The 115,000-nt window shown below is 41.9% G+C and overlaps 4 protein-coding genes across 12 annotated transcripts; all 4 read left to right on the top strand.

Moving 5' to 3' along the window:
- Positions 1-25,303: 25,303 nt before the first annotated feature.
- Positions 25,304-32,558, top strand: LMO2 (LIM domain only 2). 2 transcript variants are annotated; one of them, XM_053980859.1, is made up of 4 exons: positions 25,304-25,389; positions 25,793-25,970; positions 28,585-28,800; positions 31,615-32,558. In XM_053980859.1, the coding sequence occupies exons 1-4, from the start codon at positions 25,353-25,355 to the stop codon at positions 31,832-31,834; spliced, it is 651 nt and encodes a 216-aa protein (XP_053836834.1). In that variant the 5' UTR covers positions 25,304-25,352; the 3' UTR covers positions 31,835-32,558. The 2 variants fall into 2 exon arrangements, with proteins under 2 accessions (XP_053836834.1, XP_053836835.1); XM_053980860.1 differs by lacking the exon at positions 25,304-25,389 and adding an exon at positions 25,673-25,694.
- A 7,896-nt stretch (positions 32,559-40,454) lies between these two features.
- On the top strand, positions 40,455-52,182 carry FBXO3 (F-box protein 3). Its single transcript, XM_053979760.1, has 11 exons — positions 40,455-40,669; positions 42,588-42,677; positions 43,124-43,287; positions 44,861-44,975; positions 46,568-46,772; positions 47,042-47,087; positions 48,128-48,212; positions 48,870-48,992; positions 49,389-49,504; positions 49,848-50,038; positions 51,112-52,182. Exons 1-10 carry the CDS (start codon positions 40,470-40,472, stop codon positions 50,033-50,035), a joined length of 1,332 nt encoding a protein of 443 aa, XP_053835735.1. The 5' UTR covers positions 40,455-40,469; the 3' UTR covers positions 50,036-50,038; positions 51,112-52,182.
- A 1,895-nt stretch (positions 52,183-54,077) lies between these two features.
- On the top strand, positions 54,078-61,444 carry CD59 (CD59 molecule (CD59 blood group)). Of its 3 annotated transcripts, none has more exons than XM_053979763.1 (4): positions 55,089-55,196; positions 57,431-57,503; positions 58,239-58,340; positions 59,805-61,444. In XM_053979763.1, exons 2-4 carry the CDS (start codon positions 57,440-57,442, stop codon positions 59,996-59,998), a joined length of 360 nt encoding a protein of 119 aa, XP_053835738.1. In that variant the 5' UTR covers positions 55,089-55,196; positions 57,431-57,439; the 3' UTR covers positions 59,999-61,444. The 3 variants fall into 3 exon arrangements, with proteins under 3 accessions (XP_053835737.1, XP_053835738.1, XP_053835736.1); XM_053979761.1 differs by lacking the exon at positions 55,089-55,196 and adding an exon at positions 55,543-55,678; XM_053979762.1 differs by lacking the exon at positions 59,805-61,444 and having other exon boundaries at positions 54,078-55,196; positions 58,202-58,325.
- A 4,127-nt stretch (positions 61,445-65,571) lies between these two features.
- LOC128808544 (golgin subfamily B member 1-like) lies at positions 65,572-99,763 on the top strand. 6 transcript variants are annotated; one of them, XM_053979748.1, is made up of 30 exons: positions 65,572-65,615; positions 68,037-68,094; positions 68,757-68,900; positions 69,606-69,752; positions 70,810-70,932; positions 71,515-71,682; positions 71,955-72,140; positions 72,430-72,552; positions 72,694-72,807; positions 72,921-73,242; positions 73,590-73,699; positions 74,054-74,171; positions 74,264-74,355; positions 74,828-74,978; positions 78,421-78,530; positions 79,275-79,398; positions 80,246-80,376; positions 81,209-81,256; positions 81,554-81,663; positions 81,928-82,096; positions 82,450-82,554; positions 82,811-93,613; positions 93,896-94,047; positions 94,127-94,286; positions 95,572-95,724; positions 96,242-96,409; positions 97,245-97,342; positions 97,701-97,835; positions 98,460-98,574; positions 99,062-99,763. In XM_053979748.1, exons 2-30 carry the CDS (start codon positions 68,050-68,052, stop codon positions 99,218-99,220), a joined length of 14,583 nt encoding a protein of 4,860 aa, XP_053835723.1. In that variant the 5' UTR covers positions 65,572-65,615; positions 68,037-68,049; the 3' UTR covers positions 99,221-99,763. The 6 variants fall into 6 exon arrangements, with proteins under 6 accessions (XP_053835723.1, XP_053835727.1, XP_053835724.1 ...); XM_053979749.1 differs by lacking the exon at positions 65,572-65,615 and having other exon boundaries at positions 67,969-68,094; positions 79,275-79,365; XM_053979751.1 differs by lacking the exon at positions 65,572-65,615 and having other exon boundaries at positions 67,969-68,094; positions 82,811-93,496.
- The last annotated feature ends 15,237 nt before the right edge of the window (positions 99,764-115,000 follow it).

Genomic DNA, 115,000 nt, shown 5'->3' with positions numbered 1-115,000 from the left:
AAGGATGAGTAAGCAGTGCCATTTTATTAACTCGGTGCTGATAAAATTTTTAATTATTTGTAAAATTCATCATCCTATGAAGAGTTTTGGCTAAAACTGGAGCAAGATGCTCAGAGAAGCTGTGGCTGCCCCATCCCTGGAAGTGTCCAAGGCCAGGCTGGACAGGGCTTGGAGGCTGGAACAGTGGGAGATGTCCCTGCCCAGGGCAGGAGGCTGGAACAAGATGTTCTTGAAGATCCCTTCAAGCCAAACCGTTCCGTAACCCTAAGATTACTACTGGGACCTCCACAGGGAATTAAAAAATCCGTGGAGCCCTTCAGTGCCGTGACTGCTGCACTTTGTCCTTCCTCTTTGGATTGCAGTTTCCAGAGGGCTTTGTACCCTTATAATCCGTGGAGTCAGGGTGAGAAGTGAACACAACAGTCATTCTTACAAGTAAAAAACCTCAAGATTTCTGCTGGAGTCCTGTTAATAATGATGTTGAGGAACCCAAAGCTAATTTTCCTTTGAGGAATTCTCACTCCTGCACTGCTCTCCTGTCTTTTCCCCACTAGAAGGCAGAAGCGAGGTTTCATGAGAACATTTACCAAAAAAATTAATTGTCCAGCAGGAAGTTTTACAGCAAACTGACTGCTGCTGGTTTTCTATGGTTTCATCACCTTCTCACTTCCCATTTTCCAGGGAGCCAGGGCCTCCCCAATCCCGACCTGACACCCGGGCTGTGTGCAGCACCCATGGTATCCATCAGTGGCTCTGTGGTGAGCTCTGCCTCCTCCAGCCTCACAGGGCACGCATGGAAGGATGTATTATCCTGCTGAAAATTCAGGGGGAATGTTAAAAGGAGGATTGTAATTAATTGAGTTGGAATTTGGCCAAGGCAGAGACTTTAATATGTCTTCTTCTCTGGCTCTTTTCTTTTTTATTTTTTTTTTCTGCAGGCACAGGAGTTGTATAACACCCTTGTCTATAGCTTTGACAAATTCCTGGCAGTCCTATTCCCGGCAGGAGGGTCCAGCCAAGGGGCTGGGGGATCCATTCAGCCCTGTGTGGGTGCAGGAATGTCTTTGCTGTTCCCTCACCCAGGTCCCTTAAAGATAAAATTGATGTGTACAGACTGTACTTAGTGAGAGCCTATAGAGTGTTAGTGCTCCCTTTCAGCACATTGATGCTTTCATGTTTTAAGCTCCTTGGCTAAGCAAATCTTTGTACTTCTTTCCTCCTTTTCCTTAGCAGCAATTAAACACCCCAGGCATATTTATACAAAAATCCCTGTTCTTCCCAAGGCAGAAACACTTTCTCTGTCTTCCTAACAGATTTTAAACCTCAAGATGACTGCAGCAATTTTGCCAGTTAGCAGAGAGAACCAACATTACCTCATTTCTCTGGCAATTCTGCAATGCCATTTGCATAATGTGAAGTTTAGATCTTCCACTGTCACATGCTCCCACTCATTTACCACCCTAATGTCCATTGGAAGTGCTCGATGGAAGAGCTAGAACATTCCTAGTTCTTTGTTTCATATCAGCCTTGGATTGAACCAGTTGCTTAATTTTTCCCAATTTCTGCAGCACTGCAGGAGTTCCCAACATTTGTCCTCCCAATGTGCTTGTCTGAATTGCTGTATCGTTTTTGCTGTGTTCTCTAATGACTCCCTCCAAATAAAATGCCTTTATAGCATCAAGGAAAATAACAAGCACTTTTAAACTCCATTCCTCCTTATTTTTTTCCTCCCCATAAACTGTAAAAATCTGCATATCTGATTGATGCAACTTCATCCTGATCTGAAGCCACGCTGCTTTTCTCTCACCACTCCCTCTAAAATTGGCTCTGATCTGCTGGCTACAATTTTTGCAGAGTTTTTTTTTCCCTCTGTACTGACAATAAACTTTCACCTCCATAATTATTTTGATCAGCAGAGTCACCTTTTGCTAGGATTGAGGTAAGGATTGCCTTCAGCCAGGCACCTGCGAGCCTCTCGCTCCCACAAGTGTTTGTAGTGGGGTTATTTTTGTACGTGTTCTGCAGCCTTTCTCATTTTTAACTGACTCACTGCTCTGGTGCCCCTCTGGTGATCCTGGCTAAATATGGGTTCAGCACTGCCTCACAATCTGATGAGTCTGTTCTTGCCAAGTGTTGTGGAGTCTTTCATACACAAAAATGTTCTGGGTCTGATCCTGCATGTTTAACATGCAGCCATGGAGTCACCGGATCGTGGAGTCACAGAAGGATTTGGGTTGGAAGGGACCTTAAAAATCTTCTTATTCCACCCCTGTCATGGACAGGGACAGGGGACCTCCCACTCTCCCAGGTTGCTCCAAGTCCCGTCCAGCCTGGCCTGGAACACTTCCAGGGATCCACAGCTTCTCTGGGTAACCTGTGCCAGGATCTCACCATCCTCATAGGGAAGAATTTCTGCCCAATACCCAGTCTAAACCCACCCATTGGCATTGTCAAATGCCTTATGTGGGAAAACAAACAAACAAACAAACAAACCACTACTTTTTAATTGATAGATATATTAGGTATTTTAAACCTGAATTTTAAAGTCCTTCTGTTTATTGTTCCTATAAGCAGGGTTGATGACAAAAGCAGATGCACTCCATTACTCCTGTGACAGCAAACCATGTGGCTTCTTTGTGTTCCAGCTACATTTTGGACTTTAATTAAATATAGCATCACATTCCTTGGCTTTTCTCTCCACTGTGTCCCTTCACATACTTCCATTTTTATTTTCCTCTTGTCTTCCTCCACCCACATTTTCCTTTCTAGAACTCCCCCTAATTTATTATATCCATGTGTGTGCCTTGGGGTGGGCTCTGAGCCCCTGCAGCTCCCACAGCGCTGAGGTGGATGTGATCAGCACTTGCTGAGCAAGGATTTGGGTTTCCCAGAGCTCAGAACATTTTGCACACTTCCCTTTTCTCCTGTCAGTGTGAAATATATGTGACACATAACGTGATGCGTGATAGGAGAGTGTACGAAAGAACAGAGATACCCTCAGAGGTGCCTTCAGGTTTTAAAGAAAAATAAGAAAAAGGAGCAGGAAATAAAATAAGCAGCGCTGAAAATTTTGTTTTTAGCTCTTTTCAGGGGCTATTTCTCGGTTGGTGCCGTTGCTATCGCTCTGCAGGGTGTTTTACACGCCCCCGTGAAGGGTGCCGGTGCCTCTGGGCGCGCCGATAAGCGCGGCCCAGGGGCGGTGGGCTCGCCCTGACCGCACCGCCTTTCCCCTTCCTCTGCTCGGGGGCCGGGCCACGAGGGACAGCCGTGCCCCATTATCATCGCCCTGCAGAGGGGCACCGGCAGCATCTTCGTCCCCTGCCTTTCCAGCCCGGCGTTAAGTGCCTTTATCAGCTCCCTCAGGGGCGCGGGGAGCGGCCGCCCGGGACGCGATTCTGCAGGGATGGCCTCAGCTGGGGCTGCTGGGTCTGGGCCAGCAGAATCGCTCATTTCTAGGGATTTCTGTCCTACATCTTCAGGAGACCGGGTTCCCTTCCAGCAGTTTCCTTCAGCAGTCAGGGGTGTGCCCGAAGTATCTTTTCATCCTCCCACCATCCCTCTTCAAAAGCTTTTCACCCTCTGAGGAAGGACCTCGAGGGAATACCATACACAGGGCTGATTTCCTCCCAGCTTTCCCCAGCTGGGATCCAGTGGGAGCGACAACCATCCATCCTCTGGGAGCTCCCGCCCCCCCAGGTACCCACAGCCTTCAGGGGGGCCAGTTTGGATGGCTGGTGGGCAAGCAGCCATCCCATCTTCTCAGTTACATGGCCCAGTCCCTCTGTGCTAATCCATATTTTACATTGCTTAAATATCCCACCATGGAAATTCTCTGAAATATCAGTTTTGAATACAGAAACTGATGTTCTGCTTATCGGTGTGCTGCTGTCCTGGAACCATTCAGGCACATAAACATCCAAGAGATTTTACACAGTCCTATGGAGTTCCACACAAATGTTTGCACATTTTTTTGGAGTTTTTTAGGACTAGGTTTTCGTCTGCAGAGGTTTTAGGCCAGCAGCTGTGTTTTTGTAGCATGGGTGGTATGATAAGTGGACACCTGAGAGCTGAAGCCTCTGCAGACTGCTGTGCTGGTATATGATAAAATCACGGATGATTATAGATGTATGAAGAAATTCAGGGAACAAGGGAGGAGTTGGATCATGGTCCAGGTGACAAATTTCACCCGAGTCCCTTCCCTGCTGTGTCACAGACCACAGGGAGGAGATCTGTTTTACTGGCTGCGTGTACACGTTATCAGCCTGCCTTGGAAAACCTTTTATTTTATTCTCAGTTTTATCTCCCAGTAATCTTTCAAGTATTTCTACAATTGAGCAGATGTTTAATACCCAGGGACAAGTCTAGAATTGAAGGAAAGATATTTTCCAAGTAATTTGGGGGAACCTGACAAGAATCCCTTAGTGCTGGCTGCTAACTGTGTTTTCTTCCTCTTTTGATAGATCTGGTTGTGTCAAGGAGAGTCTCCATGGACTTGGTCTAACAAAGGCATGATGGATCTGACCCTTTGTAATCTTTGCCAATAAAGCTGGAAAAATGTTTTTTTTTTTTTCCTCTGTTGCTATCCTGCCAAACATCATTTTGCTCCCAGGAAAGCCTGGCTTTGTATCCTGCTCAGTGCAATAGTCACCCACCTGGGCTTGTATCTTTTACCCAAGCATGCCAACTATTTTTCTCCCCTTTGTATTGCCAAGGTTTTTTTTTGATTTATTGTGCCTCAGCTCTTTCTGAGGTAACGTTATTATCTTGAAAGAAGATTTTCCTGATCAGTTGCCATAATAAACAAAGCAAATCTGCCTTGGGTGATTGCAGACATTAAGCACACTTGGATCCCTGTTGCTCAGGATTTATTATGGACCATAATGTATCTATGGGATGCATGCAGAGGAAATTCAGAGGGGAAAAAGGGCTCCTATCCCAATTAGGCTGGTGAAACTAAGTAGGGGAGAATGGTGAGAGATGCAGAAATAAGAATGTTATTTCTGATACTCCAATGAAGAAGGAGAATCTGAAACAAAGGCTCTCCCAAAATTTCACTGTTCACTTAAAATGTGCTTGCTGCTTGTTAGGAACAGCCTCCCTCCAGGCTTGCTGGCACTGCTGTTGTTAATTACTGACTCAGAAGCTGTGTGAAGGAGGTTGAGGATTTAGATTCTTTGGATAATATAGAAATTCAACCTAGAAATGAGGGATGTTCTGCACATGTTTATGGCTAATGGAGGCATAGACTGCTTTGGGTTGGAAGGGATCTTAAAGCTCATTCCATTCCCACCTCCTTCCATGGGCAGGGACATCTCCCACTATCCCAGGCTGCTCAAAGCCCTTTCCAACCTGGCCTTGGACACTTCCAGGGATGGGGCAGCCTCAGCTTCTCTGGGCAACCTGTGCCAGGGCCTCAGCACCTCACAGGGAACAATTCCTTCCTAACTTCTGACCAAAATCTCTCCCCTTTTGGTTTGATTTGTCTCTTATTTTTTATTTCCAGCAAGTGAGCCCAAAATGATTCAAGGATTTAAAATTAAGTCTTAGTGCAGTACAAAATATTATAATGTTTTTGCCTGGTTGAACTGCTCATTTTATAAAAAATATTTCCTATTTGATGTTCTTCCCACCAAATCATTCATTCCAGTGTCCTTTGTATCCCCCCTCAGCAGGGACCACAGTGTGATGGATGCTGTGCAAACCCAGGTCTGGGATGGATCCCACACAAACACTTCCCAAGGACAAGGCAGGCAGAAGGTGCTGGGAAGGAGGCAGCACCTTTAGACTGTGCAAGTGGAATCTTCCCAAGGCAATCTTCCCAAGAACAGCCTGGGAACCTCTGGCACAGCCAAGAGCTTAGCTGAGTCTCCTGAGTCCTTCAAAGACAATCTCTTCTCCCCAAATCAGTTTTATTTTCTAACAGAAAGCCAGTGGAAAGAACTCTTTGATTTCAGTGATTTAGGCAGAGTCCCAAATGCTCCCAAAAATCCATTGCTGCGTTCCCAAACCACCTTATCCAATGCAGAGGAGAATTTTAACCTCTGTTTCTGCTGAGTTCTGACTCAAAGTCAGGTAAAGGGTGGTGGCTTAGCAGGAGCTCTGGCCCCTCACTGGCAGTTCTATGAAAATGATTTATTTTTGTCACTTCTTGTGATTAGTCATGTCTCACATGGGGTATGTTGGTACCATCTCTCTCTCTCTTTTTGCTCTGCAGTTTGAATTCTGCATGGAGTGGGTTTCTTTTTTTTTTTTTTTGGTTCAGCACACATCTTGTATACAGAATACTTCAAGGAAAGTTTTTTTCTGACCAATCCTTGTGATAAGAAGACCCAGTGTTTAATCTGTATCATCCCCAATAACCAGAAACCAGTGGAGGCAGATGCTAAAAGTTTGTAGCCCCCATTTCCAAAAAGAGCAAAGAGCCACATTCTCTTCCTCTGCTCAATCCTTTTTCTGATCCTTGTGCATTTGCAAAGGCTTAGAAGAAAAGCATGTGGAAATGCCCATGCCGAGCCGGTTTGGTTATCAGCTAATTCATTCTCAGGAGTAAAGCCCACACTGGTGAAGTCATCCTGGGTAACTGGGCATCCTGAGTGATTCTTTTTTTGTCAAATCTCTTTCTGAGTGATATATTCAATTTTTTTTTTTTTTTTTTTGCGTTGTCAGAAAAAAAAAAAAAAGGCAGCTTTCAAGTTTCACTCAGTAGTTTTTTCACATGTCACTGGTGATTCCTTTTGAAAGAAATATTTGAAAATTCCCACATCCAAATTAACTCATGCAAGGATGCTTTTCATTCATGTTTTTCAGAGAGGGACTTTGAGCAAGGGTATGGAGTGATGGGAGAAGGGGGAATGGTTTTAAAATGAGAGAGGGTGAATTTAAATAGGATACTGGGAAGAAATTCTTTCCTGTGAGGGTGGGGAGGCCCTGGCACAGGTTGCCCAGAGAAGCTGTGGCTGCCCCATCCCTGGAAATGTCCAAGGCCAGGTTGGAAGGGGCTTGGAGCTGGTATAGTGGGAGGTGTCCCTGCCCTGGCAGGGGGTGATTTTTAAGGTCTCTTCCCAGCCGGACCCTTCTGGGATGCAGTGGAAGTTGGCCTCGAGGCCCCCTGCGCTTGGTGAGGGCAGAGCAGGTCACAGTGGCCTTCCTTTGTCACCATGAGCTGCTCTCCTGTCAAACCCAAGGAGAACAAAAGGGGCCATTTGTTGCCGAGCTGCTGCCCAGCTGTGGCTGTGTCTAATCAGAGTTAATTATGGCCCTGCAATGCTCCTGTCCCAGAGCTCCCAAGGAGCCACCGCTTCATTCCGGCGCCTCCACTGCCAATTTGGGAGCTGCCTATTATCAAGCACCAAAAGGTAGAGATTGCACAGGATCCCTGGCAAGCAGCACAAAGTATCCCAGCTTAATACTAAAGCAATGACTAATCAGGGCATCCCAGGAGGAAGCTTTGCAGTAGCTCTTGCAAGGGTAATGAGGACAATTTCCATAGCTGTGACACTTTCAGCCGAGCGAAATGCCACAAATCTTGTTTATTCTTATTTATTCTCTCCTGGAGCGGCAGGTAACACAGAGCCAAAAGAAAAGGACTTTTCCTGGGGGAGGGATTGCACCAAACGTTTTGCAGGATGAACAGTCAGGGTTGTTGTTTTATCATGGCAGCACTAATAGCTAAATTCTATTAATTGCTGAATGTTGTTTTGTTTGGCAAATACAGGAAGCAGTTTACATGGCTACGCAAGTGCTCTGGTTCCCAGTCCTTCTGAAATGGTATTATTGTAACGGGATAATACTGATTAAGGACAGTTCCCTGAGGAAGGAGGCCTTTTGATGACTGAGTCATTTCCTCTCCCTGCTCGACTCCAGGGCGATAGCACTTCTCTGCTACTGCACACACCCTTTGTAGCCAGGGACTTCACAGAGGAGGTCCAAAGCACAGTCTCAGCCTTAGGTGGAAATGCCTGAGGCCATGAGTCCTAAAGAAAGCACTGGAGCAGCAGAAATACATCAGCAGTCCAATCAGAAACTACTTTTTCTCCCCAGAATATTTCACTTGCCAGTTCCTTTTCAAAACCAGTGTTTTTGGCTCTGCTGGAATAGTCTGCCAACCCCTTAAAACTTTGATTTTTGTTCCCATAGAGGTTTGGCAAATTAATTTGCTAAAGCCAATTACACCTCTGCAAACCATGGCAGCGCAGCCTTCTCCTTTTGGACGTGGTCACCTGCCACCAGTGACCACCAGGCCAAGGCCACCAGGTCAATTAACACGGGTCAGAAATTCATTAACAGCAAAACTGTTCACTCCTAAACTACAGAAAATTCAGAGTAAGGGCCTAGAGGGAAACGATTCCATGTCCTCTCACAACTGATGGGCATCAACACTTCCCAACCACCCAAGCACCAGGGGATCTGATCCTAGTGGAACATGGTTGACAAGAACAGCCCTCAGCCTCTCCTTTCCCTTTGATTTTTGTCACGTATTGCCATGGGAGATGCTCAAATGAGCTCAAGTCTAACCACGGCTTAGCAAGAAAATGTTCCTGTTATCACTTCTGAGCTCAACCCGGGCCCTTCTCAACGTTTTCCCTTTTGAGGTACAGTAATTGCTCTCCGATTAGGCAGGAAACTGTACCAGGGTTATTGCTCTAAAGGAGCCAGTGTTATCAAAAAACAACACATCAGGGCCTGTCCTCACAGGAAGGGAATCATAAGTAATCAGCAGTGCTATAACGCAATTGGCTGCTGCTCCCTCCCCGCCGAGCCCAGAAAAAAAGCAGCGTAGGACATTTTTTTTTTGGTAGCCAAAGTGCTTTAAAAGAGCCCTGGTTCCTCTTTACCTCCCTGTTTGGCTTCTCCAAATGTTGCTGTGCTTCCTTAACAGGACATAAAAAGCGCTTGGTGTGTGCAAGGATGGGGCAGGGGGGCCTCCCTCCCAAAATTTGCAGACTGGTGCCATCCCTTCCCTGAGTGTCCCCCCAGTTTGGGAGCAATGCTAGTCAAGGGCGAAGAATTGCCCTAGAGAAGAAAAATGATGAAGATCCTTGGGTGATGCCCTTCCTGCTCTTTACTCCTGTTCAGGTTGCTTCCCTTGGAAAATAGGTGTTCCCCAACACTTGTGAATACCCACAGGGGCAGTGGTGGGTGTAATGGTTGTTCTCTTATACAACTACTCACCATAATGGCCTTCTAACCCTGTCCAAAGTGGCAAGGTGAATTAATTTCATTCATCAGGAGCTGCATCAATATCATTTCTTTGAGCAGGACCTCCATCCATCCATCCATGAACACATCCACAAGCACCCGTGCACAGTACTTACATCTGGGTCACAGAGCTCAGCGTGTGCTACAAAAGGCCACAGAAATATTGAATTTGGTAATAATACAGAATCCAACTGGAAGAGATGGCCAGGGAGCAAAGGGAAAGTAGGTCAGAAAAGAATTCCCATATTGCTGGACCACAGGTGAGAATTTCAGGGTCCCACCCTGGTCATCAGGTGGTCAGGGGACATGGTGGGGGGGGTGGTGAAGGAGAAGCTGTGAAATCTGTAAGAACAAATTCTCCTGGAGGAGCATTTTAACAGCTCTTCCTGCTAGGCTGAGTCTGCCCTCAGCACAGAGCTTCTGACAGTCCCTGGTGGATGAGGAAAGGAAGGAATAAAACAGAAAACAAAAAAATCTGTCAACAGACCGTTTTGGAATGTTTTAATATATTACTGTTTGGTGAGTTTAACCATGGGTAACAAAAAGGACAATACATGAACCTTGAGCTGTCAGACAAGAGGCTGGAAAATCAGTTGGTATCAGCAAGAAAGGTCCCAACGTTTTATGCTTATCATGTGTCCCCAGAAATAGAAATATTTGTCCTTTGGTCGCTGCTTTTCCTGTCTGTTTTTCCCCCTCTATTAAACATGGAAGTCCTTACTGCTTAATGGAGCCCCTGGATGAGTTGGAGTCTGGGCACACAGGGATGTGATCACATCCCCCCCACAACCTCACAACCTCCCTGGCAGGAGCCTGGGTTGCTCAGAACTCTCAGATAAAAGTCTGAAGAGCCCAAGTAAGTGCATCTGCTTTTCCAGGAGTCATGATTTCCCCATTTGGTCTGATCCAGGGGTCATGGTCCTTCAGACCTCAGCAGAGAGTTTTTACCTCAAGGGGTACTTTGAGTGCTGAGCTGCTTTTTACATCTCAGCTGCTCTCCCCAAAACGACTTTTGTCAGTTTGGTTGTTTGTTTTAGTGGTGATGTTTTTAAACTAAAGCCTGCGTGCCCAGAAGGCACATAAAATAAGAGGCTTTTAAAAGCCAGAGGATAAATAAAACACAACCTTGAATAAACAACAGGCTTTTGTCCTAATTTCCTCCCATTCCTTAATGGATGCTGATAAATTATCTGAATTTCTCAGTGTATTAATGTCACAATGACACCAAACCCACAACTTCACAATAGCAATGATTTGACCAAATCGTTGCCTTTGAGGCAAGCAATTGTTTCATTCTAAGTGGCTTGTAGGATATCATGGCCTTACCAGGCTGCTCCTTTCTCTACCCCATCACAGACGGTTTCAGTGAGAGGCATTTGTCAAAGAAAACCCACTCAGGGCTAATAGATTTCCTGGAAAAAAGTATCTTGTTTGATCAGGTAAGACAGGCACATCATGTTTTGTCACTCATTTAATGCTCAGCACTCTTACAAAGTGAAACTGTTAAATTTCACTGTTAATTTTTTTTTTTTTTTTTTTTTGCTGGTGTGCCTACAAAAGCACCACGAAGGCTCCAGCGGTGCCTGGTGTCCTCCACAGTGACTCTGGCCAGTGACTCTTGCCTTTGTTGTTTCTGCTCATGTGGTTAGTTCCTCCCCTCACCCAGGTTTGTGTATTTGTGGACTTTCCCCTGTGAGGGTGGTGAGGCACTGGCACAGGCTGCCCAGAGATGTGGTGGATGCCCCATTCCTGGGAACATTCAAGGCAAGGTTGGATGGGACTCTGAACAACCTGGTCTAGTTGAAGATGTCCCAGCTCATTGCAGGGGGGTGGACAAAATGAGCTTTGAGGTCCTTTCCAACCCAATCCATTCCAGGACTACGATCCATGACCTGTGTTTAAGCACAAGAAGTTCTGCACTATAAACAACACGGAGCCTTTTCATCCCTCCAGCCCAGTGGGGATCAGAGCCTGAGCCCAGGATTTGTGCTCCTAGCAGCTTCCATCCATGAGTCCACTCACAAAGTGCTCTCCATTTCGCACCAAGGGCAAGTCCAAACAGCCTGAACACCCACCCAGAGCTTTGTTTGGAGAACATTCCCAGGGCACGTCACGCCCAACCCATTTTTCCTTCTGCCAGTCTCGGAACAAAGCGGGCGACGCTCGGTAACATAAACACACACGCACCAAACACAGCCAGAAATAGGCAGCAAGCAAAAACAAAAGTCACAAGCAAAACAAATTTACAGAAAAACACAACTTTGGGCATGTCTAGACGCAGCACTAATTTAGTGAGTGTATGCACTTAATCTTTATTGTTTGGTGAGAGAGATTGTTCCTCCTCTGTATCAACCCATTCCCTTTTGCTTTTTATTTCAGGACATGTATAATTTTTACTGAAAGGGGGGGGAGTGTAATAATTTTCACAACCAGATTTAATTTTGCTTCAGAAGCAAGCAAAACATTAAAATGGGCCAATTCATAAAAACACACTAAAATATTTCACGTACTATGACCTCACCTCCAGGAATGAAGGCTGAGAATTCACATGGAAAGCACAATGATTTGTTACAAGGGGAGCAGATGGGCATCATCCTAAAGAGCAGGGATATTTGTCCATCCACTGTTTCTTTCCTAAAGGATTATTTTCTCATGCAGCAAGAAGAGAAGCCAGACCTTACATCATCAGAAGCAATCTCTGGGCATCCATGTGAGAATCAAGCAGGGCATGGATTCAAGTACTAAAAAGAAGAGTGGGGAGTTCTTAAACTCTGATTTTAGAGAGAAAAAGGGCTGAAAAAAGAGATTTTTAATTTATAATTAATAGGCATTCCAATCTCCAAGGCAAATTAAAGTTCTCCTATGCACAGGATTATCCCAAACCTAAAAGAAATGGAAGCTGAGCATTCCCCTTCCAGTCACTCTTTGATCCCTAAAAGCATCCTGGACATCACAACGTGCCCTCAGTCCATCCTTGGGAGCTGACAGCCTGGCACAGGAGCAGGGCTGGGAGCACCGGGCCTGGATCTGTTATGATGAATTCTCTGTTTTAATGATTTGGAGGAAAATATTGTTCGTGAGCTACATAAACAATTTTAATTGGCTCGGGTGCCCAAAATGTGCTTTTTTTGTTTGGCTGCCAAGGTTGCTTTCTCGCTTGCTAATTATGTTTCACTTTAGCTTTCAGCAAAAACAGGAAATAAAGCATCCATTACTCGAATGACAACTTTTCAACAAGCCAACATTTCAACATCCATTGTGTAATTTCCGACCCCGAGCCAGCTAGGAGCTAAGTGCCTTTAGAGCCTTATATCCCCTCTCACAAGGGCCTTTTGGGCCCCTCGTGCTCCTAAATAATGTTTGTGTGTCTGAAACAGGCCAAACACATTTGCTGCTGCTACCCACTGTCCAAAGAATTCCCTTTCCTATCACAAGATTTCAAGGATCCTGAAGAAGATCATCTTGTTTTCCAAGGCTGTGGAGCGATGGGAGAAGCGGGAATGGTTTAAAAATTAGAGAGGATGAGGAAGAAATTCCAGTGAGGATGGTGAGGCCCTGGCACAGGGTGCCCAGAGAAGCTGTGGTTTCCCCATCCTAGGAAGTGTTCAAGGCCAGGTTGGACAGGGCTTGGAGCAATCTGGGGTAGTAGAAGGTGTCCCATGGCAGGGAGGTTGGAATAAGATGGCCTTTAAGGTCATGGTCTTTAAGGTTCCTTCAAAGCTAAACCATTCTGTTATTCTGTGATTCCAGGTGTCAGGCCAAAGACTGCCCACATGTCTGGAAATCAAACTGCAGTGGTTTTAAGGAAAGATTAAATGATGGTTTCTCCTCCCTCGGGTGAACACATGGTGGTCCCAAGCCCCAGCACCGCAGAGGAGAGTTGGACTGATGAGTGTGTGTGTTTTCCTTTTACATTTGTGTTTCTTTAGTGCTGATATTGATTCTAGGCTCTGATTTGTCAGGGTTTTTTAACAAGTCTTGCGAGTTAGGCTTTTATTTCCCCTCCTGAGATGCCTTGTCTTTTGTGGTTTCAAAACACAACTTTCAAGAGCCTCCAGAATGGATGCTCTGAGCCATTTCCCAGCTCAGCTGTGGAGGAGAAGCTCTTCTTCCTCATGTTCAGCCAACTGAGCTGTTCTTGGCAAAACAAGCAATAGGTACCTACCACATGGTGGGGGTGAGTGAGGATGCCCTTTAAATTACCTATAAAACCCTTTGATTCAAACTGCTGATGTTGCCATAGGCAATTTGCTAAGCTTATTGATCATCTTCTGTTTAAATTAAAGTTTGATGTCCTGGAACAGGCTATTCAGCACCGAGAGCTAATGGAATGGGATGAGATACAGGGAACCAGAGAAATATGCACATGGGGGGAAATGGATTGTGGTCAAAAAGGAAAAAAAAAAAAAAGAGGGTTATATGCTGAATAAGTTCCATGGGTCAGTTAGCAATAAATATTGTGGTTGTAAAAGAGTCCAGTGTGGATGTTGGAGGTGGGGGTTTGTCTGTGTAATTAAAGGGAAACAGGCAGCTTGTTAGAAAACTAAAAAAATTCAGGGAAAGGAAGTGAAAAAATGAATATTATGATTTATTATAAATGTGTGCTTAGTGATATCTGCTGGAAATTCCAGCTGCCCCAAGTTTTTGGTAAGTTGGGCAAGATTTGAGCCAGTACAGGCAAGAGGTGATTGAGGTAAACATTGGCCAAGGAAGCTGGGAGAGGTTGTCCCTGGTACATGTGTGTCTGTCTCTCCACCTCTCAATCAATCATGCAATCACTCATACTCTCACAAAGTAAAGCTTTGGAATGAAGAAAAATCAGGCTTTCGTAAAGAATGCAAGATTCCCTGCTGGAGCCATACCCAGCAAGACTGCAGCTTTTTCTTCCCCCCCCCCCCCCCCACCATGAAAATCAAGGTTGATTTCCTGGTTTTAGATTAGTTTTCAAGCTTTTCATTACACACCACCACGTTTGTCCTAAAGTTAGTGGAACATGCACTTGCTGAAGGAATATCAAGATAAATTCCATGGCCAAGTTACCAGAGGAGTAACTGAGAGAACAACTAAACTTTTCCAGCTTTGGCACTAAACTTTGCCCACACAGACCTAGGAAGTAATTTCATAGCCCGCCAAACTTATTAAAGCTGAAATAGTATTGGTAAATAGTGATCCTGTCAGGTGTTCACCAGCAACTGAGCAATCTGGGCTATGGAAGGTGTCCCTGCCCACGACAGAGGGTTGGGCTGAGATGGACTTGAAGATCCTTTCCAACCCAAACCATTCCAGGATTCTATGAACATCTCGAGATCAGCTGACTGCTGCTGCTGATTTTGGTCAGACGTTCTCCTTTATCTCCAATATTGCTGTGAATCTGCAAGCCCATGAACCCTTTAAAAAGGAAAGGCTTGCAAGATACGAACTTATTCACGAGCCATCTAAGCATCCAGATTTTTGTTTCTGAGCCCACCCACTTGGCATCCACAGCTTCCCTGGGCAACCTGTGCCAGGGCCTCAGCACCCACTCAGGGAAGGATTTCTGCCCAGTATCCCACCTAACCCTGCCCTCTGTCAATGTGAAGCCATTCCCCCTTGTCCTGTCCCTCCAGGCCCTTGTCCAAAGTCCGGCTCTCCTGGAGCCCCTTTGGGCACTGGGAGGCTCTAGGGTGGTCCCAGAGCCTTCTCTTCTCCAGGCTGACCATGAAGCCTCCAGAGGTGCTGGGGGGACCGTGGTGGCCGGGAGGAGCTATCGCAGGAAGCCATCTGTGCACAGGCAGCCCTGCAGGAAACCCCACCAGCCCAGCACCCATCTTTTATTCTTATTTCCCTCCCTGACAGTTTTTCTCCTTGACGCTTTCCCCAAACGACACCGGGGAGGAAGTGAGTTGTCAACTGAGCACCATGGCTTGTTCCTAACCGTGGAATGCAAAGTGCTTTAGTTAAGAGCTGGCGTCTACTTATTAAGAGCTGGTGGCACTTATTTCCTGTAGGCATGGCTAACAGGAAATCTATTGGAAATAGAAATAGTTCGAAAGCTACAGTGAGTGCCTTTAGAATCATAAAAATCAAAGAATCAGCTAGGTTGGAAGAGACTTTTAGGATTATCAAGTCCAACCACCCAAGTTTTCCTGAGAAGGGTGATTTTTGTCTGGCTAGAAATAGTTTTGGTGACTTCACAAAAACACAGACAGCTGTGAAATGGGGGGCAAAAAAATCAATTACTGGACAAAGCCTGATAAAAACTTTCAACACATCAGAGAAAAGCAATAGTTCAGAACGCACCTGTAGGACCTTAGTGGACACTCCCCTCTTGAAGCAAAGCCATTCCCACCTTTCAAATTAAAGTTATGTCTTTTCCATGGATCTATAATGACTTAAATAGCCACAAATTCTACAAGAATGGTCTTTCATTCTAAAAGAGCCATAGGGTGATGGGAAGAAAATGTTGCTGAGATTGCAAACCATGCTATTGTACATATTGCCAGTGCAATATTAGGGCACCAATCCCACCTGGAAAATACTTTTCCTCTGCCCAGGCCACTGGTTATGCAATTATTTCATTTCCTATTATGTAAAACAAAAGCAATATCTTTAGAATATTCTCTGAACAATTGATAAAAATCTTCTTCGATTGAAACTGCAAATCTATAGAACAAATCTAAAATCTAAAAAAAACCCAAGCAAGGTTTATCAATTCAGTATAGAGAATGTTGTTCTAAGAGTCTGGTGATCCTACTTGTGATATCTTTAAAAAAAAAAAGATCATTATTCAGCCTTTCCCCAAACATAAGCTTAGAGTAAGCTTAAAGCCTGTCATTTCTGCCCTATCCTTCTGTGGGGAACACCACTAGATCTTGTTTCACCTGAGGAAGGCAGCAAGAAACTCCTCGAGAAGATGCTTGAGAATAGGCTGCTCAGGGCAGGGCTGGAGTTCCTGTCCCTGGAGGGATTTAAAAGCTGTGTTCATGTGGCACTTGGGGACACGGTTTAGTGGTGGCCTTGGCAGTGCTAGGAGAACAGTCTTAGTTTCAGCCTCAGTTTTCCAGCCTAAGTTATTCCAAGATCTAATCTGTGGCTGCACAGTCAGGATTTTGCTGGGGCAGTGCAACAGCACAGGCAAATATTCCCATTTAGGTGTGTCCTAAGTTTCCTACTCAGCAAGTAGTAAAGGAAATGGCAAATCAGAGCTTGGGAAGGCCAAGAAGACATCTCTGAGCCCGAAGGAGAAGTTCTCAAAGCAGAAATCCCTCCAGTCAACCGGGATGCTGGGGACTGTCCTGTCCTGCAGCAGCAGGAGAGGCAGAAATTGTGCAAGAAGCTCAATCGGCGCTGAAATGAGGAAGGAAATAATGTGTTAAATGATTTAATTCTCTGAGTTCACTTTGTTCCTTACAGATAGACCCAGAATTGGGGCTGATTACAGTGCCTTGTTTTGATTAACGGAGGGAGATCTGAGACTGAGACATTTCTATCAGTTTCAAAGAGTTCCCACATCATGTATTTCATTTTCACAGTGGGGTCAAGAATTCAAAGAACATTTATCTTTCATTCTTTATAGCTAAAAAATTATTTTTGACGATGCCAGTTTAATGCTAGTCAACTCCACTGACCTTATTATACTTCAGTGGAATTACTCCAGTTTTACACCAGTGGCAGTAGGTGGACTTTATCTGATGCTAAATGAATTTATGGGCTTTGAGTACTCTGTATATGCTTTTTCCACTTCTTGGGGAGTTTGATGGGATTTAAGGGTGATCAATAATTTTAGTTATGTTTCAGCTCCACATATTCCATCAGTCAGGTAATGCAGCCAGAATTTGGAAGTTAATGGGCCAAGTGCAGCCTCAGATGCAGCCTGGGATGCTGTTGAGGCCAGGTTCCCCACCAAACCATCACTCCTGCTGCCAGCACCTGACAAATCCGAGCTCCTCTGTGCTGCTGCAGGAGATTAAAGCAACATTTCTTTTGTACTACCCAGTAATCTTTATGTTGGGTGGTAAAGTTAATGTACGGGATTGTCACTCAACCCATTTCACACCAAAGAGCCCAGAGCAGCTCTGAGCCAGCAGTCTGGAGGTGAGAGCATCACCAACCCATTCCTCAGTCTCAGAGGATGTGTGGAGCCACTAAATGAATCATTAAAAAGAATTGAGAATTCCTGAACTGTTGTAACTACTGAGAACAACTCCACCCCCATGAGTCCCCAGCTCTCAGGAATGGCAACTCGCTCTCAGCTTGGTGGGGGAAATGGGTTTTAAACAACTCAGTTCTTTAGTGCATGTGTTCCTCTTCCCAGGGAAAGGAGACAGGCTTGCAGAGCCCATTAGCTGTTCCACATGCACATCCATTGGCAAGGGGAATTAGTTTCTGGCCAGCACACAGCCGCTGGGTAACACAAAGGACAGACTCCTTTAATCTTCAGCAGCAGCATAGCGGTGTCCAGGCTTGTCAGAAGCTGCAGGAGGAGTGATGGCCGTGCTGCTGACAGCCTTCTAATTGGGTAGTAGAAAGCAGCTCTAAAGGATGTGTTTGTGCCAACAAGTGTGGCTTGACATCAAGAGAGATCTGCCGAGGAGCAGAGGGGGGAGCGCGGCAGCGCTGGATGCGCTCCGAGCCCGGCAGGGCTGGGGTCTCACAGCCAGCAGAGCCGAGCTTGGCTGTGGTGCTGGAAAGCTCCAGCAGGGAACACATTGCTCGAGTGCAATCAGGAAAGGTTGGCCTGGCTGCTCTGCCAAAATGAGCTGTCTGTGTCTTTGAGCTCCAGAGAATCATGGAATGGTTTGGACTGGGAGGGCCATTAAAGACCATCTCGTTCACACCACAGAAGATGGGAAGTGTGAGAACCACAAGCACTGGAAACCATTTGCCCACCATGGGTTTGCCCACTGGTCCTGATTCTCTCACTCCATACCCCAGAGCTCCCAGTGCTGCCCGCTGCACTGCTGGGATCCAGCAGCCAGGACCTCCTGTGCCTGCCCCTGCTCCTCCAAATCCACTGCAAAGCAGCACCAGAGCTGACAGGAGCTGAAAAACACAGGCAGCTGTGTAACACTGCCTTCACTTAAATATTAATAGGGGATGCTGAATAATTCCACCTTTAGACGTCGCTGGAAGCCTGGCTGATAGGGAGTGTGTGATAGAAGCTGCTGCACCTACCTGTCACTGTGCTTAGGTGACTCTACAGCTCAGTCAAAGGGGAATTGAAACCACAAATTAATCTGAGAACACTCAGCCCCTGTGGTTTTGGAATTAAATGCCTGCTCTAAATATAAATAAAGGCTGATGGACTCGCTGTCTAAAATATCTGGGAGAGAGCTGTAGCACAGGCAGGGTGAGAGGCACCTGGCCTCAGGTGCAGGCTCTGGTTGGGACAGAAAATGCAGGGAAGAACGTCCAGGCTTCCCAAGGCTTTGTTGTTGTTTCTGATGATTTCTGGGTGGGGACATCAGTGAAAAGGTCCCCAAAGGGGCTTAGAAACCAGAAAGGAGAGCTCCAGAGAAGGCTGCACTCCAAAGTTGATATTTTTCTTCTTCTGGGCTTATCCCCACCTGAGAGTGGCCCAGTGTCACCTGGTCTGTACATGAGAGAAGAAAGCTCAGCAGTGGATGGGTGGTGGTGACCAGATGGTGTGGGACAGGACAGGATGCTCTGCCAGCAAACCACGCAGCATCCCAGCTCTCCTGCTTTGGCACTCCCCTGCCATCCCCACGTCCTGCCAGAGCAGGGACGCGGCACTGCTGGCAGCTGTGCAGGTGCTCCAGAGGTGACTGGAGCCAGGGGCCCGGGGCTCCTGAGGTGTCTGGTGCAGAGAGAAGAGGTGTGAGGATTTCACAGCAAGAAGACTTCACAGAGACTGCCTATTTAAAAAAATGTGTCAGGACTGATGAATACTCCAACAAACATGATTTTGATAGGGTCACTGTGAAAAGATGCAGTAACAGCATGGAGAGACCCCAGTTGTGCTGGAACCAATGCTCTTGTCTCCCTGAAATGACACTTCTCCACAGACTTGTGTGTGTGGGGAGGGAGCCAGACAACTCATACCCATGGCATCCAGAGGCAGCTAATAATTCCCTCAGTGGTGGAGTGCAGCATGTTCCACTAACATCTGCAGGAACTGGAAATGTACCCATCCAATTTTCTCCTCTCCCCCAGCCACAAAGGGAGACCACTCCAATTATTTTTCAGACAGAATTAAGGCTGATGTTTACCATTATCTCCCTGGTAACCCTCTCCTCATGACTACATTATGCAACATAATTGTAAAGCCATCTCAGCTCACTGGGGTTGTTATTAAATGTACTCTGCTGCCTTTTCTTTTTTTTTTTTTTTTTCCCCCAAGGTCAAGGTTAGTAATTAGGTGGCTAGTATGCTTGGGACAGAGCCTTGTTAGGTAGGAAAAAAATTAGCAGGAATTTAAAGGATGCATCAGGCATTCCCAAGTGATGAAATTTTGTCAGCAGAAGGTAGGCCAGTGAAGGAAGGGAATTAGGGGATGTGAAGTGGTCCAGCATACAGGTCTGTGGATGCAACTTGGGCAGATTTAGGGCGTGAGACATGTTGGATGAATTTCCACAGGGAATGCGGGAAAGTGAGTGCTGATATTGCAAGCTGAGGTGAGCGTGGCTCCTCTGCGCTGCAGCTTTAATTGGAGCTGCTGGAACAATAGTGAATTGAGCTGTTTGTTTTTCTTCTGGCTGGTTTTTCTCCAAAGGTCCACAGCGCTTGCACGTGAAGTGTCAGCACCTTATTGTGCACGGCAGGGGGGCTGGAACGAGATGGTCCTTTGAGGTCCCTTCCAAGCCAAACCACTCCATGATTCTATGATTCCACTGTCCCTAGCCCATGTATTCTTAGGGATTTGCTTTTGCAATGGGATGGGGCAGCCACTCAGCAGCTCTCGCTGTTTCCCTGGCCCATGTGAACTAGGCGACACCAGACTTCCTCATTAAATCCACCTCCCAATACATTTAATTAGGGAATGTTGCTTCATTGCATGTTCAACCCTAGAAGGAATTAAGAGCAGAAATAACAACGTTCCATGGGGGAACGAGAAGACAGATGAGTTCCTGGAATGATGTCAGATTTCCTGGCAATATTGCTGGTCAGTGCCAAGGTTATTGGATCTACCTGGTGGTAACATGAAGGAGTGTGTTGACTAGAGCCTCTAATCTGGAAAAATTACTTTAGTTGGGAAACAGCTTGGAAAGGAGCACAAGATGAAGACCTGCAAGTCTGCAAGTGTCTCTGCGCTCACAAATGCATAATTACATACATACTACATAGAAATGTGTAAAAAAACCCCAACCCCATAAATATATAAATATATATACATATCTGTGTCTGTATATATACACAGGAGAGCCTGAGCTACAGTATTTGGTTGTCTATGATTCCCTCTGAGTTTTCCCCTGAGGGAATTGCATTCCCAAGTCACCGTTTATTTTCTAAACTGGAAGTATTTGTGGATCTCTCCCTTGACATGAATGGGTTGGGATGAAATGTTTAATACTGAAGTCAAAATTCTCCCCAGTGCTCTACTGGGGTCATTCCCATGCATCAGCATAGGAGAGAGTATTTACCATGGAAAAAGAAGGAATTGCTTGAAAGGACTGTACTGTAGAGAGCAGTAGCCTTATGAAAACCATGACAGAGTAATTGGATCTGGCTTGCGTGCAAGGCAGCAAGAGAAATCAATAAAAGAAGAGGGAGGAAATGGGGAGGGGGACCTTTCACATTTTTGCAGTGAAATATCCCTTCATCTGACTGCCTGTAACTAACTTTTCATCATCCCTGATGTGATCTGTAGTTGAAGATTTCTCTGGGCTATAACCACAGTTGCTGGGCTGGGTGGTTTTATTTCTCTCCTCTTTGCTGCTTGTGGGAGAAAATAAGGCAAAGCAAAACAAAACTTTGTAACTGCCCAGACCTCTCTGTGAACCAGGATCCTTATCTAACGTCTGGACCCCACAGTCCCAGGGCAAACCTCACTCTAAGTGTGGTTTTTATTGTTCTGGTTTGTTTTCTTCCAGTTCAAAGGAAGGGTTGAGTCCCAAAAAGAGAAGTGTGTCCTTGGTCAGAAGTATGTAAGTTCTCTGAGTCACACTTCACCAAAAGCCTCCGAAGTACGTTCAAGTCAGTCATGTGGTCATCAGTGACCACTCCTTATCCTCTCTATCCACCTCTGTCCTTGGGGAGGTTAGAAAATGTGCTAGTTAGGAGAATGATGAGGAGGGTTTGATATGAAAAAAAAAAAAAAACCCAACAAAATCAAAATAGCACTTGTGGAGAGCACACAGACCAGAACAGAATTTACTGGCTGAAATCAAATTTCCAGGTTCATGAAAAGGGAATAAATACTCTTTTTTTTTTTTTTTTTTTTTTTTTTTTTGTCTTTGAATTATGTGGTCCTTGGCAGCAGCTGGTTTATACAGAATCATGGAATCACAGAATGGTTTGGCTTGGAAGGGACCTTAGAGATCCCCCAGTTCCAGCCTCCAAATTCCTCCTCAAATATTCTGTGTGCTTTAAGAGAGACCAAGTTTCTTCTTCTGTGGTGTCAAATTTGGGTTCAAAAAACCCAAACCAACCCAAAATTCCATTACTTCAGAGCCTCATCTCAGGGGCTGGCAGGTCAAGGCTTCAGTCCAGTGTGTGGTGGGAAAGAGGAGGATTCTTGCAAATAGGTGGATTGGAGTGAAGCAATGATTCTATCACCAAATGGTAGCTCAGCAGCAGAAGACAGCCCAAATTACAGAAGTCCTGATTCCTTTATGCCACCTTTTGTGTTAATTGTTCACCTTTAGTCACAGTCCTGATTTTTCCCTCCCACAGAAAGCATTAAGTAAAAATCTAGGCCACCGTCACCGAGATTTAATTCTTCCATCTATGCAGAGACTTCAATCTTCATAAACTGCATTTTTAGGCAACCAGCATTAGTGGCTATTGAGGGCAGCAAAGTTAATCTTACTGAACACAGACTTCTCTAAATGAGGGTGACCTGAAATAGCTCAATAGTATCCATAAGCTATAGGGGGGGATAAAGCTGGGATATATCAAAGGAATAAAGGTAGGAACAACCTGAGGTTGAGTGGTGATGATGATATTTTGGCCTTCCAAAACCAAGCTGAAAATACTCCCTGAGTGCAAGAGAGGATGTTTTTTTGGACACATTGAGCTATTCCTTTAGATTACACCACTCACAGAAATGATGCAGCTTTACATTAAATTCTTATTGAGAAAGATCCAGAAATGTACACCTGACTTATTTATGGCAAATGCTAAATGTAGTCTCTAACAGCAGATTTGACCCAATGCTCCAATAATTAGTCTATAGCGTGATCTTTATTAATAAAAGTTAATTGAAACCAAAACTCATCTCTCAGGATTTCCAGTCAATGAACACACATGCACACACAAAAAGGCACACTAAAGAGCACTGGAAAATACAGCTTCACAGAGAAAGAAACAATGGAAAGAAAAGCCCTCACTAAAAATAGTGCTGATCTTTTTGTGCCTGGGCAGGAAATGTCGGCACCACCAATTCCAGCGCTGAATAACGCTTTGTCTTTGGGAACGTTATTCAGCGGGAGGCAAAATTAAATCAACAGCCAATTCTGCTGAGGAAAGTAAACATTTGCAGATGGGAAAATTGAGGCAAAGTGGTATTAAGGGACTTGCTCAAGGTGAAGAAAAAGAAGTCCTTCTTGATTGCTGGTCGTCTGTTCTGATGGGACAGAAAGTCCTCAGCTGGAAAGGCCAAATGTCGCTGTCCAGAGCAAGAGTTTATTATATGTAAACCAAATAAATGAAAATGGAATTGTCCCAAAAAGGTGTATGGCTTTGTTCCTCAGAGGTATTTGAAGATGCAGTTCTTGGTCAGCATTCTGAGGGCCTTCTTGCTGAGCTTTTTGCTGCAAATCCAGCTTTTTTCCACTTTCCTTTGCTCACGACTTTGCCTGGAATCTCTCCTTCACAGGATCAAGAGAAAACAAAAAATAATCTCACAGTTTTAATTAAAATTACTTTAGATGAAGAGACAGATGGTACTTGCAGGCCCATGGAGTGATCCCAGCACTATCATGAGTTCTGTGCTTAAAGATCTGACTTCTTCTGGCAAAGTTTGTTCTTGATCTGACTGAAAAAGTGAAACACATACAAATTGTCCTCTTCAGCTTCAACATTGCACATTATTCCACTGTTTTTACACAGAAAAGCTTTTCTGCAGGTGAAGGGATGATCTGGCAATGCAGGGAATGTTCCTGGTCTGTTCATCAGTGCATGTGCTCAACTATGAATATGAGAAACATCTCATTATCTGCCAGACCTGAGGTGGTATAAGCAAAGCAAGGAATTGCAAAACCTTAAAAATTGTTTTTTCCCAATAATCGCTGGCCACTGTGTATTGTAAATTCTCATTTTGATGTTGTTTTTCTAAGGAATTAAGTAATTCCTTATGTGCCAATGTTGATGCTTTTGTCCCTCACCAAAACTTTTGAACTCTTTTAGATACACAAAGGCGCAGAGGTCTTAAATAAATTAATTTCCTGTGAATTTTGGGAAAATAAATAGAAGAGGGGCAGCAGGCCAGCATGTCTGCAGTGTGTGCACAACTTCTGAGATCAGAACATTTACTGACATTATGGAATCGCTCACATTATTCCATCAGGAGTTTATCAGAATATGAGTACCCCAATCATCAGGGAAATTTTGCCTTCTATATTTTAAGAGTTTATATTTTATTAAACCTTGAGACACTGGGGAAACCAAGCTCATAGAAATGTCTTGGGTTTTTTAAAACATGTTTGATGTCCTGCAAGTTTTTGAGTCACCTTTAATTAAATTTCTGATTCTTTTGTTAGCCTAGTGAAGTTCCTGGCAGATTTTTTTTTTTTCTCATGAAGTCTTGCAATAGTTTAGTTATTCAGTCTTCTGGCAAGATTTACATTTATTTTACTTTGCTGATTATGGGGTAAACACGTCAGAAATGAAATAGTCATCATATAATTCAGTCCTGTCTGCGAAAACCTAACAAAAGAGCCTTTTCCTTCAACAGAAATGAGAGTGACTGTCCTGTTGTAATAGCTTAAAATACATTGGAGATAATGTGTTTAAAGAATAAGAAAGATGTGTTCTAGTAAGCAGTGATAGCTCTAAAGTATTTCAAGAGCTTGGTTCAAAGCCCCTTGAAAAAGCAATAACAATCCTTCTGCTGACATTACTAATCTTTGGATCAGGCTCATTAATGTATTGCAGATATTATATCCCCAGCTGCCAAAAAGCTGGGAAAAAAATTGAGAAGTAGTCATAAAAATAGACATCAAATACATTTTTCTTGTGGGAATTAATATAGAAGCAAAATATTGCTGCTACTACTACTCTCTGGGGCTTTATTACAGATATTTCTTTACTGTTTTTAAAGGAATTAACAGGGCAAGCTGTTCATCCCATCCAGAACTCTGCCTCCAGCAAGGGCCAGTGTCTAATGCCACAGAGCCTGGCAAAGGCTCGGATTGCTGCAATAGTTTTCACTCCGGCGCTGTAAATCAGTCCTTTCCGGGATGTGCTGTGCTGATGCAGAGGAGGAAGGGTGGGAGGGAAAACAGAAATATTCAGGCAAGACTTTGCCCATCTTTGGCTTGTCTTGGATTAATTACAGATCGATACTTGGTATTCGCCGGCTTTTGTATCTCATTAGTCTCACACGGTGCCAGGGTGTAAATTTGTTACACAGCTTGCCGAGAATCCGGGGGTGTCTGGAAGCAAATGTCCATTCGGGCTATAAATGAGACACAAATGAGCTGACCAGTTTGAACTCTGGGTGGACAAATAATGTTCGGGATCTTTACCTGTGGCTCTCCAAGTGCCGCACAAACCCATGGGTGCGTGTGGGCATGTGCATGTTCGTGTCAGAGAGGGAGAGGATGAGGAGAAGGATGGCGAGTGCCGCTCCTGTGTGCAGCTGAGAAGGCGGCACAATCCGGAACCAGGCGCTTATTTTTTTCCAGCTCTTGGGATCATTCTCAGGTCGCCCACCTGCCTGCGCACAGAGACAGCGTTAGTAAGGGAATAATAATAATGTGAGAACGCCTCGGCAGCCCCCAGCCCTGGCTCTGGGGAGCCCCGCTCTGTCTCTTTAAGGAACCCAGCGAGTCGTGATGCTGCTGTTTGTATTGCCGAATCCCCAGGAGTGCAGTTAAGAAACGGGCAGCTGTCTCTTTAAGTGTGATTTCCTTCTATTGTATTTGAATCGTGATCAGGAAAAAGGAAATGAAACCAGAGAGCCGGGGCTGAGCCACGGAGTAATAATAATCCCGGGGATGCGGCTGCCGCCTCTCGCAGCGCTGCCGCCCGGGCGCGGAGCGTGTGCGGAGCTGCCCGCGCGGAGCCGCTGAGCGCCGGGCGCGGAGCCGCGGTGGCGGCCGCGGCCGCCGCCCCCCGCCCGCCGCGGGAGCGGCCCCGCCGGCCGGGGCGCGGGGGGAGCGCGGCGGGGATGGGAGGTCAGCGCCGGGGGGGCCGTGCGGGGCCGGGGGGGGGCCGTGCGGGGCCGGAGCGCAGCCCCAGCCCCTGTGTCTCTCTCTCTGTCTCGGTGCTGCAGGAGGAAATCCTGTGAATGTCATTGCGGGGCGGCGGGGCAGCGCGGCTGGCGACAAGGCTCCGCGAGCAGACAGCCTCTGCGGGGGTGGCGGGGGCAGAGCCCACCACCGGCACGCCACAAAGGAACCGGCCCTGCCAATGTCATCGGCCATCGAGAGGAAAAGCCTCGATCCTTCCGAGTAAGTGCGCGCTTCTTCTGCCCGGTCCCCCGCTCGCCATCGTCCCCGCTCGCCTCCCGGTGCCACCCGTCCTCCCCGACGGAGCCGCCGCCTGCATTGTGTGCCCGGCAGCCCCGGAGGGCTTCGGCGGCAGCTCCCGCCGCTCCGACCCCCCTTCCCCCGCACAGGACACCGGGCTGCCCCGGCCCCGCGGGGCTGACGGCGTGGGGAAGCTTGGGGAGAGCCTCCCAAGTTGAGGGAAGGAGCAGCCGGGAGCAGAGAGGCGCAATTCCCCCCGGGCAGGGCATCTCCCACTCGCTCATCCCACCGCGGGGTGGTGGGGATGCTCGGCGAGAGAGAGAGCGTCCCGCTTCCCAAGCTTTCAGGTTTTCCATCCCGAGGGACCCTCTCTGCTCCGTCCCCGATCTGCCCGACTCGCCGCAGCCGATCAGTGAAAGGTCAGGGCTGTTAGCTGCGGGTGCCCAACTTCCACGTTTTCGTAATGCAACTTCCAAAAGCTCGTAGAAAGCTTTGGTGGGGGCTGGGTGTTCTGCTAAGAGCATGTAGACAGACTTGATGGACGGGATGTAGGAGATGAGAATTTCCCTCCCTGGGCTTCCCACTCAGGGAAGGGACCGGCTTCCGTGTCCAGATCCAGGCTTTCTCCTGGGCTGTGCTCCCGCTGTCCCGTCCCTGCTGCACACCCAGGGAAGGTAACTCAGCACAGACCCAGGGACATTTCAGCCCTGAACGTGCTAATTAACTGCACTTAGGCTTGTCTGGGATCACGGTAAGAGAGAAGAAAAAAAGATATAAATTATAAAATCTCCGTTTGCAGATAACACTTAAAACATCGCTCTCAGTAAATTGAGTCATTCGTGGTTTGCTTCCTGTCAGATACTAAAAATGCCATCGCTTGCAGCCCGGAACGAGCACATGGGAACCGCTGCTTTTGGGGATTAAATCACTTCATTCCATGATGTTTTACATGTTACATTTTCTTTTATGCCTTTTTTTTAAGAAACGCTAATCCCAGCTCCTAATGATGTCCAGCTTTCATCTACAAAGTTTTTTTTTAATCTTTATTTATTTACCTGCCTTGTGTTCTGGTGGCTTAAGTGCTGGCTTAGAAATCCATGGACATCAAAAGCCTAATGCGTTAACCAGGAATGCTGTTCTGCATAAACATCCGTTGGGCTGTTCTGGAGCTTAGGGCTCTCAGAGAAACCTGGCTTGGGATTTCCAAACACCCCTCAGATGAAACATTTTGGGGTACACTCCAAAGTTTCAAATAACAGATAATGAAGGATAATGATGTATGCTTCCTTCTACTGGAAAGCTCTCAAAAGCTGTCAGCATGGAGCCCACGTGTTAGGAAAGGAAGTATGCGTCCCAAAAGGATAAATTTGGAAAAAGTAGGGTCTAATAATGAGTTCCCCATGATTTTAATGAAAACTCACAGGATGGTGAGCTAGCAGGAGAGGGGTGTTACGACACAGCTTGCAGGGCACAGCAGTTTAAACTTAGAAGGGAGAAACCAGAGCAGAATAGAACCAGATAATATCTCAGGGCTCAGCTTGCCTAAATAAAAACTGCAGGATCACTTTCTCAGCTGAGAAGTTTTTGACCAGAGGTTGTTTCTCCCTGCTGAAGAAAGTAATTTTTGCCCAGAAAACTGCTGATCCAGTAAATAAGCAGGAGTAATACAATTTTTTTCCTATTGCCTGCTGGAAACTGAGAGCAGAGCTTCTTCATCAGTATAGGTCTCCTCTGCCCCCAGCAGCCCAGGGGAGGACAGACCAATGACAGAAGCAAATTGCTCGGGGACTCTGTGCTGGAGCACTAATCCAATAATATGAAAAAATTTGGGGTCCACTCTACTAGCCACAGGTTTGAAATTAAGCAAGTGCTTAAGGGATGGATCCACTAGATTTCTTGATTTACTTTTCTGGCATTTGGGTGAAGCCCAAAACATTACAAAACTGAGTTCAGGCACCATTCTTTCAATTTTTTTTGCTGTTCTTTTTTTTTTTTTTTTAAGTTGTGAAATTACCGCAAAAGACACAGAAGTCTTTAAGAAAGTGGCTTTGAAGAAAATTCTCATTTCTTTAACCAGAATTATCCTAGATCTCCAGCTTTTTAGAAAAAGGAACAAAATAAGGTGCATAAAGAGTCAGTGCTAATATCACAATAAAGAATTGTGCCTCCTTTCACTCGTGGATATGTAAATCCCAGATAATTGAGGTATGTTGGCATAGACCCATCCCAGGGGATTCATGACCTTGGCTAAGGGAAAAAAGAAGTCCTGCAGCAACATGAGGTAAAATGCTGGCTTTATTAAAACCAGCAGCGAGACTTAAACCAGTTGGGCAACAGAATCAGCTGTTGTGTTTATTCATTTCGTGCTGTTCTGAGAAGTGACACGGTCAAACTTAGCCTCCAAATTTCCATTTCCCAACAGAAAGTGTAAAATCCCTTGGATGTCTTTCTTAGTCTTGGTGAAAACGAGCAAAAACGAGGACACCACCCCTGTCCTAACCTGTCCGAGCTTGTGACTTATTTAGCTTTTCCTTCTTCTTGCGTGGATGCTCTTGGAGCAGGTTTGCCTTATCCAATGTTTGTCTCACTCCCTCAGGGAGCCGGTGGATGAGGTGCTGCAGATCCCCCCGTCACTGCTGACATGCGGGGGCTGCCAGCAGAACATCGGGGACCGCTATTTCCTGAAGGCCATCGACCAGTACTGGCACGAGGACTGCCTCAGCTGTGACCTGTGCGGCTGCCGGCTCGGCGAGGTGGGCAGGCGCCTCTACTACAAGCTGGGCAGGAAGCTCTGCAGGAGGGACTATCTGAGGTAGGCATCCCACTCCTCAAACCGCTCCTCCCTCCTTCCCATCGTTTGCTGAGTACAGCTGGGAATGAGGAATTCATTTGGAATGGCTCTCAAAGCCTGGCAGTGTCTGCAAGCTCAGGTTTGCAGTATGGGCTCCTGTCCTAGAATGCCTGAATCGTTTGGGCTGGAAAGGGACCTTACAGCTCCTCTTGTTTCAGCCCCTGCCACAGGCAGAGACACCTTCCTCTAGGACAGGTTGCTCCAATTCCCCTCCACACTGGCCTTCCAGGGATGGGGCATCCGCAGCTTCTTGGGCAACCTGTGCCAGGGCCTCACCTCAGGGAAGAATTCCTTCCCAATATCGCAACTAAACACACTCTCTGTCATTTAAAAGCCATTCCCCTTTGTCCCATCCTCCATTCCCAAAGTCCATCTCCAGCTCTTCTGGAACCCCTTTAGTTGCTGGAAGGGGCTCTAGGATCTCCCCAAAGCCTTCTCTAGAGTACACAGCCCCAACTCCATCAGCCTATATTCATATTTTTGGGATTCATATGCAGATGCTTTTAGTATTGCTGGGATTCTTCAGTAAGTTATAGATAAAACTAGAGATTATCTGCCTTGGTTAGATAAACAACTTGGAGTTCTTTATATCTAAATCTTTTAAAGTTTGGGGAGGAAAAAAAGCATTTTTGATGGAAATGAAAGCAGTACTACACATTGTGGACGAACCAGAATTATTTGATAATGGGAAGAATACAGAAAGAACTCCTAGGACTCAGAGTTGTTGGCATTTGTCATTCAGACCTAACCCCACAGCTCCAGGTGAAGGGTCAATGTGGCATTCTGGCAAGCAGAAATTGGGAAAAGGGGCTGAATTCCAGCAATCTCCCACTGAGCTGGCAATGAACTGATTCCCCTAAATGGTTTTAAGGAATTTTCTGCTTCTCCCAGAATTGCCTTGGAACTTAAAGGTGTTTAAAGCCAGGTAAGAGGGGAAAGAGCATTTGGGGTTTTGGCATTTTTAAGCCTGGTACTGAATAAGCAAGAATTTGCACATTTTGCAGAATGAGATCCTACAAATACAATTGTTATGAGTGTTTTCATCAGTAACTCCCTACCTGCCTGTTTTGCCAAAAATTTGTAAGTAAAGGATTAATTGGAGACTAAGATATTTCACAAAAATTGATAACAAAGGATCTTTACATTCTCAATTAAAATGTATTGATCTTTGCTGTGCACATTGTGTTCCACTTCTTCTAATGGATCCCTAACGTGTCAGGAGGTTTGTGGAACAGAATAATGATATTTGGTATTTTTCCAGCTTTTTTACTGAAGCCTAATTTACCTGCCAATAAAAACAAAACCAAAATCTCAGTGGACTTCCTAATTATGCTGTCCCTGGGCTTTGCTGATAGAATTTTGTTGAGCAGAAATTAAGGACTGAGTTCTGCTAATGGGACCACTTGTAAATCCAGCAGTGATCCGTTGTTAATTACACTTCCCAGGTAATTTTCAACTTAAAATGGAATCAACAGGAAGTATGGCAATACAATTAATGCATTTTCTTGCAGTGAAATCCAACGTTTTTATTTATGTAATAATGCAATAGATATCTTCCCTCATTAATGAAAAATTTGGCAACCTTTTTGTAACCTTAATGTTACTTTCACTGGGCAGAAGTAAACACTGACATCTCCTGGTAGACAAAAAGGAATGATATTCTTTCTCCTTAAAGGTCTCTTAATTTACCAGACATCCTTTCTTCAGTCTGGAAGATTATTTAAATCAGGCACAACACATGCAGGAGATGTGTAGGAGGTGGAAAAACTCTTTCCAGAATTGGTATGGAAGTTTGGAAGTCAAACTCAATGAATACATCACCTGTAGCATTTGTCCCTTTTGAAAATAAAATATCAATATATTCATGCTTCTTTATTACTGATTTGACTTAATAAACTCTGCATGACATTCGGTAGAGGCTCCTTTTTATAGACAATATCATGAGGACCTCAGCAGGGTTTCTCCATGCTCATTAAAGAGCAGTCCACAGCATAAAACTGTCTCATAGGTATCTAGGAGGTCTTAGAATTGTTCTTGTGAAACTCATCAGGAGTGACTTCATGGATCACGAGTGCCTTCGTGGATATAGAAGTGCTTGAAAGAATATCCAATGTGAAGGCACAGACAAAAGGCAGGAGAGCCTTAGACCATAGCTTATCCCAACTCCTTTCCATAAATTACAGAGCAAGAGTTTAAGAAAGGCAAAAATTATTAGCAAAAGGTAATTTCTGTTAATCACAGAAGTGGAAGTGTCAATATGGTACAACTTCATGCAGTATTCTGGGCAACATTTGCTCCTTCAATTCAGGATAAGGTCATTGATCAGTGAAGCCAATTATATTGATAGATTTGGGTAGATTTAGTTTGGATATTAAGGAAGAAATTCTTCCCTGGGAGGGTGGGGAGGCCCTGGCACAAGTTGCCCAGAGAAGCTGTGGCTACCCCATCCTTGGAAATGTCCATGGCCAAGTTGGATGAGGTTTGGAGCAACCTACACTAGTGGAAAGTGTCCCTGCCCATGGCAGGGGGTGGCACAGGATGGACTTTAAATTTCCTTTCAACCCAACCCGTTCTGTGATTTAATCCAATGTGAAGACCTTGGATTTTCTGTTTCAATTTTTGGTGTTGCAAAGCTTCCAGTTGTGCTCGGCAGCTTTCCACATGACCTCTCTCTAACTCAGCACTGGTCCTAATGGATCAAGGGCATTGTGCTCTGGTTTTGACTGGGTTTTGCCGAGCCAAGGAACCGTGCTGACCTCTGTGTTGTTGTTGCAGGCTCTTTGGCCAGGACGGGCTGTGCGCCTCCTGTGAGAAGCGGATCCGCGCCTACGAGATGACCATGCGGGTGAAGGACAAGGTCTATCACCTTGAGTGCTTCAAGTGCGCCGCCTGCCAGAAGCACTTCTGTGTGGGGGACAGGTACCTCCTCATCAACTCGGACATCGTGTGCGAGCAGGACATCTACGAGTGGACTAAGATCAACGGCATGATCTAGCACGGACATGCCTGGCGCTCTGGGACAGACACCTCCTGAGCCCAGCTGCAGCCAGGAGATCATCCCTTGGGCTGTGGGCTTTGGAACAGGGGGGAAATGCCACGCAGTCGGCCCTTGGCAGGCAGTGCTACGTAGAATGTAAAGTACACCCAGGTGAAGGAGGGAGAGCAAAGCAATAGTAGCTAGACTGACTTGTGTTCACAGCACGGACAGTAACTGACATCAGCTGGCAGCCGGGGACAGACACAGCACCATAACCCATTCTCCCAACTGGAACAGAGTAGGGACTTCTGTAAAGAGATGTTATGACGTTGTCACCTGCAGACTAGGATTGTGCAATTCAGTTTTCTTTCTGTCTTGGTTTCATTACTGAGTTTAGATGACAAGCTCCCACAGTAGGAATACTGGAAGGAAAGAACCATCCCTCACATGGTCATTCCATTTGGCCTTACACTTTGGGTGGGAGTTATTTTTGCATGGATTTTTTCTTTTTCCTTTGAGAATGAACTGTGCATCCTCTAGTCCCAAACTCTTCTTTTAAAAAACCCTGCTGAATAGTTGTTTTCGGGCACTGCTGTCTCAAGATGAGATGTTCTCCAGATCATTTCTATACAAATATAAATCTAAAGAGTTGTTCAACTATTTTATTAACTTAGATTATATCAATAAAATATTTGTTGTGTGTAGTAAGACTCTGCAGCTTTAATAAAAACAATGAAAGATTTGAGTGTTGTTCTTTCTTTCTGTTTCCTTTCTTTTTTTTTTTAATTTTTTTTTAATTGTGCTGGAATTTTTTGTTTGTATTATTAGTTTTATTTTTTGGTAGCAGCGTTTTTACTCTTTGTCTACAGCTGGATCCACTTCAGGTTGTGTTTCAAAGCACAAATGTGAGAACACCAAGGGCTCAGTAAATCTTGTGCTCTTCATGCTAAAAAATTAGATTGTGCTGCAGGAGAAATTAGTGTTGTGTGACACCAAGGCTCTTTGGTGTTTATGAGGATGTTTTGAGGCTGGTTCTGGGTGTTTTGCAACAGATTGCATCTATATCTGATCTTGGAGATTGTGTAAGATTTGGGTCTTTTAGAAAGGTAGCTCATCCTGGTTTTGGTCTGGATTAGGGAATCCAGGATAATATCATGAGAGCCAATAAACGTATTTAGAAATAATTAATTTCAGTCATCTTTAAGGTCCCTTCCAATCCAAACCATTCCACCATTCTATGATATCATATTATCTCCAATTTATTTTTCCTGAGGTGAATAGTCTAAGTTTCTTCTTGCCTGGAAAGCTGTTTCATGCCTCTAATGAACTCTTTATTTCTCATGTCTGGTTCTATATTATTCTTTCTGAGAGTGGGACTACAACAGGAAGTTGTGTTGAAAGTTACTAAAAATTAAAGCTTTTCCCACAACTGAGCAAGTCTGGCACCCACCCAGAAGGTGCTTGGCAGGTTCATTCACTCCATCACTACTGACACATCAGGAATAGCAGCTTAAACCTGTGGATATCTACTTGACTGTTCTCAGTAAATTTGTCATCCAGGAAATGTCCCAGCCACTGATCAATGACACTGTTTTGCATTTTACAATGCATACTCTGAGAGCTTTTTTCTTGCTTTTGCTGTCACAAATAGAGTTGGGGACAAACCCTTTAAATCTTGTTATCAGAGAAATTGGAAAATACACCTAATGAGAACAACTTGGAAAGCATAGTTTGAGGGTGCTGATATTTAGCTATTTTCCAGTGATATGCTGACCTCTGGAGGCCACAGGCAGCTAGTTATAATTATAATTATTAGCCTGAATTCCTGCCAGCAGAGGCAAGGAAAGGCAAAGAAAATACAGCTATCAGCTCTCTTCATTGACAGTGGCTCCTTGCAAATATTCTGTCCAGCTAGAAACAAAGCCTAAAGTCATTAATGAGTTTATTTACAAAGCCTGGTGGGTGTAGCCAGGATGCTGAGGTAGGGTGGAGGTGCACAATGGTTCTCCAGGTCGTGTCACACGTACACAGAGTGTGAGCTGTAACAAGGCTGATTTTCACGATTTCACCTCACAGAAGTTTTGACTGAAAATTTAGGGCAAGGGGCCTCATTTACATCTGGGTGGAGATCAGGGAAGAGTGTTAATAGCTCAAACCTTGTAGGTTTGCGCTAAGTAGACCAAGACCTGTGTTTTGTTCTCACCTCAGAAAGTGACTTTTGGCAAGGTAGTTCAATATTTTGCTTCTCATTTACCCGTAGAATGGAGGTGTTCTCACTTATTCCATGGAAGTTCCTAATGCAAACACACTCATTATTTTGTGTAAGGTCTAGTTTACAAAGGGAAATAGATTTTTTTAGACCTAAATGTATGTATTTGTAAAAGAAGGGTCCACAGTGGGTATCATTTTTTTACAAGATCACCAGGTTTATGTAGTCCGTGTAACTTCAGAAGGATCTTAAGCTGAACTGGAAAGTGCCAGAAGAGCCTCCACTTGAGCAGCAGTATTGCTCTCCCCAAATAATTATACCAATCTGCTGCTGGACTTTTCTCTGACAAATTCCCAATGCTTGCTCTCTGAGTCCAGGAGGAGAGAGAGCAGATTTCTCTTGGAATTAGTGTAAGCAACACTTTACTTCATCTTGATTATGTTCCTTACAGTAAGGACTCCCTCCTGCAAAAACACAAAAATAAAATGTTCCAAAAACAACAGAAAAAAAGGAAAGCAAAGCTGATTTAATGTCCTAAGCAAAAACCACAAAGATCTGAATATGACTTCATCACTGGTACTCAAATGCGTCGTCCTTTCCGTGTTTTCGCCATCAGCAGTATTTTAAAAGGCGTATCATCCGTCAAGGTTCCCCTTCTTTGTCCCCATTATTCAGTGTCATGGCAGGAAGATGAGAGCATTACCATCGATATCACTTTTTTAATTCCCTGCCCTTGAATAAGGGCAATAAGAGCCCTGCATAATAGAGTTTTCAGCGTAGAGAGTAAATGGGAATCGGTTGTTAATTCAATACAGGATCCAGAAGCCATCTCTCCCTTCTCTTTTCTCAAGGTAATACTCTGCCTCCAATTGTCATTATAGCCGAGAATGAAATTATTTGAATTCTGGACACATCAGCACAAAACCCAAGACTCCCTGCCAATTTTGTTGCCTGCTTGGAAGAGAACATCAGAGAGCATCACTCATTTATACGACTGCCAGCCTGAGACTGTAAATTCAGAAAACAAGGAGGCCTCAGGTGCTGCACTTTAACAGGTCTTTCTGCTCCTGAATCACCCCCACCTCACACACAAGGTAACATTTTATCTCTGAAAGACAAAGCTTTCAAGTATCTGCCAGAGCACACGCTCTGTATGGCCTGAATGTGAATTGAAAATGAGACTATTAAGTTTATTAATTGGTATCAGTGACTTAAGGCTTTGAAGGAGATTCATGGCACTCAGGAAAATAATCTATAAAGATTTTTGTTGCTCTAAAAAGACAGTGCAGCATCAGCTTATTTCACTTGCAGCAGGTTCATATCTTTTATAAAGCACATACTGCACTGGAGGCAAAGGGAAATTTAATGGACACTGGAAAAAAAAATCTATTCCTCGGTCCCACAACAACTTAAAAAACATAAAAAGACAGAACTGAGAGATTGAGATATGCTATCACAAAACATTTAAGGCACTATAATTAAATTAAGATTCAGAAGTCTGTCAGTGAGATGAAGATTAAACTGGCAGAAAGTTGAACCGTGTTTGAAGCAACTTGTTCCCTCCTGCTGAGGGTTGCTTTGTACCAGGCTAATGAGAAGGCACATCTCAGAAAGGTTCCTAACAAACCAGCAGATCGCTGATGGTAATTAATCAACGTGGTTTGCAGGAGCATACACCATGTGCCATTTTCAAGTGCCTCACAAGCATTAATGAATGTGTTATTGTATGTCTTGCTCCCATTTTAAGCCATGAGCTCTGCCCCATAGCAGGCTGTGCATGACAAATTTCAATTTTTTAAAGATATTTCAGTGAAGAGATGTTTCTTTTTTTAATGAAAAATTGAGTGCAAAGTGCTCCATGAGTGCCTCTGCTCTGTATGTGGCATATTCTGGTTACACTTACAGCTTGGCATAAGGCAGCAAAGCCTGTAGCCAAGGGGGAATGGACTGCAAGAAGGTTGATTCCTGTGGAGGTGCTGGAACTGGAGGAGATGCAACAAATAATGTTGTAACAGGAAGCAACTAGGGTGATGGAAAGCTGTTGCTTTGCAGTGTTGAGAGAGAAATAACTTTTGAAAGCCACGACCCAAGAGAAATAACTCCTTCTGTAGTCCAGTAGCTCTGTACCAGCTACGTTTCATGTGATTCCCGAGATGTTTCCTCTTTGGGACTGTAACTTCTTGGGTTGGTTGGTAAAAATTCATAGGGTTTTGGTTTTCTCCTCACCTCAGATGTGTCTTGCATCTCATCTCAGACAGCTTTACCAATGAGTTTCCTAACAGCTGTGAGCTGGTTTTGAGATACAGAAACACTTTACTTATTTACTTGTATTTTGCAGAAACACAGTAAAAGTGAAATTCTCCTTCAATAAGGCACATAGTCTTCAGTCTGGCATTGTGACAGCTCCCCAAACCAGCGCTTATCATGTTGCTATCTCATTAAAAAGATCCAAGACCTGCAATTATCAACATAAAGATACTTTGCAACACCGGGAAACTCCTGGTGGGCTCTAAGATAAGGCCCCATCACTGGTGGCTGTGATTTTCTCGAGTCCATGGCTGCGAATGAGCGCCTAATGAGCCGTGATGCAGCCACCGTGGAATTCCTGGAGCTGGCCCAGCAGCGAGTGTGACCCACCATGCAGGAGAAACGTGCTGTCCAGCTGATAAGGAAGCATGCATCAGCAAATACGGCTTGTTTATCCTGTAAAAACCGCTTTGGAGGAGTGCAAGCAGAAAGAGGCCGGGTCTGCACTGCACAGATAAGAGCTCTGACCAAAAGGACGACCAAAGGTTGCACCAAACCTCATGGAAAGTCCTAAAGAGAAGCTTTCAGTGGGAATGGATGACTAAGGGAATCGCAAAGGGCTTCTGGAGGCTTTTATCTGTGTGTTACCTCTCCAAATGCAGCTCAGCACTTCAGTCATTTGTTGTTGCATGCTCTGATGAATGTGTTCTGGCTCGAGAAGTTGGTGGCCAAAAAACCCCACCACTGCAGCCTTGACCAACTGCCTGCCTTGTTAACAATCTCAGCTAATGACCTAAGAACAGTGTGTGCAGCTGAAAAGAGATTTGCTATCTGGGTCATACACATGTGGGATTTTTTAAGGTCAGGAAAGGCTCAATAGCAGTTTTCTGCAGGGATGCCTCATTACTCTCTGTGTTCCTCGGGTAAAGGAAGATCTCCTGAGCTCTCACACAAAGCAAGCAGGGTCTTGGCACTTTCCATGGGATAATGAAATATGCCTGCGGCCCCTTTCAGCAGGGTCTTTCACACATCTCTTAGGCCATGAACCATGTCATGGACTGGGAATCACACACAGTGAAACCACTGGAATTGTGTAAAATAAGAAATACTCCTGAGGCAAGAATCATGCCTTTCTATGTTCTCTAAAGTAAATAAACTTTTTATAGTTTCCCAGGTAATGTTTCCATTTGTACTAGTATCTTTTATTTATGTGAGAGGATTATATGAATTGAAAACCAACTTGGAGCTAAGCTAGGCTGTGAAAGAATAAAACTTGGCTATGGTTTGTGTCAACATGGAATCTTTGATCTGAGGAAAAAAGCGCAGTCTATCAACATTGCTCTCCAAGCGGGATTCCAAGCTCTCCAAACATACGTAAATATTTCAGACCTGTTTTGGAGCTAAGAATCTGAGACAAAAAGATTTGCTAATAACCAAAGACAAGCCTGAAGCCACCTTGATGCAAAGTGGGGAGGACTGGACATGGCTTTCTGATAACCTCAGGCAACTGATTCAGGCAAAAGCATCCATGTGGCAGATGGTCCAGAAGGACGAAAGCTGGGAGCAGACTCCAGTTGCTTTGTAAGCACCAGATGAAGTCCATTGGTTAATTCTTGGAGTTTCCCTGGACTTCATTTGACTGTGGAGCTGCCAACGCTAATTTACCACCGTGTGAGGTTTGGGAGGGGTTTTGTTGGTTTATCCTGGGTCTACATGGCTCTAACAAGGCAGGGCTTTTTCCAGCTGTTGTTTCATTGTGTCAGGAGGCAGCTCGAAGCTGTACTCCGTCACAGATCCCATTTGTTACTAAAATGTCCAACAAGCTCCTGTGCAATACTTCGTTTATTAATGTAGACATTTCCCTGAAGTTCTGGCTCTGCTCCCTCCCTGTCATCTCTCACATCTCATCTGAGATTCACTATTGTGAAGCCTGAAGATGCGATTTGTTATCAGTTCATATGCAAATCCCCCACTGTTCAAAGGACTGCTGAACTGCCTTTATGTTTGTGTGGTTCATTGGAGTCACTGCAGGATTGTACAGCTCCCGTTCTGAATTCTCCTACCCTGCTCCTTTTATGCTCTTTATTACAGTCACTCCTTGTGTTCTGGTTAATTTTACATGATCAGATTTCCAAGCCAAGGTCACTGCCTGGTTATTTCTGTGAAGCCCTGACCTTATTGCATCTTTGTTACAGCAAAAAACAAACCCAATAAGAACAGTATAATAACAACACAAATTTTCTGGACCTCAGCTTCTTTCTTGCTACCAATTCCCCAAGCTGCCTCCTCCACTCAAAGTCTCAGTTTTGCCCATGTATTATTGTCCATTTAGAGCACTAAAAAGCTGATCCTGTGAAGAGCAGCCCATTCCCCAAAACCATAGCACATTAGCTGAATTTCCAGAGACACTAAGCACCCGGCGATGAAGATCCCCAGTGTGTCATTTCATTAGATTTTCAAGAAGTAAAAATAAATGAAGGATGCTAAAAGCCTCATCATCTCTCACAGATTAAACACTGGACACGCAGAGCAATCTGAGCAGTTCTCAGCCTGATGAGTACCTTTGATCTATTTGGCCATTTGGGCTCCATGGCCGGTGATAATGGAAGAAAAATTAGGCTCCATTATTGAAGTGGAAAAGAACATTTATGTCTAGGCTGAGCTAGGAAAATTCCATGACAACTTACTGGTGTCACAATTTCTGCAGCTGTCAGTTACTTGGTGGAGGATGCAAGGGCTGCTGTGGGTAAAACACTGAGATACTACAATTTCAAACGGGTTTATGTTTGCTTTTGGTTCTGTGGGTTTTGGTTGGTTGCTTTTATTTTTTTTTTTTTTCCTTCAATCTCAGCAACAGATATTTCTGGTTTACTATGTTTTTGTTTTTGTTGAAATAATTGTTAGGATATCCATTAGGAAAGTAAAATGCCAGCCATTTCTGCACTTGAGGAGCCTCTAGCCTGACCCGGGTTGATAATCAATTTTTATAACTAACTCCTATAGCTTCTCCACCTCCATCTTCACCACTGCCTAAGCCCTTGAGTAACAGCCTGGATCTATGCAAGTGCTAGAAGCAAAACTATCCAGGCTTTTGGCAAAACCTGAAAGACATAAAGAATTATGGACCTTCTATTGGCTCTGCATTATTGGATTTTCATGGGCCACAAACCCAAGGACAAACACAAGTAATATCATTTTATTAGCATTTCAAATATACTTTTGCTATTGTGTTTTCTTCTCTCCAGGGAACTTCACAATTATAGAAATTATAAAGGACAAAAAGCTTCCCAACAGCTAGCAATAGCGCAGTCATAAAACCACCCCCTTGTTCCTTTCCAGTTCTTATTTGAGCAGTGTTCCTAGGACAATGAATTGTTTCATTTAAATCCTACCTGAAAAAGAAGTGAGAAAAGAAAATAATTTCTAGTGTAAAATCACACAGAAGAAATAATTCCTTCTTTCATATAAGAATATTTAACTCACTAAAGGTGAGGGGCATTAAAAGAGTAGCATCTATTGTTTATGCAGCTGTTGCACATTGAGTGTTTTTTCCTATAAAATGTGATCCTGGAGATGCAACACTTTTTTGGTTTTGTTTTGATGATATTCAACTCAGTAAGTTTATTTTCCCAGTCTCAGTTTTGCCCACTTATTATTGTCCATCAGCTTCACTAAGAAGCTGATCTTGTGAAAAGCGGACTGTTCCCTGACCAAAACCCCTTGGCACATAAATTGAATTTCAAGAGACCAAGGGCTGAGCTCTGAGTTCTGAGAGTTCTCAATTCTAAGGCCTGAGTTCTGAGAGCAGAGTTTTGAGTTCTGAGGACTGAGTGAGGAGTTCTGAGGGCTGATTTCAGACTTTTGAGGGCTGAGTTCTGAGGGCTGATTTCGGCGTTCTGAGGGTTGATTTGGCACTTCTGAGGGCAGATTTGGGACCTCCGAGGATTGATTTGTCAGGTCCGAGGGCTGATTAGGGAGCTCCGAGAGCAGATTTGGCACTTTTGAGGGCAGATTTGGCAGGTCCGAGGGCAAATCAGGGACCTCTGAGGACCGATTTGGGACCTCCGAGGGCCGATTTAGCAGCTCGGAGGGCAGATTTGGCACCTCCCGAGGGCCGATTTGGGAGCTCCGAGGGCAGATTTGGCAGCTCCGAGGGCTGATGTAGCATCTCTACGGGCCGATTTATCAGCTCCGAGGATGCCGCGGAGCCGCCGCCCCCGGGAGGCGCTGCTCCGGCGGCGCGGAGGGAGGCGTGATGGGCGGCGCATCCCGGGGACGTCTCGCAAGATGGCGGCGCCCCCGGACATGGAGCTTTCGCCGACCCTCAGCCTGGAGCTGCTCCCCACCGACCCGCTGCTGCTCATCCTCAGCTTCCTCGACTACCGGGATCTGGTGAGGTACGGGCGGCCCGGGGGGATGGCACGGGCGGCCCGGGGGGATGGCAGGGGCGCGGCGGGCGGAGCGCTCCCCGGGCTGTGCGGGGAAAGGGCTTGCCTGCCTCCGGAGGAGGCGCTGAGGGGAGGACATGGTCTGAGCACCCTTCCCTTCCAGCAGCAGCGGGCTTTCCCCTCTTTTACCGTCATCTTTCTAACAAAATGAAATGTTCCCTTTTACTGAGAAGGTGGTGAGGCCCTGGCACAGGGTGCCCAGAGAAGCTGTGGCTGCCCCATGCCTGCAAGTGTCCAAGGCCAGGTTGGACGGGGTTTGGAGCAGCCCGGTCTAGTGGAAGGTGTCGCTGCCTATGGTAGGAGAACTCATTGATCTTTAAGGTCCCTTCCAATCCAAACCATTCAATTAATCGGTTTTTCTCTCCCCCATTATGTGTTTGTACCTAAATGAAGCAGTAAGTAAATTTCTGAAATCAGTATTCCCCCGAAGCTTGTGTTTCTACGGGCAAACAAAGGGTGGTCTTGCTGATAGTAAATGTATTCCACCGTTTGAGGAAAACCAAACGAAACGAAATAGGGTGACTTTTCAAGGGAAAAAAAAAAACTTGAATGAAAGTGGCAGGTGCCTTTTAGGCTCGGTGGCTGAAAGGTTGTGAGTCATACAATGAAGATGAGAGTGTGGTTTTGGGTAAAACCTCAGCAGTCAAGTGCAAGGTTTGGCAGCGATTGAAACCAAAGTGTTTAATCAAAGAGGGAGGAATAAGTGTAAGAAGAAAACAGAATATTACCAGAAATGTGGGGGTTTTGGTTCTTTTATTACCCCTAATAAATATTAGTCAAGAATGATAAGGATATCAGGGAGAATTGTATTAGGATATCAGCAAAAAAGACATTAAGCATAAGCAAAAAATGTAACAGTTGTTATGGTGGCCCTTAGATATTTGATCATGTGCCAACTTTTCCATTGTTTGTGTTATTAATGAGAATGGCTTTAATACCACTTTTATTATGTTTGAAGCCACATGTTCCTGTGATGCCGTGGTGACTTACTCCTTTCCAGAAATTACAGAAATTGATAAACACCAGTACAATAGATTTCTGCAAGGGCTTTTTTCCTTTGGGTTATTTCAGTTCCCCACCCCCCAAAAATATAAAAAATTCCCATGTCATGAAATGTTTGCACAGCCAGATGTCCAGGTGTGACTTGAATGTGTTTGTGGGGATGTGGATGGAAAGGGTAATGTCAGGGAATACAGGAGAAGAACTTTGTTGAGGCTGATTTTGGGATACTAATACAATTCTAGTTTACAGAGTTTATAAAACCCCAAAAAGCAATAACTGGAACCTTGTTTGGTACCCTCATTTGGGGTTAATCACAGTCTTTGAAACACACACTTGACACTGTAGAATGAGCTACCAGAGAAATGATGTTGCCACATCTAAACTGATGGTGTCTTTTGGAGACTTTCTTCAAAGTTTGTTATTTAAACAATTTAAAGAGGAAAGTAAGTTTGTAATACTCAAACTGTATGGTTTCTGTAGCTTACTGTGGAAAAGATATGTCAGAGCCTGACCATCCAGATAAAAAGGGATTTAAATCATAGCATCCTGTGCTATTGGAGTGCTTTCCACTGGTGGAGTGGAGTCATGCTGGAATCTTTCAGGCACTGTTTACTCTGGTGTAGGTCTGCAGGGTGACCTGCTTTATAAAAGTACTTAATTGCTGCCAGTTCTTTAAGTGTGTGGAAAAGTAGTTCATGACTTACACAACTGTGATGAAGAGCTTTAACCATTGTAAGCACAGCTCTAAAAGGACAGCCAAATCGTTTTTAAGCTCTGTGTTTATTTCATGAGAGGGTGATGTGTGATACAGCATTTCTGCCTGTTTGTTTTGCTGCAATCACATTAAATGATTTTATATTTATAGCTGCTGCTATTTGAATCGAAGATTAAATCAGCTCTCAAGCCATGACCCACTGTGGAAAAGACACTGCAAAAAATACTGGCTCATTTCAGAGTAAGTGAGATTGTTTTAAGCTTTTTTTCCTATGAAAATGAATTTCTAAGAGATGTCGTTCAGCCAATTTTCAGTCCATCTTACATCCAGCTCATACTCTCAGCTTCTCCATAGCTGAGAAAAGCTGAGTAATGAGGGATGTGAATTAGCTTTTCACCAGCTCTAAGGTTCACTACCAGACAGAGCACTGTTCAGAAGGCACTCTGTGTAAAGGAGTATTGTTTCTAAATATTCCCCTAAGTAGCCCAAATGTTTCCCAATTCTGTTCCAACTTGCTGTTGAATAGATGCTGGAATTAATTGAATTTGTGTAGCTTCACATGGCACAGAATGTTCCTGGGTTAATGTTATGCATCCCGTTCCTGCCAAATAACAAATACCAGCTCCTTGGGTTTAGAAGTCTCTTCAAGCTGCCATCTGAACACATTTTCTCCATTGTCCCCCTAGGAAGGAAAAAAACCGCCGGAATCAGAGCTGGAGAGCCATCTTCATCAGCACCTACTCTGATTTAGGAAGATACATCCACTACTATGCCACGCTGAAGAAAGCCTGGGATGACCTGGAGCAGTACTTGGGGCAGTGGTGTCCGCGCATGATCAGCTCTCTGAAAGGTACCTGGCACACTTGTGGGTAGGTTGGTTCACCCAGCCCTGCCTGTTATTAGGCCTCCTGCTGCTTTTATGCAAGTTGTGTGCCGTAATTAGCAGAATCCTGAAAGTCAGGTAGATGTGCTCTCCCTTCCTTGCAAACACAGGCAGAGTCCTTGCCCAGTTCCTACTAATCCAAAGATTCTCTGAAATGAAGGTGATTTTTTTCTAGTGACTGCTCTGTCTTTATCACACTTTTAGGTTGCTATGATCTATTGTTTGTTATTTTTTAGTGTAGTAACTCCATTGCTTTGAGGACCTGCTGGTGGGATTTTATTTGTGAGGTTTTCATAAGACCTCATTAAAACAATGTCACATGAAAGCAGACCTTTTAATCTGAAGCCAGACAAAAAGGATGTTGTTGGGTTTTATTTTTTTCTGTAGGTCTTACAGTGGTCCAGTGGTGGAACATTAATTTTTCCTTTTTTTTTTTAACTCCTCTCCTAGATTCTGTTTTCAGTTTCAGTTTGTATTTTAATCCTTGAAGTACTTCCAGTGTTCTAGGTCATAAATCACAGCTACAGCAAGTTTTGGCTTTTCTGGTATAGGGGACAAAAAAGCTTTTGCATTTTCAGCTGCATTTCAGTTTTCTGTATGAAGTTGACTTTTAGACCACAATGTCTAATTTAACCTGACATGTGAAATTAAGAGACAAATGATTTCTTAAGAGACAATATTAAGAGACAGATTATCCCATTTAAATCTTGCATTTTCTTGGTTTGCTTGGATAGTGCTGGATTATTACATTTTGCAAAGTATTTTTCAAGATAGAATGTGAAGCTTTTATTTATGTACAGAAAGACAAAAATAAATTTCAAATTACCAATTTCCACTCTTACATAATGATGGCAGGTTTTAGGTAAAATTTAGGCATTTTCATACCATTTGTAAGGGACACTGTTTCAATGAAGTGTTAATTTATGTCCTGTTAATGAAACAGATAATCAGTATGAAAAGGGTTTTTTAAAAAACGAATTGGAACAGATCACAGAGGCCACCCAGTTGATTTTTGCTGGAAGTGAGGGTGTTGGAACCACCCTGAAGTGCATGTGGAAATGTAAGAATATTTCTTCTCCACCCCTTTGCGTTGTTGATTTGAAAATCCCCCTTTTACAACCCATTTATTGCTTCAGATTCCAGGTGAATGAGGGCTGCAACCAGCATTTCTGTGTCACCAATTGAACTGGAAACTGAAAGAAGCAACCCTTAGGGTGATGGAAGAGTAAAATCGATACTGCCTGAGAGCTGTAACTGGGACTCAGTTGTTGGCAGTGATGTGGGGAAAAGGTTCATTCCACTTTATAAACATATGCTGCTTTCAAGCCTGTTGAGGTTGCACTGGACTGAGATTGGTGTTGTATTAAATAATCAATTATAGTCATCATTTTCCTTCCAAATTTATGTGATACTCATTGTGTACCACCCAGCATCCAGTGAAGCCACCAGATACTGACTTGAGTCCACGTTGGTTGGATGAGGGCATTTACAGATTCCATGCTTTGTGTTTGAAATACCTGAACTATCCTTTCTTTTCCAGAGAGCGTGAGGGAGGAAGATCTGGATGCTGTGGAAGCACAAATCCGCTGCAAACTCCCCGATGACTATCGGTGTTCGTTCCGTATCCATAATGGACAGAAGTTGGTTGTTCCAGGGTAAGGACTGAAAGCTACTTTCCAAGTATTAATTCCTTTTGTATTTCTTAGACACTTCACTTATTAAAAGATGAAATGTCCCCTGAACAGGATAAATGAAGCATTTAAATGTATTGTGACTGAGTGACTGGTTAAGAGACGCTTCCAGAATTGGCTGTCTTCTAATCTTGGAAGTAATTGGAAGCCCAGTGTGATTTTCTAATTGCTCAAATTACTCTTACACTTCCCCTTTTCCTAGTGAGAACCCTTGTCAGATTTTTGCAACAACTCTAAACTTCCAGCTGTTAGACTTTTAATCATAGCACTGCAAGTTGCTCCCCTGAAGTTTGGCTTTGTATTATAGAAGTAAATTAGCCCCTTGCACTCTTTAAGCTTCATTCTTTAGTAATTCTTTTATTCTTTAAAATGGTTAGGGAACAACTTAAAACCAGTTAGTCATATTAAAGTAGAATCAAATTTTCAGTTCTGCAAATTAAGTTTCCTCAATAGAAGATATTACTATTTTATGCAGTTTCTGCAGTGGAAAACTTCCTTTTAAATTAAGGTTAGAAAGCTGATGACCAAAGTTTCTGGTATTCCTGCTGTAGAAGAATTACGTGTTTGAAGCACCTGATGAAGTGCTGCAAACATAAGCAAAAGATGGGAAAACTACAGCAAATCTTTGCAATGTCTGTAGGGAGGAATGCACTCGCATTGCTCTGCCAAAACCTTCACTCATAAAGAAGGTGCAGCTTTCTCCAATTCGAGTGTTTTATATGCAGAAGGTATTCAGGAAACTGTTTTATGAACCCATAAGGATGATTTCTAGTTCTGGTTTCTAGGAGAGACTTGAAAATTTTTTAGAGAGGAGATAGGTGCCCTAGTTCTGTAGGTTTCAAATGGTTCTCTGCAGCCATTTGCATCCTCTCTTCCCACTGTTTCACTCCCACAAAGCCTTTACTGTAATGATGTGGCTATGGAGGGGCTGCAGGAGCAGACACAAAGCTCTGGAGAAGTCTTCCAGCTTGGAGAAAGGCTTCCAGAGGAAGGTGTGGTCCCACTGGTGGGGGATGAATACTGGGAAGATCAGGGGTAGGCAGTGGAAGTTTGTACAGCAGGTTGTTAGATCAGAAACAGAAACTTATGTGGGACTTGTCCTTGTTAGATGCTTCAGGTTTCTGTGTTGGCACAGCTTCTGTAGAATGTGCTAATTCCAGGCTAGACTTCCTAAGGAGAAAGAGGAATGGAACCTGTTGCCCAGGATGGGATCAGCTTTTAGCATGCTGACATGTGGCAGCTTGCACCTGAGTCACTGCTTTCAAAACAGCATCTGCTCAGCATCTGCAGGAATTTCCATCTCATTTGTCTTTCCCTGGTGTTCCCAGCTGGGAGTGTGGGTGTGGAGTGTACACTCAGGTTTGGGTGATGCTTCCACAAAGCCAGGGTGATGTGAACTAGTAACCTAGTTCAGCATGTGGATATTCGACTTGGATTTCTCCTCAGTCTAATACGCATCTAGAGCATTGAAAGAAGTAGTTTCCAGAAGATGACAAGCCAGCTTTGCCTTGTGAGTGATGTCTCCTGTTTGTGTTCCTTGGTTTTGTTGTTCCCAGCCTGATGGGCAGCATGGCCCTGTCAAACCACTACCGCTCCGAAGACCTGCTGGACATCGACACGGCGGCCGGAGGCTTCCAGCAGAGGCTGGGGCTCAAGCAATGCCTTCCCCTGACCTTCTGCATCCACACTGGCCTCAGTCAGTACATGGCCCTGGAGAGTGTGGAGGGACGGAATAAATACGAGATCTTCTACCAGTGTCCAGTAAGGAAGATGTGTTTGTTTTCCCAAAGTACTTCTGTGCTCACTGGTAGTGCAGGAGCCTTAGTGGGAAGTTGAAGCTGTAAATTCAGTGGTCATGGGAGCACTGTGAGTTTTACATGTCTGAGGATCTGACTGGGACTGCAATGATGGGTCATGCAGCCAGACTTAAGGTTTAGTGAATATAGGGAAAGTGTTCCCTGTGTTATTTAAATGGTAACCTTGAAAGTCCAATGCTGTCTAATACATCCTTAAACTTCTTTCCCTTTCAGGAGCAAATGGCTCGCAATCCATCTACTATTGTTATGTTCATTACAGGTAACACTTTAGATTAAATATTCAAAATAAAATAGTGTGGGATCATCCAACATATTTAGAAGTATTCCACTTGGCTTAATCTTGGTTTACCATGGGATGGAGGGGAAATTCCATACACAGCATTTCTCTTGGCATTTTGAAGGTGGCAGGTAGATAGATCCACTTCCTCCATTCAGAGCTACTTTATACAAGGTTTGCATTTTGTGGATTAGTGGTAGAAAGGATAATAAACTTGGAGTCCCTTAGAATTCCAAAAGATCAAAGGACAGCACACACAGCTCATGCACCAGGGAAGAGGTGGTAAGTACACTTAATCTCAGGAGTGGGAGTACTTGATAACACATCAGGGAAGGCAAGGATAATAATTTCTTGGTAGCTCAGCTTCAATCCAGTTTTGAATCACTAATATTGACAAACAGTTGAACTCTCTACTTTTCTATTGAACTCTATATGCTTGGAAGATTTATGGCTGAGAAATTCTTATGCAGAGCTGGTATGTGAAACTCTGTTCTTTGAGAATTAAATGTGACAGCTTGAGTGTCTGCTTAGCAATCAAACTGTTCCAAAATAATGGCTGTGGGTGTGTGAAAAGCTGTTCTTAGACAATGGCTGCAAGTGTACAAAATCCCAGAATGATACAGCCTTAGTCTTCTGAGGTTGTAGAGGTGTGCAGAGTGTGTCTCTGATTTATCCCTCTTTTAAAGGAGAGGAAGTGCTGCAGTGTTCCTTAGAAGCTTTCCATATGGAATCCAAGTGATGAGACCCTGATTATTATGTTAAATACTTAGCTAAGAGATTCTTTGTTGGCTGTATCATTTCTGTAGGATGCACCCTGAACTCTTTAGTTCTTAATTGGTTTCTCCAAATTATCCTTGTTGGTAGAATGATTGTAATATTGACTGTCTCAATAAGCCTGAGAGTTTTTTACAAAAATAATCAAAGCTTTAAACTTTTTCCTTGAAGTATTCACTGCAATGTGCTTAGTGGTAAATTTGCTAAAATTTCCATCCTTAGGAATGCTTTTCTTCCTTGCCATCTAGGTACATCTTACTTGGAATGGTTTACATCTTATGTAAACAAAGTTGTCACTGGAGGTTATCCTATCATCAGAGACCAGATTTTCAGGTATTGTGACTGGGATTTGTAACCTTGGTGCCAGGTTTTGGTGCTGCTTCTATGCATGCTTTCCTCTCCCCAAGTAGTTTTGGTTATCTGATACAAATGCTGGTGGTGGGGAGAGGAGAAAGCCCATTAAACTACTGGAAATAAACATGTAAACCAGAGTGCTTAAAGCAGCTTTAGTTTTTAACCAGAATCTTCATAGCTTGTAACTTTGCATTAATGAGACCAGAATTTTGCATTATAAGTGATCCGAAGTTTAGCAAACAACATGATATTTATTCTGTGTGCCATGAGTGTGGTTTTGCTGCAGGACTGTTCAGAGTTACTAAAAAAATAAATGTTTCAGCTAATTGGTCTCTTGAATATGTAAATAAGCAGGACTTGTTCTGGTGTTTGAATATTCATGCACTTGCAATTTCTTCTAAATACAATCAAGAACCTTAATTCTGTCAAACTGGGATGCTGTAGAACCAAGTCCTTGGATCTGTAAATAAATTTGCTGCTAGAGTTTCTAGGTTGTTTTCTTTTTATAATGACACATCCCTATTTAAACAAGTGTTTTTATTAATATTAATTATTAATAACAACCACCTCATGTGTTCCGTTTTTGGTATTGAATATGCAGAGCTGTCAGCAGAGTTAATGCTCTCCTCTCTGTAGGTATGTGCATGATAAAGATTGTGTTGCTACCACAGAAGATATCACTGTGTCTGTGTCCACCTCTTTTCTACCTGAACTCAGTTCTGTACATCCACCACATTATTTCTTCACTTACAGAATCAGGTAAAAATAACTGAATTATTCTTACAATGCAGGACAGACCTGTGGAATGTTCAAAGCAAATTTATGCACAGCATTCAGAAATGTTCTGAAATGAACAGGAGGTGCACAACATGCTGTACTTTTTAATAAAATAATCCTAATCATTACTTTGTCAGGTACACAAAGTACCAGTCAAATTGGTAATTGCTAAAATACAGTGATGGGTAGGGGAAAGCAGTTATAAGCAGCTCTTGTGATTTAGAAAAGGGTAAAAGACAGCGAAGCATGGAGAGGGACACTGCCAACTGATTTGGGTTACTTTAGTGGGTGTTTTCTTTTCCCAGTCTGCTTGGTGATCCCAAGGGCACTAGAGCATTTATTGAAAGGAATATATTAAGTCTGTTCTTTGGCTTCTAGGATTGAAATGTCCAAAGATGCCCTTCCTGAGAATGCCTGTCAGCTGGAGAGTCGATACTGGAGAATAACAAATGCCAAAGGTGATGTGGAAGAAGTCCAAGGTCCTGGAGTAGTTGGTAAGTGAAAAAATTCTAGAGAGAGTATTTACTGTTCTTCATATTAAAATTCTGTTATTGCCTGTTTGTCGGGTGGTGGGCTTTGTATCAAAATCAGAGAAAAAGAGATGTGTGTCCCTCTGTTTTGGCTTTCAGGTTGTTTTGTAAGGGGTATCTGAACATCCTGCTACTTAACCCCTCTCCAGTTTTTTGTAATATCAGTAATTGCTGAGCATCCATTTGTGCATCTGCTGGAATACAAATTGATCTGCCTGAGTCTGTTGTGGAGTGCAGGTCTTTAGCAACTGCTAAATGGTAGTTCTCCATCAGTCCTTACTATTGTAATATAATGTTTTACCCACAGGAGAGTTCCCAGTTATCAGCCCAGGGAAAGTCTACGAGTACACCAGCTGTACCACGTTTACCACAACCTCTGGATACATGGAGGGCTACTACACCTTCCACTGCCTCTACAACAAGGACAGATTCTTTAATGTCACAATCCCTAGGTTTCATATGGTGTGTCCAGAGTTCAAGGTGTCCACAGCATGAATGGTAAGCAGAGATGGAGTTGGCTAAAACAAGCCCCAAAATTATAAAAATGACAAAAATTACAGTGCTGAATAGTGTTCATATTGCTGATTCCATACAAAACATGGCCCACGATTCAGAGCTCCTCACTGGTGCCTGCAGACATGGCATTGCATGAACTGCTTGGGTTTCAGAGCTCCCTCCTTGGTGGGAGCACACTCATTAATTTTAGCCATAAAAATGTATCTCTCTATTCAGACATGCTCCAGTTAATGACAGTTTAAAAACTGTAGAGTCTGTGATGTGCATTAGTTCTTGCAGAAAGTGCATTTCATAAAGTCACTTAATGACTTTGCAAATCACCAAGATACTTCACTTGCTGTTAATTATAATGTAGTTTTAGTTTGGAGATCGTGGGTTAATTATATAATTTCTCCCTTTCCTTTGACACATTTAGAGAAGAGCTCTTGATTTATTTTATCTCCAGTATTAGTGCAAGCACTGAGGAGCTGTGAGCTTTCCTCAGGAGCAGGCAGTTTTTTGCCCACTGTGACAGGTTTATCCCAGGATTTCAGACACTCATTCCCAGTGGCTCTAAGAGTAGGTGCCAGCAGATGTCGTGCATCTAACAGAAAATGACATCTCTTAACTCTTGCTCACATTTTTGGGAATAGTAACTGCCTTCCTGTCTAACTTCCTTCCCTTGAGGTGATTGGACATGTAATTTGCTTTTCTCTGTTGCTCCACTCCTGTTTTAAAAATAGTAATGACCCTTTTGTTTTTAAGTTATTTTAGTAAAAGACAACCTAAACCACCAAGAAAACAGGTACAGCTGAGCTACTGAACTGTGGCTTTACATAATTGTAGGTATGGAATATTGAAACCTAGTGGATCCTTAGCAAGTGAAAGGTCAAGTAGTTTGGCAAAATGACCTCTGTTGCAAATTAACTTTGGTTTTAGGACATAGATCACAATGTCTGCTTCAGCTAATGGGTGTGGTAATGCAGCCCAGATGATTTTCTAGGCAATTGTTAGTGCTTTCTTACAATTAACCGGAAAGGAAGAGTTTATTTAAACCTGGGTGTGTTTTGTATTAGGCAGCAAATCCCAATGGATCTGCAGTGGATGAAGACGAAGATTCCACAGGCACTGATGACTCCTGAGATCCATGTACAGTGTTGGACATTTCTGCACCCTCTGGATGCTGCCATGTCACACTCTTGGGATTTTTTCCCAAACAGTTTGCATAAGCTGAACTCTTCAGGGCTAGTGCATAGGAATATTTCTGACTGTTGTAAATGAACTCGGTTGCACATCAGGGCAACTAGCATGAATGTTGGTGCCAGTTCTCATATTCATTAAGAGTATAACTTCTATATCCCTGGTTTGGAAGTGGGGGAAGAGGGAGGAAAACCGGGGGAGGGAGAGGAAGAGGAAGGTGTTTGGGCTTTGTTTACTTTTTTCTGAAGTGTGAAACAGCTTGATAGTTCAAGGTACTCATATCTCACATTTTTAAAGTACTGCCTACTTATGATCATACTGCAAATATGGTGTGGGGTTTTGGTTTTATACAAAGTAGTAGAAGGATGTATCCTGTTGTCCTTTCTCATGAGTTTCTGCTCTCAATAACTGCTGCTAAGAATGAAACTTGCAGTTTGGTCTGAATATCCCACTTGGGTGAGATTAGGTGCTGTTATGCTATTTTTTTTTTTTTTAATTAACATAGTAGCAGCAAAATATTCTGGTCATCAAAATGTATAAATTAGGAGTGAAACTGGCCTTATTTATAACCAATCTGTTTGTCAGTTGGATTTTATGCTAAGTGGCTCTGACTGGAGAATGCCTCTGGGAATGTAGTGTCCATGCATAATCTGCCACTCGTTAAGTAAGGAATTTCTCAATGACTACAGAGTATGGATTTGTAAATATGTTTTGAGGTTTTTTTCTGTTACATGATGTTTGCTGTTGTCATAGGTGACAAATTTATGTTATGTATCATGTTTTCTTGAGCCCTGGATGGATTTTTGTAACTGAATAAAAAAGAAAAACAAATAAATAGGAGGCTGGCAGAACAGCAGATGACTAGAAAATTTATATTTAAAGAAGTATCTGTTTGCTTTATCATTTTTATTTTGTTTCTGTTGTCATTAATAAACAACTTAACTGCCTCTTTTGTTCTCAAGTGCTACATGGGACTGTTTTTGCCAAGACTTGAGCAATAATTTTGTGACCAGCACTGGTGTATCAGTTCTTTCTTTTGACAGCCAGAATTTGTAGGTTTTATGAGGTAGACTGGTATATTGTGGTTCCAGCCACTACTGACCAATTTCCAGATTTCTCTGTTTTTTGCAAGTCCAGGTATTGGATTCTTCATGTGCTCAGCTTTTCCTGGTGCACTTTCCACAGTGGCACAAGGTAGAGAAACAACTATTGAGTCTGATCCCTGCAACAGTCGTTAGGTGAAACATCTCCAGAAACAAAACCAGCTTGTGTTGTCCATGAGAGGAGTCAGAACAACACTGAGTTGCTGGAGTGCTTCCAAAACATGAGGATTACCACACTATTACCTGTGAGGGGTAAGAAATTTCCTCAAGTTTTGTCAAGGATCAGTACAAGAAGGTTTTAGTGGAACTAGAACTTACTGCAGGGCTTGTCAGCATGCTGTGTTTTTACAAGGACAGATTACCCTCATGGTTGGAGGCTGTTCTTGGGAAGTTTCCTCCCAGGATCTCTATGTTCTAGTGCAGTGGAATCAGCTCAAGGGCATGGGACTCTACACAACAAACACTGCCAACTCTTGGCAATTTCACTCATTTTTGGGGAGTGGTTCTGAGCTGGAATTCTTGCTCTCTGTGGGAGAAGTCAAGATCCAGGACAATGCTATGCTTTCAGCCCCTGAGCACTGCGGTGCCGGGGTTTGAGGCCTCAGCTTTGGGCACGGCTGGTGGCAGAGGGGTGTGGAGTGAGGAGGGAACCAGGAACTTCCATTCCCTAATGGAGGGATTGCTGCTCCTGCCCTGAGCACGAATGTGTTTGTAGCAGGCCAAAGGGTGTTTCTTTGCTTCAGGCAGCTATTTCAGCACAGGGTGTGTTGCCTGGAGCTGCCAGCAGCGCTGCAGCTCCTCACATTGTGCATTTGAAGTGGGGCTGAAGCCAGTGGCTCTCCTTACCCCTCCCAAGAGGTGTGAATCATGGAATCAGTGTGAAATGGAAAACAGAGGGGTTGGTGATGTTGACAGCACTGTGGGAATGTTCACTGAGCAGCAGGAGAGAGCTGAGTCGAGGTCCCACTGCCACAGACAGCACCTCACTGCTCTGGGTGAGCCCAGGTGTGGGGCAGGGTCACTCCAGTGCCTCCAGCTGCCCAACACTTCTGTAGTCACGGGAATCACAGGAGTGTCCTTACCTTCGACCACTGTCCTGCAGGCTCAGCTGAAGCTCTGCCACCTTCTCCTGACTCAGATCTGCCTCTGATGCTTGGTTAGGACTTCATTTGGCCAGCTAAAACCAGCCTCGTTGAATGCCCGTGACTCAGCTTGTGGTGAAACCCTGGTACATCCAACACAAACATGTACCTGGTCTGGTCCTTTTTCTGTCCCTATGCTGACAGTCTCTTTATAATTGTTCTGTAGGATTCCTTCAACATTTTTGTGGGATTTTGCTGGTTGCATGGAGGGGACCTTTGGCCATGATTTCTTTGCCGCGACTGCATCAGAGAGGGAAAAACAAGTGGTGTGCCAGCCAGTGAAATAAAAAAACCCAACTGAAAGTTGCTGTGCAAGTTATTCTAGTGTTCTGGTGCTGGTGTTATTTTTTTCTGTCATTGTTTAATTTCTCAAAATTTATGCAAAGAATTTAAGGTGCAAAATTCAGGTCAAGTTTGAAATACCATTTATCTGTGATGATACAGATAAACAGTGCTCTGTTGGAGGAACTCCTGCGAGATCTTGGGAAAGGAAAACAGGTAAATGTTCAGCTGTGGCTGAAGTTCCTTGTTCCCTGTTCCTGAGCTAAGTGAATTAATATGGGAATTTTTTTCTGTCACATTAATTGAGGGAATTCTCATTTAATAAGCTACATCCAATAATGCACAAGCATCTTACTCTTACATCCCTTTTTTATTTATGGCTTAAACAGAGGTAAAATCTTTTAGACAGAAAATAATATACTGAGCTGACTGATAACACACCAAGAGAATCTGATGTAAGTTCTGAGTGATTTAGGATTTGCTTTAGGTTTAGTAAATAAATAGGCAGTTTAGGTGGGACAAAAAATAAATCTAAGAATCCTTTTTAAATATAACTGGTAGTTTTACAGGTATTTCATATTGTCCTTAAGTCAGCACTGAACCCTTTTTTTTCTTTTCTAGATAGCATGGATCTAAGTATTAGTAAAATACTTTTGGGGTCCTCATTTCTATTGCTGTTCAATGTTTTCCTGGGTTGTGAATGTTTAAATCTAGATTCAGGAACCTCTGGAGGAAGGTGCCACTTTCCACTCCTGGTTTTTCCTTTGTGTGTTCTAAAACCTTTCAGTGTTTTCCTTTATCTATTAATTCATACCATGAGGTATCTGGGGAGACCTTAGAGCACCTTCCAGTACCTAAAGGGCCTCCAAGAAAGCTGGAGAAGGACCTTGGACAAGGGCCTGGAGTGACAGGGCAAAGGGGAATGGCATGTAAGTGACAGAGGGTGGATTTAGATGGGATATCAGGAAGAAATTATTTAATCAGAGCACGGTGAGGCCCTGACACAAGTTTCCCAGAGAAGCTGTGGCTGCCCCATCCTTGAAATGCTCAAGGCCAGGTTGGATGGAGCTTGGAGCAACCTGGGATAGTGGAAGGTGTCCCTGTCCATGGCAGGAACGAATGGTATTGAAGTTCCCTTCCAACCCCAAAGTGGCAATGGCCGCAGGCATGGCCACATGACGCGTGAGGAAGGGTGGCACACACGTCCCTGCAAGCGTTCCTGGAAGCCTTCCCGGCCGGTGGGAGCAGAGAGCACCCACGAACCTCTCGCCGCCCGGCCCGAGGCAGCGCTTCTCCCGCCTTGGCTCCGTCAGCGGCTCCCGGCCGCCGCCCCGCCCCGCCCCGCCCCGGAGGCGGCACCGCCGGGAGAGGCAGCACCGGCTGAGGCAGCGTCGCATCGCCGCTCGCCGCACACGGCCGATTTGCCCGAGGAAGGTGAGCGGGACAAGCCCGGAGCAGCGGCGGCAGCGCCGTGAGCTCGGCGAGGCCAAGCGGTGGCCGCGGGGGGAAGCGCGCAGGTCCCCGCTGCGGGGCAGAGAAGGGGGCAGAAAGCGGGGAGAAAGGCGGCTTTTCCCGGGAGCCGCGAGGAGCGTTTGGGTGGAACTGCGTGCTCGGCCCGGGGCAGATGCGCTCCGGCCGCGGCCGTGCCCTGAGTCACGGCGGCCGCACCGCAGTGCGCTGCGCTGCGCTGCGCGGGCCGGGCGCGGGGCCGAGGGACGGAGCGGCCGCGCACGGCGGTGGAACGCGGCCAGGAGGCGCCGGCACCTGCCCCGCCGCGTCCGGACACGGCGCGGGGCGAGCCGCTCCCCGCGGGGATGCGGCTCGTGGTCCCCTTCCCCTGTCCTTTCCCCATTCCTCCCCATGCTGGCTTCTGCGATGACAGCAGCAGCGGGTCTTGCCCGCCTGCCTCCTCCCAGGTGGGACTGCAGAGAAATTCTGTTTCACAACCGGGCACTGAGCCTTCCGCGCTGTAGCAGCTGCTGTTTCTTGTCATTGAGATGGGTCGGATGCTTGACTGATACGACTAATTTAGAAAATTCAGTTTAGGAGGTGTTTTCCCCTTTAATTTCTTCTAAGTCACATTGTGAATTGCTGTTTATGTATTTAGTAATTGTTTTTCAAAGGTCGGAATTTCCTGATGTCAGGAAATTGAAAACAACTGTTTTCCCAAAAGTAGATGCATTGAATTACTACTGTTTTTCTGGCTCTGATGATTTTTATTCATCTGCCTTATATTTATGCTGGTCATTACTTGGTGTTGCTAAAAGGCAAAAAGCTGTTTTTGTCTGCTGACACATGAGTGACTGAGGATGCCTGGAAGATGGAAAAATTCCCAGGGTGGTTTTGTTTGCTGTCCAGAAGGGCTCTTGCTGTAACCACCAGAATTTACAGCGCTCCTGTAGATCCACATTATTGTGGGACAAGCCTCTGGCCTTGAAGGGCTTCTTGCAAAGTTGTTTACCCCAGAAAATAAGCTCATCTTGCACATTATGGTTTTGTTTTTCATAGTTTCCCCCCAGCTCAACAGTAAGTCACACAGAGAGGAGAAAAAAGAGAGCAGATTGTTTTTTTTAGTCATTGGATGGGGTTTCTTAAGGTTCTTTTGGATAAGTTTGGGTTTTTTGTTTGATGAGGTTTGGCGTTTTTTTTGTCAGTAGAAAAATTAACTAGACTTAAGGTTGAAAAGTATTTAAATACTTTTTTGCTGTGAACCCATCTTGTCAAGTCCACAGTCACTGTCCTGGGAGGAAAAAGCTCTATCCTAACATGGATAAGGTCTGCCATGCTAAAATCTTATAGTTGCAGGCAGAATTAAGAGTAGTGACAATTTCACTACAGTTTTATCAGATATAAAACTTGTTTTCTGAATGCCTTTAATATTTTGGAACTTTGAATGCCACTTGGACTTTAAAGACAAACATAAATCATGTCCTCCTAGCACAAGTGTGGTCCCTCTCTCCCTACTGTGTCTGCTTGATGCCTCCTCAGAATATCCCACTCTGCAGTAGCAGAGGTTTTTCAGTAGGAGCTGTGATTGTAGTTCAGAGTCTGTGTGCAGAAATCTGTCTGAGAACTCCTGCTTTGGAGCTGCCTATGTTTAAAAAATTCCTGACCTTCCCATTGCACTGCTGCCTACAGATTGCAGCAGCCATGGAGACCTGAGCCACTGCTGCAGGCACTTGGTGAGTTATTGCCTGTGTCAGTCCCTCAGTGAGAGGAGAAATTTTGGGAAAGGAGAGGCAAAAGCTCCTGCAGAGCAGCCAAACCTATTGCAACCCCTTAAGAGAGGAGAAAGGAGAGCAGTCTGGCTCCAGGGTTACTGGGGAATTACTGAAAGAGAAAAAGCATTTGAGACCATGCTTTTTGTTAGGTGCATTTGTAGCTGTGAGAAATTGGGAGGCCTGTTGAATGGTGTAATCAGAGAGAAGAGAGGAGACCCATCTGAGCCTGTCAGGGCTCAAATATTAGTTCTGAGAATTAAAATCCTGTTCTCAGAATAAAAATCCTTCCTTGGAAAGTGCAGTTATTTTCTCTCTTGTGTTTCCCTGCTTTTCCTGGATAGTGCTTTCAGTTTTATACTGACGCAAGTCTTGAAACCTTGGTTCATCACTGGGCACTTTGCTCTTAAATAAATAAACTTGTAATATCTCTGTATGCCATCTAATTAGGGAAGAAGCATGACCAAGATGAACTGCATCCTGCTGAGTGCCTGCATTGTTCTGATTACTTTCTGTGGCTCTGGTGAGTAGAAGAGAGGGACTTTGGTTTAATGTTATGGCAGAGGTTGGGAAAATCATGGACGAAAACGCCAGAGGGAGTAAAAACAGCAAGAAAGGCCTGGATTATTTAGTACCACTGTGGGGAATGTCAACAACCATCGAAGCAGGGCTCGGTTTCTGTTCTCATTGTCTTGGGTCAAGACAATCAGAATAGGAGATGCTCAGGAGAGAGAACTGGGGGCAGGATGTGGTGCTGCTTAACACAACAGAAAATTGGTATTTTGCTGCTAGAGAATGGGATTCCTCTTGTGTGAATTGGAAGCTAGTGTGTAGTATGAGAGAGAAAGGAGATAGAATTTTAAAAATGGATAGAATAAAGCTCAGCTGCAAGTATCTGTCATTGCCTGGAAAAGGCACTCTTGAAGAGCAGATAAAAGGAGCAAACGAATATCTTGTTCTGCAGGCAGATAATGGTGTTTTTAAAAGTGACATAAATACATGCTTCAAGATGTGCCTATCAAAATTGCCAGCCGCAACTGGTGCACTGACATAAGCTTGTCAATTTTAACTGAAGTCTTGAGTTTAACAATTTTAGCTGAAGTCTTGAGCTTAACAACCAGGCATATGTTTTGTGACAATTAGATGCAGATAAGTGATTCTTCTTTTTTTTTTTTTTTTTTTTCCTTTTCCTTTTTAATGCTGCTGCTGCTGTCTCAGTAGTTTATTACTCAGTGAAGATAAACCCTTGTTGTCTTAGGTTATACCTTAAGATGTTACCACTGTGACAACAGCCCTACCCTGTGCAGGACCAACAGCACCTGCTTAACGACTGAAGACACTTGCTTGCAGTTAAAATTTGGTATGTACAGTGTCCCACAGACCTAAAATAAACCCACTTGGATCAGCTTTCATTGCCTGGACACCTCTAATCTGGCCCTAGTGTACACATCTCAGCCTCACTCAAAAGGAACTTGCAAATACTCTAGAAGGTCATGCTTATATCCAAGCAATAATGTAATGATTTAGATATGTGAGTTGTAGCTGTACAAGATTTAAAAAATAAGCAAACAAACAAACAAAAACCCACACAAGGGAGCTGGAAAAAATAAAGACAGCATTGAATTTCAAATACAAGTTGTTACTCTATGAAAACAGATAAAGGATGCATAGCCCACAAAATAAAGCTGCAGATGAATGGTTCGGTAGTTTATGAATTGGCACTATTAAAATAAATTCTCTTTTCCTGAGGGAGAAGTGATTTGTGTCTCAGGATGGACATCTTTAACTAGATCAGGTTGCTCAGAGTCTGGCCTTGAATGTTTCCAGGGATGGGACATCCACCACCCCTCTGGACAATCTGTGGCAGTGTTTTACCACCCTTATCGACTCTTCCAGCTCTGTCTTCTGCACACTGATCACTGAGAGTGAAGTCAAGCACTTGTCAAGTGCTGGCCCAGGCTGCTCAGGGCAGTGCTGGAGTCCCCGTGCTTGGAGGGATTTAAAGGCCATGTGGATGTGGCACCTGGGGACATGGGATAGTGGAGGGCTTGGCAGTGCTGGGTTAAAGAGTGGGCTTGATGATCTCAGAAGAGGTCTTGTTCAGCCTAAATGGTTCTGTGAATGCAGGCTGAGCTGGCTGATGATGCCAGGTATCACTCAAGCTTCACCCTGTATTTCTTAGTGGGTAAACTGGATACACAGTGCTGAATTCCTAGTGAAAGCAAATTTGGAAACTTCTAAACACTTGAACTTAAAACAGGAAGTACGTGACTGTGGCAAAAACAAAACTGTAGGTCTGATGCTGGGGGCACGAATGGTCCGTGAACTACAGGACACAAGACTTTAGAAAAAATGTTCCTTCTGGGGAGGGTGAGAGGCCAAGCCCAGTGATCTGTCCCTGAAATTTCAGGTCAAATTCTCATTCCCAGTTTGCTTTGAAATTGGGGGTACATTTTATACCTTATTAGCCACTGCTGTGCAGAGTGTTGTGGGTGGGGCTGTGGTCAGACCTTCCACTCTTTGTACAGAATATTTCTTGGTAGGAAGTTTGTGCTGTGTTTGTGCAGCATTTCTGGGGCTGAAGAACCAGACCATGCAGCTTCTGCCTCCCTCCACTGTCCCCCGATGCCATGGCAACACAGACCACAAGGCCTCCATGCAATTTCTGTGTTTACACCATGGGCCCTGTCACAGATTGAGCTTTGCCTTCTCCTCACTGTTTTATTCTCTTAACAGTGGCAGTCTAAGCACTGCTTTCTCTGTACCAAAACCAGTGTTACTGTCAACGCTCTCTTAATCTGTTTAATTTTCTTTTGTTCCGTAGGTAAATTGAGAACTTTCTCCTGCTGGAAGGCATCCCAGTGCAGTGTGAATGAAATTGCCGATTCCTTCCTGTTGGATAATTTTGAATTCTTTTGCTGCCAACATGACCTGTGCAATGAGAGTGCAATTACTGGAGTTAACAAAGCAGCCTTCAGTATTGCTTCTCTAATGGCCATGTTATGGATGCTCCTGTAATAATCCTGATTTGTAAGCTGTCCTTTCAAGATGAAGTTACACAAAACCATTAACTCTTTTCTATATAGCGTATTTTCAGCTCCTGTCCATAGGCAGAAAAATTCCTGTGTAATTTTGTTTCCCAAGGTTCTGTTTGTTAAATCACTGCCTCCATTCATGGGAAGGAGATGTGTGTTGTTACCAGTTATTGGGTGTTTTGATCTGTCCCCCTGCTCATGGGGAAGGTCAACTCTTGTGAAGTCATCTTATCACAGTTATCACAGTCATCTAATCACAGTTATCTTGTGGAGAACCTGGGCAAACTCCAGTGGGTGATGTGAAAGAGAAGAACACTACAGCTTTTCTGCTGGAAACTAATTTTTTTCCTGTCCCATAAACTGTCATTATTTTTGGTTGGCACTTCTGTGGGTTTTGATTTGTTTTGCTTTGGATACTCCTTGTCACAAACCAAGCAGTGGATTTGCCCTCAACACTAGAAGTGTTGGATCATAAGTGTACCTTGCTGCAGTCTTTGTGATAAATATGGAAATATTCAGTTTCAAGTCATGTAAACATTTTGTTCCCATCACTGTACCTTTTTTTTTTTCTACAAGCCAATGATATAACCTTGTCAAGTGCTGTTATTTTGGGAGAAAGCATCTACATTTCTTAAACCAAAACCAAAATATTGCTATAAGTGAGAAACACTTATCTTTTTTTTTTTTTTTTAATATATATATTTCTGTGAGCATGTAGACAATATGTGGTAGCTTCTTTTTGGATTTTCCTCATATATATCCATGCTTAGGATTTTAAGTGAGCATGTGCTTTGCACTGAGTATTTATTGGTATACTGAATATCAATTATAAAATGCTAAGGAGATGAAATGGCACATGTAGGTTACTTCCCCACTTAGTTAGCTTTTGGGTTTTGTTTGAAAACAGCGACATGTAAACTTAACCCTTCAAGCTTCCACCTAAGAGTATTAAAATCCTGCAGAACTTTCTTTCCATAAATGCCAATGCACAGTATAGGTGTGTATTTATATAGCATGAGTAATACCTGCTCCATCTGTAGGTGTGAGAGGTCAAATTCTGAAATACTTACATTGCTCTGCTCCATGGTGGAGACAGACCTTGGGACATCTCTGGCACCTGGGTACCCTCTCAGTCAGGTGAGATGCCAGATCTTCCTTTTTCTTCTGGAGCTGCTGGCATATCCTTGCCAGAGTTGTGTCCATTGCCAATGGGATATCCTCTTCCTGAGGACCCTTACTTGTGCTCGTGACACCAGTGATACCAGTTCACCAGTCACAACTGGGTGTTGTTCCAAATCCCTGATGTAATCCACAATATACCTTTTGGTTGAGCTTATTGTAGCTATGAAAGTGTCATGGGATCTCTCCCATCACTCTAAATACAGAAGTCGTCCTGTCTTTGATAAATAAAAATGTCAAAAAAGAAGAACGTGGAGTGTGTGGTGATTTATTGGTATTTACAGCTGGATAGAACTCCAGTTGTTTCCATGGGAGGTGGTTGTTTCCATGGATGCTCCAGAAGCATCCATGCTTCCCATCCAGAGACTCAGAAGGTTCCAAGTAGACTTCTCTCCTTCCTTATTTTTATTTCCCACCTGATTTAAAAACAGACACTGGAAGACAGCAATTTCTGCACAATGACTTTTTCCATTGCTGCAGCACCATTTGTCAGGCTCATTTCTGGTGAAAAAGTATTAAAGCACTGACTCAAATTGGGGGAGGTTTGTAGCTGAGAGCTATCTTGTTGGACAAGGTGATAGATTCCTTATACTTAAATCATCCTGATGGCAGCATTTTTTCTCTATTATATTGTCAATGTCTCTTTTTTGATGGTGGTACTTTTAAACTTGTTTCGTTGCTGTATGGCCTGCATAAAATGTTCTCCTTTTTTGTGTAAGTGCAAAAAGAAGTTCTGTATTTTGTGTGTCTAATCTTCAAGCAATCGTTTTACTATTTCTTTTTGATAGCCTTGAACACTTTGTCTAAATTATACTTTTTTGTTTCTCTTCTAGAAGCAGCCTAAGCAATGAGTCCTTGTGTTTTAAATGTGTTACTTTATTCTTGTAAAGATCAACCAGAACGTGATTTAATTCCTGTAAGGTTTGCATTTTCTGAGTCTGGCTGTGCTGCCTGCTGAGCTTTCTCCTGCTGGCTGTTGAACAGTGGCTGCTCCTTGAACTTTGGCATTTCTCCCTCTGCTGCTGCTGTGTTATGCCCAGATTTGCTGGCCAGTCCACAAAGAGGACCATTAAAACCAAGAGGGACATGAAAACTTTAGTTCAAGTATTAAAATACTGAAATTTGTTCAACTCTGAGTCCACCAGGACTCCCAAGTCCTCTGCAAAGCTGTTTTCCCCTGGTCAGTGCCCAGCCTGTGCTGGTGTCTGGGGTGATTCCCAGTGTCTGGGGTGGGTGTCACGAAGTGGTGCCTGAAACCCAGGGACTCCTGGCTTTGGGCTTCCCTCAGTGGGCATCTCAGCCAGATGTTTCGTGTGGTTCAGCTGTGTCCTCTAAGACCCAGGGCAATACAAGTAAACTCAGGGTGAGCGGCTGTGCCGCAGTGCAGAGGTGTCTGTTGCCTCCTGCAGTGACTGCTGGGTAACTTGTCACTGTTGCCGGGGTTGCTTTGGTTTTATTTTGTAATTATCTGAGTGGCTTGCTCTGTTCTACATTAGTGGCATGACTAAAACCCCATCCTTTGAATGTGCTTTTTATGCCACTACACATCGTTTATGTACTAATGGTCATCTGATCATCCAAGAATATTCTGCCCTACATCTACTTCCCAATTGCTCTATAACCAGCAGTCTCTTTTTGTGGGGGGACACACAAGTTATATAGGAACAAAGAGAAGGTAACAAATGGAAGCTTCAGCAACAGCAGGAATTACCATGAATTCCTCCTCCAAGGAGGAATTACCTGTTTTTACCATGAATTCCTCCTCCAAGTCCTCATGGTGGTGACCAGGTGTCCTTTGACTTGAACTTGGGCATGGAGAGAGCTTGGAAGCCTCCTGGTACTGGTAGGAATGTGAGGCTGATACACCTGGTTGAGAAGAATTTGGCTTTATCCTGTGTGAAATCCCTCTCTAGTTTTACCATCCCTCATCAAATATGAGGTGGGATGTCTCTGTGTTATTTCAGGATGCAGGAAACTGTGAAAAGAAGCAGATTCATGGGGAAAAGCAGACAGGCAGAGCAAGCCATTTCCTCCCACTGCTTTTTGGTGTGAGAGGAATGAGGAGGCTGACCAGTGAGCAGCTTTATTTTGTAAAAAGGAGTAGCTAAGATAACAGTCCCAGCAGAGAGCTGCACATTAAGTACCTCACTGTTGCACTAACTGGGGCATTATACTGCTGTCATATAAATATTAAATGCATTTAACAACAGTGGTGTTCCTCCAGCTGGAAGAGAGTTTCATGTGTCTGAATCTCTGTGTGTCTCCAAGGGCTTGGATCTCACTGGTAAAAAACAGTCAGTCCTAAGCTGGCATCACAGCAGGGGAGTTTGGCTATGCCTAAACATCCAACAAAGCGTTGTCTGTGAGATCCCCATGTTTAGTGAGGCAGAAAAAAAGCACACTGCACTTTCTGACTCCACACAAGGTGAATACTGCACTAACAGCACAGTGCTAACACCATTCTGCATTTTAGAGGGGGAGAAGGGAGCAGCTAATTGGCTGTGAGATCCCTGAAAGAAGTGTGTTGTCATCTCCACTCCCATCTTTCCAAGAATAACTTATACATTGGGATAAAATGAAGACCTGCAGATGATATTATTTTTATGGGTATGACAACTTACAGCATAGGGAAAACTGTCCTGGAGCCTAGGAAAGGGCAAATTAAAAATACTTTTGGTTTGTTCCTCCTAAGTGGAATGAGTAAAACCAAAAGGGTTTGGAGCAAAGTTCCCCTCCTGAATAAGGAAACCTCTGCGTGTGATCCAGTGTTGGTTCTATTTAAGGGATAAGCAGTCTTTAATTGATTTAGATGCTTCTGAACGCATACTCCAGCTGAGTTATTCATGGCACACTAGTGCTGTTCAGGAATGACAGCTTCACCAGTCCTCCCTGCACAGGGTTGGTTTGATGCTTGATACAATTCAAACCAGCCCCTCACACCATTTTGGTAGATAGGGATGGGAGTGAAGCACCTGCACTGCTGTTTTCTCCTCTCTCACAGGTATTCAGAGATGCTGCTGTGGGGCAGGTTTGGAGAAAAGCTATGGAGACACTGCAGGATGGGGGTAAAATCACAAAGGTTACAGGTTGACAGGATGGATGTTGTGGTCAGATTCACAATGGAATTAGTTTTGGAGACTGCTGCAAACCACATAAACCTTATTCTCCAGAGGATTCTCCAAGGAGTGCTCTGTGCCACAAGCAAGCCTGCGGTTCTGGAGTTCATTCCATGCTCAAACTGCTATTTCCAGAGATGCTAAAGTCTTGCAGGGATCTTCAGGCACCCGTCATCATCAGCTGTCGTGTTCCTAAGTGGTCAGCGCTTGGGTGAGAACATGCACAGTGTCATTGTTTAGCTCACATCCAAAAGGAATGATGATAAAAGTGTTGCACCAGGAAAAGATTAAAGAGATGAAAATGGCAGCCACATCTTGAAATCGTATGACTTTTAAAGTCTGTGGGTTTCTTCTTTCCTGCTCCCAGTCATGGCAATGCTGTAGGATCCTGCAAATTGAGGTTTATTCTCTGCTCTGTGGGATGAAGTGATGCTTGTCTGGGGAATGGTGGGGCTGTAGCTCAGAACCCAGTGCCAGTTATCTCTAGAAATCTGTGGTTTGCACACAGATGAGAGGACTATCTAAAAGATTACAAAATGCAAAATATAAATGCTGCTGCTGGCACATACAAAGCACAGCTTCCTTTCGTACCTATATGTTTTACCCTATAGCAAGCTGGGGGTGGTTTTCTTTTTTTCTGCTTAGAAAAAGGATTTTCAATCCATTCCTCTCCCTGAAAGTGAGATCAATACAACTATTGTTATGAAAACTCCCTTTCCTAATAATACAGCAGCCAGTTTTTCTAGTATGAAAATGTTTTAACTTTATAAATAGGTATCTCTCAATTACATTATACACTGCAATATACCGAGCTGGTGGAATTTTACTGGAGACTTTGGCATTGCTCATGTGTGAATGTAACAAACTACAGGAGAGTCTAACCTGGAATGAAGGCCTTGGGGTAATGGCTTTAAATTGAAGGAAGGGGAGTTTAGAGCAGATATTAGGAAGAAATTCTGTCCTGTGAAGGCGGTGGTGAGGCGCTGGCACAGGTGAGCAGTTAATAAACACCTGGTAATGTGTAGGGAGACGCATGTCTGGCTTGTAGGTCCCTGCTTCCTCACAGAAAAATGGGAAAAAAAGCTTAGGAACACCAGGAGATCAACCGGCCTGCGGGCCAGGGCGCCGTGTGGGCAGGCGGGCGCTCCTCCGCGCCGGCAGGGGGCGCTGCGGCGGGGGCGGAGCCGCTCCCGCCGGGCGCGGCCGAGGCTGCGGGGCCGCAGAGGCGGCGGCGACGGGGCCGCGTCGGGGCTGAGGGGGCTCGGCGGGCTCGGGGGCCGCGGCCGCCCCCCCGCCGCCCCGCAGGTGAGTGCGGACATCGCGGCCACGGCAGGACTCCTGCCCTCCGCCGGCGCGACCGCCCGGGCTTCGGCCGGTGCGAGCCCGCCCCGCGGAGCCCCTGAGGTGGGGAAGGCTAGGGAGGTGGGGGGGGGTCGTGCATTCCCATTGCCAGGCGCTGATGGAGCCGGGCAGGAGGGGTTGGAAATGTGGGAAAGGGTGGAAATGACTCTTTGGAGTTCTCTACGCCCCACATGCACCTGCCGTGCTCTGATCTGCGGTTTCTCCACTGGGTCACTCTTACAAAATAGTGCTTCCCTTGTATTATATATACATATATATATATTTTTAATATATATTTTTATATTTATATATAATATATTTATTATGGAAAGTAAGTAACAATTCATTTTAATATTTAAATGTGGTCAGTGTGACTAAGAAATCTTGTTTATAACAGGTCCAAGTACCAGCCATATGAGTATCTCAATATATTTTTACAGGGTGTGTGGGGTTTGGTTAACACTGCTTCAGTTTGTGCTGTGTGTTGTATGTTCGTGCAGATTTTGGCCAAGGTTTTGTCCAGGAGCTCGTAGTTCATATATGGCACAGATCTCTTGAAAGCAAATTGAATTTGTTCATCTAAAGAACCAGCATCCTGGTGGGTAAAGCAAAAGTGTGCAGGTACTAGGAGAAAACAGATAAGAATGGATTTCTTTCAGTGGGTGTGCTGCCAACACCAAATTATTTCGGAGAATGGGTTTAAAATAATACTAGGTTTAGCTGAGTTGTTACAGTTTGTTTTTCTAATGTAGGCCTGTGGCAGAGAGGAGGGAGGGGACTGCCATCACCTTCCTCAGTCATGAGAGCTGGAATGAGCTGCTGCCCAAATCTGTCATGTGCCCCTTGTGCTGGGCCCTGTGGTCACTGACTCAGGGGACTGAGGAGGCTGGAAAGTGCCCAGATGAATAATACAAGATTAGGTTTTTTTTCAGCTGGATTTGGCTGCAGCTGGTAGGGAATGAGTTAGGAAGGCACAGCTGCCACTGAGGCTTTTCTTTTTGGTAACATCCTGTTGTGAGCACAGCTGAAACCTCAGTTGTACTTTGAGCATTTGGAGAAAGTTGTTTTATAAAATTAAGCAGCATCTGTTGTGCCTCGTGGAAGTTGTGGAAGATAAAGAGTTGAGGGATTGCAACTTTAACTAAAGATTGCAGCTTTAACTTGCTGTCTGTACCCCAGAAAAAAAGCAAAACCCATCCTTGGTTGATTTCATGCTGAGTGGGAAAAGCCCGATCAGTTTGGTTTCCCAACTTGATTTGGGAAACTTGTCAGTGTTTAGTGTCACTGATGCAAATAAAAAAACACCAGGAAGGAGCAGTTGAGGTATTCGGGTAGGAATGCTGGAGGTGACACCAGCAAAATTATTCTGTCAGTCAGAGCTGGAAACAAGCTGAAATATTTACAAATGCACCACTGTGTTCCATCTAGTGAGTCATTCTGACCTCTTTGTACCTGGGTGAGCCTTTGGTGTGTCTGAAATGAGCTTTTCACTGGGAACAGGTTTGATGTTACAGCTCTGCAGTAGTTATGAGAGGAGGGCTTTACTTACAGGTTCTGCAATTCCCATCCCCACACCCATGGCTCATTTGCTGATTTTAATGTTAGGAGAGATCCTTAGGAGGATCCAGTGTGGAATTGTAGGTGATGTGGGCCATAGGTTGCAGTCTGTGATTCCTGGGTTGAGCTTTGGAGTGATGAACAACTTTAAAGGCAGCCTCTGCTCTCAGGCTGCATTCTTTCAAAGATAAGCTGTGTGCTGGTGCTTACTATAAACTGCTTTCCAAATTCAGGCCTGGTCTGTGGATGTGTGGTTCAGAAGTCTAATACAGAGTGGGAAGGACACAAGATTTTCCTCTGGGCGTTGCTAATTGAGAGTGACAATTACTGAGCAGGTGCAGTGCTGGTTGTACTTTTCAGATAAGCAGCAGTTTGATGTGATTTAATGGTTTTAGCTTTAATGTGTGATTTTTTTAGAAATCTGTTTTGATGTAATCCCTGCTTTCCTGCAGTGACAGGCAGTGTTTAAGGTCAGGTTAAATATTAGCAAACTATATGTGGTTTGTGTCTTCTATTTATATGTTGGAGAGGCAGCTGTGCTGAATAATACTTCATGGCATTTACTCTTTAAAGACTTCTCTAGATTATTTTTGGAAGTATTGGCATTTTACCGACTGGCAGTTTTTAGAAAAGGCACGTTACGCATATTTTGTACATAATGAGAAGTGTTGTTTCTTACTGATGGTATAGTGGAGACCAGAGGTGCTGTCAGAACTGAGCAAATCACTCTCAAGCATTTCACAACGAGATACATAGAAGTATGAATTAGTTACAGTTATTTGAGTCCCTGATACTTACTGTGGTATTATTTAATTTATTTTTCTGTAGCCATCGTGGAACTATGTGGAAATGGGGTAGTGGAGATGATTCTCCTTCCAAAACAGCAGTAAGTACTGAGTTACTATTTATATCTTTTTAAGATTCTCTGACACAGAGAATCTTCCATTTTTCATACCCTAACTATATTTACTTTCTCTTTTATAAAGCAGTTGTTTGACTAGTTTTACCATGACAGTTCTAGGGCTCTAAAAGTCGGGTTGTGTCCTTGTTTCTTATCTCCTTGATATTTAATCTCTCATGCCTTCCACAGCTGTTGTGCTTGCCCTCACTCTGCTTATCCTGCGTTAAGGAAACATCTGTAGGAGTTACATAAGCTCCATCCTCAGGGTATCTTTGGGTAGAGTAAGTTCAATATCAATATTTTATGGGTATTTATTTTATTTAGCAGTACTGCTGGCTGTCTCAACACAAATCAAGGGAATGAGGAAGTTAAGGTGTTCAAACCTAGAATGCTTGGATGGTTTTGCTGTATTTCAAGCCAAGCTTGCTAAAGCAGCTCATAAGGTTTAGAATTCCACATGGCCTGGTAAAACCAGCCTGCTATAAGTATATATAACCCATGGAAGTTTTAGCATTGCATTTGCTGACTGTTGTAATAAAGTGGGACACGAAGTGCAGGCATTTGAGGAGCAGTGCTGTGTGCCCCATTTGGCTTTTTGGAAGCACCCTGGATCTCCCCAGGCTGAATGTTCCCCTGGATCTCCACAGGCTGCAGGCTCCAGGGACGTGGGAAGTACGGCGGTGACGGATCTGACGGAGCAGCTGATGAGCACTGAGCAGCTGCTGGCACAGCTAAAGGAGCTTGTCAGGGAGAAAGATGCTGAGCTCCGGAGCAAAGATCTTCAGTTAAAGGTACTGAGCATGTGTTCAAGTCGAAATCATTGTTTAAAATCCCCCTTCAGTCTTTTTTGTAATGTTTTACAAGCTCCTGTTCTGTTACAGCAGTTCTGGGATGGTCACAAGGAGCTATTCTGGGGTCTGGCCATTGCTGCTTGTTCCCAGTGTGTGTTCTGTTCCAGGATTGAGCTAGAAGCAATTTATATCTAATATCCTGAAGGCTTTTTTGGGGCTTTTTACTCTTAAAAAAAAAATCATAAGGTTGATCTTTTCCTACGAGAGGTTTCTTTCTGCCCTTCTTCTTTGTGGATGTGAACAGCCAAGTACTAAATTATTGCATGTTTTAAAACTCATTGTATATCAAGTTCACTTTAAAAGAAATGTAATAAGCTTTTACACTATCATGAAGTTGTCTTTTTTATGAAAAAAGAATTCATTCTTCTCATTAAAAAATCAAGGCTAGAATTTGTATTGCTATGGAAAAAAAAAAGGAAATTTATATAATAAGGTTTTGAATTCTATACAGTGATAATCGCCATGTGCAGAAAGTTTAAATAAAGAATATATTTAAATAATGAAACATTGTAATGTCTCTTCAGGGAAGATATTTTTTGTTAATCACTTCAGATTTCTCCCTCTCTCATTTTTTTTAATGGAAGAATTGAAGGAGGCAGTTGTCCGTGTAGCTAATTTAGCCTGTCATGACTTTGATGTTTGTAGGAGGAGAAGGAATCTGCTGATGCCAAACTTTCCAAGCTGAAGCTGCAGAACAAAGCCAAGGTTGCATCATTAACCTCGCAGCTGGAAGAGCTTAAGAAGCAGTTACCAGTGGCAGGAGGCTTAGAGGCCAAAGCAGAACCAAAAAAGGTAAGGTGTTCTCATATTTGAAAACAGATACAATTTCTGGGGTGCTGTAGGCTCTTTTCCACGCTGGACTCAATGGGGAAATTCAAATTTTAAGCTGAGTCAGGTTAGGATCAAGATAGACTGAGTGAGTGCTGTGTTTCTTTTTAATTCTTTTATTTTTCAATAGAAATCTAGAAAACTGCACATTCCCTTCAAATTGTTTTAGTAAAAATTTCTCACTCCTTCATCCTATTAGTAACTCAAAGTTTTGACAGATGTAAATCAGGCAGATAAGGTTTGGAGAATAAATGAAAACAAAACCTGTCTTGTTCCTTAGGAAGTTATAACTGTCCTTACTAGCAAAATGTAATACTAAGTGTTGGAAAGTGACAGGTGTTTTACTTTTAACAAGAGAGTGTCAGATGTGTTTGTAGTAACACAATTGTGCAAGTAGACTTGGATTTCTTCAGGGTAGGACTTCACTAAATAACTTCAGTGAGGCTTTAATTTTTCAGGGAGATTTGTATTTTAAAGGTGTGCTGGAAGGGAAAGGTAACAATCAGTTTGTTGCAGTCCCTAGTTTTCCTCAAAAATGTGCAGTAACTATTTATTCTTCTGATCTTTTTTTGGCTGACAAAACATGCTTAGCAATTGATTTCTTGTAATGGCAGATAATTTCTATAAAACAGCAATTGCAACTGGGGAAATTCTGATTAAAAACGTGCTTAGGAATGGTTGAATTTACATTTTTTTCCCCCAGTAGTCCTGTTTTCCCTCTGATATGTATGGACTACACTTGCCAGATTATTTGAGTTTCAATTGCCAGAGAAAGTGAATCTCCTTGCTGCACATTCCAGTCTGCTTTTTAGCAGTAATTATCATGAATAATTTAAATACAAAGACTTTTATAAGCTTAATACAAATTCTGTGCCAGCTTCTACATGGAATATGAAATATAGAAGAGAACTTAAACAGAGTCTGCGAGTAAAGTCTGCTTTTTTCACCAATATTATCAGACTAACTAGAGGTACAGAATCCAGGAGTTACCTGTTCAATGCAAACCTCTCTGCTTTTACAGGCATCAAAAGATGGCGACCAGGAAAATGCTGCAGCAAATCGAGGGAAAATATTAGTGCTGAGAAGGAGAATTGAAGAGCTGGAATCCCAGATCACACAAAAAAATGAAGAGTTACAGAAAAAGGTGGTGTTTTGTATGACATGACTTTTTACCTTTGTGGTGTAGGATTATGCTTAAATATGTTTATTTAAGTATATATTTAATTCTGTGCTACTGAACAGCCACTCTTGGATTTTTGTGTTGAGGAGTTATGTTACAGCCTCAGCAAGGGCAGTGGGAATTCTGTCATTGTGCCTTCAGTGAGCAGGGAATCCTGGGTCAATGGAGAAGGATACACGAAGATGAACTCTGTGGGACAATGTTATATTTAAATCTTGCTTTTTGAACAAAACTACTGGTTTGCTTCAACTTTCCTCATTGAAAAAATAGGTCATAACAGGAGGAAATGTAGTCAAGGGCTGCTTTCATGTTGTGGTGTTTTGTGGTCATAACTTCCCTGGGGATGGTGGCAGGAAAGGGAATTCTGCAAAGTTTGAGAGAGAAAGATTCAGTAAATAATGATTACACTTCAGACAGATCCAGTTATACATCTGATTGTAATTTTTGGAGTACTCTTAACACAGGCAGTAGGGAAATGATGCAGACCATTCTTCTGTGCTGGAGATGGAAGCACAGACCACAAACAATTCTGCCTTTTCATCTCAGGATGCTGAGCTGGAGGCACAGCGCAGCCGTGGGGCTGACATGGATGCCATGCTGGCAGAGAAGGAGAAGAGGCTGGCTGAAAGGGATGCTTACATCAGGGATTTGCAGGTGGCCTGTGGATCCAGTGATGCTGCCAATCAAATATTCCTGCCCAATGAAGAATTGAAGGTATGTTAGCAGCTCAGTTATAAAATCTCTGTAGAGCTTTCAAGCTACCAATGAATTGTGATATGTCAGTCCCTCTCTGAAATACAGTTAATTCATGTGAATAAAAATTCTTTATTGACTATCTTAATATATATATATATATATATATATATATATATATATATATATATATATATATATATATATATAGCTTATTTTGTTGTTATCAAGGAAAGGCTTCATGATTACTGTATCATTTTTATGTTAATTGTCTTTTGGTTTGCCTTGTAAAGAACCAGCTGACAGCTAAAGAGTCATCACTGCAAAGCATGGAGATTCTGGTGCAGAACCTTACCAAGAAGGTGGGAGACAGTGAAGAAAAATGCAGCTTGTTCCAGGAGCAGATCGAGAGTCTGAAAAACATTCAAAGCAAGGAAAGAGAGCATTTCCAAGGAAAAGAAGCTACATACATGGAAAATGTAAGTAAATGCAGGATTCCAAAAGTTATATCCAGTTCTTAGGAAAATGGTAAGAGAGCTACAAACGACATTGGAAGTAGAATACAAGTGTTTGAGGAGGATTTGGGCTTAGTTGAGAGAAACTTGCTAGGAATGAACATAAGTGACTAATTAGTGTATTTACTATTACTAGAAGCAAAATTCATACTTAATTTGGAATCCATTATCTTGCTGTACCTTTAGTTAGACAGTTCAGTGTGGTTTTACTATAGTTTGTGGACTGGTTTCATATTTTTGTTCTTGGTTTTAGATACGTATGTTTCAAAATATTATCCAGGAAAAGGAAAAGGAGCTGGAAGCACAGAGAGAAAAGCATGAGCAGGAGCTTTTTAGATTAGCTGCTAAATCTGATGCAAGTGCTGACCTAGAACAGGTACGTTGCTCTGGAAACTCAGCAGCTTGAATTGGGAGTCTTGTAATTACTAAACTCTGTGACACAGTTCAAGTGTTGGGTTGGGAGAATAAAATTAAGTCTTTTATAGATTGCTTGAATATTTAACCTTATTTTTGGTAGCTACTGAAGGCTTTGAAACAGAAGCTCCATGAAAAGGAAGAAGTCATGCTGGGAAGGACACAGGTGATTGATGTCTTGCAGAAAGAGCTGGATGCCAAGGACCAGCAATTGAAAGTAAGAAGTGCCATAAGTAGGAGTACAGGTATAATGTTTGACAGTGGTAGGGAAAATACTGTGCATTAAAATCATAAATGTTTTTTGTGCTGGTTTGGTTTTTTTTTTAACAGGAGATTAATGAAAACCTGAAACGTCTTCTGTCTGAAAAAGAAAACCTCCAGTCTAAACTGGATGCTGAGAAACATGTAATGAGAGCCCAATTAAAAGACATGATGGAGAAACATGAGCTTGAAATCACAAAAGTTAAGGCGAAATACAATGCTGAACTGCATGAAATTCAAGAGAAACATGAAACTGAGCTGCAAGAGAAAGACCAGGCCCTGGTTCAGCTTCAGAAACAAGTGGCAGAGTTGAGTGGTGGTGGACAGAGTAATTCCAAGGAAGTCAAGGATCTGGAATCTGTAACCAAAGAGAAGATGGAAGATTTGGAAGGTATCCTATTTAAACAGCTGTCACTGACAGTATTAAAGGTCTCTTTGCCCCAGACTTTTTTGTGTTTTGAGCCAATTTCATACTTACTGCAATGAGAACTACATGAAATTTGATGGAATATTATTGCCACAGTAATTAAAGTGATCAAGTACTGTAATAATGAGGGTTAGAGGATTACCAAGATAATCACATGAACTGTAAATTTCTCACTGTTTCTAATTCTTACGTTTTTCTGTAAATGCTGTTGTCTTTTGTGTGCAACTTCCAGTTGATAAAGGGATTGCACACAAGGTTTGTATTAATAATCTCTCTACAGTTTTAAATAATTCCTGCTTTTTGTTTCTTAGTCCAAGTGAAATTGAAAACAGAAGAGGCCAGCAAATCTGAAGCCAAGTTTTTGAAAATGAAGGCTTGGTCTAAATCAAGAATCAAACAGCTGGAGGATGAACTGAAAAATGTATGTGTAGCTTTGTGTTTAAGGCTCTGTGTCTTTCTCCAACTACTGTGCTTGGAGTTTTGATTGGGAAAAAGTAAACTGTAGTGTAAATAGAATATTAAAATAATTTACTTTATGAATTAATGTATGAAAATGGAATGCACATAACGTGTTGATACAATATGTAGTTTAAATAAAAAATATTACAAATTGTGTTACCAGCATTCAGGAGTAAATTTGTTAGAGAGAGCTGCTGTATTGCACTTTAAATATTAGAAAAACTGTTATTCTAGATAGTACTAAAGAATAAGAAAAAAAAGGACTTTGCAGTGCTTTTGCTGTGTTTAAAACCCCCATAACTGTATTTTCTTTCAGTTTTCCTCAAAGAACAATGATGTATCTGCTTTAAGCAATCGTGTGTCAGAATTAGAAGTTGAAAATGAAGAACTACAGTCGAAACTGCAGTCATTGCATGAAATTGGAACTCAAAATGGTAAATGAAAATCTTTTTCAGATGATCCAAAGTAAAGAGACAAAGAGAAATTATTTGTGTCCTCATGAACCAAATTTGTTATGTTTTTGTAGAAGAACTGCTGAAGAAGTTGGAGCTCTATGAAGAGCAGCAGAGGAAGCTGCAGGCTGATCTTGACCAAGTTACAAAGAGAGCAGCTTCACAGGTTGACTCGAAAATTGATTTGCATGAGTTATTGATTAATGGTGCTAATTAGACTTTGAGAAGTGTGTCAGCTGGATATTGGAGCTGAAAATTAATTTATTGATAGATGGAATTGTCAGTGTCAGTGGCTATTCAGTTGGAGAACAAGGTTTTGAGTTACTCAGTAAGATTGATTTCTACCTACTTTGCACACACTTTAAATTACATTTCTCCAAGCAGTTTTCTATTTATTTAGTTACATTTAACATGAGTCATCAAAGTGTGGCTGTTATTTTGTAGACAAAATAGTTTTAATAATTTATGAAGTTATGGGACTTGTTTTTCACGTAACCTACAATATCTACAATCTACACATATCAATTTCATAGATTTTTATTAAAATGGTGAATTATGATGGCTTGCCAACTTGTAATGTCTTTACATTTGCAGAGGGGTGTGGTAATTTTTTTTTAATACAGAATTTCTCTTGTTAGGCCAGTGAATCAGGTAGTGTGGATGAATTGCAGAGTCAGCTGTTGGAATGGCAGGAAAATGTCACAGAGTCAGAGGAGTCCCGGGATCAAGTCCAAGAAGAGAAATCTGCCATGGCCTTGAGAATGGCTCAGATTGAGGAGGAGAGAGAAGGTGAATTATTTTATTTCCAGTACAACAATCCTGTTTTTATAGATATGTGTGTGTCTGCTGTGCTTCAGACTGAATTGATAGCACATCACCATGACTCATTTCTGTAGTCATAAAATATGTATAGTTAGTGAAATTGCTGAAATTTGCAATTTCTGCTTTTTCCTATTCCCTCAAGTTTGTTTTTCATATATTAATCTTGTTTTATATAATTTTTATTAAGTAGATGTGTTGTTCTGTTTGCCATTTGAGCTGCTGCTTTGTAAGACTGCTTGGCAGGCTTATTGTCTGCATATGCTAAATGGTAAAAATGATAAAAAAATAATATTTTATCAATGATACATAGTTCCCCATTGAAATATTAAAGCTGCTTGTCTAGAGAAGTGGTGAATGTGTGGGGGACGGTAGTGTTGGTTTGAATTAGAGGAATGAAGGTGGTGCTTAAGCAAAATGTACCTGGCATGGAATTTCTCTTTAGGAAATGTCTCTGTTTAGGATATTTAGTGATCTGTTAGTAGGTGCCACTTGTATAGGCCAGCTGAACAATGCTCACTGGCAGTGACTTGGAGGTGGTTAAAAATATCAAATTACTTATAGAAAATAGCATTTCAAGTAATGTCAGCTTTTAGAGCTTGCTAAATTATTAATTAATCAGCTGATGAGAAACTGAAGTTGCTTCTATTAAAGCTTATAAAAGTCTGGTTAAATTTTAGATAGCTTTTATTGCTCTTTCCATGCCATCTGAACTAAATTATAATTTTTGTCCCCTTAGTTAAACGTGGGGAATAATGGCAAATTTTAATGCACAGGACCTACCATCATAATTAATCCAGTTAGTTAATTTGAGCCTTTTCAATCAGCAGCTGAATCATTTTTCACTTCCATGATCCATTTGAAAGTTCAGTGTGTAAGCACAGAGATGTTTTAAGGATCACGTCTCTTCTTTTTTATGCTTTGGTATTGAAAGGGAATAATACCCCTCCATCAAATCTACCTGTTAGCACATCTGTGCTGGCCACAGAGCCACATGCAATATTAATAACACTTGTAAAATTTCCTCTGCCTCAGTCCAGGTTTAATTTTGCATTTTTTTTCCCCTTGGGAATAGCATGATCTTTCTGTTTCTTTTTTTCCTGCCGTTCCACCTGGTGAGCCCTGAGCGTCCCTTCCCCCTCCACTCCTACCCTCCACTGTGATCTGGGCAGCCAGGGAGAGCAGTTTCCCATCAGTTTTGTGCATGCAGGTTCCTGCAGCAATGGCCCTTTGGAATGTACTGTTGCTGATTTCTCCTGCTCTTGCTTCTTGTGGAGAAAATTGCCAACAGTACCTTGCAAGGTCTGCCATTGATGGTTTGTGGATTTTAGCAATATGTGTAACAACTGCTGGGTTTTAACTTGAGTTTCTCCTGCCTTGCAATACCTGTTTCTTCTTTTATATTAATGAAATCATCTTCATTTTTTCACTGTAGTAACAGCTGACTCCATATTTATCTTGTATCTAGAGACAAATTGCTTGGCTTGCCACAAGTAGTTGTGACTAAGTAAGAATCAAATTAATTCTTAGTGCTACCTGAAATTCAGTAGTATTTTTAAAAGAAGTAATAGTCCATCCCATAAATTGCTGAACTTGCATGCATTAATATTAGCTACCAATATTTTAAGCCATATGTAAATAATATGTAGCGTCAATAGTGACTCAGGGAAGTACAGATACATCATAATTTGTTATATGCAGTGCTTATCTGAAAAAAGATGTTCTGGGAAGTTTTTCAGGTTTTTATGTTAGAGAATTGCAAATGAAAAGCTTCCTAAGCTGCTGTAAAACATTAGAAAACGTATTTACTTAGTAATTGTTGTTAAAGCAATGCTCAATTTAACTGGAAGTGTTTTAACACTTGTCTGAGTGTGCTAAATTGTTCTAAAGCTTCAATTCCTATACTTCCATTATTCTTGTGACACTGGTAATTTCATTGTTTTCTTTCATTATTAGATATACTTAGGAGCTTAAATATGTTGGGTTCCTGTATTACAGTGTCAGAGGAGGGATTAAAATTTTACCTGGAATAGATCTTATTCTTTGAACTCCTTAACTGGCAGTTCCTGTAAACAGAGGTTTAAGGCCTGTGATCAAAATTTGGCATTTAATTTTACATCCTTGAAAAAGTATGTATAATTATTTTTAAAAAGTGTTAAATCTAGAAAATAAACAAGGGCGTTTAAAACACTTACGAATTGACCGTGCAAGAAGCCAAAGTGTAATTGAAATCAGAAGTATAATCCAATTTATCAGTCCCACTTGAAAAGGGTCATTTTTTTTTCTTTACCGTTTTTCCCCACTAATCTTTGCTGACAAGACATTACGGGTGTAATGTTGAAATATTACAAGAAGAATTTAAATCTAGCAGGTGCTACAGAATTGTGAGTTAAGGAAATCTGTGGTATAAGTAGTTCTTGGCCAACTCAGATGAAAGCAGAGTATTCCCTATAGGGCTGAATCTCCAAATAGTTCCTCAGAGATGCATTGATATCAATTCTCTGAGTTTCGTGTGCTGTGAGGACAAGTGTGGATTCATGTGGTTAAACTGGAAGCCAAGTTTGTAATTATCCAATTAATGTAACTTTCAATTAAAGTATGGAGCCACCTTTACTTGCCCTCCCTTTCCCTGGCTGTGCTGCTGTGTCTGCTTTGCATGGAACGTGTTGTTTCCTAATCTTTACTCCAAATGTGTTTTGTTGTATCACAAAACAGATGGGAATGCACTTCAGATGACAAATCATTTTTAACAATGAACAGGATGCACACCTAAGCTTTCATATTCTCAATTTATTCAGTGTATTTATTTACCAGTGATTCTGTATTTGTGCTGAAAAGACTGATTTTACTAATTATGATAAGATGACTTGATGCCAGTTTGCAGTGTGACACGTGCTTGTGACTTCCTCAAATGATCTGGCTTTAGAGCTTGTACTAAGATTAAAATTATAAAAATTAATGTGCTTGTTGAGAATAAAAAGGCATCAGCTGAAAAAGCTGTGGTTTTCATCATAAAAATTAGGCATATTTGAACCTGGTAAATTGAATTGAGATGTAATTTGGCATCTTAATTGATTGGCTTTCCTTCTTAGTATGGTACAACCTCACCCTTTACACTCTCCTGTATAAAGTCTTCCTTTAGAGCTGATGAAGAAGTGAAGTTAGACTTCAGTTTGCTTCTTCTTAGCGAGATACTCAGGCTTTATGTTCTACATAGCAGTGTTGGAGGGAAATCACAAGGTGAATGCAGTGGATTTTAATCTTTAATCTTGTTCCTGTCAGTCATTTGTAGGGACTTCACCCTGTCCCTGGTCTCTTTTCATGTAGTAGTGTCTGATATAAATGTAAATGCTTTCCTGTGGCACAAAACTGATTGAGGATGACTGGTTCTTTCCTGGCTGCTCCGATCCAGCCATAGTCTCAGGGCAGCAGGAGCTGGAGGAGGAACTGGCCACAGTTCAAGGAATGGGCAGGCTGCAGCAGGCAAGAAGAAAAGGCAGTCAGACCAGCAGGAAGCTGCAGGTGGGTTCCAAGAGATGTGAGTTTATTTTTACCTGTCTGCTAATAAAAATGTGGAAAGTACTGTTATTTATGTGGCACTTTAGTCTTTCAAACATTAGAAGCTTAAAAACACAGATTGGAACTGAAAACACTGATAAATTTAATGACCACTGAAAAATTACAAGGTTCTCTCTGGAGTAATTCCCATGCCTGAAGCCATGTGCATACTTCAGATGTTAAGGCCATTTTTGGCTTCTATAAAATCTTTACAAATCTCTTTGCTGGTGGAGCTTTACTGAATAATTAGTGCCAGTTCATTCAGGTGGACTTCTAGGTAGGTGGTGCTGTACCTTGCATGAATAAATGGTAACTTTTTTTAAGAATTAGGATGGCATTGTCCCATTAACAGACCATTGGAAGAAGATAATTAGTTAACTGATACTTCAGAGTACGCTTAACTTCAGAAATCAGGGCACTATATCCAAACATTGTTATCCATTAGCTTCTCAGATAGCCAAGGGTGTTTTTACAGGCTTGCAGGTATCTTAAAAAGCCTGTGGGAGACTCGACTTCTCTGGAAATAATAGCTGGAAGCTGGGGAGGCCACTCTAGTCCACAGCAATCCCACATACTTGTATTTAAGTGCCTGAATCAGTGCTGAGTTTTGGGATTTTTGATTGAAACAGAGGTTTTAGTAACAGAATTATCTTACCCCTGCTTGCTTCCTTCTTTAAGTTAAACTTCCTTCTCATGTTTTGTGTGTAGGAAGAATTCCCCTTCGATGGCAAACAATGCTTCCAAGAACTGAATGTCACCTTGGATAGCACTGACTCAGCTGAAGGAGAAAACATGGGAGGTTGGTGGCCAGAGTACCCTTCACCCAATGCAGGTGTGATAGCGACTAGACAGTTGATGAAAGCATGCACACAGCATCTGCATTTATGTCTATTTTTGTTTTCAAATTCAGCTAACAGCCCATTTGTGGTGTATTCTAATCTTTGTTGGATTTTTTTGGCTTGTGTTTTCTTCCTTTCCGTTTCCAAGCATGTGCGTGCTGGATGAACTGCCTAGTTCTGGCTCACAAGTACAGCATCAATATGGCTGAGCACTGGAATTGGATGAGCTTTGATGCCCATCAGATATTCCATGTGGCAAGATCACGTGTTTGTTTTAAGTTATGAGTGTTGTTCCTCTGAATGTATTTCCAGTTTATATCACAGTTATGTTGCAAACCAGAATTCCATTTCATTGCTGCTTAACTTAAAAATACAATTCTCAGTTTTTAATGCTGATGTTTTTATATCAGTGGTAAAGATTGTAAATACATCTTATTGTTAAGATGGAATGGGCTCACTTGCAAATTGTCAGTCCAGACCTGTTTATTAATAATTACTTAATATATGATCCTGCAAGCGCCTGATCAACTTGTGGTTAATGTAACATGAGCCACCCTATTGGTTGAGCCACAATAGTGGTGGCTCAATATTCGAGTATTTCTGCTAGGTCCTCTGAGTTCATAAGCTCTGCAACTTATTTTGGTTTTCCAACAGTTAAGGGTACTTTTGCCATCTAAATTTTGGGGATGTAGTGCCTCAGGCATTTCCACTAGAAATAGGTGAGATTTGTTTGTGCCCAACACTGATGACAACTTTGAGTAAAGAGCTGCAGCCATTTCTAGACTTTGGGAATTTTGGTAGACTTCTCTTGAAAGAATTTTCCTTCTTTGACCTGAGTAGGTTTACGGAGTGTGGTCGAAGAGTTGGAATTGGAAAGAAACCAACTGCAGGAGCAAATACTTTTTCTGGAAGAGCGCTGTCAGGATTTGGAAGACAGATTTCAGCTTCAAGGTAGAATGGAGGCTCTCCAGGTGAGCTTTGGAGTTGTGTAAACTTGATGATGCAAGAGAATCATTCTCAGTTTATGTTCTTCATATTACAACCTACAATAAGCCAAACCCATCAATTTGCAGCTGGCAAAAAATGGCTGAAACCTAATTTACACTCATTAATTATGTTATCAGAGAGTGTGCACATCCTATATTATGTTTTGAGGTTGAAGCCTGTTGCTTTTGTTCAGCATGTGGAAAATTATGATTAGGATTAAGCTTTATTTGTTCTAGAAACATAGTAAAAAGGTAACATGATTTTCATAATTCTTTGTGGAAGTCTTTGCCAGAAGGTCCAGAATTAGATTTGGTTATGACTCCATTGAGTTTCTCACTTCTTATATCCCTCAAGTTTCTTTTCTGTAAGTGTGTGTGTATTTAATTTTTCATATATATATATATATATATATATATATATATATATATGTACACATTTTTAGAGAAGAAACTGCTTATATAAAAATGATCCATAATTTTATATAAATATATACACATGCGATCTAAACTCCAGATATTAGCTAGACACATAGTTATATTTTAAAACCATTCACTGAAGGCCCCACAAAGAACAGTTGAGTTCTTTTAAAAGGAAGAGTTATTTTTAGTATTGCCTGACTGACAAATTACTGTGGTAATTTGTGAACCATATTTTCACTGAGTGACACAACTGATCTTGTACTCAAACTCTTGGTGCTTTACTCATAATTCTTTATCTGTTAAGTTGCACATGTATAAAAAAGAATTACTGGTTTTAAGATGAGCAACAAGCTTACATTAATTATTGAGACTCTTGTAACAAAGCCTTTCAATACAGGTAACGTTTGGTGTAGAGGAAGAAGGGCAGCTGTTGAGGGCAGTGCAGGTGTGTTCTGTCTCCTCCAAAATGCCACCTTCTGTTCATGGATGGTGACAAGTTTGCCACATTTGTCCTACTTGCTGTTGATTCTGGATGTGTTTTGCTTTTGGTTGTTGGTTGCTGTTGTACGACTTGTTTTTTTCTTTTTTTCTTGTGGTTTTATTTTTGAATTGGTGCAGTGGATCTGACTAGAGTAGGAGATTTGTACTGTGTTTGAAACCTCCGAACAGCCGTGTGAATGAAGTGAAGTTCTCTCATGCTTCTCTGGGCGTGCTAATGCTCCTCATAATTGCTTTGTTGCAGAATGAAAATGAGCGTTTGCAAACTCAACTCACCCAACTGCGCAACCAACAAATGAGAGATGTGGAAAAGCATCAGATTCTGATCTCTGGCTTGAATGAGCAGCTTAAAGGGTAAAACGAAGGTTCTTTACAGCTCCACGCACCATTGGCTTTCTCTGCTCTAAACTTCAGCTTCTGATGAGGCATATAATCTCTCAAAACACTTGAAAAAAGTTGCTTACCTCATGCTTCTGTTTGCAGTTGTGTTATTTTTATACTTAGAAGTTAAGGTGGAAAGTGTAAAAATAATGATTCTCTTAGTTTGGGGTTAGTAAATTTAGAAAACTTAACACAAGCTTTGTTTTTGAAATGTCTAAATATCTATTTTCTTCTCAGATTGAGTGACAGAAATAGTTTCCTTGAAAATTCACTTGGAGAAAGAGAACAAAAACTGGTGAGCACGACAGAAAAGCTGGAACAAGTTGAAACTTTGAGGAAACTGCTTCAAGAAAAGGATATTCTGAACAAAGAGCTTGGGGAAAAGTTTGTGCATGCTGAGCAAAAAGTAAGTTAAACTTATAGTTAGTATTTCACGTATTAGAACTGATGAGCTTTAACCATAGATTTTGATTTGTGTCCCAACAGTATTATTGCTGTTTTCCCAGTCTGAAAGTTGGTACTTTGTCTTTACAGTTTTGTTCATTTAATTGCTGTGTTTTAAGTTTGGTGTAAGGATTTCTTAGACCCAACACAGCTTTGCATGAAAGTATTTACATTTTGTTGGGGTGATAATTTTTTTTTAATGAATTTAAAAGCATAAACTTGACTGTTGTGTAAACTCAGTATTATAACTGGTAACATCACAATTTTAATAGAATTCTATGTATTTCTATCATATGAACTACTTTTAATACTAAGCTGAATGAAGCCTTAAAGAAATGCAGTGTGTATGAAGTGGAGAACGTTGAGCAGAAAACAGCCATCAGTGATCTCACGGAAAGAGTTGCTACACTGAAAGAAAAGGTAATTTGTAAAAATAATGTAAGAGAAGAAATTCTGTGTTCATTTTTCATGGCCCATTTGAATGTCAGCAAAAGTAACGGCATGAGCTGCTTTAAATTTCATAAACTGAGCTTTCTGTTTGCTAAAAGAAGAACATCTTGTGACTTTACATTGGTACAGGCTGATCACCTTAAATGCTTGTTCTACGTGTGGGTGTAGCTTCTCCCTCTAACAGGTATTTGGAATGTTCTTGTAACATTATTTTCTTGCTGTTTAGACTTTGAAACAAGACAGCATGGTGGAGTCCATGCAGCTGGACCTGGACCAGACAAACGAAGAGCTTGACAAGTTGAATTCAAGCCATTTGGAGGAGAGGTCTCAACTCATTCAAGATCTGCAGAAACGTGAAAGAGAAATCGATAATCTGAAAGAAGCGCTGTCAGAAAAAGACAGGGAGATGTCTGTTCTGTCTCTGAACATGACAGAATATTCTGAGCAGGTTATGATCCTGAAGCATCAAGTGCAATGCAAAGAGGAGGAGTTGCGAGGTTTGGAAGAAGCTTTATCAAAGGCTGAAAGGGAAATGCATTTGCTGAAGGAAGTACAAACAGCTGATGTGAGAGATGCCAGCTTGAAGATCTCTGCCCTTTCTGAGCAGAGTGACACCATGAGAATGGAGCTGGAGAGAGCTAGAGCTGAGAATGAAGCTAAAACCAAAGAAAACGAGGAATTAATAAGGCAGAGCACTGAGAACAGTGTGACAATTAAGGATCTCCGCTCCGAAATCAAGGCCAACAACGTTGCGTACCATAACAATCTTGCAGAGTGCGAGTCACAAATTGCTCTGCTGAAAGAGCAAATTACTAAATCATCTGAAAAGCTGCAAGAAACAGAGGATAAACAAAGAAAAGAAATGGAATGTTTGAAATCTCAGCTTGAGGAAAACAATGCTCTGAAGGAAAAATGGAACTGTTTGCTTAAAGAGAAGGAGAGCAAAGCACAGACGTTGGAAAATGAGTTAAAGTCAATTAAAGATTCATACAACAAACTGGCTTTGGAAAATGCTAAAAAAGATGAAGAGTTGGCCGAGTTATCCAGAAAGCTCACAGAACATAGTGATCATGAGGAAACAGCTAAAAAAGAGTTGCAAGAGAAACAAGAGCTTATTATTTCATTAGAGCAGAAACTTGGGGGTTTGGAGAAGCAGAATGAGGAGACTAAACTTAAATTAATTTGGGATCTGAAAGCCAAAGAGACATGTTGCAAAGAACTTAATGACCAATTAAGTGAAATAAATAAACAAATTAAAAAATGGGAGATAGAGACACAGGAGAAAGCTTCAGCTAATAGCCAGTTGCAGGCAGATCTTGAAGGGAAAGAAGAAAAATTGGCAGAGCAAATAAAAGCAAATGAATATCTGAAAAAAAGTATAGGTACAATGGAAAATGAGAAGGAACAGCTAATCAGAGAAAATGAGAATTTGTCCAAACTCCTGGATGTAAAGGAGTGTGAGTTGTTAAAGAAAATCCAGGCTGTGGCAGAATTGGAGAGTAAGTTATCTGTTAGCACTGCTGAGTATGAAAAAACTCTTTCAGTACTAAATTGTAATAAAAACACTCTGGCAAAAGAGATTGAGCAACTGTCAGTAGCTGCAAAGCAAAAGGAGAGTTCAGCTGCAGAGCAGCTGGGGGAGAAAACAAAGGAATGTAATGTGCTGGCTGAGCAGTTGTCTGAAAGCAAGGAACAGACTCAACAGTTGCATGAACAGGTGCAATCACTGCTCATTCAACTGAAGGAGATTAGAGATGAGGAAATAAAGAAAGAAGAAATGTTGAATAATAAATTGTCTGAATGCAGTGGTCTAATCCAAGAGCTCAGCCATAGCAAGGAAAAGAATTTACTCCTGCAGGAACAAATTCAAAGCATAACTTTGGATTTTGAAACTGCAAGGAAGTCTCTAGAAGAGAAAAATCTTCAAAATGATTCATTACGTAAGGAAGTGGAAGAGAGTAAGCTTTGTTTTGTAGAATTGCAGGAGGAAATAAAAAATCTTAAAGTTGAAAAGACTAAATTAACTCAGTTGGTAGAGGAAAGAGACCTGGCTGTGAAAAGTCAGGGTTCAGAACTTGAGAAATTTCAGAGGCAAATTTTTGACAAAATGGAAGAAAATACAGGGTTAAATAATCAGCTACAGCTATTAAGCAAAGAAATGGAGCTGCTTAGGCATGAAAAGGAGGACTTTTCAAGGTTATTGAGTGAGAAATCAGATGAATGTAAATGTCTCCAGTCTGAAATTGCTTCAGTAAGTCACCAAGCAGAAACATCAGCTCTAGAAAATAAAAAATTGAAAGCAGACATAGAGACAGTTAATGTTACAGTAATCAAAAAGTCAGAGGAAATAGCTGCTTTAACTTCACACCTGTCCCAACAAAGCCATAGTATTTTAGATTTGAAGGACCAAATTGACAGCCTGTTGATGGAGAAAGAAAACTTAAAAATTACCTTTGAGGAAAAAGAAACTCTGCTTTCTGAAAAAGAGGCTTTGATTAAGGAAATGAAAGATAGAGTGTTAGGAGAAGAGCGATACGTGGAATTCATTGCAGATCTCCAGTACCAAATACAAACCCTGAACTTTGAAGCCGATGAGCTCAGACATGCAATGCAGGAAAAAGAAAATGAACTTAAGAGGCAAGGCCAAGAATTTAAGTTATTAAAAGATAAATCTGAAGAGTCTGATGTACTTAGGGTTCAACTGTCTGAGAATATGGAGGTTATTTCTAACCTTCAAAGTCAGCTTAAAAACATGACAGAACAAGCATCCCAGCTGAATGACTCAATTGCAAAGAAAGATGCATCTTTAAAAGAAAAGGTAGATGAATGCATTGGTTTAAAAGCACAGCTTTCTGCCGTACAGGATTCTTGTGTTGTGCAGGAGAAGCAGTTACAGCTTTTAGCCTCTGAAGCAGAACAGCTAAAAGTACTTGTTTCAGAAAAAGAATCAACCATCAACAGTATTTCAACATTCAGTGAGAATTTAAAGATGCAACTTCAAGAGAAGGAGACTGAGTGTGGTGTCTTAAAGAAACAGATGGTGGAGCTGCACGAAATGAAAGAGAATTTCCAAAAAGAAATAGAGCGTCAGAAGAATGTAATAGTTGAAATGGACCAGTCCTTATCGGAAAAGGAATCATCTCTTACAGAAAACAAAAGTCTCCTTGAAACTCTGAAGGAGAAAGCAAAGAAAGATGAAGAAAAGACACATTTAATTTCTCAGCTCCAAAGTCAGGTCCTTGAACTAACACAAGAACTAGGAAACTCTAAGGAGCTAGTTCGTGAGAAAGAAAATGCCTTTTTATCTCTTCAGGAGAAAAGTGAAGCACAGTACAAGCTGAGAACTGAGTTGAACGTGGCTCTTGGGCACAAAGATGAAGTTATTGCTGGACTGTTTAATTCCTTAAAGGAGAAAGATGCCAGCATACAGTTGGCAGAGAGCAATGTTAATGCTCTTTCTAGTGAGATTGACGTTCTCAGATCCAAATTAGAAGAAAGTGGAACAGCCATGAAAAACCTGACTGAGGAGTTTCAGGAAAAGAACAAGAAGCTTGATAATCATCAGAAAAAAATCGATTCTTTAACTGTTGAGCTTGACTCTCTTAAAAGTGAGCACCAAAAAGCACTAGACCAAATAAATACTCGGGAACAAGAACTACAGCAGAAAGACTTGGCTGTGGAGTCTCTGCGTGTGACATGCACTGAACAGGCTGAGAAATTGGAATGTTTGAAGTTGGAGTTCAACAATGTAAATTCCAAATCATCTCAAGACTGCCATGACAACATGCTTTTAATAAATAGTCTGCAGTGTCAGGTGGAGTCTTTAGAGAAAGAAAAAAGCCTGTTGCAAGATGATGTTGGTAGACTGATGGCTGAAAACACACAGCTTACTGCATCTCAGACTGATATGCAAAAGAAATTGGAAGAGCTCCAGGAAATCCATGAAAAACTAGAAACCAGTGAGAATTATTCAAGGATGCAGATAGATGCTGTCAAACTGCAGATGAAGACTGAAAAAGAGAAGTTACAGATGCAGGTTAGTGTAAAGGGTGAAGAACTTTCTAAATTACAACTTAAATGTCAAACTCTAGAACTAAGTCTGGTTGCGTCAGAAAACAAATGGGTGACAGAACTTGATAGGGCAAATTCACAAAATAATGATCTTACTGAGCAATTGAGCAGTTTAGAAAGTGAAATGAAATCAAAAGATAGTGAAATCCAGTCTTTGCAGCAAGAGCTGGATCTTATAAAAGAGAAATTAACTCAGAGCTTATCTCCATTACTTAGTAGTAGGTTTTTAAGTAAAGAAAAGAGGGCACCAATTTCAGATTGTGAACTGCAGCCAACTGATAGTAAAACTCAGTTGGAAAAAATCTCCACTCTGGTAGCTGCTATTCTGAGCAAAGAAACAGAAGGAGAACGTTTGCAACTAGTGCTTTTAGAAAAACAGAAAGAAATAGACACCATGAAGGATAAGTTAAGAAGTATGGAGTCACTTGAGAAGCAGAAGGAGGAGCTGCAGAGTGACATGGAAAAGATGAAGGGCAAATATATGTCTGAAATGGAATGTCTGTCAAAAGAAATGGTCTCACTCAAGGAAACAGTAGGCAAACAAGAGTGTCTCCTGAAAGAAAGGGAAGAGTCTTTGGCAGAAATAAATAAGCAGGTGGAATATCTTCAGGACAAGATGAATAAATCAGAAGAAATGGTAAGAACTAGTCAAGAAAAGCTGCAGGCTGAAGGTAAAAAAGTAGCAAGTCTCCTTGAAGAAATAGGGGAAAAAGATCACCTCATTGAAAACTTAACATCCCAGGTCAATCAGCAGAAGGATTTAATTTCTGGTCTAAGCCAGCAAATGAAAGAAAAAGACTCTTCTGTTACCCAGGTCATGGAGTCACTGTCTAATGAAATGCTGAATTTTTCTGAAGAGAGGAGTACATTAAATGCCAAACTTGAAGACCTTGAGGCTGTTCATAATAGTTCAGTGGCAGAGCTAAACCGAGTATTGCAGGAACTTGGGGATTGTAAGAAAGAACTGGAACATCACCAGGTTATGTTAAGCAGTAGAGAAACTGAATTTAAAGATTTAATGAATGAAAAAGAGGAGTTGAAGTGTAATCTTGAGAAAATGGGAAAGGAAAAAGAGAATCTGAAAAAGAAACTTCAAGCGGCATTGATAGTAAGAAGAGATCTAATGCAAAAAGTTGGGAAATTAGAAAAGAGTGGACAGGAAGAAATAGAAAAAGAGCAGAAAAAAGCAGAGGAGCTGTTGAAGCAAGTTAATGAGTTAACAGACAAACTGAAACTAATTGAAGGACAAAGTAATGATTTTGAGTCTCATCTTGGAACTTTGAAACAAGAGCTTGTAGAAAAAGATGCCAAGATAAGTGATCTGACCAAAACCTTATCTTCAAGAGCATCCTATTTAGAGGAACTTCAGCACAATGTTGCAGAACTGAATGATGTCATAACCGAAAAACAAAATGTTTGTGAGCAGAACCTAAAATCTTTAGGGGAGAAGGACTGTATGCTTGCTCATCTGCAATCTGTGCTTGATGAAAGAGCAAGGACATATCAAGAGGAACGTTCTCAGTTGCTCTTGACTCTTGAAGAGGTGAAGTCTGAACTTAAAAAGAAGGAAGAATTGTTGAAAGATTCCAGTTTAGAAGAGCCTCGTTCAAGTACTGGAGATGGGAATGAGTATCTGAATCCCAACAATGACGTTAATGCCATGAATCAATTACAAAAAGAAAAAGAAGCTTTACAGAGGGAACTTTTGTTCATGAAAGAAGATATGAAAAAAATCCAGCAAGAAAGGCAAGAGCACATGAACCTTGAGCAGCTCAGGCAAGAACATAAAGCACTCTGGGAAGTTCTCCAAAAAAAATGTAAAGAGCTGGGCTTTGACCAGTTAGAAGCAAAGGAGCTGGTTCCATCCAAGGCACTGCTGGGAGAAGAACAAGCTGACCCAGGGAGTCTGGAATCAGACAAACCAAGAAACAAGGTTCAGGTTGCATCCTTGAAAGAGTCAGAAAACACAGTCACTTCAGTGCCAAGTGAAAACACTGACCTAAAAGAACTAAGAAGTAATTATGCAAAACTTCAGGAGGAAACAGAGATGTTAAGGAAAGAGCTGAGAAAAATATTGGTTGAATTCGGTGATGATAAAGAAGAAACAAACAGTTTAAAGTCTTTGAGACAAGAGGAGCAATGTCAGGGCAGCTTGTTAGAGGTCATAAAGCATCTACAGAAAAAGCTGAAGGCACATCAGACTGAAACTGTAGAGCTCAAGGCAATGCTTGAACATGTGGATAATGAGAAAAAAGCACTTATAAAAAAAAGTGAAGAGGATTGCAGGATGAGCCAGGAGGAACTGCAGAGGTCACGAATTGAAGCTAAGCAGGAAGTTGCAGGAAAGAATGAGGAAATAGAAGAACTGAGATGTTCACTTACGGATTTAAAAGAGAAACTTGGTCTGGAAAAAGAATTATTAAACAAAGCCATCAAGGAGGGCGAGGAAGAAGCCCACCATTACAAAACAGCCTTTGAAGACATGAAGAGTGAAAAAGAGCAACTTCTCAGCTCTTTGGAAAAGTCCAATTTGGAACTAATTAAATTGAAAAAGGAGGTAGAACATTTCAGTGAAGAAAACAAAAATCTTGTGGCAGAGCTATGTATGCTGCGTGAGAAGGCTGAGATGAGTAAATCTGTGATGTTGGGCAAAGAGCTTAAGGAAGAAAAGGGGACTGAAAAGGAATTGGAAGAGGTTGGTTCAGAAAGTAATTTCCTTCAAGGGAATTTGGAAGGAAAAGTCACTGCTCTTCAACTATCAGAGACTGATTACTCTGGGAAAACTAAACTGAGAGAAGCAACAGAATGTGAAATTCAGAAACAAATGCAAACAACGGAAGAGCCACCAGCAAAACCTGCAAATTTAAATGATTCCAAAGCCCAAGAGCAAAGAGCTGTAACAGAAGAGAAATCCAGAGAGCGCCTCCAAAGGAAGTTACAGGCGGCTTTAATATCACGTAAAGAAGCCCTGAGAGAAAATAAATGTCTAAAGGAACAGATTGATCAGCTGATGTTGGAAAGAGAAGAACTGGTGAGCAAGACAAGAATGCTGGAGCACTTGCTAGAGCTTGGCAGAGAAAAGCAGAGTTCAAGTGCTGTGGCTCCTTTGTCCGGAGAGGAGAGCCTTGCTTCGGAAAATGCGAGGCTGCTGACCGAAAATGAAAACCTCACTGCGGCGTGTGAAAGTCTGAAATCCACCATGGAGTCCATAGTTCAGGAAAAAGAGGCCTTTTCTTTCCAATTAAATACCTTAAAAGATTCTCAGACAGTTGAATTGACAGGATGGAAGGCTAAACACAGTGAATTAAAGCAGGAGTATGAGTCGCTTCTCCAGGCGTATGAGAATATCAGTAGTAAAGTGGCGGATATGAGGCAAGTCATTGATCTCAGTAGGAAAGAGAAGCAAGAGGCTGTTCAAAGACTCAGGGAAGGAGAGTCTGAGAAGGAGGCTCTGCAGAAGCATTTACAAAATCTCCTTGATGAAAATGAGGTTATTAAGGGCCAACTGAAACAACTTGGTGAATCCAAGAAAATGGAGGTTGAGGAGTTACAGAGCAAAGCAGAAAGGCAGATCTGTGAGCAGGAAGCCAGGATGCAGGAACACCAGGATCGTCTGTGTGAGCTCACTGAGCAGAACCATCAGCTGATGGAGGAGAATGAGCAGCTGAAACAAACCTCTGAAAACCTAAAGCAGGCTTTAGAGAAAATTCAGAATGAGAATGATGTCCTTCATAATAACATCACTGTAACTAAAGCAGCCTTGGGAGAACTGCAGGTTCAAATGGAAGTGTACCAAAATGATACACAATCCAAAATCAGTGATGCGTTATGTGAGAATGAATCACTATTAAAGGACATTAATGTGTTAAAGGATAAACTCTCTGAAAAAGAACAAGCTGTGCTTGTCCTGGAACAAGAAAGAAAATTAATTTCAGAAAAAGCACAAGAAACTGAGAAGTCTTTGCTCCACAAAACTCATTGTCTAACAAAGCTTGACACAGAATGTAAAAGTCTAACACAAGAAATTGTTAGTCTAAGTGAAAAAGTTAAGATTTTAGAGGATGACAAATGTCTGTTACAGGAAGAATTAGAAAATGTACAAGAAAGTTCTTACAAAGTAAAGAGTGAGAGAGAATTTCTTGAGACAGAATTGCTTAATCATGTTAAAAAAGTTGATCATCTTACTGATAGGATGAAATCAGCACAGGTACAGAATAACTTGCTCTTACAGCAGCTGGAAGAGTTAAAGGCAGAAAAATCAAATGCGGTTAGAGAAAAGGAAGAGCAGCAGCTCCATCTTGTAAAGATTTTTGAGGAAAAGGTGAAAAGTGCTCAGAGGGATAATAATGGGACTAAAAACAAAACAAAAGAATTGCAAGAGCTCTTAAAGGAGAAACAGCAGGAGATCAATCAATTGCAGAAGGATTCTATAAAGTTCCAGGAGCTGATCCTGGATTTGGAAAGATCTGTGAAATTGTCAAAGTCAAAAAATGAAAATTTTGAAAAGGACTTAAGTAATGCATCAGAAAAGCTGGCAGAATCAAATGATGAAATACTTAATCTCAAGGGAAAGCTTACTGCACAGATGAACCTGTTGGATCAGTCAAAGAGGGAAGTGGACAGGCTTAAAGATGAGAATCTAAACTGGAGGAAGGAACTTCAGAAGAAGGGAGATGAACTGCAGCTTCAAAAGAGAGGATACGAGAGAGAACTGGAATTTCATCTCCAGCAGCTGAAATTGCTTCACAAAAGTGAAATTTCGAACCTGGAGGAAAGACATCGTGCTCTTGAGAGAGAAAAAGCTCGGGCAATGAGTGAGGTTCAGGGTTTGCAGGAGGAAGTCAGCACAAAGGACTCTCAGAACAAGCAGCTGCAGGCAGATCTGAATGCAGCTCTGGCACGACTGGCTGCTTTCACAAAGTGCATGTCCTCCCTTCAGGATGACAGGGACAGGGTCATCACCGAGATGAAAACCTGGGAAACGCAGTTCAAAGACGCCATTCAAAACAAGGAGAAACAGCTGGAAGACAGTAACAAAAGAATAGCAGCCTTGCAAGATGAATTGAAAGATAAAATGACTCAGATTCAAGAACTAAATATCAAATACTTTGTGGTAGAGGAAACAAAGGATGAACTGTATTTGAGGCAAAAATCTGTTGATATGCAGCGCTATGAAGAGCTCTGCAGGATAAAGGAAGAAAATACCTTCTTTTTTAACAGACAGCAAGAGCTGGAGAGTGTTCTTCAGTCCAAAGAAGAAGCTTTGCAGGCACTCCTGAAAGAAAATAATTCTCTTAATCATCTAATAGAGAATAGTAAGAGTGCAGGAAGAGAGATAAAAGCTCTGGAAAGTAATTTTACGAGACAGGAGCAAGAATTGCGAGAGCTTCTAGCAGAGAAGGAAAAAATGAATGCTGAATTGCAGAAGCAGATGACTATTTCTGAGCAAATGAAGGTCATGCTAAATAATAAAGACAAAGAAATTTCCTTACTCATTTCTTCAAAAGGGGATGAAATTTCAGACTATCTGATTCAGGTACAGACTCAACATAGGAATCAGATCAAAGAGTATGAACTTCAGATAGGGTCTTTGCAGATGGAGAGACAACAAGCTGAGGAGTCCTGTCAGAGGCTGGAAAACGAGCTGAGAAATCTCCAGGTGAAAGCAGAAAAAGCAAGTCAGGAGAGGGCTGTGGTTGCCAGTGAAATAGATGCCTTTAAAAAATCCATGTCATCTCTCCAGAACGACCGGGATGATCTTTTTACCAGATACAAGGAGCTGGAACATCTTCACCAGGATGTCTTAAACCAGAGGGACAGTCTCTTAGTTGGCAGTGCAAGTGAGACTAATTCTTTGAAACAGGAGTTAAGGGTCCTTCTCAATAGGATAGATGATCTGCATTCTGAAAATGCAATGCTGAGTGCACAGCTGATAAAATACAGGGAAGATCTTAACCAGGTTTTATCTTTGAAAGACCATCAGCTGAAGGACTTACTTAAGCAGAAATTGGAGTGTATTAAAAGCCTTGAGCATGAAAAATATGATCTTCAGAAACAAATAAAAGAGATGCAGCTTTCTAGTGAAGTGCAGAAGGGGGCTGCTGTGGCTTTGGAACATGAGAATAAAAAACTAGCATCTAAAGTAAGTGATTTGGAATCTCTAATCGCATCACTAAACAAAGAGAAACTTGTTTCTGAATCTGGAGAGAAGCTGCTAAGTAGTGAGAGTATTCAGAAGAAAGAATCCACCAGGCAGCATGGAGGAAAGCTTCAGAAAAAGGTTCAGGAGCTCCAGAAATCCAGAGGCAGAAATACAGATGAGGAATACAGTGGGACTCTTTTGACACCTGAGGATGGAGATAAACCTGATGCTTCTGCAGAGAAGATGCTGCTTGAAGTTCAGTCTCAAAACAGGGAGTTGAGATCCCAAAATGAGGCCTTTGGGAAGGCTATGACTGCTCTGCAGAATGACAGAGATCACATCATAGAGGACTTTAAAGTTCTTCAGAGCAAATACACCTCTGAGCTCAAGACTGAAAGAAAAAAAGGAGATGAACTTGCAGCTGAATTGGAGGGGTTTAAATCCCAGCTCATGAATCTCCTCAGAGAAAACTCTCTTCTGCATGGGGCTGTCCTTGATGCTGCAGATCAGGTTACCCTTGCTCAGGTGGCTGATGACATTGGAAGTGTCTGTAGGACTTTGGTCAGTCGGGAGCTGGAGGTGAGCAGGCTCTCAGCCGAGTGTGCGAATTATGTCCAGCAGATGGAAGCGTTTGCCAAAGCTATGGCCAGTCTCCAGGATGACCGAGACAAATTGCTGCAGGAGCTCAGCCATCAGAAGGTAACTTCTGAAGCCAAGCAGGGCACAGCTTCGTTTCTCATTGATTGCAGCAGCATCAATGAGAAAAATACTGTTGAAAATAGTTTGGATGTGCCTCCAAACAGTGGCGAAACTTTGGTAAGTTGTAATTAGCTACATGGATCTGTAATTTTATTCTTCATGCAGTGAATGCTCAGAGGCATGTTGGATTCTGGAGTTTAATTCTGTAGATTGTGTGAGTGCTAAGATAGCACTGTGTGCCCAGAGGAGGTGTGTTTACAATTTTGGAAGTTAAGGTAATTACCCTGTTAAACAAAGCAAATAGGGAAAACCTTAGTCTGTAATTAGAATTTTAGTTCTAATAAAACTTCACCCATCTAGTTTTCATTCCAGTTCCCTAATGATGTTTATTAAACCTAGGCTAAAGAAGGAGCCAGCCTTGCAGCTGTTGAAATATCCAAACTGAAGAACAAGGTTGATGATTTGGAGAAGGCTTTGCAGCAGACAAAAGCCTTCCAGGCAGAAACTGAGCGAGAGATCACATCATACCAGAACGAGCTGGCTGGATTAAGGTACAACAATGCAGCTTTATCCTCTTCACTGATTTGTACAGAATATAGAATTACTTAACATCTGATGTTTTATGTTCAGAATGGAAAAAAACCTCCTTCTCTCCGAGTCCCAGGCGCTGAGGAATCAGTGTCAGATCACAGTGGCTGAGAAGGACCGGCAGATTGCAGAGCTCCAGAGGCTGCAGCAAGACATGATTGGGAAGAAGTCACTCCCTGCTGGCAGCAGTTATCCAGTCAAGGTAAAAGAATGGAATGTAGCAGGAATGTAAAGTGGAAGGTAGCAGCTTATTGTCTGAAATTTGTAGCCTGCTTCTCAAAAGAGCACTCCATAGTAATCCTGTAAGTAACTGTCTTTAATGAATTAGTTAAATCCAGAATATAAAAGGAAGAAGTTGAAAAAAAAATTAAATGGGTTTATTTCTTTCAGATGTATTATGGCTGTAACCCATTTTCAGGGACAGGCTTTTTAAGGGGATCAAAAAAGAGCTTGGTGGTTTACATGGACAGCAGGTTTCACGGTTTGTATAGTTGATGCAGAGAGGTTTTAAACACTTAATGAAGTTCATTCTTCAGAGCCTAAATCCCTGTCTAGTTACTGCAGGTTGGACTAGGACCTAACTGGGGGAGAAAGGGGAATGGAAGTGTTCTTGTCCTTCCCCTGCAGCAGCTGGAGCTGGCTTCTGCCAGGAACAAAATCCTGGATTTAGAAAGGCAGCAGCTGACACCCAGGCTTGCAAATGCTGTTTTGTAGACTTGAAAGATTCAAGGAAAATGCTATTTTAGAATAATATTCTTATTTACCTTTTCTGTGCCAAAGGAAGGAAGCAGTATTCATTTTCATTTCATTAAAACCGGCATTTTAGTTGCTGAAGTTTGTATGCTGTTCATTTTCTGTGATTACAATCATGAGTAAGAGCTATTGACCAGTAATGTCTGTGGGTAATGGAGGATTTTATGTGGTAAAACCTTTTATTTCATAATTGTATGGGTGAATAGATTCCATAAAACATTAGAGATGGCACATATCCCTCCCTTATTAGAGATTAATATCAAAATGTTAAACTGCCACAGATAAAGAAGGCCAAAGTTGTAAATTGGTAATACATTTTTTCTTTTCGAAATGGATTCTTTCAGCTTTAAAGTCGTATTTACAAAACAGCTGTTCTACAAGTCATGAATACAAGACCTTATTAGCTTGAAAATAATTTTTGGAAGGTGTTTTATATAAATCCTTTGCTAGCTTTCCCCCTTTATTTTTGTGTTTTGCATTATTTGCAAATTAAAAATTAGGTTGGGTTGCCTTTTTGTGGTATTTTTTTTGTTATTTTTTTAATGCAAGTAATAACACTATATATATGTATAAAAAAATCTTGTATTTAAAGTGTCTTTCAAATGTGGTATTAAGCTGTGAGAAGAAAATAATCTTGTCAAAAGGGAATTCTGCAGGGTATATTTAGTGTTGGTGTTGTGGATTATTTAGAGAACTCCTGTACCATTTACCCTGAATATCCTGATATTTTTAAGGCTTTCGAAACTGCCACCCTTGCTGGAAGTGCAGATGGAGCAGAGGAAATCAAACATGTCCTAGCTGAGAAGAACCAGCTGCAGACTGAGCTGCAGCGCTGCCTCCAGGAGATGCAGCAGAAGGACCTGCACTTCCAGCAGATTAATTCCAAGGTAGCTGGGAACAGCAGCTCTGATCCTGGCAAGCTCATGTCAATCTGGGCTGGCCTCATGCTGGAATATTGCTGAAGTGGTGGTGTTGTGCATGACTGAATGTTATTTTACTTTGAAACGCAGATGTTTTAAAATAACTCAGCCTGGACATGCAAATTAAATGTCAGTTTTCTTTCTGCCAGGCTTTCCTGACTTGGTGTTTGTCTGAGAGGTTTATTTGACTGTGCATTCTGAAGACGTTGATGAACCTCTGAGCTTCCACTCACAGTCAAATATTTTTCATTACAGACATAAACAGGTGTCTTAGCTGGAACAAGATTTCAGCTTCTGGTTTGGGTGTTCTGATGGCAGGGGAAATCGCTGCTCATCTTTCATTATTTCCTCTGCTCATAACACATCTCAAATCCCAATATGACCTTGCCAAAAAGTGGATGCAATTTTGAAACAGCAGGTCTCAAATCTGCAGGGATTTCCTGGGAGAGCTAATTTTAATGACTTCGATGTGAATTTCTCTCAGGTTGTGCAGTCAGCAGAAGAGAATGCTGTCCTGTCTGCCCAGCTGAAGACTCTTTCCCAGACTCTGAGGGACAACCAGCTTCATTACACTGATCTGCAAAATCGTTACGTAAGGCTGGAGAGGGAATATCAGGCAATGCAAGTGACATCTTTCCAAGGCTCTGTCCAGGTAAACACATACATGGAAAGGTTTTTAGGTGTCTGGTTTTCTTGCTAAAAATTAAATAAAGTACTTTTTGTTGTAGTGACCCAGTACTTTTGCAGGCCTGTGACTGAAGATAGCTGTCTTTATTGTTGTTAAGGTGGTCTAATTTGACTTTTCATTTAAGGAAGTTGTTTTACATATTTTTTTGTTTTGAAGCATCTTTTTTGAGTTGGGCTGCAGCTGGCAGAGATAACTGGATGATCACTGCTCAGTGGATCAGGAAATTTAGTGATAATTTCACATCAATTGTAGATCATTTTACAATGCTTGAGTAATATATTCAGAAGTGAGATCTACATCACCAGTTCATAATTTCAGTACCCTTTGCCAACCCCTCATACACATCTGTAAGATTATTATTTGGGGTTGGAACTTAATGATTTTTATGGTCCTTTCTAACCCAGTCCTTCATGATTTATCATTATTCTTTAATTCTAAAAAAGCTTTCCTGTGCTGCCTTGGTTATTCATTAGCAATCATTAACAGAACACCCTGAAATAGCATATGGATACATATAGAAAACAACCCTTGCTCTTCCATAAATGGAAATAAATCCAAACAAGATCTGTAAATTAAGAATAAATGAATAACTGCCTTGCTTCTGGAATTGTGGATGTGTAGATGCATTTCTTTCCCCTCAGACATTGTTGAGAGATGGAAATGAAAACATTAAGTGGCACAAAGAATTATCTGTTCCACTGTTTTCTGGTGCTTATGGCTTCTGTAATTGAAGTAAAGACTTTTGGCAAGTAGAAAAATGGTCACTTGTTTGGTTTTTTCCCCCCTTAATATTTTCTAGGATGAAACCAGAGCAGAAGTTCCCCCTGGAGCGCCACAGGAGAGATCTGGGATTATTGTGGAGATAGACAATATGGAGCTAAATGAGCTCAGGAAAAGGTCAGGACTCAGAGCATGTATTAGCAATATTATTTTCCTGACAGCTGTGTTCTGAGTGTGAAAGTAATGCTTTTCTATCCCTCTGAGGCGTTGGTGTGGAGAAGGGGAAGGAGTGGATTTACAGTAGATTATATGAATCATAAGCCATATTCTTGAATTGTTACCATCTGGTAATACTTGTGGTTTGTATCTGTACACAAATATACTGATTATTGGTGACTTTTTCTTAGTATTTAAGCTGAAACATCTCATTATAATTAAGTCTGTCCCAAAAAGGAAGATTTCCTAATAAAAAAAGAACAAGTAAGTAATTATTTAAGTCCATAAAATATTGATTTCAGATTTTATTTTGTCCCAGGCTTGCAGAGACTGAGCAGCAGTATGAGACAATGCAGCAGAGTCTCTCCCAGCTCACAGAAACACTGGCAGAGGAGAGGAGGAGGAGAGAAGCTGCAGAAGAGGCTCTTGGACTCTCTGAGGAGAGAAGTAACAGGTAAAACACAGACTATTTGTTTGGCTTTTATTTTTAGTGAGATTAGTGAGAGGTTTTCCTGTGGGTCTTAGATTTTTTTGACATACTACTACTACTCCTAATAATAATAAACAAACCTGTGTGTGAGCCCACAGTGCCCCAGGAAGTGATAATCCATGTGTGAAAAAGATAAGTTAAACACTGGATCAAGGAAGTGTTATAGGCTTTGGGATTTTTTTTTCTTTATTTAATTTCATCTGTTAGACTCAGTAGCCAGTGCTATTTATTTTTTCCAGGTTAGGAAAAAAATTTCCCATATAGCAACTTTAGCAGAGCTGCTGGTTAGATTGAAAATACCATTGTGCACCTGCATAAATAGTGTCCCTCACTACCATCACCTGAAAATTACTGTTCAGTCAGCTGGTGATGATGGGGATTAATTCTGAATAAATGAGAAACACCTTGGCAGTACATTTACAAATAGAGACTGAAAAAGTCCTGGCAACATAAAGTGAGTCAGCTTTTTGTGGGGACCTTCCCTCAGTCATTTTAAGCATGCAAAATAATGCTTTTTGTGTCAATTCAGTCCTTAAAAGAGGAGATAATTCAGCAGTGCATGTCTCTGTGCCTTGAATCTTTCTCTAGATTTGAAGTAAGCAGTTACAGGTCTGGCCCCAGTGACTACACTGTCCAGATGGAAGATGAAGAGGAGAGGGAAGCCTTAATCATCAATCCCAGTGAACACATTGTTGTGAGAAAGGTAAGGGAATGAAAGCCTTTAAAAGCCCTGAGTTATCAGCTCCTTAAAAGTGGTGGAAAAACATCCTTAATTTCTTTCTGTTGAGACTGTGAGTCCCAGACCGGCAGCTGTGTAAACTGTGCCAGAAAACACACTGCATATGTCCACTTTAAAAAAATGTATGTAATCATATTTATACTACACATCTGGCCATTAAATAAACTGTGTCTGCATTTAATTATGCCTGCCCAAAATGCCAGAATGCATGTTTATGTGTGTGGAGTTGCATAATACACAGCTTGGATTCATTCCTTTCTCCTCTCATTAATGCTGGGTTTGGGGCCTTTAAATCATTTATGCTTTGGTATTTGGCATTGGTTGTGTTTTGGGCTCAGTTGCTGTGTCAGAGACAAAAGGTTTGTAGTGCCTCAGAAATGCAGGCTGCAGGAGAGCTGTTTCTGGTTTGTGTTCCTGATTCTTTCTCTGGTAACTCCTGTCTCTTCCTCAGATGAAAGGAGGAGCCCTTTCTTTGCGCCGCTGGCTCCGGGGGCGAAGCCTTTACTGCTCCAAGCTGCTGACAGCCCGAGCCAAATCCCGCTATTTGTTCCTCACCTACCTGGTCACACTACACCTCCTTGTTGTCCTGTGCCTCACTGGTGTGCTCTGAACCCACTGCACACCCTGGGTGGCTCCTTTGCCTGTGGGCAGTGCCAGTCCCAGCCCCGAGGCTCCTCACATGCTGCTGTTCTGCTATGCACTGGACAGAGTCGTACAAATCCCTGGGACACCACGCGGAACCTCGAGCTTCTCCAGTGAAATTCGTGCATATCACACTTGCTCCAAAGCTGACTTGAATCGCTCTTTTACACTGGGATATTATATTTGTAAGGAGAAAAGATTCCCCTCTGCCCTATAAGGAAACTGCTGCATACAAGTTATTTAATATTGTTTGTGGGTACATAATGGTTGATTACTACTGAATGGGTTGTAAATGATATCTTTTCTATACAAATTTTATTTTAAGAGTTAAACTATAAATTCTAAAGGAATATCAAACTATTACTGTATATTGGCTTCTTGATTATAACAAGAAGTTTTATGGAGTGCAATAAAGGAAGAACTACTGGATTTTTGATTTTCTTTGGTTGGTTAGGTGGTTTTTCTTTTTTTGGCTGAAAATAAAAGAATTAAGAAGGTTCTTTCCCATTAAGTTTGTAAAGAAATCAAGATGCACAGATTTTTGTTTGGTAATGAGGTAAGCTGATGCTTAAAGATTCAGTAAAGATTCACAATTGAGATGACATAAATATTTCCAACTTCTTATATTCTTTTTGTAATTTTTTCTTTCTGTAACTTGTGGGGGTTCAATATTTTTTTAAATTTACTTGCACTTTTCTTGATGAGGCTTAATTACTCCCTGTCTTGGAGGCAGAATGTTACTTAGCTGCAGAACACATGAAATTCAAGCTTCTAAAGACACAACCTTACATATTTTACATGTTTCAGCTTCAAGGTACAAATCAGTAAAATCAGCTAAGAATCTTGTGGGAAAAGGAAAACCCAGTGAATATGTAAAATGAAGGATTCCATCGGTTTTACTGATGACCAGAAACAAGGTTGACTTGGAGTTATTTTAGTGAAGTGATTTATCTGCTTAAGAGGTAGTTACTGCTGCAGGTAAATACTGTAAACCACCTTCTTTAGATGGTATTTAATATTTCTTAGTCTGGTAAAGGTCTTGATTTTTATATAAATGCAGTATATTCTGCTATAATTGATTTTTTTTTTTAAATAGTGATGGTTGATCTCCTTTGAGTGGCTTATTCAGTCCCTGTGTTCAGCCCTGGTGTCATCCAAATACTGAGATAACTCAAACACCAGGTACAGTGGGAGCATGAATACTGATGATGCTGCTGACTTTTCCCTTCCCAGCCTGAAAATGGGTGTTAGCAGATGATAATGAGCTTTTCTTAGCTAATTATGATATAATGAAGCAGAATGTTTTCCAAAGGCAAGAATGGCCCTTCAGTCCTTCCAGTCTTACTCATCCAGTGTGAGGGATTTTTGACCTGGGGGGAGAGAAAACAACCCTGTCCTGAGGCTCAGTGAGTGGGAAAGGATCCAGAGGTGTTTGAAACTCTGTCCTGCTTTCTCCAGGCCTTTGTGTTGTCACTGTGATGAGAACAAAATGGAAAAAAAAAGAAAAAGTCAAATGGCTTGACATGTCGATATCCTGTGAACTCCATTCCAGAAGCTGATAAAAATGTACTGGGAGGTAAGCTCATGTCATTTAGGAAGCAGCTTTTCCTGGGTAAGTATTACTGTGAGAGTGTGCTCATGCTGCAGTTCATAATTTAAATGCTTGCCTTCAGTTGGTCTGAGATCAAACAAATAGAGGAAACTTGTTTAAAATTCTCTACTCTCAAATTCCAGTGTCTCAGCTGATGTAATTCCTTGATGTATTTAAAAACTGAATTTCCCTCTGGTTTGTGGTGTTGGAGCCAGAGTCTGGGAGCAGTGCTGTAATGTTGGATTCTGCTGGTAAACAATTGGTATATTGCAGTCCAAACCCTTTCCCTGAGGGTTTTGGGAGAAAATAATTCATGGCAATATGAACAAATGTTCAAACCCACCAGCTATACTAGAACAAAGGGATAAACATTCCCACATTAAAGCTCTTCCCAAATTTGTGTGATAAAATCCATTTTTGTGTTTTTAGGGACAAGAACTTTGCTGGACAAGTTCTGTTTTTCATTCCTTTCCCATTTCTCAAGTGCCTTTCCTTACAGAGTGAAGTTGCCAAAGGAAAAAAAAAAATCTTTCCCTGGTGTCAACTGCCTAAAGAGGCAGTTTTCCAGTCCTAAAAATAACCCAGGGATCCATCATGGGGCCTGCCCCTGGGGAGGGTTTTGCCATGAATTTCAGGGAGACCAAGACTTGAAGATGCTGGCCAGCTTCTGAAGCTGAGGTGTTCCTGTGCCAGCTGCCTCTTTTTCCCAGAACACCCACTTCCATAAAGTGCTTGCCACTTACAAATGTGAAATAGGTCCTGGAGTGAGCTCTCCACATTACAGAGTGACTGCCACTTAAAAACACTTGGCAAATGCTTCCCCAAAAGCTTCTGCTGTGGGTTATTTTTAGTTGTTTGTTTGAGATTGATGATCAAAAAAAGCAAATTTCAACGTTACATGAGGGAAAAACTGCAGTGTTTGAAGTAACAAATGGTTTTGGTGGTTTATTTACCATTAACTGCTAATGTTACAGCTTGTCTGTGCATACAATCAATTAATTTTAAGCAAAGGAACTTTCTAGAAGATAATTTTCCCTTGGAAGAGGTGGGATTTATGCTGAAGTCCCAGTAGAACCAAGCGTGTGTCCTGTGGCTGAGGTTGTCCATGGTCACGAGGCCAATTAACGGGATCACAGGACCCTGGAGGCTGCAGCAGGTGATTTCCCCTCTGGAAGAAACAAAAGGCTGCCAATATCCTGATTAATTTGCTTTGTGAAATCCTATTCAAGTGGGAATTTATGTGGATGCTTCACATGCTTGCTAAGATCCATTGACTTTGCTGGATAGGGTTATTCCTTCTCAAAACCACTGTGTTTTAATGATATGAAGGTGTCTTAGGGAAGAAAAGCCCCACTTGTTGGAATTTATTCATATTGTGAATCAGATTTTGATTTTTCTGGGCTGTCAAAACTCTCCCCTGAAATTCTGTGTGATGAATAACATTTTACCTCATATGTTGATATTATTTGGGGCAATCATGACAGACTTCCTAATGCAAATGTGATAAGTTTAGTAAAATCAGTGTTTAATAAGTGATTTTTCTTTTAGATGATCTGTCTCCCCTTCATATTAATGAGTTTTTAAAAACCATTTGACTTACTCCAAGGGGGAATCTCACTATTTAAAAGCAAAATAGTGGAACTGCTTGGACAGAGAGAGCAACCAAATAAGTGAATCTGGAGAAATTATATATATTTCCATCTCTAATTCCTTCCCTTTATTCCTTAGTGCAATGACAGAGGACCCATTCCTTGTGCAGAACCATGAGTTTGCTGATGCTCACCTTGGCTGGCCTCCTGTGTGAGCAGAAGCAGCACTTCATTTCTGAAGCTGCCTTGGTCTTTCTGGAGGGTTTATGGAAGGAATTTTAACAATGTGGTTACCCACAAATTCACATTTTAGTTCCTTGCATGTTTTGGGGGCACCTTGTGTGAGGGCAGGAGCAGGAACAGTATTTCACAGGAAGTTAAGTTATAAGTTAAAAATGATATTTTGTCCCTGATGTTCCTGACAAACTGCACTAATGTTGGAACGATGTCCTTTGCAGGGTGTTATGATTGGAATGGGTCAAAAATACAGCAGTGTAGGGGATGAAGCACAAAATAAAAGAGGGATTCTGACACTGGAACATCCCATAAGTGTGGAATCATCATTAACTGGGATGATGTGGGAAAGGTGGGTGTTTCATTTGATTTTGTATTTACACATACTTGGCAGTCATGAAGTTCCTACTGAGGTAAAACATTTGACAGTGACAGAAAGAAGCTAAAGTTAAAAAAATACAGGTTGCAATTCATCAGAGGTGAATTGGATAAATGCTAAATTACTGAAATTGGGAACAAAACCTGTGAGGTATAGGGGGGAGGGTTACTTTCTCTCCTCAGAACTGACCTACATGAGCAAGAGGATGGGTGGTGCCCCCACCTCACATTCCATGTGACATTCTCACTGTCACTTCCAGAAGAAAGGAGAGACTGGGGCTTCCTAGCCCTATTCTGATCCTTTGAGAGGGGGATTTTATTTTTTTTTTTTTTTCCTGAAGCATGTTTTTCATTTGCAAAAATTAGCTTTTCATGTCTGGGTGGTCAGAAGGCATCTTTAATCTCCATCCAGCACCACTTCCTTGGCACTGTGCAATGAGCTCTGGGGGAAATGCCAGTTCCAGGATGTACCAGGTGCAGGCAAGAAAGAGTGCTTGTGGGAGAAGCTGCTAAATATCTTAAATATCCCAAGTGTCCTGGTCTCTTTGGGAAATACCTGGCTCTGTATGTAGAAAAGACTGTACTGTTTGGGGGGAAGCTCCACAGGGAAATGCTCCTGGTACTGTTTTCCTGTGGAAAATGCTGCTGAAAGGGAGATACAGAGCTGGGGTTGTTCTGTCCTCTGCTTGCTAGGATGGGGTGCAGTTATAACCCAGATATCTGAACTCAGTTACTGTGCCATATCCATGGAACCAACTTGTTCCAAATGAACAGACCAAAGTTGATCCAGGAGCAGTGGGAGTTCCTCAGTTGATATTTGGAAATAAATTGCCCATCTACTCCTCTAGATGGAAGCACAGTACTTGGATTTCATTCTCTCCCTGCTTGCTGCAAGCACACTTTTCTAACTACATCCAGTTATGTTTTTCTACCTCAGAATTTTCCTGCTGTCTGCATTCAGCAAGAAATTACATTTTCCTGTAGGAAAAAAAAAATCAAATTGTAGGCCCATATTTTATGTTCCCTCATCTGGCAATTGTCCTGTGCACAGCACACACCAGTGCCTGTTCCTTCTCGGGAATGCTGAATGCAAGAGCAGCCCATCTGAAATCGAGTTAGAAGAAAGAATTAGGGAAGGTTAAAAAGGTGGAATGTGCTTTCCTGTAGTGTGATTATTTTTAGAGTGTAACGTGGTGGAGGCCTCAGGCAGTGCTGTAACTCGGACAATGGTCAGGTACTAAATGGCCTCTTGCAGCTTAAGCTTTCCTTCTTTTTGTCTCTTGGATGGAGGAATTACTTGTGGAAGTGGCTCTCTAGCCCAAAGTGGTAGGGAAGTGACAAGAAACAGAGTTGATAACTGTTGTGATTACTCCAAATAAGAAAAAAAAGGGTGATTTGGATCCTTGTGTGATTTTGATTCAAGCCACAAATTTCTTCCCAGTGCTTGGAAATCCTACTCCTGAAAGCACCAGGATGTGGAGGAAACAAGAGAATTCCTGGGTAACGTGCCAAAAATGGGACAAAAGCACAGCAGTGCAGTGCCCAGCCATCCACAGCGTACAAAAGGGGGGTCCCCAAAGGCTGAGGCTGGGTGTGTGAGGGGGAGCAGGAGTGGGAATGGTGCAGCGTGGGAATCAGAAAAATAGAAACTTCCACAGACGCTGAAGGGTTTAATTTGCAGCCTTAGGAGAAACTTAGATTGATGTAAAAATACAATACACAAACATTAAGCTAAAAAATCATAAACTTATATTTCTGTGGTTGTGAGTAAGAATATGCCTTAAGTAAGTAAGAAACTGTGTTGATGAGATGGTGAAGGGTTTATAATGTAGGGGTGTGGTCATGTAGAATAAGCTAAGAGTTTAGAAGTTAGAAGTATTATGTGTGCATGTGGGACAGAAGCCTATTAGACAAAAGTATCCACAGTGCAGCAAAGAAAGTAAAGGTGATAGGTTAGAAAAACAAAATCAACCCTGTAACAACTGTCTGTTAAGTTGGAAAGTTATATATTGCCTTATAACCAAGAAACTTGTGACTACTCTTGAGCTACAGCTGATGGCTTACTCCTTTAAAGTCTCACAGCCTCTAAGACTGACGTTTATCTGAACAATAAATCATTCTTAATCCAAAAATAGTCCCATCCCGTCATTGCAAACAACAACAATGATACTGTGGGATGCACAGGGTGCCGTGGGAATGAAGGGAGGAGCACAGGCAGCCATGGAATGGAGCATTCCCACTCTCCTGTGCTTCAATTCACAATATTCCAGCTGGAAAAGAGCACAGGCCATTGTCCATCCCTGGGCATTTGTTCCCAGGAGCTGACAGTGGGTGGGAGGGAAGGCGTGGGGACCCAGCGTTTTCTGGCACTGGTGACAACGTAAATCTTTAATAGAAATGCTGGGATGATTTGGGATATTTTCTCCTCAGTAATTTCTCTTTGCTAATGTGCTTGCTGCTCACATTTAATTCTTATGACCTATAAAATCAACACTGGATTGTTTTGGTTCTTGTAGAGTATCGCTATCCATTAACATTCTGGTTATCATTAGGTCAGATTTAATGGGCTGTGCAGGGCCTGATTGTGCCTGGTTTTGAGGGAAAATCTGGAAACTACCACAGTTTTAGGCAGGCTCCTGCTTTATGAGTCCAGGTCTGTTCCTCGCTGCTGAAACCACCAGTACTTTGGGAATTATGTAAGCACAGAGGTTTCCTTCTCTTCCCTTTTTAGTTTCCTGTCTGAAATAGCAGTAATTTTCTTCTTACCATGATTTATAGATATATATTTTTAAACTTTTACATGATTGCTTTCTGGTTCATTCAACTTCTCCCTACATTTGTATTTCAAACCTTTAAAATGAAGGACAGCCTGGCATCCCAAAGCCCAGTTCTGGAAACATCTGATTATTTCTTTTCCTTAGAAGATTGATATAAAATTGAATTGTTTCAAACAGCTGGTGACTTTAATGAATAACTCCAGCTCTGGACAGATGTTGATATTGTAGGTGCTTCACATTTAGAGAGGATCTCTTTTCCATTAAGTTCATTTTGGGGAAAAATAATACTTGTTTCTAGGATATAATACTTGTTTTTAGGATATTCTTCAAATAAACTTACCCATAAAACTATCCTGATGTTTTGTGTTAGGTCAGAAAAAAAAAAGAGCTAAAAAGAGAATAAACATGCAACCAGTGAATTTGGTGAATAGATGTGAGTTTGGCAGATTTGCTCTGCATGCTTTCTGTCTATTTTAATATGGCTGTAAAAATACGAAGAAAAAATTTAAAAGGCAATTATTTTTATGATATTAAATATATCCCATGTATTTAAAATATATTGTTATTTAATATAATTTATTACTTACTGAAAGTAATATAATAAAAATACATTACTCAGGCTGTATTTGAAAAACTTACGGCTTTGGGCCAAAAGTCCACATGGCAAATTTAGCCAGGGATAGAAGTGTGATTTAAATACAGAATATAGGTATAGAATCACCTAGGGAAAAGGAGATGTGGCTCTGCACTTCCCTTGGTGCCCACTTTTGGCATATATTTAATTGGAAGATTATGCATCCATCTAGCAGCAGTGTAAATAAATTAATTAAGTTGTGAGCTTGACAGCAGAAGCGACTGGGAGAGAATACAGCTGGGAGATAAAAACCACACCAGACCATCAGAACAGCCCCATTTGCAACAACAAGGAGGTAGATCTCCTACAGGAGACGTGTCTGGGTCTGCTTCTCTGTCATTACCCTGCAATGATAAATCTGGGCTTCAAGATGGTTTAAAGGCTTGTTGTTTATTGCTGATGGCATTAAATTCATTACAGTAATTATGAATTATTGGTAATTTATGTGTTCTTTATTTGAAAGCATACTTTTCATTAAAAGTTGACTTTACTGGTGAAGGCATTAACTTCTGAAATCAATATTGGAGTTTGTGTGTGTGTTTGTGTGTATGTAAAAACCTTAGATTGCTGCATTGTTGCAGCCCTGCCATCAGTATAAAAGAATTTATCCTAGTGTGTCATCTCCAATTAATATTGTCAGTAAAAACCTGACCCGGGTTAATGGAAAGGTATCCACTGGCTTGGGTGATTTTCCTTTTAAATGAAATCCCAAAGAAAGCATGACATGGTGTTCACAGAAGAGCCACAGTTCAGGAGGGGACCCAGGAGTAGTAACTGTCAGTATTCATTAAAAAAAAAGCAAAATTGGCTGTCCCTTCAGTTTGTGCTAAGTGTAGATCCTAAAGTTTTTCCAGCTCTTCCTTCCAAATCCTTTTGGAGATATTCCATGTGCCAGCAATATGTGTCAAAAATCCAACTATTTGTGTGCAGGCTTGGTATCAGAAATGCCTTATTCATTTTGAGTGGAAAACAGGGACTTCATGTTATGTGGCATTGGATTTGGAAAACGAAACAGCAACTGCTGCCTCCTCCTCCTCTCTTGAAAAGGGCATGGAGCTTCCTGGTGGACAGGGGAAGGAATTGACCATTGGCAATGAATGGTGCCAATGCCCAGGAGTTTTTTCCTTGTATAATTACTGTGCTGAGGTTCTAGAGGAGGTGAGTGGAAGGTGCTGTCCTTGTCCTTGCTCTCCTAGCCTCACACAGCTGTCTTTTTCCTGGAGTTTTCTTAGGAAGCCAGCTTGGACTAGTGAGCCTTCCTGTCATTTTAGCAGTAGGAAAAAGAAAGGGATGAAGAGAGAAATAATGTGTTGAAACTTCTTTCCACTCAGGGCTGGAATCCACAGGTATCTGTGAAACCACTTAAAATGGTATTGTGAAATGTGATATTGACTTCCATGAGGATCTCTGTGGGAAAAAAGTCCTCTCTGGAGGAACCACCATGTGTATCCTGGGATTTGGGATCATATGTAGAAGGAGAAGACAGTTTACCTCCAAGTACAATGAAGATTAAGGTGATTTTTAAACATTTTTATTGTTGCCAGTTCCATCTTAAGGTGATTTTTTCCTTATTCACATGGTCTCTTAATGGTAAAAGCTGCAAAATCTGTCAAAAAGGGATTTTTCAAAGTTCTGCTCGAGCTACCTAAAAGTGAGAGAGGTTGAACTTACCTTCATTCCCACTTTTGAACAGCAGTCAGCTCAAATTCCCAGTATCCATGTCTTCTCAAGCAAATGGAAATCATATTTTCCTCAGCCTCTGAGTGAATTTTACTTTATTATTCTCGTTTCAGTTTGTATGACTGCTCAGGTTGTTAGTAAATCACCTTATGTGTAGGAATAGCACTATTAGCTGGCCTTATCACCTGCCTGGGCATCCTTATTTACATTTCAATCTTGACTTCTTGTAGGTGTGATGGTCAAGAGCACCAACCCTGGTCCTCAGATCTCTGCAACCAAGTTATATTGGCAGTCCCCACAGGATCAAAGCAAAATTCTATTCAATTTGCTAAGAATTTACTTGCCCTTGTTTCAGTATTAATGGTGAAGGATGTTCTTTAGGTTTTCAAATTTTAATTTGTCTTTTATGCAAACTATTTTGTTACTTCCACAGCTGCTTCTTTTTAATTTGGTAATAAGCTTCCATTAATTCTCAGTATTGCTTTAACAAGGAAAAATTGTCATCATCATTTGAATGTTATTCTCTCTAAATGGAAGAAAAATCTATCCAATACAAGAAGAAGCAGGTATTCCCACTCACACATTTTTTTTCTAAGGGGAAACACCTTCTTTTCTTAGAAGTAAATTGTAGAGGAAAGCATGCATCCACATGAAGGTTGCCTTGTATATAAACTAGCCCAGGTGCAATGGCTTCTGTGGATACAATTTATTAAATCCACTGAGTATTTTAAATGGGAGTTTTGGAAGTGATTGCTGAACCTTCAGCCTCCTCAAACTCTGCAATTCAATCCTGCATTTCCCATCAGGGATGTTTTCCTGGTGATACAAGATCTGTGGGAGACACAGTTATGTCACAGGTCTTGATGTTCACTCACAAAATACAGAGAGCACTTTGAAGGTTTCTTTTGGGGAGGTTTCCCTCCATTTTTGCTTCCAAGTTAGATGTTCCATCTGTGGTGAAATTTTCTTGGAGTTTGTGAACTCTCTATTAGGGCTTTGCTGACATTTTAAGACTCTCTCGATACAACAAAATATGTTTTTTAAAAAGCAGCAATGTTGTCAAGACACAAAATGGAAATGGAAAATCATGAAACAAATCATTAACCATTCATTAAAATGGTTGTTGGTCATGTTAATTGGGGCTTCAAAGAAAAATGACATTTGCTTTACCTCATGTGTGCAGAATAGGGAGGGAAGAGAGAAAAATATATAGTGGTGAAAGCAAATTACCTTGGTGGAAAACTTCTTGAGGTCACTGAGGACTCCATGCTTGGGATAAACTGACCCCTTTTTCATTCTAGCAAACTTTTAATGAAAGAGGAAAAGGGCCTGGTGATCTTTTGCTACAGAGGTTAATAATGGATGATCCTGATGAGCATTTCATGTAAAAAGCAAAGCCTGCAGATCTCATTGCCTGGACTTCCCCATTGTGCATTCCCATCCAACAAGAGGAGTGGAAAATACACTTGAGACAATTAAAAAAGGTTATAGTGGACAGCATTCACATTTCTGATTCCATTCCCAGTGCACTTCCCTTATTAATAGGGATAGAAGAGACCCCTGAGGTCATCCAGGCTGTCTGTCCTCACACTCCTGGCTGAGATACGTGGCTGGCTGCAGTGAAGGGCAAGGTGACAGCAAGATTTGGGTCCCAGTTAATTGATTAGGAGTTGCTGTAACTCTAAAATGCTAAAATTCTATTTTGCCTGCATTCATTTTTGGTAAAGCTCTTGATTTCTCTGCAAATCTACAGCCAGAAAGTCTGGGCAGAGGTGCTGGACCTTGTGTCGAGTGTGACAGTGTGGCTGAGTCTCCATCACACTGACCAGTGTGCAAAGCACAGAGTAGTGAAAACCACCCAAATTCCACATCCTTCTGTGCTGGTTTAACAGGACATTCCAGAAAACAGCAGTCCTGGCACGAAGAAGACCAGAATTATAACATGGTGACAACAAGCAATGAAAGGTGCAAGCTTTGAGGTGAATTAAATTTGTGAAGGTGGAAGCCGAGCCCAGTGTCGTGAAAAGCTGCTGTGGAGGAGAATCAGATTAACAGGGTAAAATATCTCCTGTTTAAGGTTGGCCTCAGGCAAGAACGAGTTTGTCAGTGTAATATGTTGTTGAATTTTAATATGGAAAGGTCTCCTGGCATGTATTTCAAACACACTACAAATAGTGATATTGATCTAACCTTCAATTAATGGGAGAGGTCCTCTGTGGAAATCGGATCTGGGTTTGAATGGCAAATAACTTTAATATTCTGAGGACAGTGGATCATAGCTCAGTAAGAGACTATAAATCACCAGGATTAGGGTATTTTTTTTATTATCATTTTAATGCAGGCTTGATTTCCCTGGAGCAAGGGACCAGGAGTGTGGTAAATCATTAAAAAATCATGGAAACGGTGTCAGTAGGTATGGACAACAAATAATCTACTTGTGCTAAAAGGAAATATTTGAAATCCATTCATTCCTGCTCTCTGTTGCTATGTTTTTTAGATACCTGCTCTCTTTTGGGATAGAATGAACCCCCTCCCTTTTGCTTTTACACAATCTATGGGTATCTTTCCACTTTTGGTCCTCACAGAGCATCCATCCTAAAGGCCATTTTTTAGAACAGTCTGAGACAGAACCAAAGCTGATTATTCCTTGAGATGGGAGTAGCAAGATTATTCCTCATGGCTTCTTCCAGCTGTGTCTTCTGTATATTTTATGTGTGTGTGTTTGTATATATTTATAAACCTTACATTGCTGCATTGTTGCAGCCTTGCAGAAAAAAAAAAGGCAAAAGAAAGAAAGAAAGAAAAAGCTGTTGGCAAATAACCCTTCTTAGCCAAGAAGTAACACATGATTTCACTGAAGTTGATGTTGATATTGAGCAGTTTTCTAGAGAGCTGCTCATGATCAGGCTGTGAATTTAGCAGGTTTACTCTTAATTGGTTTCCTATCTGGCCCAGAAAAAATGATGTTCTTAAAAGGCTTGGAAGCTTCTAATTAAACCAGATAAGAATTTCAGCCAGTCCTGGCTTCCACTGCTCTGTGAAATGCCCAAGATGAGAGATCAACTTGAATGTGTGCAATTCCCTGTCCAGCCAGGCTCTGTTGGGGATTGTCAGGAAGGATTTCCTTCTGGAAGCTCCTTCACTCTGGCTGTCCTGTAAAGAGCATTTTGCTGTGCAGGTTGCTCCCTAAATCAGCTGCTTGGCTCTCCCCCAGAGCTGCTGAATTAACGTGATGTGACCCAGGGATGCAAAGGGATTTCTTTCATTATTGGGGCCGGGATGCTCGGGAGAACACAAAGATGGGTTTCCTAGACAACAGCTGATGTCACTGGCAACTGGGAGAAAGTACAGAGGCTGAGTGGGGAGTTTGTGAAGAGCAGGGGTCAATTTAGGGGAAAAAATTCTGAATAGTGATAATATTTTATTATTACTATTATTTTAATGTTTTAATTTTTTAATTTTAATTTATTATTATTATTATTATTTTAATATTTTATTTTATATTTTACAAAATATAAAACTCAGCAGAGAGACTGTTTCTGAAGTCTGGGAATCAGCTCTTGGGGTATGAGAAATAGAAAAAAAATCCCTCACAAAGAAATGCAGTTTAAACCACAAGTATATTATCTCCTGAAGTCTCTACATGCTGCAGCCTCAAAGTCACAATCCTTACTGAGCTTTTTGCCCAAAATAAAACAAACCAGAATGATAATCCTGCTGGAATAAACCCAGATGGCACTATGGATATGATTTCATTTGGATGAAGTTTTACTTCAAATTCCATGCAGGATAAATAAACCATCTCTCCTCTGCTCTGGATGTGCTCATGGTAGGAAGGCTGCTGGTTAATATTTAAGTGGCATTCCTGAAACAGACTTCTGTGCGTCAGCCTGACAAACCAGCTTCTGTCTAGCCCTGTGGTTCACATCTGAAAAGCTGGTTAGAAACTTGGAAGCATCATTCATTTTCATCAGCAGCTAGAGAAGGATTAAAATTCCCTCATCTTACCACTTTAAAATTATTTAAAAGATTATTTTTCTGTGCTTAAAACACAGCCCTTTGAGCTAACATTTGCTTTAGAGAACTATTTTAGGATCCTAAAGGTTTTGAGGCTGCAGTTTCCCAGACTTCCAAGCTGAACTGTTGGCTTGCTGCCATCAGCAGGGCAGGGGCTTTTCCTCCCCCTTCAGCACTTCTCCTGCCATTCCTTTTGCCTGCCCTGGCCAAACAGAAGGGCTGCTTTTGTTCCAGGTTGACTAATTAGCTTCCAGATGGGTTAGTGAGTGGAATTGTCTCATGGATGGTCCTGGCAACCACCACAGCTGATGCCAAGCAAAGTGGGAGACCAGGGGCGTGTTGGCTGCCCATTCCATTGGCAGGATTTTATTGCATTGCCCTCTTGTTTCATGGAGCTTCAGCATCAGGAGAGGGGATGTGGTGTGTGCTGAGGAGCAGGAGTTCTCATCTGTGGCCAAACTTCAGTAACACCTCTTTCTGTAGGCTTGGACCAGCACTCTTGCATCATTCACCTGAGGGTTTTATAATCTTTTGCAATAAATTCTTGTGAATTAACTAATATGACAGGAAAAAGGAGGATGGGAACCATAGGCCAATCAGCCTTGTCTCAGTATTTAGGAAGATTAAGGAGCAGTTCCTCAAGAAAACTTTACTGGCACATGAAGAACATGAACTCCAAAGACCTCTTCCAGTCTAATTTTTTTCCTCATCTGTCATTGCTTTGCCTCTTTTACAAGTGTAAAGTAACTTTGACCAGTGCTGCTTTCAGTTCTGTTTATTAGAAAAAGGAGAATAGCAGTAAACACCTCTGACTTTATTGCTTGCTTTGAATGACTTCTTTTCCTCTCTCAAAACTATTTCTTAGGCAAATATCACTCTGAGGCTCACGCTGGGCAAATATGTTGGTAAAGTTTGTTGGAATAAGAACTTACATAAATTCAGAGCTCTGGAACACTGCAGTTTATTGAGCTGCATGCTGGACCAATTTTCCTCCCCGCTACCTGACAGAGGATGTCACAGTTACACAAAAATGGTGCAATAAATGAGCCAAATTTCTGCTTTTTGCACTAAAAAAGTGTTCTTGCATTAAATCTTTACAGTCTCCTCCAAGAAAGCTTTGACTTCAGCAGGAGGGTAGCCTGAGGATGGGAACAAAATTCAGCCTAGACTGTGTATTCAGTGAGAATTTATTTTGTACTTTATGAACCTGGACTGAAGGCTTCTTAACAGATGTCAGAGATTTTACTGGGAGGAATTGTCAAATCTCCATGAGAAAAGCTTTCTCCCTGGTTTTATTAGTGAGCTATATCCATGCAAGGGAATTCTGCTGTAAATAGAGCTAAAAATGGGTGTCACAGCAACAGTTTCATCATGATTTTATTATCAGGGCGATGCACCCTTGGCATTTGCTTCTAATTCTTTTCATTGTGACTTTCTGTGCTCTGTCCCAGCAAAACATCAAGGCAGTGAAGTGCTGCTGCTCCTGGGCTTCTGTGCCCTGGCAAAAGCAGGGAGTTGTATTTAAATTGGGAAGCATTTCAAAATGAGCACTGCTTCAAATGGTACTCCCTGCAAAAAGTGAAGTGTCCAAAAGTAGCTTCCAAAGACACTTCTTGAGTGCTGGAGAGATTATTGCCATTCCCCAGGCATAGGAATCTTAAGAGGCTTAACCAAAAACTGCAGGAGCTCATTGTGAGAACCCTGGGCTGCTGCCAGGAAAACTGAGCCATTTGTCTTTCTTATTTTTTTTTTTTTTTTTTTTAATTTCATTGCTGAAATCTCATGGATTAAAAACCAAAAAAAAACCCAAAAAACCAACAAAAAACCACCCCAAAAATAAAACAAAGAAAACCCCCAAGCACAAAAGAATTAGTGGCTAAATGATTTCTATTGGCTTTGCTGTCCAAGATACTCACTTGGAAACTGATTCTCGGAAGTTAAAATTAGATTGGCATCATATTTAAAGCCCTGGGATTTGTCATGGTCAATAGAACTGAAATAAAAATGGTTGGCAGCAACCTTTCTTTCCTACAGAGGTATCCTGCTAAAGTCTACTCAATTATACATCATTTATCAATCATAATGGTGTCATGGTTACATTAATTAACTGCTAGGTTAAGTCAGACAACTTTATATCTCTCCAAAGAGCTCTTTTATTATAACAAAAATCAATCTCACTTGTTAAACTTCTGCATTAAAACATAGAAAGTTCTCTGCTGTTTTTGTTTTTCCTACTACTACAGTTCAGCATTCACACAGAGCTTTTGGTTGTCATTAACTAATACAGATGTTAATTAATTAATCATGCTTGCGTAGTTCTGTATTAAACTGCCAGTCTACTAAAATTCATCCTTTCTGATCCCTGAGGGTATTTGGTATTTCAGTGAGGTCTTCTGTTAATTTTCTCTTTTCCACAGCATGTTTAACCTTCTTTTGCTGCCATATAGAGGCATTATTATCTCAGTTATCCTCTCTTGAACCTTCTGTGTTGTCCATTTTTTTCCCTTGCTCTAATCAGAGCTCTGCAGTTGCCCCAGATTATCTTCTCATTAAGTGTAAAAAGTCAGGAAAAAAATCTGAATCAGGGAAGTCAGATTGTAGAATTCAGACCTGACTTCTGGTTCATATTAAGATGCAATTGCTTTGATTTGTATTTATTTTTAATGAGATTTATTACTGTGTGTGATTAGGCATTGACCAGTAAATTGTGTCTTGCTTATGTGGAGAGAAAAAAAATTAGAAACTTGGAAAGATTAGGGAAAAAAAATATTCCAGGAATGACTTGGAATCTCAAAATCATCATCAGTAATGAGAAACTAAAGAAGTCCAACCTACTCCAAGGTAAGGG

This window comes from Vidua macroura, chromosome 6 (genome assembly GCF_024509145.1).
Source record: "Vidua macroura isolate BioBank_ID:100142 chromosome 6, ASM2450914v1, whole genome shotgun sequence".
Classification (NCBI taxonomy): domain Eukaryota; kingdom Metazoa; phylum Chordata; class Aves; order Passeriformes; family Viduidae; genus Vidua; species Vidua macroura.
Note: the sequence above shows the minus strand (reverse complement) of the source record. Positions and strands in the feature narration are given on the sequence as shown.

Excerpts from the sequence above, each read along its gene's own strand:
- LMO2 (XM_053980859.1), top strand. The coding sequence starts at position 25,353 with ATGCTGCTGTTTGTATTGCCGAATCCCCAGGAGTGCA. Across the intron at positions 25,390-25,792 it reads GCCGAATCCCCAGGAGTGCA|GAGGAAATCCTGTGAATGTC; the intron begins GTTAAGAAACGG and ends TCGGTGCTGCAG. Across the intron at positions 28,801-31,614 it reads TGCAGGAGGGACTATCTGAG|GCTCTTTGGCCAGGACGGGC; the intron begins GTAGGCATCCCA and ends TTGTTGTTGCAG.
- FBXO3 (XM_053979760.1), top strand. The coding sequence starts at position 40,470 with ATGCCGCGGAGCCGCCGCCCCCGGGAGGCGCTGCTCCGGCGGCGCGGA. Across the intron at positions 44,976-46,567 it reads CAGAAGTTGGTTGTTCCAGG|CCTGATGGGCAGCATGGCCC; the intron begins GTAAGGACTGAA and ends TGTTGTTCCCAG. Across the intron at positions 48,993-49,388 it reads TTCTTCACTTACAGAATCAG|GATTGAAATGTCCAAAGATG; the intron begins GTAAAAATAACT and ends TTTGGCTTCTAG.
- CD59 (XM_053979761.1), top strand. The coding sequence starts at position 55,577 with ATGCGGCTCGTGGTCCCCTTCCCCTGTCCTTTCCCCATTCCTCCCCAT. Across the intron at positions 55,679-57,430 it reads GCCCGCCTGCCTCCTCCCAG|GGAAGAAGCATGACCAAGAT; the intron begins GTGGGACTGCAG and ends CCATCTAATTAG. Across the intron at positions 58,341-59,804 it reads TTGCTTGCAGTTAAAATTTG|GTAAATTGAGAACTTTCTCC; the intron begins GTATGTACAGTG and ends TTTGTTCCGTAG.
- LOC128808544 (XM_053979748.1), top strand. The coding sequence starts at position 68,050 with ATGTGGAAATGGGGTAGTGGAGATGATTCTCCTTCCAAAACAGCA. Across the intron at positions 80,377-81,208 it reads GTAGAATGGAGGCTCTCCAG|GTAACGTTTGGTGTAGAGGA; the intron begins GTGAGCTTTGGA and ends CTTTCAATACAG. Across the intron at positions 94,287-95,571 it reads GCAGCAGTTATCCAGTCAAG|GCTTTCGAAACTGCCACCCT; the intron begins GTAAAAGAATGG and ends GATATTTTTAAG.